This window comes from Ctenopharyngodon idella, chromosome 10, assembly GCF_019924925.1.
Source record: "Ctenopharyngodon idella isolate HZGC_01 chromosome 10, HZGC01, whole genome shotgun sequence".
NCBI lineage: Eukaryota > Metazoa > Chordata > Actinopteri > Cypriniformes > Xenocyprididae > Ctenopharyngodon > Ctenopharyngodon idella.
This window is the reverse complement of record NC_067229.1, coordinates 39,601,969-39,722,325: the sequence shown is the minus strand read 5'-3', so window position 1 is coordinate 39,722,325 and position 120,357 is coordinate 39,601,969. Positions and strand designations below refer to the sequence as shown.

Below are 120,357 nucleotides of genomic sequence, written 5' to 3'. Positions count from 1 at the left end.
TGCTTCACCTTTTATTTCATGTTTATTTTCATTTTCATATCAAATTTACTTTATTTTTTTAAGGAAGAAGGAAAAGGTTACAAGTTGGCTTATTAGTTAAGTTGGGCAATTGCGCCCTCTTGTGCTTCATGGATAATTCTACTTCATATAATAATAATAATAATAATAATAATAATAATAATAATGAAGTTATATAATGATTATTAATAAAAGTTATATATTGATTAATTAATTCGTAATAATTTATATTAAAAAAATCTCTTTGTTCAGCGCATTATACCTTTGTCGTTTTATAAGTACGTGGAACAGGCCCGCTTTATTGCACATTATATATTTTACGCTCGTATCAATGCAATACTCGCCCAGATATTGCATCTGAATGGGAGAATGAACGGTCTTCATTCAACGGTCCGCCCGTTGGGATCACGTTACTCAAACACAGCCCCTCACTTCCTCATATTTGTACGAACGCAGAGCGCAGCATGACTTTCTAAAGGCCTCCTCCCGCCCTTTTTCTTTTGATTGACAAGCTCTTCACCAATCAACTTATAGTATCTATTTACGTCACCAAACATATGTCTTAGTGACAGCTTCCTCAGCCAATAGGCACGAAGCGAGGGTTTGCCGATCAAGGTCGCGGTAATGGCTTCCTAGGCAGGACTTACTTTGTTTATGCCGCTGTGGGTAGCTCAGTAGCTGCGTTTAGTGTGCTTAATGTACATTATAATACAAATCTGCACGGTTGTGAAGAAAGCTCGGAATCTGACACCTTCGTGCCGGGAGTTTCTCGCTCATGGGGTTGAGTTGTATGGCTGAATGAGGCTATCGCCTATGGTACCGTAGAAGGATGAACTCCATCGCCGGTCGGGATCTCTCAGTGTCCGCTGGAGCTGTCAGCAGCAACCCCGGAGCAGCATCCTCCAGGGTCCTGCATGTGGAGCTCACATCACAACAGGTACACCTGCAGCATCCAGCCATATGTTCCATACGTGCGGGCTTATTGAGTGCGAATATCTAGCGGATCTTTTTGTGCATGTGTCACATGTCACCGGATGATCATAACACCGGGCCTCCATGTCCAGTCAAGCATTGGTCAACATTTATGAATGCAGTGGTGTTTGAAATAGAAATATCAGAAGCAACAAATGAGACTGTGTTAATAATAAAGCACCGACTTGTTCATATATCAGAAATATATACCAGAGAGGTTTCACAGTGCAGTGTAGTCTTGTCACTGTGGCTCTCCAAACTCAAACACAAATACTAAACGGACCAGACAGCATTCTAATATTTATTATTCATGCTTAAAAGACCTTGAAACTGGCTCGGAAGGTAGTGGCGGTGCTGTCTTATGGAGTGAGCTGTGCTTAACTCAAATGCTCTGCAGCTTTTTGACAGCCCTGACATAAGTGACTATAAATGATGTCATGCTTTCACATTGGAACACATTGTTTGGGGGCTCTACAAAGGAAAAACCCTTGTTATGAATGTCTGGTTCATTTGGTTTCATGTTACAATTTATTATTGACAAGAAAACAGTTATGTTTATGTTGATATTATGTATTTTTATTTTATTTTTTTTAGTTTATACTGACATACTTTTTTTTATTAAAAAGTCTTTGCAATTAAGGATTTTAAAACATTTCAGGTAAAAATTGCATATAGTGCAGCGTTGATGTAATGCTTGAGATTGCCATTAGAGAGTGGTTGTGATTTTGTGTTGTAACAATTGCAGTGTTGCAATACACACTGTGCACTTACATGCTCTGAATCTGTCCTAACTGAGAGTGTAGACCTCAGTTATGTGGAATGATAGCCATGTCCTAAAGCAATCGTCTGTTTAATCACATTCTCAGGAAGTGTTTCGGGGATCACAGGTTTTCCTGTTAAGCAGTGTCTGTTGATGACTTGGCATTCTGTGTGGGGAAATGTTGCATTACTTAATGGTGCAAACATGGGGCTGGAGTTATGTTGTAGCGTGGCTTTTTAAGTAAAGAGTGGTTTCTTGCAGAAAGAACTGAATCTTTGCTATATAATATTGTATGTCATCAAATTAAATATTAAAAATTTAGTTGCATTTTTTTACATAAAATATTTACTGGTATAAACTGCAGCATGACATGAGAATATACTAATGGCTATGGGAATGTTCTAAATCTAATTATGCCATTAGTATATTCTCATGTCCTGCTGCAGTTTATACCAGTAATATTGATGCTGTCAAATGCATACATAGATAGATGCTCGTAATAGGTGTATGTTTTCAGGGTTTAATTCAGGGCTGTATGGTTAATTCAAATAAAACCGAAATCGTGATATGGCTTGGTGTGATTATCAAATGCAACATGCACCAAACATGCATCAACTTGTAGTGAAAAGCAATTATAAACCACATGTTGACAAAAGAAAAACTTAAAAGCTCCCTGCCTCCCCCCCAACAACAACAAAAAACAAAACAAAAAACTAATTTTAATTTTATAACAATACTAATACATATTAGTATTGTATTTTACAGTTGTACTGCAAACTGAAATAATTGTTATACTATTTTTCTTATATCAATTTTTGTTTTACAGTGAAATATTGCCGTATTTCTTATTTTGTTCAATATTGCAATTTAGTAGTAATAATTTTACAGTATTATTATTATTATTATTATTATTAGTAGTATTACTACTACTACTATTATTATTTTATAATCATTGATATATAATAAAAAATATGAAATAAATTGCAAACAATTTTTATCAGAAAAAACGCAATTCGATTTTTTTTTTTTTTTTTCTGTTTAAAGCTACACCACAGCTATGATTGATGCTTTGCTACCTAGTAGCAAGTAGTCTGAGGGGAAGGGACATTCTCATTGTTGAGAGCATCTGATTGGACAAAAGTCTGTGTAGTGCAGGATGAGTCATCAATACATTTATCCATTTTCAAGAAAGACTGTAAATTTTAAATGCATATACAGTAGTGGCCAAAAGTGATGTCTGGCACAGGAAAATTTGGTAACACTTTAGTATAGGGAACACATATAAACTATTAACTACGACTTTTCCCTTAATAAACTCCTAATTTACTGCTTATTAATAGTTAGTAAGGTAGTTGTTAAGTTTAGGTATTGGGTAATAATTGGGTAATTGGCTGTAGAATAAGGTCATGCAGAATAAGGCATTAATATGTGCTTAATAAGTACTAATAAATAACCAATATTTTAGTAATATGCATGCTAATAAGCAGCTAGATAAAAGACCCTAAAATAAAGTGTTACTGAAAATTGACATTTTCACCCTATGTTATGAACACATGCAAAAACAAGAGAGAACATAAGAAAAATTAATAACTGATTATGTTGTAGTTAATATGATTTTTTTAAGCTTCTGTGAGCTTTTTGTTTTTCTATGCATTTTTTTTTTTTGCATAGTAAAATAAAACCTGTAGCTGTAGGTTGACTCTTTTGGCCGAATAATTTTGTCAGATAACCAAATTAAGTGTTTTGTTCTTCAGTCATATTTTAAAAAATAAACAGTAGTTTCCTCATATTTGATGGTTTAATCTTGTTGGGTCATTAAAAACAAATATTCCCTGCGGACATTGCTTTTGTCCAATACTGAATACAAGTTAACTAAATTTTAGACATAAACTAGTAAAGAAATGGTTTCAAACCTAGTAGACTTGAGTTCCTTGAGCTCTTGTGGCCTGTTGCACAAAGCTAGCTGAACAAACTCTGAGTTTCAGATTAGGTTTAGAGTTGACGAAACAAATCAGACCTTCTTTACATCAGGTTCACCATGCTCACAACGCTCAATATAAACGTTCTCTGTCAACTCAGGATTGATCCAGAGTTTGTGATTAATTCTGAAGATTAAACCAGAGTTTGCTCAGACAAATTTACCTGGGTAGCAACTGAAACCAGCTTCATGCAATGGGCCTCAGTTCTGCTTTTGTTAAAAATGGAATACACTGTTACCAGAAACATTGAAATATGAAACCAAATGTGAAGTCCCTATCACATGATAGGGGGTTGTTAGAGCTTGTCACACCTGTCTGAAGTTTATTTTACTGGAAATGGTTATGACACCAATTGCTTTGGCAGTCACACAGTCACTTGTGACACTCTTACTGCTTGAGGCAAAGTTCTAACGGACTACTGTTATGGACTACAGATGACCTTTGTCACTCCCATGAACATCATTCATTTGTTTTCCAGCAGAAGAGCATTTTTTGTTCAGTGTAATATGATTTAACAATTCAGAATGAAAGTCATGCTTGATGTTTCGGTTTCGTTTTAGCTGTTTGAAGCAGCTGCAAATTGCCTAATAAGGGAAAGTTGACGTACACTAGCTTGTTTGTTCCTGTGCAAGTTAAGTGGCCCATTAACCTACTAAATTTTACCACTCAACCTCTCCATTTCAAAGTCTGGGACAAACTGAGCTTGGAAGTTCCTCAGTGTTTTGTTGTCTGAAACAAGACAGAAATGGGGGAAAAACTGAACAAAGTGTGGTGTTGTTTCTGTAGCTTCAATAATCCAGTGGGGCATCCCATGACTTAGATTTAGTATTTAATGCCTCACGGGCGGCTCTGGAAAATCTTTGTGGCTGGTTGTGATGAAAGCTGGTCAGGTGAAGACTTTAGTTTGCTGAACTCTCAGATTAAGTGTTTCGTTGAAATGGCTGTGGCCCTGTGCCTTAAATCTGGCCCTTGTGAATGAGAACTCTGGACTTTCTCTCCATCTCATGTTGTGTAGATTAGGGTCACAATGTTGATGCATTTTAAGTATATATTTTTTGTTCTTTTTGTAGTAGAGGTGTTTAATTATTGTGCTGACAGCACCCTGTACTTTACACAAGGGTTTTTAATGTCACAGAACTGCAATTATGATGATTCACCTTTCTTAAAATATAAAGAATAATGCTGTGTTTTTTCATGTATTGGTCAACCGATATAGAGGGTATGCATTGACGTCACTTTCCCGCTGGAACACGCTCCCTCAGCTGGAGTGAGTGGCAAAAGAACCTGCTGCATGACTGGGTTTAATAGGGGAAACTGCGAAAACATGAGTAAAACAAACTGTTACACTAAAGGTTGGGCTCGAAAGTGTTCCTGATAACATGTCAAAGAAACCTAATCCATGGATATTGACATGCAGCCAGTGTTTCCTGACATTTATATTTACCTGATTTCGAAGCCGGGGAAATACATAAAGCAAATCTGCCTGTGAACACTTTATCGGAGTGATCACTTATATCAATGTTATGTATATCGTCATATCATCCAGCCCTAAAACTTGTGTAGTTTTTGTCATGTTTATTTAAACACACCAAATTATGCAGAATATAAGATGGTAAATATTTAATTGATGAGTTGTCAATACAATATATAACAATACAGTATATAGGTTCATTGGTTTTACCCCAAAATCCAACATTTTGACAAAAAATGATAACTGCAAATCCATTTTTCTCTGCCTGGAGTCCAGTTGTTTCTGTGACTTGCAGCGATCCATTTGCTTCTTTTTTCTGTAGCTTTCGGCAGTCTGTAAAAATATATCTCAGATTTTGTGTCAAAGCTATTTGTACAATCAGTTGCAAAGCTCTTTCCCATTTTGGATGTGTTTGTGTGTTTTTTTGCGGCATTCACGCTGAACACCAATGCTGCCACTCGGTGGGCGGAACCGCAGTCATTATTGCCAATATTTGGCAATTAAAAAAAAAATATCGGCATTGGGTTATAAGTTTTTCTGTTTGGCCAATGTTTTGGAATTAGAACTTTTATTTTGAAGCGCCAGCGCCTGAGTGTTCAGGCTCCCGTTCTCTGTCTTCATTAGTTTACTGTCTCTGTTTAACAGTTTAACTAATAATTTATTAGACAGAGCTGTTAAACAAAGAAAGTAAATGGTATATGAAAAGTGTTATAAGCTTTTCTGTTATTATTAGTAATAGAAAGGCAAACGCTATATGTTCTCATTCATTAAATAAGCATTTATTTATTTGAAAAATACTATAATAGGATTATGGAATCAAGAAGTTGCCATTTTATTTTACAGATTTATTTTTATAAAGTTCAAATTTTTTCCATGATAATTTTTAAAAATAATTTCTAATTTAGTAAATATGTAAAGTAAATATACATTTAATTTTAGCAATTGTTATGCATTTGTTGTTTTTACTATCTTTAAATCAAATAGTGTGATATCATGTAGCTTTATATCGGCCACCCTGCTCTCTCTAAGTTATCGGCATTGAAAATATGTATAATAAATTAATTGATTAATCTTATGGTTTTTGAACTTTTTTTTTTGTGCCATTAGCAGCAAGTTGTAAGTGCCTCCTAAGAAATGTTCATTCATGGTCGGGTGAATCCAAAACCTGTCAAATTACACAAGACTTCCTTAAGACCTATTAGTGGACTAGTTGTTTAGGCAACATCCCTTCTGTGGTCATATCGTAGGCCTATTTTATGGGCTGCCTTTCTTGGTATCTTCTCCTTTTTAACCTACAAAAACTCTTATGTTAAACCGCTCCATGCCTACCAAATCCTTTTTCCCCCTTGGCTCCTTCAGAGCAGTGGATTTGTGCCCAATGTGCAGCAGTGATGCCATGTTTTGGAGGACTTGGGGTGGAGGACTTGGCTTTATAGTGACTAGTGACGTGAGACTCACAATGATGTTTGTGCCTGTGTGTTGATCTGTTCCTGTTCACTGTCAGTTGCTTGTGATGGAAAATGGAGAACTGCAAAACATTCAGACTTTAGTGTGTGTATGATCCAGTAAAGGGGAGACTTGATATCATCACCAAGTTGGAAAAAATCTTGAGAAATATCTGAGATATCATGATGTATTCTTATTTTCCACTTAAAATGGCATTCTTAAAAAACATCATAAACACATTCCTTCTGAATTAAAGATTACTGCATGTTTTTTTTTTTTTTTTTTTTGCATATAAGTGTTAAAACCTTTACTGTTTGATGATTACATAAAAGTGTGTTCCTGATGAGTATGCATAGGCCTGTTCATGTATAGCTTATGAAAGTAAAGTAAAAAAAAAAAAGACTGAAGGGCATCTTTAAATAAATTAGATTGTCTTTCTCACCAACTGTCTTTCTTTCCGTCCCAACAGAGACGTCTACGTCACTTGCGGAGCATAGCGGCCCGTAACATCGTGAACAAGAATGGCTCTCCTCTACTGGACACTTACTTCACCCTTCACCTCTGCCAGGAAGATCAGATATCACGAGGTGACTGATGCCAGCTAAACTGGCTGGTACTCTCTGATTGTTCACTTAATTTAGTACTTAAAGGAATAGTTCACTTTAGAATGAAAATTTCCTGATAATTTACTCACCCCCATGTCATCCAAGATGTTTATGTCTTTCTTTCTTCAGTCGAAAAGAAATTAAGGTTTTTGAGGAAAACATTCCAGGATTTTTCTCCATATAGTGGACTTCACTGGGGTACAATGGGTTGAAAGTCCAAATTGCAGTTTCAAAGCAGTTTCAAAGGGCTCTACATGATCCCAGACGAGGAATAAGGGTATGTTTAGCGGAACGATCTGCCATTTTCTAAAAAAAAAAAAAAAATAATTATAACATTTTTAACAACAAATGCTCATCTTGCACTAGCTCTGTGATCTGCCACGCATTATATAATCATGTTGGAAAGGTCACGTGTGACGAAGGTGGAAGTACCATGGTAGGGCGGAAAATCCATCTCATTTTCTCCTCCAACTACAAAATCTTCTGATATCATTGTTTTACCTTTTTTTGTAAAGGGCGTTTGGCTTAATCTTTGCATGTTCGCTTTGTAGACACTGGATCGGTACTTTCGCCTACGTCATGCTTGACCTTTCCAACATGATTTACAGAGCAGTGCAAAACAAGCCTTTGTGGTTAAAAACTATATAAATTTTTATTTTTTTTAGAAAATGACCTACCGTTTTGCTAGATAAGACCCTTATTCCTCGTCTGGGATCGTGTAAAGCCCTTTGAAGCTACATTGAAACTGCAATGTGGACCTTCAACCCATTGAACCCACATAAACATCTTGGATGAGATGGGAGTAAATTATCAGAATATTTTAATTCTGAAGTGAACTAAACCTTTAAAGCTGCAGTGCATAATTTCTGTCACCAGTGACACCAAACAAAATTGCAGACAGTTTCTCCAAACATTCACCCAGTCTTCCATTGGACAATCAAGGAGATGGCCCCACCCCCAAACTCACTCTATTGGTTGAGCTGTTGTCAAGCTGATCAGACTGCTCAAATAAACAGTGCAATGTTTTGATAGCACCTAAGTGTTTATGCTTCACACGTTCGGGGACATCAATCTGCTATTTGTGTACTGGGTTATTTCTGTGTATTTTGCAGCTGGATATTAAAAGCCAACAGTTACGCAAAGCAGCTTTAAACTAATGAGACTTTTAAAACTACCTTTCAAACTGACTCTTTTAAAATGAATGGCCTGTATATAGTTGTAATTTTCACAATATACCCTTTCCCTTTCTTTATAGATAGTAATGTAGTAAAAGAGCTGGGCTTGTTGTAGTTTTTGTGGAAACCATGATACATTTTTTTTCAGGATCCTTTGATGGATGTAAAGTTAAAAGGAACAGCATTTATTTGATATAGAAATCTTTTGTAACATTATAAGTTTCTATACTATCACTTTTAATCAAATTAATGTGTCTTTGCTGAATAAAAGTCTTTTTTTTTTTAAATCTTAAAAAAAAAAAAAAAAAACTTAATTGAGGCCCACTCAGAGGCACTCTGGGTGGGCATAGAATTAGTGTAAACTGTAAGTCATTTTGCATTTAAAAGCTTTTGGATGACTTCTAACTTGCTTCTTTTCCTTTTCCAGATTTTTATAAGAGTGAAGTCATCCGAGACTCATTGGTGAGTGCTTTTATTTTCATTTGTGTTCGGTCATGCGATTTAATGCTTATTATTTAAAATTTGTGAAATGGTAGACGGAGCACAGCATATCAAAGCTTAGTAGCGTGGGTAACATGTTGTAGCATAGCATTTCAGCATTTTCTCCTCTGGATTTATGTTCTGCTGTAGGATAATAAAAGTGAATTTCTTTTGGTTTAGTCACTAATGTCCTTAATGTCTGTCAAGCCTAATGGGACTGCTGAAAAATGAACAATGGCAGCAATAGTTTTCAAAGTTAATTTATTACTGTTAAACCATAATAAATATGGGATCTTTGAACAGTTTAAGACACTTTCAGAATCTTTCTGTCATATTTATTTTGTCATTTTATCTTATTTATTAATATTTGTGGATGCCTTTTGGCAGACATTTTGGTTACCACAATACATTTTACAGCAAATTGGTTAAAGAATTAATTGGATCTTAAAGATGAGGTATGCAATTATTTTATGTTACAATATAAAAAACTTTGAAGATTATGGGTTTGTGTTTGCAAACAGAGTCTGTGCAGCAGCAGCAGTGGCTCAACCAATGAGGCTAGTTTGGGGGTGGAACTATCTTTTTGACCAACCAATGGCAAATGGGGGAATATGTGGGGAAACCTGCTTGAATAAAGTCATTTTTGGTGCTGGTAGTGCAGAAATTAAACACTTCACCTATACATTTTATTGCAGACATCAACAGGTACCATATCATTATCATATTTAGCCACACTGTAAACCTGAACAGTACTACTAACTTATAAAGATTTAGTACATTGCAATTAAAGTCTGTTAAATCATTGATGCAACTTAAAACAATTAAATTTTCTGAACGAGAAATTTTCAGCTCAACATTTTTGAGTACTTGAATTATTATTTTTTAAGTTTACTGAGCGACATAAAGTGATGTCATCCATGTCACATCGTTGCTCTAACCAGTGTTATCAGAAGAATCCATTCAACATTAAACTGAGTTGCAGCAGATTTCATGTTCCCAGCATGCTTTGCGTCACACTGTGTAAAGAGAATAAATGTTAAAATTGAGTGTTATTTTGTGTGTTTTCGCACAAAATTAATACGGGGAAGATGTGTTATCGTGTTAATGTTCTGTTATTTTGGTATTTAAAGGTGTTGATGTTGAAGTTTTGTAGGGTTACCATCGTGGTGAAGATTAGCGCCTGTGGTTAGGTCGAAAATGGGCTGTGAAACTTCAAGGCGATATATACTGCATGTTGATTCATGCAAGTATATAGTGATAGTCTCTTTGACGGTTACTTTAGCGCATGCTGGTGTGCTGTTGCTAGCTAACACTTAATCATAAAGATTAGGTGTTAGTTTATTCAATATTTCAATAAAATTGTAATTAGCGAGTTTGTGTAATACAAAATTTTTAATTTCTACTAAAATAACATTTGAGTTGTTTCATTAAATGTTTTGATTGGGTTTTACAAACACTGCATCAAAATAATTGAAAAATGAGAAACATTACATGTGGTAAACAATAGTTTTAAGTACAGTGAACTTAACCATTAAATAAAATTAAAATTTTTCAGTTTGAAATAATTGTTGTTTCTAATTAGTGTTTACTTAAAAAATTTGAGTTGCTTTACTTAATTTTTTTTGAAGTAATCGGTGTCTACAAAAATGGAGTATTCTGAACTTATCGGATTTAATAAGAGTTGTAATCATTTTAAAAGAAGACTGACCTAGAGCAGACCTGGCAGTGCATGAAGAAGGGCAAAGTCCTCAAAACCACTTCATCTTTACACATATGGCAGATCTAACCTATCACCTACACAAAAAGGCATTGATACAGCTCCCAGCAGCACTGCGTCATTTACTGATATAAAACAGGTTTGCTAAATGGGCTTTTTGGGGTCACACCGGCAACCTTTCAGTTTTGAAACAATTCATTATTTTAGTACGCCAAGAAGGCCTCCAAGCCACTAGAACGGATGTGGCTCCCTTCATTGACGACTGGAAAGCGGTTTAATGACTATGTGGTCACTCTGTCCAAGCCTGTAATTTATGTTGAAAAACATTGACGCATAGCAACTGCTAAAGTGAGAAGAGAGTAACAACACAAGCAAATGATCATCATTAATGTAGTTTATACAGACACGATTAAAGGCTTCTTGTCCATTATTCTGACTGTAATGGTCGTTTTGATGATAATAGTGCTGATTTGAAATATTGTAGGCTATGAATACTGTATTTATTAGTGTGTTTTCACATGAGATGATGACACACCCTTAAAGACAAGTTTAAAGCTGGAGGGCTGTTCTGGTGTTATTCTGGGTGTGATTTTCTCTCTGTTTACAGAGTAGGCAGAGCTGTATTGAATGCAGTTTTTTTTATTGATCATTATGTAAGTGTAATATCATGGTTGCTGGTCTGTAATTTTGTTTATTGTTTCTCTCTGCTTGTCCTCAATGTCATTAGAGCAAAAAAAGAACTAGATTGTCATTACAGTAGATCATAATTGCATAATTGCATTCATATACACACAGCCTATTTAGAGATTGACACAAGGTATCTTTGACTGTGATGATTGATTCAAAGCTCTGATTCACGGATTCATTTGCATCATCATCACTCAAAATGTGAAGTGTCCATATGTCATTTTTTTATGCATTGAAAAGTTTTAGAAAAAATATGTAGTTGAAAATATTGCTGCTTATTACTATATATTGTTATATTGATTCAGTTTTTTAATTGTATTTAGTCTACAGCAACAGTGGTTGTTTGGTTGAAGTGATGGTTCCGCTTTAAAGCATTCAGAACTCTATATATAGTATATATAATCACCTATTTTATATACAAGTATAAATATATGTTTAAATACATATAAATAAGTATCTCTCTCTCTCTCTCTCTCTCTCTATATATATATATATATATATATATATATATACTTATTTATTTATGTGTGGTTGCAAACAAAGTACAGAGTCTGTACACACACAGACACACTAGTTCTCATGTTTTATGGAGACTTCCCATAGACGTAATGAATTTTATACTGTACAAACTGTATATTCTATCCCCCTACACTAACCCTACCCCTAAACCTACCCGTCACAGAAAACTTTCTGCATTTTTAGATTTTCAAAACACTTATTATGATTTATAAGCTGTTTTCTTCATGGGAACCAAAAAAATGTCCCTGACCGGGAACGAGCCACCTTCCCTGGGCTGGAGAAGGTGCTCAGACAGCATGGATGTTTGACCGAACCCTGCCATTTGGGACTTAGTCATTTTTAAAGGAGGAAATTCCTCTAGGGTGTCTTTCTCCAATAGAGTGACGGTGCGTCCTGCCTGGGATGCACTTTGACAAAACCAGCCTGGAGGTTTCCATACCTCCATACTTCCACCACAGTGGAATTTGAATTCTGTGCCCACCTAGAGTGCCTCTGAGTGGGCCTCATGATGGTGTGATGAGTACCTGGAGCCTTCCAGACATCCACCATCTATTCTTGTCCCCATAATGTAGGGAATACCAGGTACACACACACACACACAGGGCCAGATTTACTAAACAGGGCAAATTAGCGTGAGAGCACAATTCAAAAAAAGCACAGATGGGAGCGCAAATTACTATTTTTACTATTTAATGTGCTCAGTTGTAACTTATACTGTTTTGTATTTAACCTCTAACCTTCTTGCCCCTCTCTGCCTCCTTTTTTGTTTCTTCATTTCCCTTTCTTCTTGGCCTTCCTGTACGTCCTTCCGGTCTTTCATGTAACCTTGCCTTCATTTCAGCCACTCTGGTGGTCATGTTGATGGCTGTTTTGTATTTATTTCTGCTGACCTAGTCACTGTGATGGTAGTTTTGTCAGCTGCACATCCTCTTGGAGAAAGACCCTCTTTAGCCTCCAGACTGCATGACGGGACAGGTTTGCAAATCTGTTTCTGCTGTTAGTCTTTGAAAGCTTGGCTCCATTGACTATGCTGATAGGCCACACTTATGCATTATTAAAAAAATCTATATGTTTAACAGCCTTATTTGCTGTTCTATTTGATCATATATTGGCAAAACTTTTAAAGATTTATTTATTTTTTGGTGTTTTTGCCTTTATTATGATAGGACAGTATTCGGACAGGAAGTGAAGTGAGAGAGAGAGGGAGGGGGGGCAGGATGGGGAAAGGACTGTGAGCCAGGACTCGAACTCGGGTCGCCAGAAGCAAATTTTTGTTTGTATTAATTTATTAATACCCAGTTTAAAAAGGGAAGAGCAGGACGAAGTTACTGTGTACAAAGTACCCTGTGTTCATCAGTTTTTCCTGGGTCAAAAATGGTCTTTGGTGCTGGTGGATGAAAGCGGCCAGCCAAAAAGTACCCTACCCATGCGAACTGCGAGCCCAGTACTAACAGAAAATCCAAAACAAATGCAACAGTTTGTAATAGTAACTTATCCTATTTTTCATGAATTAAAAAAGTAATCACTGTCAGGACAGATCATAAAACAAAGTACAAACAAAGTACAACTTGACTTGAAAGTACTTTTTATATAAGAACTATTTTATATTTAAAAATCTGTCAATTTAAATGTAAAAACTAAAGTCACTGAGTCACTGATTTGAAAAGTTAGTAATAAAATAAACAACATGGTAACACAGAAAAAGTGGCAGGTCTATTATTTTGCATTTACACTCCAAGACTTAATGCACAGGTCATTTGACATATAGTATCAGATTGTTTTGTTCTGTCCATTGCTATAGTGATCATTGTCAGTCGGATTCAATCGCACATTAAAATATGGTTGTCAATCCAGAAAATTTGCAATGTGTAGTTATCAGCATTTAAAATATATATTAGAAAGAAAGCGAGCAAAGATACACGAAGCTGCACTCTTGCAAAAACTCAGTGAGTCGCTTATTGACATCGTGTTTATACTTTGTTGGTTATAATGAAAGGATTCGCGAGCGTGCAGAACTCACGCTGAGCAAAAACTGTGCCGTGTTGAGCGGGTTCTGACTAATTAAACACGTCTGATTGGCCATTGCATTCACACACTTAACAGATATGTCTGTGATTGGCTACAAAGCTCAACACTGCAAAAACACATTGTAAAAAGAAATGCATTTTAAAGCAGCCAGCTATCAAAAACCCTGGTTATAATTTTGTTTGTGTGTTTTTTAGAACCCGACATGGCGGAGCTTAGATTTTGCAATGCTGCCGGACCTCTTGGACACGTCTGTGTCGTGTTTTGTGGTGAGAATATGGGGTGGCAGGGAAGAACAATACCAACTGCTTATTGAGTGGAAGGTCAACCTAGATGGGCTCAGATACACAGGACAGCAGGTGAGTAGTCAAAATATATACATTCACGCTCGCATCTCTTTCTGTTCTCTACCATGTATGTGTTGCTTTCCTTTTATGACCATCTAGTTTCTTGAAGTGTTTCGATTTAAAGGATTAGTTCACTTTAAAATAAAAATTACCCCAAGATTTACTCACCCTCAACACAATTGGAGTTATATGTAAATAATAAAACTGAAATGTTTTGAATTCTTGAGTAATGTTCAAGTTCGATCTGTATAATATCATACAACACTTCTTTATAGAAGAAGTTTATGTTGAGTAATTGTAGTAGTAATAACAAATATAATATTTATTATTATGATATTACACTGTAAAAAAGATCAGTAGACAAAAAAAGAAAAGGTATTTTCTGCAGAAAAGTTAACTGACATTTCCTTAAACCTTAAAACACAACACAATGCAGTGTGTAGTTCCAAATATGGGTAAAACACCTGTGAAAAATCAATATGGAAAATTCCGTTATATTAAGGCAGTACATTGGGTCCTATTTTTTTTTATTATCATATACACATTTTATATATAATTATATTTTATATATAAATTGAAATATGTATAATTCTGTAAATTCTGCTTCAAATTCACATCCAAAAAAATCGACATTTCTCTTTTCTCTCCATCTCTTTTCCTTCAGATTCGCTCCAGAAATCCAAATGAGATCATCTTTGGACTGAACGATGGCTACTATGCAGCTGATTTTGATCAGAAGGTATTGTTCAAACTCTTGGAATTGGTTCCAAAATAAATTCCAGGCCATCTTCAAACCTTGTCATCTATCAGAGTTAAAATTCACTTATGTCTCTTGGGTTTTTCAACCTGTAGAATCCTTCATACGGTAAGAAGAAACTCTTTGTGAAGCTCATGGACTGTTTTCTTTCCCACAGGAGAATTCTGACAGGAAGAAGAACAGTTTGCTCCAGGTGGACCAGAACTCTGTTAGAAACTCATACAGTGTTTTCTCTTTACTGAGGTGAGAGAGACTCAATTTTAAAGGGAACATATCATGGAAAAATGCCTTTTTGCTTTTATTTTACTTTTACATTCACGATTCAATGCTCCTTCTAAAGTAATCCTACAAAAGTGTAGAATTATGGCCATTTTGAAGACTAATTGCCATATATAATTAGAAATTAGATCTCTTTTTATTAATAATACATCTGCAGTGCTTTGACGGTATTGACACAGCACTGACTATTGCGAAAAGAATAGGAATTTCGTTCCTACAGGAATAGCATTTGCTCTTAACATATGCTCAGCTCCAGTTCTCTCAGTTGCTTTCCAGAATTGTATTATCTTCCCATTTGAGACCCAGAAGCAGTTCCCATCATCAAAAAAAGTTCCTTTCCTTGTCCGCCAGATAGCGCTCTGTGTATTTTTTTTTTTTTCCAAATTGGACCCCTGCTGCAGGGTGGCGTCTCGTTCTTCAGCCAAAGATGACTGATGTTTTTGCAGTCTTGGATAACCGTAATCCTTGGATAAAAGACCTGATGGATGAGGAGAGGAGGAAATCAAGGAAGAAAAATTAGTCCACCTTGTCATGGTATTGGCAGACCTTTCCAAACCCAATAAAGTTGAATGTTGGCTCAGTGTTCTGCTGTAGCTTCACTGCAGCACTAGATGGCAACAGCTCTCTGCTAATACAAATATGTTTTGTAATGTAACACAACCTGAGAGAAAGGAGGCACTTTGGAGTGTGTTAAATTACTATGACACACTTCCCATTTTCAGATTTATCTGTGTGAACACATCTGCACTATTACAACATCAAAAATACATCTATCTAAAGAATGCCTTTGATCCCACAGATGTTGTTACGAAACACACAAGCTCTAAACACCCGTTTTCCTAAACCTTCATTCATACGCACCTCAGTGGACGTGCATATTTTGTTGTGTGGAATGTAGGGCAGTTCCTCTGAGCTGTGCTGTAGTGGGGTTATATAGAGCTTGCTGGAGGCTGCTGCTCTCTACGTGTGATGGTGTTTGTGAGTCTCTTGGTAGTCTTGATTAGGAGTCTGTGCAATATCTTGGCTTCAGCTTCAGGTGGGCCCATGTCTTGGATGAAATCTCATGCATAGGTCGCATATTTGTATACACACACGCCGACTGACAGAAACATGCATGGGATGCATTACTCCAGCTTTCCTTGTAACTTTTATAGACTTCATTTTTTTTCTCTCTCTCTCTCTCTCTCTCTCTCTCTCTCTCTTTTTGAGGATATCTGTGTGGAGAATGAGCAATGGCAGAAAAAATTATGCTTGTCAAGGGATGATTACAAATAATTGAACAATTCCAGTTCCTCTTAACAATTGCAGTTCCTTAACAATTCTTTTAGTACTTTATAGAAAGATAGATAGATTGATTGATTGATTGATTGATTGATTGATTAATAGATAGATTATGAAGAATAAATACAATTCTACTACTAAATGATGAGATAATTTGAATAATAAATTTAAAACCATTCTTGAAAAGGGTGTGTTTTCACAGGCTTTTAATGACTTTACAGTATTTTTAGAGGCAGCATAAGTCCAATCCAATCATTGGCCTTAAATATATATTAAACAACAGGACAAAAATAAATAAATAAATAAAAAGTGACAACATTTTATTCATTTGTTTTGTAAAATACCACTGACAAAATGCACAGTGTGGTTCTTTAATTAACAATGTCAATAACTAAAAAAAAAACACCCCTATTTGTTAAGTAATCTGACTACACTGGTTGCACTGTATGTTTTTGATTCACTTAAAAGAACCGGTTCATACGAGTCATGTAAATTCTGAAATTGTACTACACTGGTTTGTCTGAATGTGTTTGATTCTGTTAATAGACCAGATTCATGAGAGTCATTAGTTTGGTAATCAGACAACACAGGTTGTATGTTTGTATGTTTTGCAGGTTGTATGTTTTTGATTCACTTAAAGGGGACCTATAATACCCCTTTTACAAGATGTAATAAAAGTCTCTGGTGTCCCCAGAATGTGTCTGTGAAGTTTCAACTCAAAATACTCCAGATCATTTATTATAGCTTGTCAAATTTGACCCTATGTGGGTGTGAGCAAAAACACACTGTTTTTGTGTGTGTCCCTTTAAATGCAAATGAGCTGCTGCTCCTGGCCCGCTTTCCAGAGGGCAGAGCTTTAACAGCTCTCGCTTCGGTTGCTCAACAACAACAAAGCTGGAGAATCTCACGCAGCCAAAATGAAGATTGTCAGGAATGGTGTTCAGCCTTACATTGTTCAAACTGGAGTCGGACACTGATGGAGAGACTCGGGAAGAAGTTACAACTTTTAGAATGCAACTGGACATTTCTGAATGGTTAGTGGATAAATTTATGTAGTTGCTGTTGATTCAACTCATCAACTAGCATGTGCCGTCATGTTAATCTTTTGTGCAAATCCAGCGTTGAATTGACCCTCGTTTGTGAAGCAGTCCGGCGTAAAATGACGGCATGGCAGCAACACTCTACTACAACAACTCTTCCTCTTCTCTAAAGCAGCCCAACATGGCCTCACCCCCTTTGTTGCGTGTTCTTGGGGGTGGGGTTTATGTAAATTTTAGGGTTAGTGATGTCACTAACCCGGGAAGAAGCCCGTTGTAGTCCCTACCAGCCGTTTGTTGTAGAGTTCTTAAAAAAATGCATCTCTCTTTGCACTGAACTTTGAGTGTTGTAACTTTGCAGATGTTGTTTATGCCCAAAAAGCAACATTACACACTAACTAAAGTTAAAAAATTGAAATCATAATCGACAACCCAGAGTCATTTCATTTGGGAATCAGACTACATTGGTTGTACTTGTATTTTTGATTTTGCATAAAAGAACAGATTCACAGTGTTATTGATTTGGAAGTTGACTACACTGACTGCACTGTATAGGCCAATTCACACCGCACACACAAGCGGCAACAAACAAGTTGGCCGTTGGATTTAAAATTTTATGAAAAATAACTGTCATGTTCACGATGCCCCAACAGACACCAACAAACGCTGACTGAACATGTTCACTCGGGTGAAAACAAACCCTAACCAACGCCAACAGACGCAGACAGGGATAACGCACTGATCCAACAAAACCCAACAAACATGTTTGTTGGCGTTTGTCTGTGCGGTATGAATTGGTCTTATGTCTTACTAAAAAGAAGCAGCTCATAAGAGTCATGTTTCTGTAATACAGAGAGAAGAAACTGTTGGTGTGTAAAGTCTGTATAGGTCTTGGCAAAAACTCCTTGTCGTGTTCTGAGTTGAATGTGCGGATGGCGGCGGTTGTTATCAGCACTGAGGAAACATTTGATTTGATTGACAGCGCCGTGTTGTCAGCGATTAACTCAACCTGACAATCTTTAAATAGGAGTAATACAGAGAGGAAAAGAGGAAAAACAAGAAATCAGAGTAGTTAATGTTCTAATAAAATGAATCATTAATCAAAAGAGAAATGTTTCCTCTGCATGCGCGATTTATGCTACTCTAGGGCGGGCAGCCCGTCCGTCATGCTATAACAGGCCACTTGTGGGAAAAAAGTGTGATTCTGTGATCTAAATCAGTCTAAGGTGTTGTAAGGAGTGTTTTCTTTTGCTTTTTTTTTTTTTTTTTATGATTGTGTGTTAGTGCGCCAGTAGCTTTTTGTCTTTGGAAAAGGTGTTTGCAGCCTCACTGGTTCTTTGGTTCTTGGTTCCTTCCCGTACTTTCTTATACAGGAAATGTTCTCAGCGAGGTTTAAGCAAGCCAAAGGAAATTCCTGCTTGCGTATGAATTCAACTTTTTATCTCCCATCACCCCTCACAGCTGGTTCACACTGGGAATAATCAACACTTGCTTTCGAAATATTTTTCAGTGCAAAAAAATAGACATGTGTTCTTTGTAACATGACTAAATCTAGTGTTTTACATCCACTTTTTTGGACGTTCTTGGGTCTAAAAGTGATAGTTCACCCAAGAATTAAAGTGTATGCTGTTATTTTCTTCTGAGGAACATTTTGGGTGAACTATTTCTTTTAAGATGTTCACTCAGAATTGTTTTTAAGCATTTTTTCCCTTCTTTTTAGAGATTTACAGTTCATTTTCCCTCACTCTCCCATCAATAAAGTAGCAAGTAAAGAACAGAGGCGGCGTTGTACGGCAAAGTTCAGGGAGTAGAGTGTGACCCCGTGGTTGCCGCGGCGATAAGCCTTTCCTGCTTTTAGCGCCTTTCAACAGGTCGACGGGTCGTACGCTCCCCCGCCGAAGGGCATGGTTCTGGACCGGATTATCGGGTACAGCTTTAACAGCTAGGTTCACGCTAGCCCCCCAAAACCCTAAAGCAACAACCTTGAGGACCGGTAACGCCTGCCATGCCTCACGGAAAAACAAACTTGCCCTTAATCTCCGCATTGCCTGTCTGAAAATGGATGCTGGTGTTTTGGTCTCTCAGGGCTTTGTGGGAGGCTGTGGTAATAATAGTGTAGAGAAAGCATGAGGGGATATTGGAGCCTCGCTTATAGAGAAGCTTTAATAAAGGGATAAAGTGCATCAGCATCTCTCCATCACCTTCTACAAGGCCTGTAACCATTGAAGCTCTTTTCCAGAACCCAGTGAGCTGCCTCAAACAAAAGTTTGGTGTCAGTAAGATTTTTTTTTTTTTTTTTAAAAGAAATTAATATTTTTATTCTGCAAAGACACATTAAATTGATCAAAATTGACAGTAAAGACATTTATATTAATACAATGATTTTGATTTCAAATAAATGCTGTTTTTTTAACTTTCTATTTGTCAAATGTTCAATTGCCAAATTGGTTGTAGGTGTGTGAGTCCCAAGCCATGGAATGGGGAGGGTTGGAGAAAGACCTGGCAACCTGCTCCAGAAAAAACACTGCCAAGAAAATTCACAGACAGTCTCTTGCGTATGGTGAAAGATGGCCATAGAATCACGAAGAGTTGGATATGACTGAAATGGTAATATAGATGTAACACTGACAGCTAGTGGTTGAAATGGGTACTGCAGTCCAAATTCAAAATATTGGAGATAGTTGTTTCCCTGCTCCCCACTCCTCAGACCCCACACTCACACGAGTTGCCAGATTGAGGACACAAAACAGGAATGAGCGCAATTGACAATGGAAAGTAACGAGCGTTACACTGTAAGTTGATCAGCTAACATATACATTTGCAATGTTTTATTGCCGATGCCGGTTTTAGGTTGGGTACAATCTGCGATCTCTGACCTAGTTCATTTGCTGGCTTCCATGGCTGCAATATGCGGTGTTTTCCGCCAACTGGCAACCTGGGGTGTTGAAATACCATTGGGTAAACTGGTAGTGGGCGGAATGACCCAGAACTAAACATAAACAGACGTTCCGACACGGAACGCATATGTCAAAGTAGAATAACTCGTCGCATTGTTTTTTCAGAGAAACAATTATTTGCACTTAGAGTGTTTCCTAAATCTCTGCAAACATATTGTGGTATTTTTATGCTTTAGTTCAGGCTTTCATTCAGGGTTCCACATGTGATTACTTCTTTGGCATGCGCTGTGGAGTCATATGTGTGCTTAATATGTTTCACCGTCTGTTTGGTTGGGTGACAGTAATGTTTTAATACAAATTTATGTTACGCTCATCATGAAGCACAGTCCTGAAGCTGTTATAAGCTAACTCCCTACGGTTTGCAGTACTACAGAAGACTGCTGAATGTGCTGAGAGACGCTGATGTAAAGGTCAGCCGAACTTGAATGCCTCCTTGCCGTGAGCTGGAGGGCACGATCATTTGCAGGGCTGAAAACGGCAAATCTGCAGCTTACATGATCTAAGCTGCAGATCTAACTCCTACAGCTGGATTTGTCAGAAAGAATTTTTCCTTTTGGTCCAGTTACAGAAAACATGTTTAAATGAAAGCTTTTTGGCTCACACTAAGGAGCTGGCCTTGTTTATTTGATTAATCAGCATGATAGTGATTCTTCACAGCAGGAAATTTTTGAAACAAGCACTTTCCACGAAAATATGTATTTTTTTTAAAAATAGTAACTTTGGTAACGGTGGAAAGGTTGAGCTTGACGAATACAGACATTTATTTTGAATACTAGCTACTTTTCACGCTATGTTAATTTTACATTAAATAATAGATAATTTAACAAATTAGGAAGAGTACCTAAATGTTTTTGCCTGAAAGAACACGGATTTATGATTTTATAGTTGTAAAAAAAATAATAATAATGGACACCAGTTTGCGCCCTATTGTTTTTAATCCTGACCTAAATTTACCCAAGTGCTCTAAATTTTTTGGGCATTTTATCAACTTAATATGGATAGTGTAGTATGGGACCACAAACTGGACTTGAACTTGGTCGCCCAAAGCGCTGCCCAGAGGTTTATTGATTCCGAGCAACAAAAGTGTTCTTGTTACCTTTTTTTGTGAAGATACTTGTAAACAGCTTTAAAATATGCAGTGAGTTTTTTTGTAAGCACAACCCAATATGTCCGATTCCTCCGCACAGGCTGTTTTATCTTAAAAGGACATGGGATTTGCACATTTACAGCTGTAAAAAGAGAGTAATAGGCACCATTTTGTATCCTTTTGGTTGTAATCCTGAAGTGCCAACAAGCAAAATGTAAGAATTCACACCCAAAGACTTAAATTTACCCCGGTTGAGCCACCATTTAAAATGTTTCTGAGCAAAAATAAGCACAGATGATGTAATGGCGAGGTGTCAAAAGGATTGGTCGTCTCTCTGCAAAGACCAGGCAGGAATGTAAGAGCCCAAAATATTTCCATGCAGCACAATCTTATCTGTCCCTCCAGTACTGGAGACAATGGCGAGTTCTGAGGTGTGTGGAGACGGAGGCGTGTGTTGACATTCTCCTGGTCTGAGCAGCAGGTAGGGGACCACTGTAGATAGTTGCGTGTTTGTTTTCTTTTCCGTTCAGGCTCACATCCCTTCGAGTTGTTTGCACTCTAGATTTTTCCGTGTCGTGTCACTTGTTCATTGTGCAATAAAAGTGTTTTTGTTTCTTTTTTGTGAAGGATACTTGGATGCAGGTTAACAGATGTGATGTGTTTTTGTAAGCATGACCCGATATGTTTGATTCCTTTGCACAGGCTGCTCACATTATCTTTGATTCATGTACTGCAAGTGTAATTATTAGCCTATGGTGAAAACCATATCGATCAGTGACACTTCAGGTATAAGCATACCAGCGCAATGAGTGCAATGGTTTTTGGGAAAAGCAGGTTGAGTGTAACGTTGAATCATTAGTTTATACTGGATCTAAGTGTTCTTTTAGGTAAATTACGCATGATATGCAAGCAGATCTGTGGCTTTGGCAGTTGTGTGTTGTGTGTGTGTGTGTATGTGACCCATATCTACAGGAGGGAAAGAGGACGTGAAGGAATTGCAAAGACAACAGAAGACTGGCTGTCACCTGATATAAGGACATTTATCAGCATTTATCCAAACAAAAAAAGAGACAGAAAACATTTTTCATCCCTTCATTTTGTAGATACCAACCAGACAGACTGTATTTCATTTCCTTTCTTTGTCTTTTCCACACACACTCATACACACACAAAGTGATCTGTGGAATGTTCCATGGAAGCAGTTGCTTAAAATTGAAAGGTCAGATGATATGAAGGCCATTCTATGAAATGGCTGATTTTAAAAGTTTTTTTTTTTTTTGTACAATTTGATGTATAAATGTTAATAAATTACATTGTGCTTCTCAAGCAAAATTGTTATTAAATATTAAAATAAATTAAAATTTAATAATATTAAAATGAATATATTTATAAAATTTAATAAAACCATAACATTTGTTAAATAAAATATAATAGATATTTAAATAAAAGAACATGCTAGCTTTTAATCAAAGATTTTTTTTATCCAAAATATGCATATTTGCTAATAAAGCCCAAACATGAACGAAAATTAGAAATGTCACCTTGAAAACTAATTAAAATATAAATTATATATAAATGCTGTCAAACTGAAATAAAATAACTAAAACTTAAACTAAAAAAGCTAGTTCAAAATATTAATAAATATAAAAAAACTAAATATAAATACAGTATATAAAGAATATTAAAATAGCACTGATACAGCCAGGATAAGTTAGTAAAGGCAAAGAAAAGGCCAAAAAACATCAAATATTTTTTGTTTACAAAAATGTTTAACATAGTAAAAGCTCTCACCTGATCTTTTATACATAGGATTGTTAAAGGGATAGTTCACCCGAAAATGAAAATTCTGTCATAATTTACTCACACTTATGTTGTTCCAAACCTGAGTTTCTTTCTTCTGCTAAACACAAAATAAGCAGAAGAAAGAAACTCATAGAGGTTTGGAACAACTTGAGGGTGAATAAATGATGACGGAATTTTCATTTTTGGGTGAACTATCCCTTTAAAAATAACTTTAACAAGTCATTTTTGTACACTTAACTATATGTATAGGAGTTGCTCATCATGAGATGAGAAGAAAAATGGGAAAAAATGTCAGAGAAATGAAGAACATTAACTTTAGTGTTTGTTTGTATTTTTCAGTGTGCTGTTCAAGATCTTCATATTTACCGGCGGCAAGCAATGTTACGATTGGGCAGCAAAATGTAATTGGGTTTGACATGCTCCAGTCTTTCTGGGCCTTTTCAGGATATGACATAAGGTGGCCATCAAAACCTCTCAGAGCGCATCTTTGTTCTTTTCATGAAGCATCTGTCTTTGTTTTCATTTCCTGTTTTATTTTCGGCCTGGTTTTACAATGCTGCACTGCTGTCTTGCATACAAACACTAGTCGAGATTTATTTGGTTATCACTGAACGGTAAATACATAAACACACCAAGAGGTAAATGTGGGAGAGAAGGAAAGTCAAAACGAAAGAGGGAGAACAATGTTTACAATAGCGTGTCTCTGTTCTTGTTCCAGCAATTCTGGAATGAATTAATTTGTGTTTCAGGTCAAGGAGTTAATGCTTTTCTGTTTTTTTTTCTCTTAAGTCTTTTTTGTTCTGTTTTTTATGATTTTCTGAGATAAGTTAAACTAGATTTTTACATTTTCTTGTCTGTAAACACAAACTGCCATAATGTTAGGATGTTCTCTGTGGTTTCCAGGGTGTTGCTATGCAGTTCCTAAGTTGTTCTGAGTGGTAGTTATGTTTGGGAACGTTGCTGTGCAGTTGCAAAGGTGTTCTTTGCTTGCTAGGTTTATTGCTAGGGTGTTGTAGATGGTTGCCAGGGTGTTGCTATGTGTTTGGCTGGTTGCTATGGTGATTCTGAGTGCAGTATATATGGTGTTTTTATGTAATTGCTAGGCTAAAAATCGTTAGTTTGATAGCATATAAAAGTAATAGTACACCTTTCCTGAATAGGTGATTAAATGTTTTCTCATCTACTAAGTTGATTCCCTAACTCTAAGTGTGAAAAGTAGTAAAAGTGATGCTTGACTTAGCAAACACAACTAGTAATCTATTACTTGGATCACTGCACCCAGCTTCTCTCAGATGTCAATCTCAGAAATCATTCCCCTAGTTTTTACAAGGTGATTCGCCAGAAAAGAAAGTTGTTGTGATTGAAGTGTTTGTGTTTGTATTCTAGCATGTGTTTGATGTCTGAGCTGCCTTGCTGGTTGCCGGGCAGCCTCCTGTGCCCTTCTTTGATTGGCTGAGGGAGATAGGTGTTGACGGGCAGACGGGTTGAAGGCTGATAAGGGTGCAGACATGCGTGAAAACTGATAGGACGATAACTGCCGCTCACCTGGGGGAAGTGGCCTATCAGATTTCTCCATCTCAATCACGGTGATGATAAAGCTGTCAAATCAGCTTTGACTTGACTTATCGACATGCCATATCACCCTGCATATAACAAGAGAGAGACACGGCTGATAAAAAAAAAATAATATTTTTCCTGTCGCTGTGTGAACTTGTTACAGGGTAGATTTTAAAGGCCCAGTGATTTATGCCCTGGTCAGCTCATGCAGAGTGCTGCTGGTAAAGTGCGAGACGAGGAAAGGAGAGGCCCCAAATATGAGTGAGAGGGGTGTAGTTTTCCAATCTCTAGCTTCAGAAAAAAAGGTATATAGAAGAAATGTGGATTTATAGAAATGGTAGCTGTGCATTATATAGTTTTGGTGGGCAACCACCAGAAATTATCACCAAAGTTGTGTGTAGACAATCATAAATCCTTACTTTCCTGAAACTTTATTCAGTTTTACAGGGGTTTGTTAAAAAGAGATCACTTTTGTATGAGCTAAGATAGGTCAGCTGTACTTCTTAGCAGATGTAGAGTATTTTAGTGTTGTTCAAAGCTCTAGTTTTGGACAAGTGTGGTCACAGGAGGGCCGAAACGTAACCTAGATGAATTGCTCAGGGAGTATTAGTCTGCATTGTTTCACTATGCTGATATTGGCTCTTAACCTTTGTCAGCAAACTGCTTGAATTCTCTAGTCATAGGAGAATCTTGATGGTCTGGATCAGAAGCTGGCCATCTCTCAGTTCTTTCTTGGACCTCTAATTGGATCGCTGCAATTCGATGATTGCTAACGAATGACGTGTGTGGTAATGAAGTCATCAGTGTAAAAGTTTTGGGAAGAAAGGAGTGGTAGAAAAAATGTAAAGCAGTGTCACAAAGGACTCTTAGCCCCCTCTGAAGGATTCAAAAAGGCCCACAGATGGGAAGATACAATGCAAGGTTTCTGTCGGCATGTGGGAAGTAAATCTCCACCCGTTACGCTCAATGTGGTATGCTCAGTTTTCCCAGGATTTCTCAAAATGCCAAAATCTGTTAAAAACAAGGAGGTCGGTCCATAGTATTTGGAGAAAACATTGAAAACTAAGAAACCCATCAATAGTGACTGTCCTGAGCTGTGAGAGTCAAAAACATCTGGTAGAACATCCACTGTAATGTTAGCAATGCACACTACCGTTAAAAAGTGTTGGTTTGGTAAGACTTTAAATGTTTTTGAAAGAAATCTGCGTTTATTTGATCAAAAATATAGTAAAAACAGTAATCTTTTGAAAAGTGATTACAATTTAAAATAGCTGTTATTATATTATAAAATGTTATTTATTCTTGAGATGGTAAAGATACATTTTCAGTAGCCATTACTCCAGTCTTCAGTGTCACATGGTCCTTCAGAAATCATTCTAATATGCTGATTTGGTAGTCAAGAAAACAGTTGTGCTGCTTAAATTGATACATTAAATGTCACTTGAACAATTTAATAAATCCTTGCTGAACAAAAGTGTTCATATCTGACCCCCAACTTTTGAATGGTAGTGTTAGAATAACTAAACTAATTTTGAGTGACTGTCAATTGAGAAAGCCAAATATCAGAATCAGAAAGAGCTTTATTGCCAAGTGTGCTTGCACACACAAGGATTTTTTCTTGGTACTGAAGCTTCCAGTGCACACATACAAATAGAAGAAGAATAGAATAATTGTAATTACATTTATGAATAAAATTTAAAAAATATAAAAAGTATAAACTTTAACTGAATTTACAAAGATATTGCTCTAAGCAGTGGAGTATTGCACTTACTGGCATATGCCTTGGGAGGCATTTTACTGTTCAAGAGGGAAATAGCCTGTGGGAAGAAGCTGTTTCTTTGCCTAGATGTTCTAGTGCCTAGTGATCTTAGGCACCGTCCAGATGGCAGCAGTTCAAATAGGTTGTGGCTGGGGTGAGTGGAGTCTGTGATGATTTTACCTGCCCTCTTCCTCACTCTGGAGGAGTACAGGTCCTGGAGTGTGGGCAGGGAAGCACCAATAATCCTCTCAGCAGTCCGGACTCTCCGTTGTAGTCTCCTGATATCTGATTTGGTGGCTGAACCAAACCAGACAGTTATAGATGAACACAGGACAGACTTAATGATGGCTCAGTAGAACTGCCTGTGGTAGGTTGAACTTCCTCAGCTGGCAAAGGAAGTACAACCTCTGCTGGGCCTTTTTTACAATGAAGTCAATGTGATTGTCCCACTTCAGATCCTGAGAGATGGTGGTGTCCAGGAATCTGAAATACTCTACTGCTTCCACAGTGCTGGTGAGTTGGGAGAGTGCTAAGGTGTTCCTTCTGAAGTCTCCACTGTTTTGAGCATGTTAAGCTCCAGGCATTTATGACTGCACCAGACAGCCAGTTGCTCAACTTCTTGTCTGTATGCAGACTCATCACCATCCTGGATGAGGCCGATGACTGTGGTGTCGTCTGCAAACTTCAGGAGCTTGACAGAGGGGTCTTTAGAGGTGCAGTCATTCATGTACGGGGAGAAGAGCAATGAGGGTCCTGGATGTGAGTTTCCTCAGTCTCACTAGCTGCTGCCTACCTCTCGGAAAGCAGGTGTTCCACTGACAGATTGGGGTGGGGGTGGAGAGCTGTGTCAGTTTGGCTGTGAGAAGATCAGGCATGATGGCGCTGAAGGCTAAACTGAAGTCCACAAATAAGATCCTTGCATAAGTCTCAGGTCTGTCGAGATGTTGAAGGATATAATGCAGTTCCATGTTGACGGCATCATCCACAGACCTGTTTGCTTTGTATGCAAACTGAAGGGGATCCAGCAAGGTTCGGAAGCTGCACTTACCGAGATTAACCAGTGCACTGATGCACTTCCCCCGTTTGTGTTTGACCGTGCATTTGAACAGCACTGCGGCCCTTCTGACTAGAAAGTCCAGCAAAACTGAATAATCTGAATAATCAAAAACTGGAAAAATGTTGTCTGGTGAGTTGTCTAATGTCCGGTAGTTCAAACGGTAGTGAAACTGATAGGAAAAGAATGACTAACAAAACAGAACAAACAAACAAAAAACAGCACAATAATTGGAGAGCTCCACACAGAGGCGGCCATCCACGGCACCATTTTGATATCAGGTAGTTACAACATCTCCCAGCAGGGGCAAAACAGGCTAATCTTGACTCCTTTACTGAAATCTGAGGCTGTTGCATTCATGAGTGCATGTTCTTCTAGATTTTTACCACACAACAACAGTAGTTTGTGTGCTAATTAGCATCTGCCTTGTGTCTAGTTTGTTTTTAACCCCGGCCATGTGCACTTCTGATCGTCCTTGAGGGATTCCAGTGAGAATGTGCTAATCCTACTATTCAAAAAGAGAGAGAAAGAACCATTAATGGAGGTTGAGCAAGTGAGGAGAGTGTGAAACAAAGTAAATTGTATGCCGTCGCTAAAAGGTTTTGTGGTCGAGCAAACCAGCTGCCGTTCATGAAAATCTCCCGAATGGGAATACGCTAACGAGAACAGCAAAAGGCAGCTTGATCTTCAAATTTAGATGTTAAAACCTTTGGCTCAGCCAATTAGAGAACAGCAGCTATGCTATGATGTAAAAGCAGTGTGAAAATGAAAGAAAGAAGTGTAGGCTTTTGTGTACATGCATTTTACTGTGCGATGATCATGTGTATGATTTATTTTTTTTGTTTCTAACAGGCCTCAAGAATTTCTCACATTCTCTTTCCCATGAGGCTTAGTGGTACTGAAAGCTCATATGAGCACAATCAAGCCCTGATTAATGGCTCCTGTAGTTCACAAATTGCTGCTGTGTGTGTCTCAATCAGCTCCCTAGCTCCCTATAGGTTGTGAATCAGTATATCGTGTACACAAATTCAGGCACTGGTAAGGACACTGGCTCACTAAACATTGGGACACTGATGACTTTGTTTCTGGCAACATGACAACGTCCTTATTGAAAGTGACGTGAAGGCCAAGTATGGTAACCCATACACTGTAAACCAGAATAAGTTGGGCTAATTAAAAAAAATTGAGGTAATCAGTTACATCTAATTTTTTGAGTTATGATGTTCCCAGTTTTAAGTAAGCAGAACTATCAAGTTTTGAGTTTGTAGTACTCATGCAAGTTAATTGCTCCTAATTTGAAGTACTGAGTTAGCTAACTCATACATTTTGATAGCAATTAACATAAAATATTTAGTTTACTTTTTTATTTTGAGTTCTTGCAAATCAAATGAGTTATTTATTTCACTGTAAACTCTAAGAAAATACAAAAAATGCCAACTTGCTAATTTGCTAACATGTTAACAATAGCATGGTATAGCACTTGCTGAATGAGTACAGCAACTTAAATATGTAACTTACCTGTTCTCAAACCAAGCCAAATGCGCTACTTGTTACCATGATGGTAACTCTCCAAAAACCCACTCCTTTTCGAGTGCCATGGGCAAAGCATGCTGGGAAATAGAAATCCCAGCCCAGTTTCAGTCAAACTTAAGTTAGTCTAAATTAAAAGAAATGAGTTCATACAACTCAAAACACTGAAACAGTTCAGTTTACTTGAAATATGTCAGTGCTGTGAACTCAAAAGAAAAAGAAAGTTCTAAATACTCATAGCAGTTAATTTTACTAAACTAATTTGTTAAATTTAAGTTTGTCCTACTCAAACCAATTAAGTATTTTAAGCATTAGGGCTTACGGTGATGCACTAAAAATAAAGGTTCTTTATTGGCATTGATGGTTCCATGAAGAACCTTTAACATCCATGGAATCTTTCCATTCCACAAATGTTCTTCATAGTGGAAAAAGGTTGTTTAGATTATTAAAATGTTCTTCACTGAAAGGTTTGTTGGGGAACCAAGAATGGTTCTTCTATGTCATTTAATGCGAAAACCCCCTTTTTGGAACCTTTATTTTTAATAGTGTACTCTGAATTTGTCCTCTGCATTTAACCCAAGTTAGTGCACACAGATTAGGAGTAGTGAGTAGTGAACACATACACACTTCAAACCGTGGAAACACACACCCGGAGCAGTGGGCAGCCATTTTAGCTGTGGCCCCTGGGGAGTGATTGGGTGTTAGGTATTGAGAAACTAACTCACAACCTTCGGGTTACCAGTCTGACTCTAACCATTAGGCCACGACTGCTCCTTGTACAACGTCACTACTGGTATTTATGAACAACAGTAGAAATGATAACTTTCCGACATTAATATTTTAAAGCTATTTAAAGTAGGTCTACATTTTGATAAATACTTTGTTACACATCCCTTTAACATTTCAGCTGTAAATTAATTATAAATGGTATCTAGATTTATAATGTTCACTATCAGTCTGGTGTATGTTTATGTTGTAAATTAATTAAATAACGGTTTGATTTTTCAAAACATCTGTCGCATGTCATCACTAATTTGTTTCATCCTTTAGAACTTCCATTAAGGGAACATAGTGAGCATTGATGTTCCCTGGTTTTCATGGTGCATTGTGGGACGTTTTAGGGCGCGAGCATTTTTAGTGCAATGGAAGGATTTTTTTGGGACCGTATTAAAATCCATGGTTGCACTAATTCTTGAATTCAGTTTGACAGAATGTTTACTTTAGGTGCTAATTAAAAATTTCACCATGCCACTGCAATTAAACAATGGGTATTGAAACCATTTGGTGTGGTTGTAAAACCAGATGAGTCAGAAAATTAGGCACCAAATGAGAACCATGGTGCAAACAAAAACAGGCACAATGAGGAGACCCATCTGTGGTGTTATTAATCTCTTAACAATCCTTTTATTTATGAAAGTTTATCTTAACAAGCCCATTGCCTTTGGGAAATAAACAAACAATACAAAAACAACTCCTGACCTCCCTTCGGTTTAGCGGTCCTGTCATAAGGTTTCAGTTTATGTGTTCTCTAATTACCGCAAATATAAATCTGAAAACGGTCACCGTGTGAGATCATCTCCCCTTTGCATGCGGCAATTCTGTTTCCATTACATCTGAGAGTGGGTGTTTACATGTGTCCGCTGTCATTCTTCATTTGATTGTCCTAATTCCATCTCTTTGAGTCAAGATCCAATCACTGACTGTGTGGTTTTACTATACAAATGCTTAAAACTTTTCAAATTAAAGGAATATTAATTGTCCTACAAATGAAAATTCTGTCATCGTTTACTCATTGTGATGTCGTTCCAAACCTAAATTATTTTATTGCTTATAGCAGCTTGAAATACTTTTATTGTATAAGAGAGAGAGAGAGAGCAGCATGAACATTTTTCAAAAATAACTGACTATATTTAACTACACATTGCCATAGTAAAAACTAGTTGATTTGTTTGACTGCTTCATCAATAATAATCGTTTGTTTGTGGTTTGAAGTATGCTGGTCAAGCTATTTGTTTGTTGTTGAGAGCAGCCGTGAGAAGAACACTCTGTCTTTTTTGACTTTGTAGTATTTTTATTAGGTTCACAGCTCTGGTAAAACATCGTCTTTTTATCCGTGCTGTCGGAAAATCAGTCCGAGTATTTAATTACAAAGTTCTGTGTGCATTAATGTCATGAAATCATTCGGTTCCAGTACTTGGAATCGCTTCTTCTTCACATTCGCAAACCTAACAGTGTTGCATCCTGTGCTTGTTTCCTCCACAGGCTTCGCACGGCCCAGAGAGCCATTAAGCAGACTCAGGTGACAGTTCAGAAGATTGGAAAGGAAATTGAAGAGAAACTGAGGACAACAGCGTCCTGCACAGAAAAGGTGAGACCCAACAAATCAAACCAGTGGGATTTCTTGGGTCGTCTAGGTCTGCTTGTGTGCTTTTATTCATTCAGGATTATTTTTATATTCTGTATACTTTCTATGTTCTCTAACTTCATAAATCCTATCTGGCCTGTTTGGTTTTCTTTTCCTTTGCACCTGGTACATAGTACTGATGGTAAGACTCTGTAAAGCACCTCTGCAAGTATAAAAGGCTAAATTTACAGTTGCTGTATGCTTGACAGAATTTTATAGCAGATTGTCAAACTCAATTTAAAATTCAATACTTCACTCTGTAGTGGGGATATTGTCTTTCCAGGCTCACAGAATTACTCTTTCATGAGAGATGGCAGTATAAAACAGCTTTTGATAAGCTATCTAGCAGTCTAACAGACAAGTATTTCCCTTTAGTGAATGTCCTAAAGAAAGCACAATTGGGAAACATTAAAAACTAGAAGTTGCTGTCGGTTGTATTATAATTCCTAAAGGTGCCCTCAGTATTTTGTCAATTAAAAACAAAGCTTCAAACATAAAGAAATGAATAGCAGTCTGTTAGAGCAAGCTTTGGAAACACTTTACAATATGTTTTCATTTTTGTAACGTCTATATTAGATAACAGGAACTTAAAATTAGCAATACATATATTGAATTTATTAATTTAGTTAATGTTAATCTCAACATTTATTAATACATTTTTTACAACAAAAGTTGTATCTGTTAACATTAGTTAATAAACTGAGTGAACTAACATGAACATGAACATTTTTATTAACTAACATTAACAAAGTTTAATAAATGCTGTGTAAATATATTGCTCATTGTTAGTTTATGTTAGTTACTGCAATAACTAATGTTAACAAATGTTACCCAAGTTTTTTTTATTATACGTGGAGCTGAACCCTCATTTTTAATAAGTCCAAGAATCCATTTTATTGATCCATGTAATATGAGACAGAAAAAAAATGTAGATGAATGAAAAGGAACAACTATGATGTGTATTGGCAACCCTAAATGAGCAAAAAGCTTCATTCATCCACACAGATAGGTGTCAGTATGAAGTCCATGACAACTGGAATGAATGATAAACAAAATTTAAATAAATAAGAACTGGACATGTTATATAATTCTAAATTAAGTAGATAGATAAGTAGATAGAATATTTACTTTCTCATAAATTCTCAATTTTTATTTGTATTTTTTTACAGATAAAAAGCTTGCAACTACTAATGCTTTATTATTTGCTGGTTGTTTCAAGCAGTTGTGGTGTTATTTTTACAGGTGAGAATGAGAGTTCAGTATGCTGGTGCTAATACCCTCACTTTCAGACAGGAAGTCAGGGTACCCAGTCACTCAACACAAATGGCCTCAGCGTTGTGTATCTTGTGTTACACAGATCCTCATAAATATGTCATTAAGTCCTCGGGCGGCTCTTGTATCCTGTGTTTTGATGGATTTAGAGATCCCGAATCCCACTGCTTTATCCCTTCTCTGTGTATCTCAATGCCCTTGTTAGCAGAAAATCCTCTGTTTGTGTTTCCACACTCACTGTATCCTGCAGTAGAATGAAAAGTAAAAGGAAAACATATTTAGCATTTTTTGAGGTGCCAGTCAGCAGCTGCGAAAACGCAGGTTTTAAAGTCGTGCTTATAGTTAATGAAAACTTCAAAAGTCTGTCCCCTCCCATTTGGCTATAAATGCCCAGACACCTTCCACTCAGAATAAACATAATTACACACACACACACATTTTTTTTCTCCTTCTCTCGAACTCTTCAGAACTCTGATCCAAAGTGTAGTGCACTGCCTTGCTCTCTACATAGGCACCGACCAGTGGTCTAGCTTTATTTGTTTAGTTGCCGAATACTGTTCGGAAAGGAAGTGACTCATTTCAGAATTTGGATTTAGGCTTTGGGTACACAATGCAGTGACTTTTTATATATATATATATATTTTTTTTTTAAATTATTGTATTGTTAAGCTTTTTGCTTTATTCATGAGGCATCAGACTGCAGAAAGGAAAGAAGGGATGAGGAAGGAGTGGGATTGGATTCAAAAGTTTGAAAAGATTATTTCTTTTTAGCTTAAAACGTCCCCCTCATTATAAACAAAGCATTTATTTAATCAAGTTGCATATGCCTGCTTCCAGAGCAAGACATCAACGAATTGTCTGATGAATCGACGAATACATCATCGCACCATAGGCCCCGCCCGCTGGCATTCAGTCGCTTAACGGCTGACATTTGCTTACACTGGATGTGAGTATTGCGTCACGTCAAAAGCAAATAGAACCCATAATCACTGACGCTGACTACAATGGATGCAGTATACAGATGCGCATTTAGTTTCTGACATACTCCACACACCAGTCTGTCGACAGGACAAATGGAAGAGTGAAAGAATGTTCGATCTGGCACGTCCAATTTAAACAGATAATTATTGTCTCTGTACAGACTTCTGAAGGAGAAACAAGTTAGAGGATTAGTTCACTTCAGAATTAAAATTTCCTGATCATTTGCTCACCCCCATGTCATCCAAGATGTTTATGTCTTTCTTTCTTCAGTCGAAAAAACATTAAGGTTTTTGAGGAAAACATTCCAGGATTTTTCTCCATATAGTGGACTTCAATGGTTACCAACAGGTTGAAGGTCCAAATTGCAGTTTCAATGCAGCTTCAAAGGGCTCTACATGATCCCAGACGAGGAATAAGAGTCTTATCTAGCAAAACGATCGGTCATTTTCTAAAAAAAAATAAAAATTAGATTTTTTTTTTTTTTTACCAAAAATGCTCGTCTTGCACTGCTCTGCGATGCGCCACGCATTACGTAATCATGTTGCAAAGGTCACATGTGATGTAAGCGGAAGTACCTAGCAAGTGTTGCTAGGTACATGCAAGGAACATGCAAAGACTAAGTCAAACGGCCTTTACAAAAAAGGGTAAAACGATGTGGGATGATTTTGAAGTTGGAGGAGAAAATGAGTACTGCGGTACTTCTGCCTATGTCACGCGTGACCTTTCCAACGTGATTACGTCATGCATGACGCATCACAGAGCTACTGCAAGACGAGCATTTGTGGATAAAAAAAAAAAGTTATTTTTTTTTTAGAAAATGACCAATCGTTTCGCTAGATAAGACCCTTATTCCTCGGCTGAGATTGTTTAGAGCCATTTGAAGCTGCACTGAAACTGCAATTTGGACCTTCAACCCATTGGTCCCTGTTGAAGTCCACTATATGGACAAAAATCCTGGAATATTTTCCTCAAAAACCTTAATTTCTTTTCGACTGAAGAAAGAAAGGCATAAACATCTTGGATGACAAATTATCAGGAAATTTTAGTTCTGAAGTGAACTTGTCCTTTAATGGTTTATTTTAGAGGTGTCTCGGATCACATTGAAGGATTATATGTTTGTTCGGTGCATTTTGTTTTGTCAGCGAGGAACAGTGTACTGGAGAGTTCGCAAAGAAACTTTGGTTGACAGAGGAAGCAGTCAGCTATATTGGATCTGACAACAGCTGCATCACAAACCGTAAATGATTTCATAATGCTTTGTCCGTAACCGACTTTTTTATGTGGATAATATTTTCAAAACGCTTAGTCACGCGCAATAGGGAGTGGGCGTTGTTATAGTTTTCTATTCAATTACATTAGCCAATCATAACAGTGGCCGTTTACTGACAAGCCTTAAAAGAGCTGCCCCTTAAAAATTGTTTAACAAAAGTTGTTTAAACTTTTTTAACATCATAAGTGAACCTCAAGGGACATATTAAAATAATAAAAAATTCATGTCATGACCCCTTTAAATTAAACTAAAATATGTTTTTAAGATAGAAATGTAGCACATCATAGAAAGACTCCTTCACTCACATTTGCCCTCTCACACACTTGTGAGTCATAAAGACTCCATCACTCGAGATGCCCTACCACACACACACTCCTGCTGTCTTTGATGTTTAAGTGCTTAGTGTTTGAATGGCGACGGCCCCTCCACCTGTTGAAATGCTGTTTTCTCAGAGGGTGAGATGTCCACAGGACCTTCTATTGATCTCTGCTGTCTCAGTGTCCTGGAGGTCTGTCATTTTCTTTGGAGTTTGTTTTCAAACTTTGTTTACCATTTGAGCCTTTTTGGTTCCAGGTTTTTTTTTTAAATTTTTTTTTTTATTTTGGTTGGCCAAAGCAAAGAACATTAGTCACATCACTTTTTTTTTTTTTTTTTTTTGTCTCACTCTTGCTTGAAACCAAATCAGCCAGAAATGATCATGACGTGAAAAGAAGTTGCCAAAACATTGAGAAGCGTATAATATACAAACAGAGCAAACACAATACGACATGCAATAATTTCAAGTTAATTTGTGTTACAATATCCAACACAATACTCATCCAAAGGCTCTAAAAGCCTTCTGAAGCCTACATATGTTGGGAATATTATCACACGTCTTTCTTAGGTGGCTCGTCAAGTCTCTGTGAATGACTGTGAAGTTTCTTCCTCTCCAAAAACGAATTGGCAAGTTTCTGGAGTTCTCCACACGTCAAATTTCAGGATACATTTACACTAATAGCTGACACTCTCCCTCGATCACAGGAGCGCTACCTGGACTGCACCAAAGGTCAGCGAGGGTCTGAAATTCCTGCAAAGTGTATCAGTTACTGCGCTTAATGAGCCAAAATCTGTTTTGAGTTTTCCTTCAGGCTTGAGGTTATGTGAACCTGATTACAGATCAGAGTGTTCGCCTCTGAAACAGCCATGTTGTCACTTCTCCCTGGCCTCAGGTCAGTTTTGAGCCTATTAGGGCACTTCAGGCAATCAATCAGCCCATGCACGCTCGCTACACTGTACCGGTTATTTCTACTCTAATTAAATTATTCAGTACTTTCTTATTACTGGCAATTAAAGCAGACTGTGATTCTTAGTGTGTGAGAGGATGTGAGGTTCATGCCTTAAAGGTTTGTGGCTTTTAGTCCATGTGTGTTTTGTATTCAAGCTAATCTATAAGCTAGCGTATAACTAAACTTTGGACTTTTGTATTTGATTTGACAGACTATTGTTCAATCAAACATTTTTTAGAAGAGCTAGCATTTATTTATTTGCTCATTTTACTTTATTTGCTCATTTATTGATTATTTATTTATTATTTATTACTTATTAATTTACTTATTTACTTGTTTATTTACTTAACTAAGTAAATAAATAATAAACAAGTTATTTATTATTTAATACTTAATTCACTCACTTACACACTTATTTACTCATTTACATACATGCTAGTGTACAACTAAACTTTGGACTTTTGTATTTGATTTGACAGACTATTGTTCAATCAAATGTTTTTTTTTTTTAGAAGAGCAAGAATTTTTTTTTTTGCTCATTTTACTTATTTGCTCATTTATTTATTTATTTATTATTTATTCATTTACTTATTTACATGCTAATTTACTTGTTTATTTACTTAAGTAAATAAGCAAGTAATTCATTGTTTATTACTTAATTTACTCATTTACATACTTGTTTACTTATTTACATTATTTACTTATTATTTTTATTTTTCAGCTGACATTCGTTGTTTTTTTTTATATTTGTTATGATATTTGTTTTATTTTTTTTACATTTATTTTTTATATTTTTTATTTATATTTTTTATTAACAGTTGATATTGGATATTTTGACCATTATTTGATATTTAATTGAGCATCTTCAAATCTTCAAAAAAAATTTTTTTTTACATTTAGATGAACTTTGCTGTCATGTAATGTCACTTAAAGTTATCTTTTTAAAAACGTATTAATTTAGTAACATATTGAATGTAATCTTAAATTTCAGAATGTTTTATTTTTTACTTTATGTATAAAATTTGTTGTTCATAGTTTCAGTTATAATGTTGTAATGGCTAAATTTGCTTGCAGCATTTTAAACTATTTATTATTAATATTTTATTATTAATATTATTACTATACATAAAGTAGTATAAAATTTTAATATCAACAGTAATGTGAAAAAAATTATTCACTTATTGAGTATCAGTATCAATCTATGTATCCCTAGTTTTTTTTTCTGGAAAAATCTTGTAGTGTGCGTGTGTGCGTTTTTGAAGTGTTTAGCTATGCGTGAAAAGTCGTGTTTGCCGTGCCGGTGGCGTTGATAGTAAACACGCAAGCTCTTGGTCTTTTCTCGCCGTATAAGGGCTCAAGCTATCTGAAGGTTGAGGTGCTGTCTTCTATATCTCTTTGATTGACACTTCCTCAGCTGCCAAGTGCAAGAATACAAGATCCTAAGATGTTGCTAGGATCTACAGTAGATCCTAGAGATTTCATTGCTATGACTTCCACTCAATTTCCCCAACACCCTGTGGTGTGGATTCATGTGTCTTATGGCTCTGTATATAGAGACATCACATCTATGTCCATTCTGTAAGTTTCGTAATTGCATATATGATGGTTGGTTTATTCTGAATATGTCTCCGATGGACGCTGGAGGCCATGAGGATCAAACATTTAGCGATGCTGCTCCGTCCTGCTCTGCATTAAACTCAGCAGTTCTGGTTATGATAGGGATCACCACCACCAATCACTTTAAAGACATAGTGAACTTTCCCTGCCTGTTATCTGTTCTCCTTTGCTCTCTATCTTCTCCTATCTACTCTCTATCCCACTTTCACCCTCGTCAGATCACTGTTCCTCATTAGTGCGCTTGGCTCGCTAACAGTCCCGAAAGCCGCAGGGCTGTAGATGTAGATTAGATAGATCTGCTGTGGACTCATCTGTGCTGGGTGCTGGAGAAGCTGAGGGAAGATCTGGCACTGATGTCTGCTGTAATCTGCTTAAAAAATCATCTCTTGCTGTTTTATTACATTAATGTGAATGTTTCTGGCTTGCGCTGACTTTCCAAAGTGTTCTACAGGGCAGTGCAAAATAAATATATATTTTTTGCAAGAAGTCTCTTATGTTTCTCTTATTGTAAAATATAATTATTATGTTTTAATGGTTGTGCTGCTTAATATTTTTGTGGACACTTTTTTTTTTTTTTTTTTTTGATGAATAGAAAGTTCAAAAGAACAGCATCTATTTGAAATAGAAATCTTTTATAACATTACAAATATCTTTACTCTCACTATTGATCAATTTAATGCATCCTTGCTGAATAAAAGAATTAATTTCTTTCTTAAAAAAAAGAAAAAAGAAAAGAAAATCATACTGACCCCAAACTTTTGAATGGTAGTGTATACATAAAAATTTCTGTTAATTTATATTAGAATAAGCTAGAGTTGTAACTGTACCAAAATTTCAGTAGTTAGTACCAATATCAGTAAAATTTTGTAGTTCTCAGTACGAATTTGGGTACTATAACAAAAACTGTTGAATTAACTACTTTGAATTTTTTTTGTTCCATTTTGTCTCGTCCATTGGTTATCACTAGCTGTGTTTCCATTACTCTTCAAATTGCGCAAAAAACATTTTCTGCTCGCATTTACAGGTCACCTGGTATATATAAAAGTCGATCATTCTGTAAAGATGGCACGGTATGTTTGGACAAGAAGACGAGACAGAGTTCTTTATTAAACTCATAAAAGACAAAAGAATTATGGGAATACTGGATTCTAAACAACAAAGAAATGCCACAATTTGTCAGGACCTTGAAGCAGATAGGAGGGAGAAACACCCAGAAACACCTCATACGTGGCCACTCCCAAGTATAAGGGGCTTTCCTTGCCATTATTGCTTGGATAACACGCATAAGTCTCCTTCGATTAAAAATAATGGCTAATGCAGTGGCCACGATATACTTAAACCCACTAACATCCGTTGGCATGATTTTTGGAATGACTTACCGCGAGAGGAACAAATTATGTTTTAGTCGCATAACATCGGTTAATGGAAACGGCGTCTTTTCGCAATAGTTTTTTATCGACATTTAGAAAATATCGCAAAAGTTTTGCGCAACTCTGTAATGGAAACCCGGCTACAGTCAATTAATAATAAACGGAAAGTAAGTGAAGAGCCCTCCCTTTATAATCACTAAGGCTGTCAATCTCCAAAGCGCAAGCTCACTGAATTCTGCACTCTTGCGAAAACTCCTGTTATAATTAAAAAACCTGTCTTAATTGTACAGTGAATCACTTATTTACATCGTGTTAACACTGTTGGTTATAGCCTAATGAAAGGAATCACGAGCGTGCAGCTCGCATTGCACAAAACAAAACCTGTTAAGCAGTTTCTGATTAACTTACGGACTAGCACCTCTGATAGGCCACTGCGTTCACACGCTCAAAGGATATGATTGTGATTGGCTACAATGCTTAACTCTTGTAAAAACATGCTGTAAATAGAAACCTTTGATACTCAGCGAGCGCTCAAACAAACATGAACACAAGCGTTTGAAAGTACGTCTATCAGCAGGTACTAAATATACCTGGTACACTGTATTACCGGTATTTCAGAAATGCTAGTATTGTCAACTTTTTTTCTTTTTAGTTCTGACTGGTACCGTTTGACACCCTAGAATAAGCAATTTTGCTACATGTTTCATGCTTTGATGTGGATGTTCTATGAGATTTACCTTCAGATCAGGCCATTAAAATGGATGATCAGTTGTTAAATATCCTTTTCTTAATAATTGAGCTACCCAATAAAGTTTGTTTGGGTATGGAATAGGGGAAAATGGAAAAGATTAAGTTTTTATACTTATTGTTGTCTCTTTCCGCAGAAGAAAGAGAGGGAGTGTATGCAGCTACATATTGGGATTCTGAGGAGTGAGTTGGAAAGACAAAGGAAGGCGCTGACGAGAGAAATGGACTTGATGCAGAAAGAGAGCGCACAGCTTGTAAAGAAAGGTAACCAAATTCACCAAACTACTCAACTGATGAGAGATCTGTCCCACTTTGGTCAAAAAAAACATCACCATGTGTATCTTTCTTCCTCTATACTGTTACACACCAGTGGATCACATCCCCACACATCTGCAATCAGGCAACATTCTCTTCCAAAACTGTGTGTCAGACTGAATGTGTTGTGAAACTCTTCATATTGTTTTTCACTGATGTAACTTCATGCGTGTTCCAGTACCTTGGGGGACCATATAGAGTTCCATCTGCTAAAATGTATTTCCAGATCTAAAACGGCAGCTCCACGTTCTCATGTAAATATATTTCCGTGCCTTGAATTGAGCAAGGCAGTTGTTTTACGTCTAACCAGCCTTCATACAAAAAGTGTCCAACGTCAAGTCATTTTCTTCTCCTCACTTAAAGTGGAAAAGTTGCAGGAAGCAACAAAATTGCGGCCAATAAGAACATATTTGATGTGTAGTGATGCATTTGATTGTTACTCGATATCTGCGCCTTCCGACCCAAAAACATCTGATGTATAAAAACACAAATGGCATTGCTAGCATTTGTTTTGCATTTAAGCGAATAGCAACAGATCTTTTGCCATGTTTTCCACACCTGTCTCAGCAAACGTTTCCAAAACTGATTTTATATTCTCGTAATCATGTTACTTAGGAATTTGGACTCAATGATTTGCCTAAATGGGATTGTTTACCATTAATCATGTAGTTCGTTCTGTTTTTTTTGCCACATTCAGATGACATCATATGCCTTGCATCTTTGTGGGATCAGAGTTGTGAGTCTCCATGTTGGGAATCCAACTTAAAGTTGGCATTCCTTTGCACTTCTTTAAGAAGAAAGTTGGAAATTCCATTTCGGAACTATTCGGATTTCTCTTTCAGGACTCTTTCGAATTTAATTTGTGTCATGCTGCCAAATCAAATGATGTACATGTTGTACATTGCCTGTCGTTGCTGATTTGGACGATTTATTTTTTTTTCATTACCATGATATACCTGCCTGATTTGAGCAGTTTGTTAGTCATTTTGTAATTAAAATTTAGTCAAATCCTCTTGTAGGAAAAGGGCACTTCTGGAGTTTTGGCCCGTCAAGACCACCACCACCCTTGTTTGTTGTGATTTAGTGGTCTCATTATTCTTATATGTTACTCTACACTGCTTCCATCAAAGATCCAGGCTGTGCAGGCGGACATTGAACATTGAGTTTATCCAAAGCTTAAGTTCCTCACCGCCCCATTCGTCACAGCCTCCTGCCATTCATGTTTGATTTCTGAATCCTGCTTTTTTTATTTGCCAAATGTTGTGCATGGGCGGGTGGTGAGTTTGATTGATGTGGTGGCTGGTGTTTGGCTTGAGGGTTGGGCTGCGTACTGTGGGTTCATAAAGAATACATATACGCACGCTTGCACAACCATAGTGATTGAGTGGCCTGGCACTTGCCATCCCATAATGCATTGTATTCATGACCTCCTAGTGTGTAGAAACAAACAACGGTTTTGGGGTTCAGGGAAAGGTCTGCTCTAGATGGATGACGTCTACCCAACAGCCTTTGCCAACAGAGGCCTGTCCTGACTGGAGCCGAAGGGAGCGGCCCATTCACATTCATGCACAGGAGAAGACTTTTTAAGAGCTGAAGAAAAAATTATTTGAATTGGAGTAAGAGGAAAGGATGATGACACACCGCTTGACCTCCTGCTTCATTCATTCATTGATTTATTGGTCCTCTTTCTTTTTCTTTCTTTCTTTCTTTCTTTCTTTCTTTCTTTCTTTCTTTCTTTCTTTCCTTCCATATTACACAAGAGAAATTTGTAAGAAAATTGGTGGATAATTCAATAAAAAAAAAAAAAAAAATTAAAGAAAAAGCCCTGCTCGTTACCCATCATTATTTCATATTATCATATTATGAGCCCTGCTCGTTATTTTATCATTATTTTTTATATGCTATTATTTTCAGTATGTGCTTTTACCATTTTATTTTTAAAATATTTATAGTTAACTTTAATTTATTGTTAGTTTGAGTTTTAGTTTTTAGTTTTAATTTTAGCACTTCAGCTAAAACTTACATATTTTCCATCTAATATTTATATTTAATGTTATTTTTATTTCAATTACTGAAAATTACTTTTAATAATTCAATGCAAAAAAATAGAGAAGAAAAAAAAATCCTGCTCGTTACCCAGTGTTTTTTATTGTTTTGTATATAATATATATAATATAAAATATATTTTTATATAGAAAAATACAGAAAATATATCATTTATATTATATATTTTCAGTATGTGCTTTTACCATTTTATTTTTTAAAATATTTATAGTTAACTTTAATTTATTATTAATTTCAGTTTTAGTAATATCTACTATATTACTATATTTAGTAATATTTACAATATTTAATATTTAATGCACTGTTTTGGTCATCTAAAAGAATAGCTAACAAAGATTGGATGACCTTAAAGTTGCATTAAAAATTAAATATTATATATTTTTTCTATGCTATGCTACTTGACATGTTTTTGAAATTAGTTGATATCTTATGAACTTTTTTGGGATGTGCGAGTTTTTTTCTATTTATTGTTAACAGATAATGTAATAATGTATAATGTTTTAGATTTCTTTATGAACATCTCTTCAGTAAAAGATGTTTAAAGGGTAGTGAAGAAAAGAGAGAAAAGCGCTCTCTTCTGGGAGAGATAAGAGAATAACAAGCTAGAGATTCCAACTTTTTTTTCTTTCCTGTCATGTCCCTCTCAGTTAATGCCTGCCTTTCCCATTCCTACTAACAAATCTCCCACACCCAAATTTCATTTAAACACTAATGGTCCTTTAAGCTATTGTCAGTCACCGCTTATTTGCTGTGATACTAACCGGGCCAGCACTCCGTGAACAGCATGAAAGCCTCCTTCCAAAACTACCGTAGTTTATCCCACTTACAAAGGGAGATTGCCAGAAATTGCACAAAATGACTTAAGTGTAACCACGTCTCATCTCTGTTTAATGTACAAAGCTGCAGTCATGCGCTCTTGCGCTCCCCCGCCGGTTCTGGTCACTGAGCACTTCCTCGTTTCCATTAAAGCACAGAATAAAGCTTTGCAGGGTCAAGCCTCCTGTCACCGTCTCCCTCGCTCTAATTTCTCCTCATGTCCGTGCACATGTTGTAAATTATGCTTATAAAAGCGATTTGACGTTGTTATGATCGGTAGTTGCGCTCTGGACCGTGGGCCTGTAAACGTCAGATGCGGAGACACTCCACAAATGAAGAGGAAAATGTAAAGTGCTGAAGAAAAAAAGTGGTACAGAGTGAAGGGACACACTTTTACTAGTCCTTTTGGTCATTAAAACATGAAACACCTGCTGGCTTCCCCAAGTTTCCTGTGGTTTAGCTTTCACAGCAGTTATAGTCTCCATCATTGGCGGGATAAAAAAAAGCTTTGTCAATGAATAATTTCATCTTTAATTTTCGTTACCAAGATTAACTGTGTCTGTGGAACATAAAAGATTTGAATATTGTGTCAGTGTTTTTTTTACACTGTTCAGTTTGTCTTTTCCTTACAATGAAAGTCAATCACTATATTTCCATCCACCTATTTGTCTGTGAATTTTAAGATACCGCATAAAAATGCTGGATGGAAATGCCAAGATGTGCATAAATTCTAAAAATGTGCATAAAATAAACTAGTGTGCTCAATTGAGGCGTATATTGTTCTTATGCGATAAGAAGATATGCGCATAAACTGCGATGGAAACACATTCATCCAATAAATCCCTTGATACACAACAAAAAAGTCATGTGACTTTTCCTCAACAGATCAGAAAAAATCTCACAGCATCTCGGTTGTTGGTTTGGTCATTCTGAAATGCCTGAGCCAAATGCTGTCATCAGAATGGTTGGGTATAATTTAGTGCTGTAAATTACGATTAATCGTATCTAACATAAAAGCTTGTAAAATATATATAAATATATAACGTACACACACACACGTTATATATTTATACAACCGTTCTTTCTGGTTCTCGAATCTGATTGGCCAAGAGCCGTGCAATATAAGACTGTTATGGCGACCGAGGAAATCACCATATTTTTTTACAAATACTACATTTGTACTACAAACTATAGTTTTTTAGGTGAGAATGTAGTTATTTAGACCTGAAATATGTGATTCATATTTAATCACAGCACCTATTTTACAATTTTTTTAGACGTTTTCGGAGATGCAAGCTCCAGGCCATCAGCGGCCGTTCAGTGCTCGTGTACCCGCCGAGAACAGCTTCATCTTGGCCAGTGCTTCGGGGTTTTGCCGCTGGATTTATAGTGTTTAAACATAAGATATAATTCATTTTGGGTACATAAAACGGGCATTTCCTACCTACAGGCGAATCACAGCCATGCTGATATACAGCCATATAGCACGGCTATATATATATAATATATATATATATATATATATATATGTATGTATAAGTTTGTAAATATATGTGTGCGTGTGTATATATATGTATGTGTGTGTATATATATGTGTCTGTATATATATATATATTAATATAAATACATTACAAACTTTTGTTAGATATGATTAATCGCGGTTAATCGGTTTTACAGCACCAGTATAATTACCTCCCAGAACTGTCTCGCATGATTGCGTTCCTAAAAACCAGACATCCACCTCCGAACCCAAAATAACATGACCGTGTTTATTGCAGTTCATCTGTGTGCAAGTAATTTATGATGTACGGAAATAGCAACTGAAACTTACTTCAAATTCTCTTCTTTTCATGTTCCACAGCAGGAATGAAGGTGAATAAATGATGACAGAATTTATATTACTGGGTGATCTATCCCTTTAACCTCTGCTGTTGTTTCTCCCAAGCAAACGCAGATGACTTCCTGCCAGTAGTCTTTAGGAAAGGTGTGGGTGGCGAAGAGGAGGCCTTAACCTGGTGCTGACAACTCTGATGGCCGAGAGAGGCGATATTACTAAAGCAGAGCGTGTCATAGGGGATCGATTAAAGAGAACAAGTAGAGAACAAAACCATTTAGACCTTTCAGTCTTTTTCTCTGCCTCTAGCTCTCTTTTTCTTTTTCCTGCCGTCTCATCCTAATGAGAGGTTCAAGGCTTTGCATATGGGACCGCTTTGCTCCAGCGACAATGATCTCTCTTCCAATTTCCCTGGTTCACACCTCCCATGTCTTCAGAAAGACAGCACCAGGGCCCAGGATGTCCCGCCAAGCATTGCTTTAGGACAGAGAGATCCCACAGAGCTGTAAAAATGAAGAGAATGTGAGGCATATTATAAAGCAGACACTCTCTGTTTTTACAAGTGCGGGTCAGAACAAAGGAGTTTGCCTTTTTTTAACCAGACAGTCTGCTTTGATTTTCTCTCTTTCCACTCTCATCTTCCCTCATCTTCTCATTTTATGTAAGTGAAGTGGAAAAGAACAGACAAGAATCAGCTCTTTAAAGAAATAGCTCACCCAAAAATGAAAATTGTCATGGTTTAGTCTCCCTTATGACATTCCGAACCCCTGTGACTTTCTCCTGTGGAACAAAAACAAAAAAATTTTTTTTTTTTTCTAAATCTTCATGCAGGTCATCATGTCTTTACAGACACTTTTTTAAATCAGTTTAATGTGTCCTTGCTGAAAAGCATTAATCTTTCAGACCCCAAACTTTTGAATGCTCGTGTATATGTATATTTATATACAGTGTATGTATGTATTTACTGTATATGATTTGGTCTTATAAGGACCTGAGGCACACCACACCACTGCCTATCCTCTTTAATTTGATCCATCTTTAGAGAGAATTCAAAATCTCCTCCTCTCTCCATTTCTCACTCATTGATCTCTCTTACTTTGTCTCTATTTTCCCTCTTCTGTGGATAATATTGTGTCTGAAATAATGGACCACAGCAATATTGCATAGAAGTGGGGCTGACACATGCATTCCACAGCAACTCATACTCACACACACGCTCCTAGCTGATGCTTTGATGACATGGGGGTGGTGTGGCCATGCAGGCTGGGTTGGAAAATGTCTTTTGAACACCATCAGCAAAACCCTTATATCCAGTTAATCTGGGCAGTGTGTATCGCTTTCTAGCAAATCAGATGGAGATTTACTGTTCTGTTTCCCTTGAATGTATACAAACATACTGGATTTCTGCACTGAGCAGCAGTTAGAAACAATATTATTTTATACATTTGTAATTTAGGGGTTTTAATATGCATTATTTTTGTTTGGACCTCTGTTTCAGGGTGTGTGTTGAACTTTGGACACTTTTTGATATGCCAGAAGGTTAATTTTTATTAGAACTAACAGATTCTTCTTTTCATTATATGTAGTTTTATAGTTTTATTTTATTTTTGTTTTAACCTTATACCAGACACAAGCATTCAATCTTAAAATATGAACAATTTATAAAAATATAAATTTGAAATGTAACATTTTAAATGGATTTGAAACAAACAATGAAATAAATATAAACTATTTCAAAATTTGTATGAAAATTACTTCTACCAATTTTTACACACATTTACAATTATGGAATTATTTCCACCACAGCCAACAATTTTGCTCCCAATAATGTTTTAACAAAATTTAATATGCTTGATTAGTGTACCATGATTGAGATGGAATGGAAAAATCAAGGTAAATAATACTTGTAAACAGAATATTTCAGTTTAATTTTTTAATTTTAATATTTTAATAAAAGTTCACAGGGTCAAAGTGCTCATAGTTGAAGAAATGTGCTCAAGTTCAGTCACAACACAAGAAGTTTCACCAAGTATTTCAGATCATGAAAATTTCAGGATTTCGTCATTAAAACCTGTCTTTTTGTAATCTAAGCGTGTCTTATCCTGCTCCCCGGGGATCGTTATCCAAATTTCATGTTGGGAGTGTTTTTGATTATATGGTCTCGTCTTTTTATTATAATACTGAGCAGTTATATTTATGTAAAAAAAACCCTACAAGCATTTTTTGAATCTCAATTAGTTTTATGTTGCCTGTAGAGGAAATGTTTTTATAATGATGAAAGACTCTGTTTTATGACAGCACAATTTAATAGACTGCTATCAAAATGAGACACTCCTACCCACCTGTACAAACACACATGAGACTACCTGTTCATTCACCTCATTCCCGTCTTTTCTCTCTCTTTTATTCTCTCCACCTGTCTGTGTTCTTCTCCTCAGAGGAGGCGTCATCTACCAAGCACCAGGGTCTGGAGTCTGAGCACAAGTCTTTGACGGAGTTGCAGAAGGAATGCACTGCCAAAAGGTGAGTGATTGTCAACCTGCAATTATCCGTCCCTCTTTTTTCTCTTTTTCATCCCTCGTTCTCTACCCTCGAGTCCAGTGGTCTCACATCTGTCAGACATTACCGTGATGGGCCGCAGAACGGGGCGCTCCTTCATTCTGCCTTTTTTTTTTCGAGCGCTTTGGGAGATTATACGGTCAACTCAAGCAGACTGAGGGCATGCTGGATATATTTGTGTTTTCCCACCCACTCAAATTGCATCGTGTGACAATAAGCAGATTAGGTTGTGCCAACCCTAATGGGTTTGACACGACCCAAAGGGTCACACACAGTGGGCTGACCTCTGAAATAATGCATTTGTATGTCTGGTGGTGTTCATCAGCCTCTTGTTTGAAGCACAGTTGTCAGGTCTCGGGTAATGCTGCTGTAAACATTGCTATTATTTTTGTGTTTTTGCTTTTTTTTTTTTTTTTTTAATAGATTGCAACATTGAATGGGGGGAAACGGGATCATGAAATTATATAATCCAGTTAAATCATTCAATAAAGTTTAAATATTATTTATATATTATCACATAAATCACACTAGTGTTGTCAAAAATATAAATATTTCGATATTTATCGATACTGAAATATCTGAAACGGTTCTAATACTCATCGATACACCGATACCAGCTGTGCGTTCTTGCTCTCTTCTCTACGACGGCAAATTGACACACTCGCCTCCTCTCACTGGTCTCACTTGTATTGACATAATTTTACTCATTCCTGCAGGTTTCGTGCTCACATCAAAATTGTGCACCATGCTCTCGTAAAGCCACCTCTCAAATAGCTCGCGAGTATCAATTTGACTTCTTTTTCATGGCTTATTTCGCTTAAACGGTCAAAAACATACAAAATGATGTCAAAATGCCTGTTTTGCAGAGTATTCAGGTAAGTACAGTAAGTTTGGAACGTAAATAGTTGAGAGAAAACGCATTTTGTGTAATAGTATATTTGTGTGCATAAGTGCATAAGCCCTTAAAGTGACAGCAGCCTAATAAACTTGCTGCTTTTTGTCATGTTAATCGAACAAAATACAAAGAAAAAATTGTAAGCATTAATCTGACTTAAATTTTCACAATGAAGACTATTCAGTGTTATTTTTCATTTGATTACTTTAATTTCTGTAGTATTTCTTACCTGAATACTACTGTTAGACCCACCTGAAAAACTTAAAACCATGTTTATTTAATTTTTCTCTCTATTTTGTTGTATTTATCATTTGCAATTTGTTTATTTGTTCTTATTTTATTACTGTTTACATGTCTTTTTTTTGTAAATTTAGTTCAATGGTTGAAATAAAGCCTCCCTGTTCTTGTGTGTAAACTATTGCAACAAAATTACCCAAGTTATCAAAAAATGATGTTATAATAACCTATTATCTGAGTGGCAATATATATGGCAGTTTTCCCTGTGGTAGCGAAAATGGTATCGAATATCGATATTTTTTTTTAAGGTACCGTACCGAAGTTGGAAATTCCTGTATCTTGACAACACTAAATCACACCATGTTTGTTCATTTGGCTAGAGGAGAACCAGCTGAGCCTGGTTTCTCCCAAGGTTTTCTTCTCCATTTCTGTCACCTAATGGAGTTTGGGTTCTTTTCCATTGTTGCCTCTGGCTTGCTTAGTTGGGTTTATAAGACACTGTAGTAAGGTTAGTTGATACGGGAAGGAGGCGGGAACCGGCGAACGTTAAACACAACTTTAATACAAAATAAATAAATACAAAACGAAAGTAAAATGCCACACAAACATAACAAAACGTAAAGTAAAATCCAGGCCTGGTCCTCTCTCGTCCTTCACTGTCATCGCTCCTCCTTTTATGCTTCCGGAGAGATACAAGACCGGTGCAACGCGCCGTTCCCTCGCGCCTCTCGCCCGGCCCTGCTCTGCTCGTCACAGACACTTATTCAGTATAAGTGTATATTCAGTAATATTATTGATTTGACGGCACTGACACTATTGGATGAGAACAAAACTTGATCTGAATTGAGCTGAATGATGATGCCACTGTTTTCTGCAGAGCTGCTTTATAGTTGAATCAATTGAATTGAATCAACATCGAAATGACGTATAGCTATAATGAACCCTTTCCATAATTGAACTTTACACAGTTATTGAACTGAACTGACTTTAACTGAATAACGACTAAATATTAATATTTATTATAAAATATAATTTTAATTCATTCCCCTTAAAGTACCACCACTACAGCCATACACATTCAGACAGATGTCTCTGGGCGTTGATTTGCATCTTGTGCTTTTTTTGGCACATTGAAGACCCACTTCCAGTAAAGACAGATTAAGTTATGTTCACAGTTTAACAGTGGTTGCATAGAAGTGTTTTGACCGGATTTTGGGTGGTGTAGAGCAGGCCTGGTGGACCCACATGTAAGCTATAGTCCAGTAAGAAAGGTATATCCTTCATACCTCATCATTATTTCCTTCCTGCCTCCTTTTCATGACTGTAAATGAATACCACATTATCCTCTATCATTACTCTTCATCTTTCTCCTCAAGTCACAGACCCAGTAGCTGAAAGCTGAACATGAAAAATAAACATTTTTTCAACCCCTTGCACCTCACCTAGACAGGTCTTGGTTTTAGCTGTGCCCGTCCCCCAACCTCCGCCCGGTCCTGAGGTAATGGTGTGTCCCTTACTTGACAGATGTGTTCTGATTAGGGTTGGTTGTTCCATTGGAGGATGGGGTTAGAGTGGAGGAAGTTCATTGTAATTTGGCAGTTATGATAATTGAGTAGCTCTTACCATTAGTAGAGAGATGATTCAGAGCATCATTAGCGAAGTGAACTTCCTGAAGCCAATATAAACATTGCAATTAATTCTTCTTCTCTTTCCTCTTCTTGTTGTTTTTCTCTTTCTTCTCCATGTGATTGTGACTCCCTGTTATTTCCTGTCTTGCTTCTTTCTTTTGATGGTTATCCAATGGCCCCAAAAAGTATTTAGTAACTTTTGGACACTAAAATCATATTTAAAATGTGTGAATTTTACATAAATATCATAACATAAATATCCAATCAAGTGACATCAGCACACAAATGTCATTAGGATTTTTTTCAATTACTTTTAAACAAATGGTCCTAAATTTGTTTGTTTTTAGTGGATGATTGAACACACAGGTTTCCTAGTAAATTATATGCACATTTGTATTCTTTTTATATAATAATGTATAATAATGTATTAAATAATATCAATATAGATAATAAATAAATAAAAATTTTACTATTATTATTAATGTATTACATACTATTAATATATAATAAAATAAAATAAAGATTAATCATTTATTTTTATTATTATTGTTATATTTTTATTTTAATGATAATAATTCAAATAATATATGTATGTTTACACAATTTAAATACGGACTTAAAGATCTTGAATTTCTGCTGTGTTTGTTTTTCAACAGAGAGCTGTTTCTGAAGTCTAACGCCCAGCTCACTTTCCGCTGTCGTCAGCTTATATCAGAGCTTTCCTACATTTATCCCATTGATGTGGTGAGTGTTGAACTCCACACATACAAACAATGTCACACTCAAACAAGCTCAACAAAAACATAATGCAGCTTCCTGTCTTCCTCATGTTGTGCTGATGGCTGGAGCTTGTGGCATGCTGGGAATATTAGAGGTTGGGGTCTTTGCGAACCTCGCCGTTACTGGCATTTAACAAGTTTTGGTTTCTCACCATTTCAGGATGACCTAGAACTACTGTTCAGTGTGCACGCTGCCTGGTACCCACAGAGTCAAATCAGTTTACAAAATAAAGCCACTGAAAATGAGCAGAAAACCACATTCAGACCAAACTATCCTCTGCCAAGCTTTTTCAGTTGGTGTATGAAGGATTTGATTTATCGGCTGCTCATGCTGTTCCAGAATGCTTTGCTCACGACTGCTTTTCTGCTGTTTTCTTTTTCTTTTTGCAGAACAATCAGAACGATTATGTGATTTGTGGTGTCAAACTGCCCAATTCTGAAGACTTTCAAGGTAAGTTTTGATTTGGTAATTAATTATACCTGAGGAATATTTGAATTGGGCATCCTGAATTGTGACAGACTAATTAACTAATTAACCAATTAATTGGGCAATATTTTTTCAAGAAGTTTTCTCTCTCCCTTGAATCAGTCCAAAAATCTACAAACAGCTCGACAAAGCTTGCATTTTCCGTTCTCAAATATATTGAGTGAAATTTGAGCAATGTTATTACATCCTTAACATTAATTAGTAAATTGTTGTGCTGTGGACATGAATGAAGTGTCAAATCATGCCAGGGTTTTTAGGCCTTTTTTGTGGTTTTATATTTCCAAGCATCCAGACTAGGCATTTGCGCTTGGTGGACGATAAAATGAGCTCAAAATTGTGGTTTGGTTCACTTAGTTCTTTTGGTCTGGACTGAAAAAGAAAATGATACATTTAGTCCTGGTTCGCTTACCAAACCTTAAGATACAAAAAAAAAAAAAAGGCATTTTGACATAATTTTTTTCGATGGAACTTACCAAACATCCAAACCAATGCTGTGTGCTGGGCTAAATGCGCTCATTGTATTTGCATACATATGATGTTATTTTTACCAGCTGAGAATTTGTGAAGAGCTTATAAAATGTGTGAGTCAAAACATTGCCAGGAATTCCTCCGTTGCACACAAACGAAGATCTGCTGCAAGGAGACGGCGTTTCTGTCGCCTGTACTGAACTGTAATAGCCAATGTAGCTCATATAATGAGAAAAAAAAAAGTATGCTTGAGCATTCTGTCGCATCTTGTGACATCACATTCTGTTTTTGGTTTGTTTAAATGTCTTTGGTACATGTTGCGTTCATATTTAAGTCAAACCGCACCAGATTTTGTTTGGAAGCCGACCAAGACCCACCTTTTCAGGGGCTTCAGTCCACTGGTTTGGTGCGCACCATGGTTCGGATGGCAGCGTTCACACTTAGGGCGTTTTCACACCTATGGATCATTTGTTTTGTTCCGAAACAGGACTAAATTTGTTACAATGTTCCATTTTCTTCTTGGTTCGGTTCGCTTTCACAAGGCAACATTTCAAAGCGTACCAAAATGTGTTTATGCAAGTCACATGCAATTACATGTTGAGACATACGCAAACACTATACGAATGTAGCTGTCATTCCCGCTGTTATATTATATACTATTCGTGTTAATACTGCGTCAAATTCAAATGCGCTCTCTCTGAATCTCCCAGCGCTGTCTAGTAGGCGAACTGTGTCGAGACCATATATGAATGGTATAAAGCAGGTAGAGCCAGAATCAAGGCTTTGTCGGGACAGCATTCTTGCACCGAGAAGCGCAATTACACAACATTTTAACATTAAGAGGCGCTCTTTAGTTTTCAACTACGGTAACTAATGTGAAAGCACCCTTACTCAAGTTAACTGCACTAACAGAGCAATCAAACCAAACCTGCCAAGTGTGAAAACACCCTTACATTGGAGGAGGGAACTGAGCCGAGGTGATTAATCAGTTGATATTTGGCCATTTTGAAATTGCAATCGTGCCTGTTTGGTCAATTAACATACAAAGTGTTAACTCTCCAAAATGTACTAATAGCTCATATTAGTAAAATATTGAATATTTTCACATTTCAGTGGCTTTTGAGTGAATTTCGAGAGAATTTTCATGAATTTCTGGGTTTTTAAATGTCTCTTTTGATGTCGTGAAATTGTATTTCTGTATATCATGCATACATGTCTGCATTAAAAAACAGAGCAATCAAACCAAATATTTATATGCGGAAATATTTATATACGGATTTCTTTGCATTGCTAACTGCGGTCCACTGTCACTCTCTGAATTAAATCAGTTCAGAATCAGATACAGCGAATCTAGACTCATCTGGCGAGGAGTTCTTGACTCCCCAGTCAGTTCTGCTTCACTGGCTGTAATTCTCTTGATTTCTGGGTTTCTTCAGTCTGGCTGTGGATCACAGGCTCCAGGCCATCAATCAATCATCCTCTTCTGTTCTGATCAATGGAGCCCTGTGTCCATGAAACCCTTCAACTTGTGGTTAAGAGTGAGATCACTCCAGTCAGTTATTCACACAGCAAGAACCGTGGTCGGACCTTCTGACTTCTTGCATTATATGAGAGAAAAGGATTTTATTAGGGCATTCATCTCCCAGTTCCCTATAGTTAGGCTTTTGGGGTTTTTAATAAGGAGAATGAATTGTGTGTGATGGGTACAAGTGATGTTCTTTGTTGTGCTGGCTGTGGGGAGAGTTATTCATCTCATTTCCCATGTGTCCTTTAGGCAGCACTGTATGTGTCGCAGAGAATCAGGTTTGGCTTTTTTCAGGCAAGGGAGGCATGACTTCAAAAGAACAGAGAGGTTAATGTAAGCCAGGTTGAACCGCGCATGCAACAACACGCATTATTCACATACATGCATATGCAGTCCTTCACATATGTGGCTATTGCTTGGCACAGTTTTCTCAGTCATGGATTTTGAAAGCACAAAATGACAACTCATATGCATATACAACTTATTTCTTATATGAAATTAGCCTTTCCATAAATGATATGGTCTGTGCCCACAGCGCATTGTTTTCATCTGCAAATACGTGTCTGTTCTAGCCTGGAAACTTTCTGTAAGCTGAAATGTAGTGAGTACAATGGAGCATGTGTAGTTGCAGGGGTGTTCTGGGAAGTGTAGTTTGTATGCATGTTTATGATAAAGCAGAAGTGTGTGTTTTTTTGTTTTGTTTTTTAAGAAAAAAAGTTTTTTTTTTTTTTTTTTTTTTTTTTTCACAGCACATAATTACTAGTTGACCCTTTGTCCTTCCAGTTGCTTAGCAACTAAATATTTTTGCTTGGCATTTGGGCTTTTTATTTGAATTTGCCAGAAATGCCCCAAAAGGTTGCTGTTCAGACAGTAATGGGGCCATCAGAGTGATTTAGATTGCATATAATTATTTAGGAAATGCACACGTTGGAGTGTTATTATACACATTTAAAGACAGAACACTAACATTAAGCCGATCCTTGTTTTCAGAGTAGCTTTTAGCCTCTGGTGATGCTTTTGACCCCATCAGGAAAGGGCATCGCTGAGGTGAACTGAAGTTTTGCATGGTATTAGGTTATTATTTGGCTCCCTATAACTCAAGGGCCCTAAGGAGACAAAATGAATGGCCTTCATCAGCTTCCATCAACTTAACAAATGGTCCCTGATTTATAACTTCAGATTGGAGTGAATTAGCTTCAGTTGTTGTGACTCATCCTTTAAACCACAATGTACAACTTTTGACCTCAACTAAAATGGAGGATGTAGCACTGTATAAAAAAATTAAGAACAATTTTTGGATTAGTAATATGTTTTGCATTGTGTCATTTATTTTATGTTCTCTTAAAAATGTCTAAAATTTATTATATAGATTATTAGACACCAATGTTATTTTTATATATATACATATAATATTCAGTATTTTAATTGTTTGTCGTAGTGAATTAATGTTTTTGTATATTATTATTATATATAAAAACTTAATGAATTTTTGAGAATATGGGTGGGAAATGTAAAAAATCACAATGCTAAAAAATTGTAATGGTCCTAAAATAGGCTTCATTTTTTAAAATAAAGTATTTAATTCCTTTTTGATTCTGGTTAAATATGACTGGGAGCTTTCCTTAGGAGATTCACCTGTTTACGGTCTTATTTGAGTTTTATTTGTTGCGCTTCATTTTTCTTTTATTTGAACAAATTTTCTAACATATTTAATTTTTTTTTTTCTTTTCCACTGCAGCAAAGGATGATGGGAGTATTGCGGTGGCTCTGGGTTACACGGCACACCTGGTGCTGATGATATCATTCTTCCTGCATATTCCGCTCAGGTATCCAGTCATCCACAAGGGTTCCCGTTCCTCCATCAAAGACACCATCACTGACAAACTCACAGAGAAGGAGAGAGAGTAAGAATTTTTTTTTTTTTTTGTGTTGTATTGCTCACTGATTATTTGGACTACATTTTTCATAGGTCTGTAAATCTCTTTTTTTTTCCTGCTTTTTTATTAATAATTTTAAAGGGTTAGTTCACCCAAAAATGAAAATTCTGTCATTTATTACTCATCCTCATGCCGTTCCACACCCGTAAGACCTTCGTTAATCTTCGGAACACAAATTTAGATATTTTTGTTGAGATCCGATGGCTCAGCGAGGCCTCCGTAGCCAGCAATGACATTTCCTCTCTCAAGATCCATTAATGTACTAAAAACATATTTAAATCAGTTCATGTGAGTACAGTGGTTCAATATTAATATTATAAAGCGACGAGAATATTTTTGGTGCGCCAAAAAAACAAAATAACGACTTATAGTGATAGCCGATTTCAAAACACTGCTTGTCGAATCAGCGGTTCGGAGCGCCAGAGTCACGTGATTTCAGCAGTTTGGCGGTTTGACATGCGATCCAAATCACGATTTGACACAAAAGATTCATAACGCTCCGAAGCTTCCTGAAGCAGTGTTTTGAAATTGGCCATCACTATAATAAGTCGTTATTTTGTTTTTTTGGCGCACCAAAAATATTCTCGTCACTTTATAGTATTAATATTGAACCACAGTACTCACATGAACTGATTTAAATATGTTTTTAGTACATTAATGGATCTTGAGAGAGGAAATGTCATTGCTGGCTATGGAGGCCTCGCTGAGCCATCGGATTTCAACAAAAATATCTTAATTTGTGTTCCGAAGATTAACATAGGTCTTACGGGTGTGGAACGGCATGAGGGTGAGTAATTAATGACATTATTTTCATTTTTGGGTGAACTAACCCTTTAAGCAGCAAAGCATCAAAAACAGACCATTTGATTTATCTCATGCATTACACTCTAAAGACTTTCTTCCCTTGACACAGAGGAATATTTATGCATCTTTTTTGCACCTGTGGTTTATGCATGTGTGTAATTTGTACACCTGTCTGGTTCAATATGTGTGTTCAGGGGTGGTTTAAGGCCTTTCTTGAATTAAACGCTACTTAAACGCCACAGGATTCTGGCTTTCATGTGCCCACCCTGTCCCCATGAGCCCCTCGCCTCCCTTTCATCCATTCCTCTTTAAGTCTCTTTTCTTTCATCTTTTTATCTCATCCTCCCTCTCTGTAGATTTACAGTCTGTTGCAGTATGGGAGATAAATAACATTCTCGAAAGAGGGTCTCTTGCTTGCTTAAGTTTGTTTATAATATGTTTGTGTATCTTATTAATTGACATATTCTGTCAAAGTGTTTTTTTTAGTAATTCTTTTTGGTACTGTTTTGTTTCTTCTTTTTTATTAAAAAAATGAATTTTTGTCAAGTTTATTGATGGTACAAAGAGGGCAGGAAACGATAAGGAATTTTTTAGGCCTGCAGCTAACGGTCATTTTGATAATTGATTAATATATTGATTATTTTTTACGGTTAGTCAATTAATCTATCGATAATTTTCTTAGAAATAATAATAACTGTAACTAGTGCCAAGAATTCAAAGGCATCTATCTGTGAGATGCGTCGACTCGTTCCACGCCAATCATTTTATTTTCATAATCAATGTAATCGATTACTTCGACACATTGTTTCAGCCCTAGAATTGTTGCAAACCAGACTCAAACTTCTATTTTCTGTATGAGCACCACAACTCAACATGTAGGAACTTACCACTAGGCCATGGCTCTGACTTTTTTTCTTCTTGTAATGACTACATCATGATGACATTTTCATTAACCCATGAGTCATAGTTGCATTGTTGTTATTTGAAGATAGCAATATGATTGCATTAATGCTTGTAAAGTTCATTCTATTCCTCCAAGTCTGTTTGTAAACAGTTTTTGATATCCATCTTATGTCCACGTTTATAACTCCAGCGGCTAAAGTAACATTTCATCATCTAATGAGATTTCTTACGCAACTTTTGAAACCACCATCATGAATGCAGTCTTGTCCCCCTAATCTTCATAGTTTCATGTTAAATTGCATCCTAAGGGTGTGATGTGATTTTAAGATGCTTGTAATTTGACTTTTTGTGTGCATGCTATGCTGTAGTTGCCATGGAGATGGATGCATACTCTTCGGGCTTGGCCTGTGGGGTCAGAAGACCCTGGCATTTTAATGCCAGAATGTGTGGGCACTGCAATTACAGTGCCGGCTACCTTGTTGAAATTATTGTTTTTCTGTGTTTTGGTGCCGTAACTAAGCAGGAGCGATCCAAGATGCGAGGCTGCTGGTGTGTGCTGATTACATGTCTGTGGTGCACATGCCCAGAGAGGTATCACATTCCTGCATTCCGCACATGGCGAAAAGCCCCTTAATGAAACTCGCAATAAAATTGGATTGTTATAATCAGATGGGCCCCCTTTTGAATGACGGGTCGAGATGCCTTTCTCCGCTTTTGATGTAGGATTAATGGCTGATTTCAACAGCTTATAAATGAGGAGGAAGAAGATGGAGAGATGAGAGAGAGGGGGGCAGAAAGAATAATCCTGGATTGTGCCAGCTCTTCCCTCTTCTTCTCATGCTGAAACTGCACACAAGTACTTGGAAATGACTCATGAAACACAATAATTGCATGACTTGATTGATTTTTCAACTTTAATTTTGATTTGCTATGATGGCATTTGGCAGACATTTTTATACAATGTAACTTATATTGCATTCATAGTATACTTTTTTTTATCAGTTTATGCTCTCCCTGGAAAGCGAACCCATGGCGTTAGCATTATTAGTGCCATGCTGTGTTGTTTGTGCTATCTTGTGGTCTGATTGGGACACTTTGGAAAAACAGGTGATGCAAACACTAACATAAACAGTGAGATGCAGTGTACCACCAAATTAATATACACTACCTTTCAAAAGTTTGGGATCAGTAATATTTAAAGAAATAATACTTTTATTCAGCAAGAATGCATTAAATTGATCAAAGGTGAAAGTAAAGACATTTATAATGTTACAAAAGATTTCTATAGGGCTTTTCAGACTTTAATAGTTAACCCTGGGTCATTCTAAACCCCGGGTAAACAGAATCCTGGGTTATCTTGCTTCACGTTTCACACTGCTCATAATTTACCCGGGGTTAACAATTAATCCTGGGTATTCATAAACTGTTGTTTCACATTGTACATTCCTAAACCCTGAGTTAACGTTCTTATGTGCGTATTTGCTGTATCAGTGTAATTGGATAAACGTAGCACACGAGTGACGTGACCTGTTTACATTGTCGGCTGTACTATGTAAGTTTATACTGAATAGACATATCGGACTATAAAGGTAAGAATGAAACGGTCTCTTATTCACTCAAATTGTTGCGTTTTCTGTCAGCATTTTACATTTTTCCTCTCAAACGCTGAATTTACTGTTTATATGCAATGCGCAGCATTTCCATGACTGTCCAAAGCAGGCAAATATGAGCACACGATTTGTTGTCTGTTGCTAAGCATCTAACTGTAACATTCTAACACTGCATCGTTTCACACTTTATAAGTTTGGCATCGCAATGCGGAGTTAACACTGGGTAAAAAGCGTGGCTATCCCTGCTCCTAAATTATAAGTGTGAAACTCGGGGTGTAAACCCAGGGTTAAAAGCGGTGTTCTGTATGACGATAACCTGGCGTTAAGCGCTGTAGGAAAGCCCTTATTTTGAATAAATTATGTTCTCTTAAACTTTCTAGTCCTGTAAAAAATGCATCACAGTTTCCACAAAAACATTAAAGCAGTGCAACCATTTTTTTTACATTGATAATATTAAGAAATGTTTTTTTGAGCAGCATATTAGAATGATTTCTGTAGGGTTATGTGACACTGAAGACTGGAGTAATGATGCTGAAAATTCTGCTTTGCCATCACAGGAATAAATTACATTTTAAATTATATTAATAGAAAACAATTACTTTAAATTGTAATAATATTTCACAATATTACTGTTTATTGCATTTTCGATTTTTGAAATGCAGCCTTGACCATAAGATACTTATCCTACCGTCCCCAAACTTTTGAAGTTTATTGTAAATTGAAGGGGACAGTATCTTTGTAAACTTTTTTTTTTTAATTCTGCAATTTGAACACATCTAAGAGTGTTAGCTTGAACTACACATAATTTTATAATAAATGCAGCTAAAAGTTTGCTACAGTTTTGAAAGCAGCTGAACTACTGTTAGGCTACAAATACAATATCCCCCCTAACAAACAAACATTCTGTCATCATTCACGTAACCTCACATTGTTGAAAACCTGTATGACTTTTGTGGTTTGTGGAAAAAAACAAAGTCATTCAGGTTTGGAACGACATGAGAGTGAATAAATGATTACTGAATCATTGAACAACCTCAATTCTGCTGCATAGACCAAATATTTAAAAAAGAGCCAAAAATAGCGTCTGATTTATCTGTCAAGTAGAAATGACCACATCCCTAGCTGCGGCTGGCTCAGATTAGGCCTTGCACATTTCCCATTTTCAGTTATGTCTAGGGCACACGTCCCCCACAAAGCGTTCCGATTTGTTGCGTTCAACATTGATGTATAGATCTCTAGATTTTCTGCAGTTTTCAGCCACATGAATGTAACACAATAGTCCGTCTTTCTGCGGAGCACCAGTGCAGTACAAGCTTTTACAAGGTTCACAGACAGTACATGCGGCCGCCCACCTCCCCTCTCTGCCAGTCACAGCGACTCCCTGGAGACAGCGCTGTTATGAAAGTCAAACAACAATCAGGACACACTCTTCCTGACCCTTAGAATGTGTGTTTGTGAATGTATGCTTGTTTGTGTGAGGGGCGGCTAGCACACGGCCATTAGCAGCAGCTGAGCAGGGGGTGAAGCCACTCAGCTGTTTAAATGGCCCCATGTATGTGTGTTTGCAGATGAATCAGGTGCCGCTGAGAAGATGAGGGTCTAACCCTTCAGAAGTCAGGACTCCAAAGCTCATTTAAGTATGAGTTACAAGGAGAAGGAGAACAGAGGGACCTATGTGGCCCTCGTAATTAACTCCGCACGAGCCGGGCCTGCACCAGATCCTATTATCCCCACTCCTACCGTAACCCCGTGACCTCCACACACCATAACTTACAGCAATATGAGCCGTAATCAGCCCCAAAGTGTCATTGTTTAACATTGTGTCAGCCTTACGCTTGATAAATGCGGTTTAAATCATCTTCTCTATCTCTCTCATGGCCTGTTGGGTCTGGCATTCATATGTCTATCTCTCTGTCATAGTCTTGGGTTTGTATAGTGGGTATTCTCTGAGCGGCAGTCTAGGCAGCCCATTAATCTCCTCCAGTTTGGGAAGAAGCACCGGAGGTCTTCAGAACTGCATTTACTGAATGACATTTCTTTGTAGACTGTGGTTTACAGCCAAACAGAGTGAATTAAGCTGTCATTTTTTAGCTCTAAGACATACAGTAAGTAGTCATTTAACAGATGCTTTTATCCAAAGCGACTTCAAGTACACTTGTTACAGGCACTCACTAAAGTCAGATCTGGGCAAAATTCTGAATCAAAGAATTGGTTCCCTTTCAATTCATGAATTTGTGTTTGAATGGCATTGATCACATCTCACAGGATTTCAGGAGTTGATCTGAAGCGTAAAAGGCATTCGCAATTCAATTTCGAATTACGCGCAATCATAGATTTCCCATTGTCAAGGTCAAACCTTCAACCTTTTGGTTATCAGATCACATTTCTTACTATTGTGCATAATGGTGCCATTACCATTCCCACAATCTATGCATTATCTTACTTCAGGTTCATCCAGCCTCCTTCTAGGTGTCAGTGAGGTGGCCCATAAGCTGGAACAACCTCTGACCTCACCTCCCTCACATTGTTTAGGGCTTCATCCGATCACCCAGCATGTGTATACACAGATCGAAATGATGTGACCACCCCAGGCCAAGATTTACCCATCTGATGATAAAGTTGTCAGGGCAGTGATTGTGAATAAAGATGAGTGAAGTGTGAGTATTGTGGCGCTAATTGCTAGCCATTTGTCACTGAAGCACAATCGGAGAGCCAAAAATCTTCTTTAAGTAGATGAACTTGACCTTTGATGAATCATGGAGTTGGTTAGCTGGACTCAAATTAAGAATTATAGTGTAATTTTCCATAACCAGTCACTGTTGACCTGTTTCTGTAGGACTAGGCTTAACCGACCCATAATAAATGAGATGTTGGAGAGATGTTATTGAGAATGTGACTTGTGTTTCAATGCGTTCACTTACTGAAATGATAATGTTATCTTCAGAGCTTTACAGTTGATATCAACATTCTTCAATTTCCAGCCTACTGTGTACATAAATTGAGATCTGGAATTGTCAGGCCAAATTCCCAGTGTCATAACTGTGAAGCATTTGGAGACCTTGTTTTTCTATACTGTTAGTTTTTGAAGTGGTAATGGCTCTGTTTCACCCTAGTGAGCTGAATAGCTAGACATTTTAGGGTGTCTCATGTGCTTCAACAGCAAAGGTTGTTCCATATCGTAAGCAGCGAAATAATGCTTTTAATTATAGACTAATTGTATGGCAGCATCTCATTTATCCTTTACAGATAATGGAATCAAAGTAGAATATTTGAAAAAAGTAGTGGTCATGACCCAAGAAATCAGAGTTAAAAGTATTTGTTTCTAGACCAGTTGGTTAAAAATTGAAAAGTGGTGGGCAGAGTGGATAGAAATGTTGATTATATAATATATTTAAAAATCAACATGATAAAAATAAATCTAATTCAAGTTTATTTTACCCAATATTAGTGTGTGCTATGGGATTTTTGTAGTTATTGAAGAATCGTTTTTTCTTCCCTATTGTGACGTATATATGAGTGAAACCTGATTTTGTCCATCAGGAATTGATTGGATTGTTGGGTCATTGTGGTTTCCTATTGACGTAGACCCATTTAAGGATCCATTTTGGCTATGATGTTACCTATTTAGGCAGTAGACGGAGAGGCAGCTCACTAGGTTTGGGAACAGAGCCAGTAATTTCTTGTCATTTTTTTTCACCAGTATATGGTTATACAGCACTAGATGTCTCTTTAGCTGTAATTGTGTAACTTTTAGTGTCAGGCCACATTCCAAAGTCACATTCTGAGTCATTTCCGTGTTTATTTGATTTTACAGGTTCTTAAATTGTACAGGGCTCATCCATTAAATCTGAACATTCACTCTAATATTGTCCCACCAGTCTCGTAAATGAAATCTGACAAATCCCAATTTGGCCATAAAACCATAATTTTCGACATACAACCTTCTTTGCTTCTTATTAAAACTCTTCTGCCCACTGCTTTTACTTGTTATTTAGCCAAAATTCCTATCTAAAGTAAGTTAAAATGCACTAATTGGACAGACAGAAATGGGATTTCAATAAATTTCCGGATCAAAGGTCAGTTCTACATGGTATTGAAGGTGTAAACTTAAGGTTAGCAGCTACCACTATCCCATACCATTGCTTTTTTCCCCTTTTCTTTCTCTGCATATTGGAGCGATTGTCTCCCAGTGAGACGGTCTTATAGTGCAGCTCTGCAGTTCCTTCCTTCCTTCTCCACCTGGGATGCTTCATCTGTGACAAAATTATGTGGTTTGGAGTTTTTTTGCTCCAGAAAAACAAGACTTGTGCCAATTTGATCTACTATCCCTTGGCCCTCCTCTTTCTTTAATGTAGCACTAAATATACACACAATTCTTTTTCCGTAACGTTCTTTGCAATCTTGGAAGCTTCTTTCGGCCCCCCTGGATGCATTCTTGAAATGCAATGGACTCTAACAACACGTTGCACCCACATTTCTTCACTTCTAGCCCATTGCAGCACGGCTGATTGCCGCAGAGCTCGAAGAGGCCGGGAGATACGATCCAGATGTACTCTGGGTGATGGAGTCCAGAGATTGGCCCATTAAACCCAAGCCCTCCTCTCATATTGGCTTTTATTGGGAACTGTATAATGGCGCTGTCCACATTTTCAGAAGGACTTTATGACAAGCGTAAAAATGGAAGTAGGGATTGACACATCGCTCCATGAGTTGAGGAGTTGCCAGTTTGGGCTCCCAGACCAGAGAAGGCGGCCATGAGGAACCGTGAGCTCAAAGGAAAGGAAAATTATTAAAGGATCTTTTGATGATGACTGCTAAGATGGCCTGTACTTCCTTTTTAGGGTTGACTGGTTATTTTATTTCCATCTTTCAAAGGATCACAGCTTAGTTCCTTCTTGTCTGAATGCATTTCTTGAGACACATCAAAAAATTAAACTATTCCAATCAAACCATTAAATTTTGTGATTTAGCAGGGTGATTCATAACATAATGACTTCTTCAAGGGCTGATATCATCTGAAGACAGTGGAAAGACTCGTCAGTCTTTATTTGGCCCTCAGGGACAAAGTCTGGGTCTGCCAGAATCAGTTTGATGAGTCTGAAAGTTGATAAAAGCGATCATCATAAAGACAGAAGACTGGAGCCAGGCTGTACCCAGCAGCTGAATACATCATCCTTCTGGCTGTCTTCTCCTAATTTCCATCCCTCTATCTTCTTGAGGTGTGGATCGTGCCATGTTTCCATTGTTCTTTAAATCATTCAGCTCTTGTTAATATCTTCTCATCCAAATTGTCTCCATTTTAAACCATGTTTTGAGTAGCCAGATTAAACTTGTATACGTTGGACTACCTGTTTATGATGCTTGTAAATCCCTCTAATTTTAAATGGCCTTTTTGATTGTTCAGTTTATCTTTTCAAAATTGTTGTTGCAAACATTCTTGTTTGCTGAAAAGATGATTTTGTTCTTAGGTAGATTTCCAGTCTGGCAGAGGTATACGATCTTCATTATGTTACGTTCTTAGGGATGCACAAAAATATTGATAAGAAACTGTTTATTGGCTAAAATAAAGAAATTCATTTATTTGATTATATTATAGGTTATATTCAGGGAGTACCGCCAGGGGCGTAAATCACTGGGGGTCGGAGGGGTCAGGACCCACCCCATCTGAGTGCTGTCCCCCCCATTAAAAACCACACTAAGTGTTGTAAATAAATGATATATACTTAAAATAATTGTGTAAGTAGTAAAACAATACAAACACAAACAGGCGTTTTAAGTTTAGAAACATTTTGAGTCACCTACACACACAAGTCAGGCGGCTGGAGAGAACAGTTCTTCAGACAGTAGTTGAGGAACTCTACTAAGTATGCTGTCAAGGCTATTGTATTCAAAAACATCGGATGAAGTGATTATTTTCTCTTTAATACAGACGATGCTGAGTAATTAGTCAAAAAAAATAATAAAAAAATGATGATAACTGATGTATTTTTCCTGTGAGTCTGCTATGTTAGCGATTTTATAATGTTACCTAGCTTGTTTGGTAGGTTGTTAATGATAGCTTGTTGGATACTAAGTCACCCACACTAACTACAACTAACATTTTGATAAGCATATGTGTGAACTGTAATAAGGCTAATAGATTTACTGTTGTGTGTTGGGTTTTGCTTAATGTTTATTTGTCGTATTTTTGTGACTTGGTTGTAAACAACTTCAAAAATATTGCAATAAATAAATGGTTTTGAAGAAGAATATTTTGGTCAATTTAGTCAGTTTTTTCATTGAACCAAAGAGAAACATTGAGCATAATAGCACAGTCTCAATGCTACACTAATAATAGTAGTAAGGTTTTCTTCTGTGTAACGTTACATATATCCTTATAAGTAAAATTTTGGCTGTATTATTTATGTCCCCTTCAGAAATTGCTCTTGAGAAATTTTATGTTTATTGTCCCCCCCCAACTGTCAGATGAAATTTACGCCCGAGCACCGCAAACAAACAGCAGCCACCTTTTACGGTTCCTACCGAATCAAAACAAGCTTATGCTGCGTTCACGCCATCACTACCGTAATTAAGCGATGGCAACCCATGAAGTTCTAACCGGAGCAGTTCAGTCAGACTCGGAATTATGCGTGTCCATATCAACAGTATCAACACCGAAATGAATCTGCAGCAGTCAGATACAAGCTCTCTAAGTAGTTTACAATCATTATTATTGTAATGTTATGTGCTTTGAGACATGAGGTAGTTTAACGCCATCTCTTGTGGCGCTTTGCAGAGAGCAGCTGTGTGTGCGTGTGTGTGTGCGTTCATGTGTTTTGAAGGAGGTGTGGCTTTGGTCTGTGATTTGCAGGGAGGGTGGGATCGTATGCTTTCAATGCTAGCAGGCTAACATTAGCATTTCCCAGATTACCTACTGCACTTTTAATTATAATTAATTAATCTACAATATATATAACATTTTTACAGTGTGTAATTTTTACATTGGCCATGTATCAGTTATCGGCTATAACATGAAAATAATTATTGTTTTGTTGATCAGAATATTAATGTTTATATATTAGGGCTGCAACTAATGATTATTTTGATAATTAATTAATCTGTCGATTATTTTTTTGATTAATCATATTAAAAAATCTAACAGTTATTATACATAAATTCATATTAATCTATTATTTTAAACATGTTATTCCAATGTTATTCCACATCCTTTTGATGTCCTCCAAGCAATGTGTAATATAAAGCCTGTTAAAAAACAAATATAGTGAATATATATCTATGTAGGCTATGCATATTATTACATTCTAAACCTAAAAACAACTGAATGCTTACTATTTTAAAGCAGAAATTAAAATGACTAAAATAAAAATTACAATAAACAAAAAAGCACAAAATGTTAACTTGTACGACGTTAACTTGACACATTCACTCGTCTGAACATTGTAGTTATATTAATGGGCTATTCCTACACTATATTTTAGCAAAATGTGTATTTTAGTCAATTGTTGCGCTCCTATTCTACTGCATTCCGTCTGTTTGACGTACATTCGCGCACCAGAGCTCGCTCATTGAAGTCAATGAAGTCTTGCTTGTTGTCAGAATATGCAAAATAGAAATGCTTGTGGGACTTGTGGGACTAACTTTTTTGGACTTTTTTGGTTGTTAATAAGGACTTTCTTTGGTCTTCAGGTACATTTGACTAAGAGAGTTTCCATGCTCGTGCTGCAGTTTTCCAGACTAGCTACGATCTCCATTACGAAGCTTCACTCTTTGCATCCGCCTGGCGTGCGACTGGCTTCGATGAGAGTTGAGGGAATACTGCAGCAGCCTGCTGTTTGGTGGGTGGTCGGAGCGAATCGTGCATAGGTCTAGGAACTGTTGAAAATCTTCCCAGCTACTCTGAATGACCTTCGCTAATGTATACTCGCCGCAAGCCATGGCACATGTGTTCCGCCTGCCTGTTTACATATCATAATTGATACTCCAAATGTACATAACCACGTCATCCTAACTGTGTTTCGTGCCGGTGCATACTCTCTCTCCATTTGTGCACAGCCCATATTTATGTTTTAACACGCTTGCATGCACGTTTTCTCACAGTCCTTTGTTCTTTCCGATGCGCACACTTGTTGCTTCTATCTCCTGCTTTTCTGATCACACATATATGCAACATACCTTTCAGCGTTCCCTCTCCACATTCACCTGGGAAAGAGAGAACATTCCCAATAACTAAAGTGTTTTAATGCAGTTTCAGATGTGGGGAGTCATAAATCATCCCTGCTGCTTTTAAACAAACACCTGCCTCCAAACTGTCACAGCTAATGGCAGCACTTGCCGTATAAATCAACCATAGCTGTAACTCCCAATATCATAGAAACGATTACGTTGAGCATCTGCCACACAATGCTATTTTAATGGGGCAGGCACAGCCGATAGCCCACGTTCTTTTAAAGTATGTGTGTGTCTTGAAAAGGTCCTAACGGGATTTGTGGGTCACTTGCTCTGTCCTCTTAGTTTCTTTATGAGCTGGTGTAAGAGAACAAGGTGCATTTTCCCTCCAGCTGTTTAATTAAGACCAGAAACGGGGCCAGAGAACTGGAATGGAACACTTTTTACTGTATGCTATAGTTATTTATTATGCTATGCATCTGAACTTCCTCATAGTTAGCATAATAACATTTCAGACAGATTTTAAGATGATCAAAGCAGGAATAAACAAGCTGTAGTGTAAATTACAGTGGCCTGAAAGTATTTGGACACACAAGATAGCACAAGCATCATTTTAAAGCAAAACATGTTACAAAAATAAGATACATTGTTAAAAAATATCTGTGGAAATTTGATTTGATGATATTTTTTGAAAGCCACTGGCTGCTTTTTGGGGGGTCAAAGGTCATTTAGTGGATGAGATGGTACCCTACGCCCAAGCATAACCTCTCATCAATATTGCCAGAGTTTCCACTCCTTTTATTTCAAGGTTAAGTATTCTTTTACAGTATTTTTTGCAACAAAAGATCTTCAGATGTACTGTAGAAGATTGTTGATATCATTTTTGTCATTTTGATGACATCTCACTTGTTCTCCGTAACAGGGAGAGAGAGAAAGAAAAGATGGAAGCAGTCAGAAGGAAAACGAATGAGAATCACTGTCATGTTCAGTTATCTAAGCTCTTTTTTTTATAAAGTATCATTCCAGATGAAACTTCAGAAAGAAATTTAGGCAAATCTGGAAACATGGAGGCTTGTTTTTGCATATGTTTTACCCCATCACAAAACTGGAAAAGTACAGCTCTGCTACTGATGACCCTGTTTTTTTTTTTTTTTGTTTTTTGAGGTGGGACAATAATTAAATTAGAGTTGCTATATTAATATTAGAATAATAGAAGTTTTTCATCAGATTTATAAGGTTCTGGATGGGACAAATTGGCTCTACAGCGCCCCAAAAACTGGTAGTCAGAGGCCAAGGGGCAAGATAATGCTTTCTCCAGCCACTTCCAAGTATTAAATATTATATTTAATATTAAATATTATTATATCACTTAAAATTAAGTAATTTTAAGCAGTTTCTTAACATTACATTAAATGATTTTAACATGTTTTTTTAAATATTTAAAACAACATTAAGAGATTTTGGGGGGGGGGGGGGGGGGGGATTTCTTACAATTACTTAAATATTTTAAAAAATATATTTTTTAAAACATTACTTTTGATTTTTTGTGTTTTATTTAAATTTAAAAAAACAATCTTTATATGTAATTTTTTTAAATGCTTTAAAATAGCTTTTCTTTTAAGATTTCAAAATACGTTTTTAAAACTAGTTACTTTTCACATCTTGAATACTTTTTTTGGCTTTTATTTTAAGCAATTTCTTACAGTTACTTAAATATTTAACATTTTTAACTTTTTTTAAAAAAACATTACTTTAGTTTTTTTTGTTTTATTTAGATTTAAAAAGAATCTATATCTATATGTAATTACTTAAATGTTTTAAAATAACTTTTCTTTTAAGATTTTAAAATGTTTTCAAAACTAGTTATACTTTTCACATCTTGAATAATTTTTTTAGTTTTTATTTTAAGCAGTTTCATACGATTACTTAAATATTTAACATTTATTTTTATTTTTTAGAACAATACTTTTGATTTTTTTTGTGTTTTATTTCATTAAAAAAACAATCTACATGTAATTATTTAAATGTTTTAAATATTTTAAAATACGTTTTCAAAACTAGTTAGACTTGTAAATAAAGACAATGTGCTATGATTATTTTATGGGCAGGTTATAAAGTAACATAGTAAGTTAAATCATCTTTAAGTTTAAGCCAATGGTTTTGCCTGGTTCTGAGAGATATATTCTTAACCAAGCACCAGCACTATTTTGGTGGATGTCCAATATGGGTCACTTCCAAAACTGATATCCAGCTAAACTCATACATTTGTGGTGTGCCTTGTTTTGTGTGACATTTTGTGGGGTGTGAGGTGAATGTAAGTGTTATCCTGCCATGTGAGAGTGAGGGTGAACATTTCTCCAGCTCTCACTGTAAACCTTCACATTTCCAATAGTGAAAAAAACCCTTCTCATTTCCTCTTCATTTCTCTCTCTTTCTGTCCTGTTACCCTAACGCACTTTTTCACATATGTACGTACATGTGCTTACACGCGCACACACACACACATACTTACTTCCTGCCTCCTGTTGCTCTGTTATAATATATTTGACTGGACATTCCCTTGAGGAATTCCTGGTGCTCTGTGAACCAGAGTCACAGCAGTATGATCTCACACACACACCGGAGAGCGCTCATTAATCACTGTTAGGTGACGGTGTGTGCACGCCTGCTTATGTTTGTGTGTGTGCGAGTGATTTTTGGCTGGGTTACTGTCGTTGTTTTTTTTTATGGAATGTGGTAAGATGTGGCTTGTGAGGGTATGATTGGGAACCAAAAGATGCTCGATTCCGGTTTTTGCACAATGCAGACAGAATACTGTACTAAAATACTCTGACAGAGTTTCTTGCACTTCTTATTTAGTCGTGGCACAACACTGCTACTGAATCTACAGCAAAAAATGACCAGTGTAGTCCAATTCCCGAACAAATGACTCTTATGAGCCAGTTCTTTTTAGTGAATTGCAGCGCTGCGAGTGAAGTCCAATTCTCAAATGAATGTAGTCCAGTGTAGTCTAACAAGTGACTCTTATGATCCAGTTGTATTTAGTGAATTAGAACCAAACAGTGCAACCAGTGTAATCCGATTCCTTAAAGAATCACTCTGAGCCGATTCTTTTCAGTGAATCAGAAACATACATCGCAACCAGTGTTGTCCCATTATAGAATGAATTAATCTAATTGAGTCAAACACATATAGTGCAACCAGTGTAGTCTGACTCACAAATGAATGACACTTATGAGCCAGTTTTTTTTTAGTGAATCAAAACAATTTTGCAAAACAAAGCAATGTTGTTTATAATGAATGGAACTATAATTTATGTTTGTTTTATACTTATATATATTTTTTATTCCTGTTCTGTTATGAATATGTTGAAGGCATAGTTCTGTCATTTATTACTCACCTTCATGTCGTTCCAAACCCGTAAGGCTTTCGTTCATCTTTGGAACACAAATTAAGATATTTTTGATGAAATCTGAAAACTTTCTGTCCCTCCATAGACAGCTATGCAACAAACTTTGATGCTTCAAAAAATTCATAAAGAGATCGTAAAAGTAATCCATATGAATTGAGCGGTTTAATCCAAATTTTCTGAACAGACACGATCACTTTAAATGATGAACAGATTTAATTTAGGCTTTTATTCACGTATAAACATTCATCAACTCACACATCAGTTTTAGTAAACAGAAGCTCAAGCATGTTTGCTTGACGTGCGAGAACCAGTGAGCTTCCCCAAGAGGTTTGTTATCACGTGTCAAGCAGCTTCGGTTGAGCTTCTGTTTATGATCAATGTTTATATGTGAATTAAAGTCTAAATTCAATCTGTTCATCATATAAAGCGATCAAGTCTCAAATCATATGGATTACTTTTTTTACGATCTCTTTATGAACTTTTTGAAGAGTCAAAGTGGTAGTTGCGTGGCTGTCTGTGAAGGGTCAGAAAGCTCTCAGATCTCATCAAAAATATCTTAATTTGTGTTCCAAAGATGAACAAAAGTGTTAGGGGTTTGAAACGACATGAGGGTGAGTAATTAATGACAGAATTTTCATTTTTGGGTGAACTATCCCTTTAAATTATTCAGAATACAATGTATTCTGTATACCACACATTTAAAGGTTTTATTGTGGATCTTTAGGGGAACTAAAATATGTTTTTAATGTTTGTTAATGTTGGTATTTCTAAACGTTAGAATCTTTGCTAAAGATAGTTTAACAACTGACTCCATTGTATTTATTGCTGTTTTGTTGCTTCCTAGATAGTGCATTCAAAATCCGCCACTTATGAAGTTCTATGGATGTTTTGTCTTGGAAGGCAGCGAGGCAGTTCACTAGGTTTCAGTGAGGAATTAGATGCATCACTGTACCTTGTTCTGCTCCTTTACACTCAAAGTGACATGAATGGTATGTTGAAGGGTGTGCGTGTGTGTATGTTCAGTCCGTTGAGGGTTTTAAGTATGCACCTGCTTCAAGATTATGCCCCCCTGGGTCTTACGGGTCAGACAGGAAGTATGTGAGTGTGTGTGTGTGTGTGTGTATGAGAGATAGAATTGTTAAGACAGGAAGTAGAGGGAATTGCTGGGTCTGTCTCCACTCTTCCGCGATTAAAAGCACGAGTTCCAGGTGCGACTGATAAAAAGGCCTCACGGATTACAGAGGAACTTCCGGAAGATCACTCACACCTCTTGGTTCTAGGTGTCTGCCACCCGTAGGCTAAAGTCTGTGACCCCTGGCCAGTTACAGTCCATGACCTCTCCTACTGAGCAGTTTTATGAAAATAAAAGATGAATGACTGTACGTCGCACGTTCACAATCGTGAGACTCTTATAAATGCATTCCTCAGGTATGGAGTCTTGAAAACACACACGCTGTGTTTTAATAAGCCTGACAGCGCTGTCACGGGAGCTTTGTGGTTAAAGTGGTCATGTTTTTGTTGATCACAGGTGGTTAAGCTGGAGGCTTTTCTGTCCTCTTCTCTCTCTCTCTTTCTTTCTCTCCTTCCCTGTAAGCTCTTAATAACAGGGCAGTAATGTCATACTCTGACATTAGGGGGGCTGCAGTTATGTCAGGTGTTAGTGGAAGCTTTGAGGAGGGTGCAGAATATTCACAAGTTGTCTTTCTGTCTGTTTTGTTGAGACTTTCCCATCCTATGTTTTTTCAGAGGGACTTTCCAACTGGGTTTTTCAGGCCATGTTTTTCAATAAAACTAATAGGATGTTCGGTTCAGGATGTCTGAGTGTTTTTGAAATGTGTCCATTGCAGCTAAACCGTTTACTGCTAGCACAATTTGATAGTCTTGATATTCCTCAGATATTCTGTTTTGATTGTTCTTCTCCTTAATTGTATAATATAATTGTATTTTCATAAATGTAATGAAAAAATGTAAGATTAAAGCTTGAAAGCCTCCCACTGACATTCAGAAGAACGATCAGCATTGAAAACCAAACCTCTTGTAGCACTTCAGTTGTTTCAATATTTCGGTTTGCACAGCTACTCCTGCTTTATTTAATTTAATTTTATTTCATTTCATTTCATTTCATTTCATTTCATTTTATTATTTTATTTTATCTATTAAAGTGTTCTTTAAAACTATAACAAATCAGTGAAAATTTTATTTTATTTTATTTTTTGTTTCATTTTATTTTATTTTTATTTTTTAATTAATTGATTTTTGTTTTGTTAATTTTTTATTTATTTTTTATTACATTAAACCAAACCAAACTTTAATACTACTTTTTTGGTGCCTTGCAAGCCCTTACATTTCTTTTCCAAGGTGCAAATACAATTCTTGTTCATATTTTATTGACTAATGATCAATATTTATATTGATATATTGCTTCAATATGATAAACTGATCAGTCAAAGATGAGTGTTGTCCACATCACAGGCATCCATTAAACTCTGGAACATGTACCCTATTGTATTTTTATAATAAAAGCTTTTTCTAAAGTCTTACATTTTCAGTAAATGCTTCAATATGCACCCTTCAGAATTGCATTAATAGTCCAGCGTGTTCATCTGTTGTGCATCTTGACTGGTTAGTTCATTATTCGTTGCTCTGATGTAGACATTGATATTGTGTGCCGTTCAGCCATTTCTGAATCATGATTACGCTTGTGGTTTAAATGAGAACTGACCGAAAGAAACAAGCCAGAATGATGATTTTAAAGGATAATAGATTGTGTTTCAGACATGCATTTGAGAAGCGGATCAGAACCAGACCTCCAGAGCTCCGGGCGGTCTCTTAACATCTGCACAAATGTCTTGCGTCAGAAACAGCCTGTTGCCTTGCGAAGTTTGTGAAGAGTTTGAAGCATCATCATTGCTCAGTTAACTTCACAGGACATAATACCCTGAAACACTAAAAGAATCTTGACTCCGAATGTTGGTTTGTAAATACAGTTATTAGTTTCAGGCTTTAAAGTTTTGGTTAGCTGTTTATCCAGATGACCTGCTGTTTTTCTTTGTTTTGTGTGAGGTTGTCCTCTGCAAAGTTATGAACTGATTACGACCTCATAAAAAATGTTCTTCGCTTTGTGTTTAGTATGGGAACCATGTGTAATGGTTCAGAGGTGAGTGCTGAAACTCTTTCTCATGATGCCTCTTTGCTGCTCTTGTTTGCAGGTTCCCCCTTTATCCCAGAGGAGAGCGTTTCCAGTTTGAATACGGTGTCTATTTGCTCAACAAAAACATCGCCCAGGTAAGAATCTCAACATGTTCCACTGTGTAAATCAAGATGGCTGAATGACTGATTACACAGACTTACAATGACTGTATACAAAACAGAAGGGATGAATGTTGCCCAGTGAGTCAGTATGTTTTTAAGTAAATGACTGTTGTTTTGTTTTTGGCAGTACTTCCTGATATTTTTGTTAACACACGCAAATAACTAGACCAGGGGTTTTCAAACTGGTATCAAGGAACTCCCAGGAGGCCTCAAGTGTATTTTTTAGGGATGTCAAAAGTTTATTTTGAAGTATAATTAGGGGTCCTATGATACACCCGGCGCAATGCGATGCCAGGCATGACACAAGTGTTTTTTGCTAGTTTCAGCCTGACGCAGTTGCCATTTTCAATAATCATTTTCAAAAAATCAATTCAATAATAATTTTCTAAAATCAATGACGCAGTATTGTTTTTTTTTTTTGTTATTTAAAGGGTGCATTAGTAATATGTGGCTATATGAGGGTGCACAACTCGCGTACACTCTGCTTGTTACACGCACTGGGATGCACAGCAGCACACAAACATGCCAAATATTAAAAATAAAAGGATTCCTCTCTGGAGAAACATTCAGTCTTTTCCCCTTGCAAATTCCACCATGTAAATAGCAATCCACCATGGTGCAAGCGCACCTGGCTTTTAAAGGGAATGGGAAATGAGACTCTGATTGGTTTATTACGCCCAAAACACGTCCATAACTCATTAAGAGACTAGGTACAACCCTTTTGGACCATGCGCCTGGCACGCCGACCGTTTTTTCTGTTGTTAAATTACCAAAAGTAGATTCAACATTGCCCTAGACCATGCGCTTAGATCGTTAAAATGGGACCCTAAATATTCATTTCATTTTTGAAAATATTTTTAATAAATTTTCATATAATGTATTTTCTATTCAATATACACTACCGTTTAAAAGTTTAATGTCAGTTTAATGTTTTTGAAAAAAGTCTCTTATGCATTTATTTGATCAAAATACAGTAAAAACAGTAATACTGTGAAATATTATTACAATTTAAAATTATTTTAAAACCTAATTTATTCCTGTGATACTAAAGCTGATTTTCTCCAGTCTTCAGTATCAAATAATCTTTCAGAAATCATTGTAATATGCGGATTTGGTGTTCAAGAAACATTTTTTTACTGTTAGCAATGTTGAAAATAGTTTTTAAAGTCTTTGCTTTAACGTTTGATCAATTTAATGCGTCCTTGCTACTTTTATTCATACTTTTATTTATTAAACATTTATATTATGGTGGTTGGAAATCACAATCAAATAAAACAGGGCTTGACATTAACTTTTTTGCTCACCAGCCACTGTGTCTAGTGGTTTTCCAAAGTTACTAGCCACTCAGCATTTTCACTGGACACAATTTTGACATCAATACCATGGGGGAAAAACTGCCATATAGATATTTTTAATATTATCTCATAATTTGGCAGCAGGTATGTTAAGCTGCTGTCACTTTATGACCTGACGCACGGATCCATTATGCTGTTAGACATGTGTTTTCTTTCTCAACTGTTCACGTTCACTTAAAACATAACTGACTGTGTTTACGTGAATACTCGCCAAGACTGGCATTTTGACATTATTTTGTGTATTTGACTGTTTAAATGCAATAAGAAGTGAAAAAGAACTCAGTTTAGTACTGAGAGGCAGCTTTATGTGCACGCACTTTGGGCATGAGCACAAAATCTGCGGGAATGAGTAAAATTATGTGCAATACATGCAATCCCACTCCGAGATTTAAGCCCTGTAACCAACAATATTCATCCGGAGCAAATGAAACGAGCGAGTGAGGGGAGGCGGGTTTGTGTGTCAACTCGCTGTCGGAGAGATGAGAGAGCGAGAAAGCACAGCTGGTATTGTGTATCCTGTGGAAAATGAGTATTGGAAGCATTTCAGATGTTTAAGTATTGATGTATCGAAAAATCTATATTTTTGACAACACTACATTGCACTTAGTTTATTATTTCAGATGCCTTTTTAAAAGACTACAATTGTATACATGTAAAAATGTATGTATTATATATTCGGGTGTTAATGTCAAGCCAAAAACAGCTTCATGTAGTTTTGTAAAAAAGGAGTGTTTATCTCATTATTATTTGTTTGGCTGTCCTTGGCATCAAAAAGTATGAAAACCCATGATCTAAATTTTTACTTTGAGATTACTCTCAAAGTTTTCACAGCTGAAATTCTAGAACTGATGTATCTTGTCATCGTCATCCAGAATTACTTTGATGAGCCATGGCTCAAATCCAATTTCAGTTTTAAGCTTTGGTCAGAATTATACAACATGAATTTAATCAGTTTCCCTGGTTAAGTGCAAGATTAACACACCTCCATGACTCTGGGAGTGGAATCCAAGCCTCCTGCGCTCCAGCTGTTGCCCCAACTTAAGGTGAAGATGAATAACACAGAATAGACTTCAGAAAGAACCAAGGAGGTCGACCGAATCAGTCCTTCTCTAACCCACGCGAGCGGCACGCACATTGCTAGAACAAAAATGTAGCTGTGCGTGGTATGGAGTGATATGTAAGCTTAGCCAACTCTGAGGGGAAAACTTATATATCTGTCATGTTTGATAAATGCCTCCATTTGTAGTCTGACTGCGAGATGCCCTCCGCAGCTTGTTCTTCATACTGCCTGTCGCCCACCATTTCCATTCCACGTCCCGTTAATCAGAACGAATGTAATGCTTTGCACCTTTGCCAGAAATCTTCATTAACCTTGTCAGTGTTTCTCTGTAGGGCAAGCTAATGGAGCTTATCTCGGTATGTTGACCGTGAGATCAAGCGGTTTTTAAACTCATCGTTTTTGAAGCCTCTCACCCGGAGTCAAGCCGATCCATATGAGCTCAGTGAACTCAACATTTTGAAGCATTTGAGTTGGTTGAACTCAGCTTTTAATGTTAGTTAACATGGCTACGTAGCAAAACAGATGAGCTATAACCCATTGAATTTTTTTAGGGCCTCTGTGTCCGATCGCACATGTGTTCCAGTTTGGGAGAGAAACTGTCCGGAGAATGCATGACGCGCTGCCCTTGAGTCACGCTACTTGTAATTTCCTTTTCTTTTAGCTTTAACTCTGCCGTCTCGATCCCAAAGACTAGACTTGCTTTATGTATTCCCCTCTGCATCTTTCCCGATACGCCATCGCTAATCCGAATAGGACTAGGCTGCTTCGGCGACCCCTAAATATTAGAAAATTGACCTTGGCATTTCCTACCTAATATGATTTGCGAATAACTAGCAAGCGAAGCGCTGTTTGTTATTTTGTTGATATTTTTCTCGTGGTCTCTGCCTCTAACTTTTTCCCAACTTTCCCTCTCGTCTTTAATGCGTTCCGTTCGTTAGCCATAGCCGCGGTGGCTCAGTGTGTCCGGCTGCTGAGACTAAGCAGAGATCGGGTTTCACAGCGGCGCTCTTGTTCTGGAATGGAGGAGATTAAACGTCTATCTTTTATTAAATTGTGTGTGTTTGAAAACGATCCAAGCAGGCAGGAGGGAGAGAGAAAGGAGGGGTGTTTTAGTTGCTTTGAAGCAGTGCGCTGACTGGATGTTGTTTTTATTTAGTCCTCGTGTCATGGGAGGAAGAGAGAAGAATGTCAGGTGGCCAGCGGGGTTTTGCCCGGGCACTTTTGTCTGTGATAGATGAGTTAGGAACATGGTGATAAAAACTTAAAAGGTATTTTTTATTTGTTTTTCTCTGTCGTTTGCACTGTTGCTGCTAGGGGTGAATCAGAATAGACGGCTGTCTGCTTTTATTTTTGTTTTTGCTTTAATATTTAGTGATGGTGCTTTAAAAGGGATGAATTTAGAGAATTTCTTAGCATGCTGACAACGTGCTGTTTTAGCGTGCTGTGAAACTGTCAGCAGAGAAGTTCCGTCTTTTCAGAAAAGTCTCTAAAGTCTCTAAATCCATTCTCTTTAAAGCAGTGCCGCTGTAGCCATCAAAGCTGAACAAATTCACCACCATCAACAATACAGTTTAAGGCAAGATCAGTTTTTTTGAGTGTACTTAACCGATACAGTTTTGTGCAATATTTGTATGTTTGTCGAATATCATTTGTACTATTGAAGGGCTGTGCATTCTTGCATGTCGTGAGTATTATATATTTTTTGTTGACAGATGTTTAAGGTCATTTTGTCATGTCGCACAATTAGCATCGCATTTTAAAGATGCTGTTTCAGTGAAATAAATGTGTCTTGAGAGCAGTTTTTGAACGTAAGAAAGTACCCTATATGAATGCACCTTAAAGGGACATTCACAAAGAATGCCTTTAAAACGATGCAGAGTGGTGGAATGGAAGAAAAGAATGCAGGTTTTTTTAAAAATAATATTCAAAAAAATCTATTTTTTTTAAATGGAACATTTCATTAAACCTTTAGACAAAATCTTAAAAAAAAAAAAAAACTGAAATACAATCCATATGTGTTTTATGTTTTGTATCATATTTGATAAATCAGGCTTATATAGTATGATATAGGAAAATATGCAGGTCCTACTCAAGGTGGAAAAACACCTCTAGTTTATGCAGTTTGGTGAAGTTACTGATATTTGGTCTGGTCAAAAAGTAAGATGAAAGATCTCAATGAGATCTTTATAACAGTTTATACTGCAGGGCTGTTGAATGCTTGAATCTGATTGGTTGACGAATGTTCTAAGGTGTGCAATTATTTTCAGGGAAACGCAAGTAGTTCCAAGCAGGTCTTGACCGCATTACAGTTCCATATCACTGTGCCAAATGATTTCAGTTATTTCAAAGGTCCTTACAGCCTACGACAGCAAAAGAACCAAAACCCACAATGACACTGACCAAGCAAACAAATATAGTAAACAATAGGATAAAAGCGACAAATTATTTCCATGTTGTTGTTTTTTTTCCACAGTATTATGTTTTGTTATGTACGGAAAGCATATACTCTTCCTCCTGCTCTCTCTCCCACTCAAACGCACACACAGTACGGACACACACTCGCACAGAAACGTGTTGTCAGCACTACTCTGAAGATTTAATCAGTAAAATAGTTTAACAACTTAAAAGCTACATGAAATTTATCACTAGCGAGGTAATAACGACACTGTTCTTGGAGCAGATAAACTTACAGTTTCGCTATTAGTAGAGATGCTGCTGCCCGAAAACTGTTGAGAGATGCACAGAGTGACTCAGGTATTTCACAAATGCTTAATCTCTCTCTCTTTCTTTCTAACCACATTAATTACTGCATTAGTCTGGTATCAATGCCTCTGTTATTAGCTCTAAAATGATGTTTTAGAATTAGCAATGGAGGCTTGGGGATTAGATGGCTAATTAGATGGGATTAGAGGCTAAGACATTAGTCCCACACATGAGTGTTTTAAGGACAACAACCTGACAAATGTCTTAAAATACATCTGAACAATGTTTTGAGGTGTAATAATAAGTGGAATAATTGATTCCGGGCTGAATTATTGAAACATAATGCACAATTATTCCTTACATAGCAGACTACTTACATGAAATGCATATAAATATCAGTTGTCACTTTGTATCTCCTAATATTATATTATCGTAATATAGTCTTAATATGACTATTTAAATGCTTAGTTTTATGATCAAAGTGCTGTATGTTTTATTATGGAGGCAAAACATGTAATGCAAAGCAATACAATGATGACTGAGAGATGTACAAATAAATTTTCCTCAAAAGCCTGATGTATCATATTTGATACTCCTATTTTAACATGACTTTTCTAAAAACTGTATGTATGGATAATCAAGTTGACCTAAGTTGCTTCAGTCCAGTAAGCATTCTTCTTATTAAATCAGTATTACTAATAATAAAAATAAGTTGTTGTGACATTTACTTTATAAAAATCATTAAAGATATCACAGCAAAAAGACACATGTACACAACATAAAGGGGGACATTTTTAGAATTTTATTAAAAAGGCCTTTTACTTGCTAAAAAAAAAGAATAAACTATCAGTCAGATGACAGAAGGCATGTAGTCTATTGTGTACTAAAGGTTTGTCAGCAAAGTTTTGATCATAATGATAATTTAGAGGCCTTAGAAATGTGGGTTTCAAATACGATACAGCTATTTTAGGGTTAAAAAATGAACTTCTTTTATCTTGACCGCTGCATTATTAGAATGCTGTGACATGCTGCAAAAGACGTAAGACGTGAGCACAACGGTCAAACACTTCTGCAAAAACACGTTCTGTATGAATGACCTCTAAGAAATGCATCTTATTGGTGTTTCATGACCCTAAACCAATGTAATTATAAAGGACTTCTTTAGACTAGTTGCTCCGACAACCCACAGACAAGCCATCTGTGAAATTATCCTTAAATCACTACCTTACGTGACTTATTTGGTCGTTGTTAGCGATGAAATGGCAGAAGGTAGTTTCTGTGTGTGTGTGTTTGTGTGTGAGAGATCGATTTAAGCAGTTTTTTTCTGTTTGTTGCATTATAGAGCATGTTTGCCAATAAGGTCTTCAAACTGAGGCAAAGCTCTAATGTTTTTTAGGTAGTCAGGCTTGGCTCGTATACTTCTTTCGACTTGGACTTCAACACAAGGAAGACAAGTTAAACTTACCAGAAGGAAAAACACAAGGCATTTTTACATCTTTTCTGTTTATGTTAAATAACAAGATTATTTAATTCATTACACCGCTTCTGAGACTTCCTTCAACTGTCACAACAACATCTGGAATGTTGTGAATTTGGCTTTTAGTAGTCATTGTTTTAAATTTTGTTCTTGTTGGCAGCACAACAAACACTCTTGTGCTGCTGTTGTTTAATATCTTTCATATGGACCATTCAGAATGTTGGTTTGGAGATTTGGACACCATATCATTGGGGTCAAACAGTGTTTGAAAAAGTTTCCAAGCTTTCAAAACAGAAACAAAACTCATCTATTTAGCATGTATGTGTGTGAATTTGTGTGGAGTTGTCTAAATTGTTCATCTTCCCCTAGGGGGCAGAAGCACTGAAGTGACCGATCCTCAGTTGAAGGAGTCAGTTGAAGCTCCTGAAGCACAGCAGCACTACGAGGAAGGATTACCTCCTCCCGAGACGCTGCATAAACAGAACGCTGAAAGAAATATTACAATTAGCACTCAGTTGCCAAGCTAGCGAGATATCTTATTTGGCAAGGAGCTCAGCAGGAAGGGCTGTGCTTGGAATTAAACCCAGAGTGAGTTGAAGATTATTGGGGAATTTGGAGTGTAGGTCTAGCATTGTGCCCAGTTCTCTGCAAAGCCAGGAAACCTGGCCGTATCAGCGCTGCTGGATGACCGGATCTAAATATCTTTCTAATGCTAATACGCATATTTTGGTGCACTCATGATTGTACATTTGATAAGGAGGCTTTGGTTGCACTTGTTCATTTAATGCTTTTGGACTTGTTGAGGTACTGAGAGTTTCCACTTGAGATCTAAGCGGTGGCATTCTTCTTATAGAATTTTTTTATTTGGTCTTTTTTAATATTTATTTTCAGTTTGTCTCTTTCAGTTAGAGTTTAGTTCTGTTTACATTAGTTATCACTGTATCATTGTTAGTTGCAGAATCATTTTAGTTTTCTAGTTTTAGTTTAGTTTAATTTTATATTTTTAGTTTTTAAAGTTTTATGGCAGCGAAAGTGGGAAACTGTCATTTAAAATGTTACATTTTCAGTGCAGTTTAGTGTTGTAGCTATCTAGTTGCATAGTTGCAAGTTTTATGGTATACTATCCAAAACTATGATTAATTTATAACCATTGGTTTCATTTAGCTTTTATTTTAGATTTCATTCATGATAACACTAAGGCTGCCCCTGACTAAAGATTTTTTCTACTAGTAGTTGTTCATTCAAGTCATTAGTCGACTAATGTATTAATTATATTAATTTAATTAGTTAAATATATACTGAGGAGAATACTAAACCATAATAAGCCTTTAATATATAGGCATAATATATAGCCTATTCCGACTATATAGCCTATTCATGACTATGAATGTGTTGGAAAAAACAACAAGGAGACATTTTATTTATTATTAAACTAGCGTTTTCTGAGTCAATGTCGGTCAGCTGCAAAGATGAAGTTGACGACGCTGATTCACCATCTCCGCAGTATAGTGAACGTGCCTATTTCAAGTTTCTATAGATATTTTTCTCATGTCTTTGAGGCAAGTAGCCTATACGCTGAGTTTCGGTCACTGATCTATATAAATTATCATTTATACAGATCACTGGTTTCAGTTCATTTTTGTAACGCTCTCCAGTTCACAGACACCGAGAGGGCAGAAAGCTCATCCTGTTTGTTTTTTTTTTATTTTACAAAAGCACAACGTTTTGTTTTTGTTATGAATTTACACAAATAAAAGTTTTGAATGATGTATTACTCTTATCTGTATGACCATTTTTTGATTTTAAGTTGTTTCCGATGCAAGTGATCGCACCGGCACCTCCATGTCATGCAGTTAGCGCGCTATACTTTAGCTTCCACACTCCACACAAACACTTGGATCTGCGCCCTAACGATAGCACACATTTATCTAGATTAACATTAGAGTGAGCGGCCATGTAAAGTGGCTACTACTTACATGTTTCAAATGATAATCCATATTTGAGGTCAATGAATGATAGGCGAACATTTGGATTTTCTTTCCTGACATAATGTAATTACCACAGGGACCCACAGTTAACGATTTGTCCAAACACACATAACTGGCAAAGTGTGTTTTTAAAAAAAAAAAAAAAACGGAGGGAGTAGGAGGAGCAAAGTAGGAGATTCTACGCTTCAGTCCAGGATGCATTGAGGTGCGGTCAAATTTGCTGTTGTCTTGCGGATTTTTGCTGACGAAATACCACCATTTCTATAGGAATCCGTGCAGTCTGTATTTTCGGATGAGGGTGAAAGATTTCCCACACAGATTTTGCAGGTTCAATGTGGATTCTCCATGTTGAACAACAGAAAGCTACTTTGTTTTAAAAATGTGACTTCTGTGTAAGCTGTGCTTCATGCATTACTAAACTAATGACAATAGACAATGGACCTTTTTCGCTGCTATGTCTTTTCAAACCTCCCATTTACAACTTTATACCTCTGACCACTTGCAATTGTTTCATTCCCTAAAGTCTTGCAGGTGCACATGAACTCTAGCTGCAAAGAGGTGAGAGATTCTTGGTTGCCATTAGTGTCATGGCTGTTATCTAACATGACTTTTCTGGGATGGAAACCATATGAACCTTAGCTGAGAGAGGAGATATGCACGCAAACACTCACATGCCTGTAGTCTCATTTTCATTCACTGTGTCGCACGTGTAGTGAAAGGCTGCTGGTTCCTGTATGAGAAGTTAACTACTACTATTACATACCTGACTTCCCGTGAGAGCGTTTTTCCTTAATGCGAAAGTTAGCAAGGCCACAACGGTGCTTTGTGAACAAAATCACCTCTGTGTGATTAATGACTCAAGCTAAGTGGCTTTATTTGTGTATATTAAGCAGGAATTTCCATATGTCACATTCAGCATTTACCTCCATCAGACTGTGTACTTAACCTCAGAGTGTGAGCCGGGAATGGCTCTCCGTTAGATGTGGTGGTATTTTCTAGTACTTGTTCGTCTATGAGTGATTTGCTCACTTGTTTTTTTTCCAGCCCCACTGACTTGGGTTTTAAGTCCTTTTTCATATGTTGTCTTCATTCATGTTTCTTCTTCCTTTTCTTTTTTTTCATGCTTTTTCAGGAGTTTTCCTCCTGTTTGAATGCATTCTAACATGACTGTGCTTTTATCTTACTTGATTTACTGTTTTCTGTGAAAGAAAGATCAACACAGTGTTGAATGTGATTACCTTCATGGGTCGCTAACCTCAAGATGAGTACAAACACTGAGAGAAGCAGAGAGTTAGGGAATCAGATTATGTTTTTGAATCCTTTTTTGTTGCATTTCTGAAATAGAGACTTTGATCTAATGATTTTCACAAGCCTGTTGCTGATCTACCCTTCCCTTTGTGAATACATACCTGGGTGTTTGTTCAACTTTGGGCACTTTCATGTCCCATAGGTTGATTTTTATGAAAAATAACAGATTTAAACTATTTCTGTTATATAAAGATTACATTACAACAGCATTAGAAACATTTACCATGCATGTTGCTTGTTTTAGCCTTACCCTAGAACTAGACTTTCAGCCACTTTCAACTACAAAAATCTGTCATAAAAATATAAATTGTTTAAAGGGCACCTATTATGCAAAATCCACTTTTACATGTTGTTTGGACATAAATGTGTGTTAGCAGTGTGTGAACACAACCACCCTACAATGATAAAAATCTACCCACTCCTTTCTTTTTAATCCCCATTAAACCAAAGCAGTCTTATTAGACATGCCGTTTCCCAACATCTGAGCCACTGAGGATGCTGTGGATTTTTGAAGGTAATGCGCCCCAAAATATACCTAAATTCTTTTATGTCTGCGCAAATCATTTTACTCCAGACTGCTTTGTGAACGAGGGTCAATGCAAAGAGACAATACAAAACACAGGTTTTGCTAAAAAGTTGTACTCAAGGATGGATCGGTACCAACTGTTCGTGATCCAACTTATAGTCTCAGGAGCGATACTGGTAACGGCAGCAATGAAAGGGAGAATACGCACTGTGATTTAGATTGTCCTGTTTGTTTGTTGCATGAGATCTTAAAGCTCCGCCCCGTCATTTCCACCACACCAATTTTGCTTTTAATAAAGTTTGTGAAGTTAGTGTACTTGTTAACCAAGGACACAATGGTGTCAGTAAAGAATTGAAATGTATGTTTTATTTATAGATTCTATTTGTACTCTTGTCCTAGATCCAGACATTAAAACTTACATACTAAAATAATCTGAAAATATTCAACTATAAAAAAAAAAATTGTTAACATTTCAGTATGTATTGTCAAAGTTGTTTTTTTTAAGAACTATCCCATTAGCCAATGACTGACATAATTTCCACCACACCATGACTCAACCATGTCAGTATGAAAAATCAAGGTAAATATATTTTTTTTATATAGCAGAATGTTTTTATTGTACATATTTCTAAGTGAAAATTGTGAAATTATAAAAAAAAAAAAAAGTGTATAAATATAACTTATTTGATACACAAGATACTAGCTATGAAATTAGATTAGATTTTCTTCAAAAAAAGTGTAAAATGTCTTTTCCATCACAGAATGCTATACATTATAAATAATGTGAGATGTGGTGGAAATTACACTGGGGTGGAAATGTTTAATAGGAAGAAATTTATGTTTAGACAATGTTGTTGTTAGTAGACAAATGAAGTGAACTAGTATGAGTATGAAAAGTGTTTATTTTATGAATTTTTAGTTTCTAATAATCCACAGGGCCAAAAGTGGTCGTAGTTGAAGAAACACCCACCTCTAGATTCCTAACTCAAGTTTACCATTAAAGGCAGCTCATTGAGTCAGAAAGGCTGACTGGTCATATTTATTATTTACTCTCCCTCCTTTTAATTAACATCAGACAGGTAAATAAAAGTGGGAGTTGATGAGTGTGAGAGAGAACTCCCAAGAGAACAGCATATTTAGCTCAAACTATTCCCAGGCTATCCCAGAATCCTTCCTCTCTGTCCGGCAGACCTGCCTGTGGTGAATGAGTCAGCCCAGCGTGGTGAACTGGACCCTCCAGAAAAAGCCGCTGTATTGCGTATGCGCCTTCCCTCGCACAATGAGAGCCCTTCTCCTGTCGGCCCTCCATAAAAAGCCTCATCTTCACAAACCAGGCTCAGTGAGTCTATCCAAACCAGCGTTACGCCGTGTTTGTTTGCGTAGCCGTGAACCCTGGTCCCCCTAGTTTCACCGCCAAACCAACATCACTGGGGACAAGAGAAGACCTGGAACTGATCAACTCTTTAAGCAGCTCTTCATCTCTCCCAAGCCAGATGGCATCCGCTTTCCATTTCAAGGAAGTTTGCTTTGGTAAACTGCATAATGAATCTTGTTTTCTGTCTTTTAGCCCTATGAAAGTTTACTCACTGTACTGGTAATTTTCATTTTCCTATAGAGGAAATCAAAATGCGATTTTTAGCAAACATATGTTGGTTATTACTGTACTGAGAGCCACTCTGCATGCGTAGCAGGCGGCTACGTAATCATAGAAAATGTGGTTTATATTTTAATACATTTAGGTGCCATTTTAAAAGGGTTATGAGTTGTGTCCCAACTATAAAAAAAAATACCACTTTTTAACCCACTTTATTTGTCACATCTCAACCGCAGAATTGTTTCTGGCAGAGCGTAAACGGGCTGTGCTAGCATGGGGACCACCCTATGTTCTCAAAAGAGTATGGGAATGAAGCCTGTGGACCCGCCGTCTCCTTATTCAGAATTGATTTATGGATGAGGGAGGGAAAAAACGGATTAACGGACTACTGGACTCAACTAGTCTAGATGAAGAGATTACATCCCATTTCACCCCACTGCTGCACCTGACTTGTGGAATTTCTAAGAAAAAGACTGATTATTTGGTTTGTCTCAACAGCTTTATGTAATAGCGCTCTGTGTAATTGCATCGCAGTGCGGGTGCACATTTTCACTGTTATCTTAGGAGCAATTTGTTTTCCATAAGTCATCAGGCTTAATAAGCTGAGTTTCCTTGAGGCCTGGGAAGTGTGTTACACCTCATCCATTAGGACTGTACATGCCCACCCAGTCAGTAATAAAGCCTTCACCAGTTATTCTAAGATAACAGATGGCTGCTGTATTTCAAACCTAACTGAAATTACTGATATTAATGCAGCCAGTGATAAATGAATATATCACTGGAAAAGACCTAGCTAAACAGTGAAAACTGGAGTAATGATGCTGAAAATTCAGCTTGGCCTTCACAGGAATTCGTTTTTAAAATATATTAAAATATATAAAATATTTTGAATTGTAATAATATTTCTCAATATTACTATTACATTTTATATAGATTAAATAGATTTTACATTTCTCATTTATTTGTATTCTCTGTATTTATTATCTTCCTTTCTTCCATTTGTCCAATCTTCCTTGCATCTTTTCTTCTTTTCTTCTTTTTTTTTTTTAAATCTTTTTCTTAATTATTTCCTCCTTCCCTCCTCTCTCCCTCTATCTTTCTTCTAAAGTCAATGACTAGATGAAACATTAAGATTAGCTCTGATACTGTGCCCAGTATTTCTCCAGTGTTTTTATATGGCTGTGTCACGTCACCGGAGGAAGCCCTGTGCTCTTGTCCAAAATTTGTTGGCGAGTGTTTGCTCCTCTTAACTCTGATATTCTGTTCAGGGACGCGTGATTCAGATGTCCTCAGAGATTCTCAACTTTCTCCTTTCTCATAGCTTTATATATGATCCCAGTTTCTCCTGGCTGATCTCTTGGCAGAACAGCTTATTTTACTAGACTTCACTCTTAAATATAACCTTCTCATACAACATGTCTATGGAGGTTTCCCCTATTGGGAAGGGTTTCAAAAGTTTGTGTTTTTCTTTTTTTGTTTTATAAGATTTGAGTTTAATCCACATCAGAAGCATCATGCCCCTTTATATTTTTGAGCCAAGTGGTTTTTAAATGCAACTTCAGTAATTTTTGGAAGTACTTTTATTTTATTTATCAAAAGCTACACTAGATTGCTTAGACACAGATAAAGTAGTTAAAGGACTGCCACTGATGCCATCTCAAAAACTGGCCCATGATGCCTTTGGTCATCATATTTGATGTATGCATGTCACACCAAAGTTCTACGTCAGTGTTTTAGTTATTTAAAGTCATTGAGCACCAATGCCAGATCCATTACAAGGTGGGCCCTTGACTCTTAATTTAAACCTGGCAATTCTGGTTCTAAACTGTTACAGCACATGCTGTTGTGGTTGTTCGTCTGTCTGGTAACATTATGTGTTTTAGCACACACTCCTCCCTTGCTTTTACTATTCCCACTAGCTTTAGCTTTGTGTGGTCTTGCTTCCCCTCATAGCTTGTTGCTGTAGCACCTACAGCAGCCTGCAGAGCGAGCTGGAAACCTCTCGGGGATGCCTTCCAGTACTCATAAAAGCTATATCACACCACAAGAAATTACTGAGCATGTCACCACAAGGAGTTGCCCCCTTCATGCCTATTAATGTAGCGCCCAACAGCCAACTGTAGCTCGAATTTGTGCTCTCTTGACTGGTCTTCCATTTCTAATTATGCTATCATTTACTCACCCTCATGTCTTTCCAAACCTATGACTTTTTTCTGTAAAATTGTCACATTTTGAAGAAATGTAGTCATTACTTGTTTTCATGTAATTGCAATGAATGTGGATTGAAGCTTTCATGCTTCAAAAATAACACAAAAGCACCATGAAAGTATAATAAGATTAGTCAATACCACTAAGTATTCTGAAGTCATATAATAGCTTTGTGTGTGGAGCAGACCGAAAAGTATTTTTCTTGATTTGAATAATGACTTACATTCTGGTCTGCTTCTCAATCAAAGCTATTGTGTGGCTTCAGAATAGACTTGGAATATAACACAGTTTTATGGACGACAAGCTATTATATAATTTTTTAAGCTTGACACCCTCAGTTTCTGTTCATTCTAAATACATGGAAAAGTTTGACCAGTACAGTTCTCTAAATTTTTTTTCCTTTTGTGCTCCAAGAAAAAACTAATGCAATTTTGAAAGAACACGTGGGTGGGTAAACAATGACAGAACTTTCCTTTAAAGGAAATATAAATTGGTCCTAAGACAGACACCTGAGGCACACCACTCTTTCTGTCTGTCCTTCTTTTCATCCAGCTGTAGAGAAAATTCAAAATCTCTTCCTCTTTCCATTTCTCACTCATTCATCTCTCAGTGGATTCTACATTGGCTAGTGATCCCGACTGTCTGGGTGGGTCTCCCTGTGAGCTTTTGGATGCACGTAAAGCTCAGGAACAGCGGCTTACTCTTAGCCCGGGACTTCAGCCAACCCACCGTGATTTACGAGTGTATCTGGGGCTGTTGTTTTGTCTGTCATTGTCCTCCTGGTAACCCATTCAGTGTTCCTAAGCAAGGAGAGGGGGACAGATGGAAAGAGGGAGTATAAAAAGAGAGCAACAGGGAGAGCACTGGACCGTTAGCACTCGTCACCTTCACTTGCTCCTGGTTTTATAAGCATACCTCTGGCTAGCCTCCTATGGCTTTATGAAACACTTAAATGGCTGTAATTGAATTTCCACGGTTTTAGGTCGGCAGCCAGGGGTTTGCCTCGCACCGCAAAGAGGAGAGAGAGCCACTAAATATATATGTGCCAGAAAAGGTAGTCCCCAGTCTCCAGTGGCCCACTAATGATGCGGGTGTGTCTCGAGGGTACTGTATGTGTTTGTTTGTTTGTTTACTGCTCTATGGAAAGAGAAACCTCACAAACAGAAGAAGGGTTCCCCTTGAGTCCTTAGTCTGACCGTGAGCCAGATATTTGTTGTAAGCCATACTAGAAGAGCCAATTCTATATCATCAGGTAATTTGGCATTCCATGCACTTTTTTTGGAGCTGAACTTGAATTTATGACTTTTTTTTTTTTGGTGAAAAACTAGACGTCTAAGTCTGCAAATATATGATCTTGAGGAGAATACATATCATACTTTGAGCTTCATACACTAGACTCCAGGTTTTTCAAGAACATGTTCTTTTGAAGCTATCAGGTCTACGCCTGCCAAGCTCTTAGCTCTGCTGACAAGAGCTCTTTACTAAATAAAAATGAAAAAATGTTCTCACAGATGCAAGAAAGAGTTGGCGGACAATCATTGTCAATGACTTAATAGCCGGGCTACTGTTTCCAGCTGTTTTTAAATTTAGTAGTTTGCTGTGGTGTGAAGTCTCTATTGGCTCTCTTCTATTTTCCATTGAAGTGTACTTTTTTCTTATAATCGATAACCTCTGCGGCTCCTTGTAAGTTACTCTTCAAATACAGTTTTTGTAATGACTGACAAATTACATTCAGGGATAAAGAAAACAGGGCAAAAGTGTAGAAGTCGTCATGTAGTCTGCGAAGGGTTTATTAAGTTCCTGTTATTCTCCAACTGTGTTTTGAGTTGTCATCTTATCAAGACAGTGTGGTGACGTAAAGCTGGCTGCCATTTTTCAGAGCTGTCATTTGTCTCGCTGCAGGAACAAAGAGACCGCGTGAAAGTTGAGGCTCTGTTCCACAGCTGAACTGAAGAATTTTACAATGAAAATCTGTTTCTTGTCTGTTTCAAGATTACTGTTTACCAATTCACATAACAAAATCCAGTTTATTCACACACAGTGGTCCAACCTACCCAAAAACATACTACTGAGTTTACAAATAGCTTGTGCCTTGGTACTGAGAATTGTGCCAATGTATTGCAAGCGTGTGGTTCCATTGTGCATAAATAAGCTTACCCAGAAATGGAAATGCTGTCATTTATTTTGTTCTGTTATTTATTCACCCTTATGTCATTCAAAATATGTATGGCTTTCATTCTTCTGCAGAACAGGAAAGAAGATATTTTGAAGAATATCTCTGTTTTTGCAGTCACTGGATTTGTATAGACAAAAACAGTTGAAACATTCTTCAGAATATCTTTTGTGTTCCATAGAAGAAAGTAAGTCACACCAAGTTTGGAATAGAATGATGGTGACTAAATGATGAAACAATTTTCAATATTGGGTGACTATCTTAACTGTGCCAGTAACAAAACTGTAGGGGGCGATATAGTTACCTTCAAATGGCCGTGGCATTTAAACCAATAGTGTTATTTAGGTAGCTAACTATGAACATGTTGACAGTTTACCTAACTTTAGAATTACTTGCTTAGCAGGATTCTCTTGAAACTATTGCTCCACTATGGCGGTTTTCAACCCGAAAGGGAAAACTGATGGTAGAAGATGCTAGAAGATGTGTTCTTTGCATTATGAATTGCATTCCATAATGATACATTTCATAATGCAACAATGCATAATGTTGAGCTTGCTAAGAGTCAGCATACACGTGGAGCATGATTCGACCCAAATCTCAGGCTGGAATTCTTCTTGAAGTAAAGTGAGTTTTTAAAGTGGTCTAGATTGTCATCACGGTGGTCACAGAGCACATCCTTACAAAGGGAATGTCAATTGGTTTAGAGATTGGAAACCGCTACGTTCAGCTCTCCTCTGTCCCAGCTGCAGATTCCGGGCAAGTTTTATGTGTTCAGGGTAGGAAGACTTGTTGTTCTTCTTAATTCACACCAAACCTTTGTGGGTTATTTTAACGTGTCACGCTTAACTTGCTCTACACATCTGCTGGGTAATTCTCCCTTGATGAAGTTAAACCATCTCCCAGAAAAAAAAAATACAGGAGAAAAAGCTTGATTCCATCTGGTGGAGATTTAAAAAGGATGAGGATGAGGGGAAAAAAAGAGTGAAAGTCTGATGCTCTGGTAGTTTTCAGGCCTGTGCTGGCCATTTCTGAAGCATCTGGGTTTTATTACTACAGATCTGCAGCTTTTCAATCTCATTTGGGCACAATGGATGAGCTGCTATACTTTGAAGAAGATCTTTGGAAGAAATAGACAAGAGATCAGTTATGATCTAGCTTTCGTCTTCCATCATAATTTATCCTTCATTTGGCTTTTTTTTTCTTTTGCTCTTCTATCTCTCTTTTCCATTCCCTCTTCGACTCTCTCTCATCGTTCCGTCCACATTCACGCTGATTGTCACGTGACTCTCTCGGGGCCCATAAAGTATCACTCCATTAAGGAGGATCATCTCTACCTTGCGTCCATCCTGTCAGCCTGTATTACTTCGCCTGGAAGTGGAATGGATATTTATCAAGGATTTTGAAAACCATCAGTCATGAACTTCACCCCAAGAGCTTACAAAAAGCTGTGGATCTTAGCAAAGTGAATGAAGTGTTTGGTGATGGGGTGAGGCCTACTGGTTCCCTCTTCTCCCAGGGCCCCTGTAATGGTTTCACAGCTGATGAAAAAGAGTTAACTGGCCAGTGAAAGTGGCTGTTAAATAAACACCACTGGAGTTTAACAGTCTGGAATTGCTTAATTTGACTCTCTCCCATGCAGACACACACACAAGCCTCATGACTCCTGACACCTCTATATCGCCACTAATTGGTGTTAGATGTCACTCAGTAGTTGAAACATCTTTTTCAGTCAAATATGAGATATGAGGCACACAAATGGCCCACAAAGACACTAATTGGCTTTAGCACCAATTATTATGTGCCTTGTTCTAGTGCATAATGGTGAATAGAGCATGCTCAGATGCTCAACCTTTCAGGCCTAAAGATCCAGGGTTGGACATTTTGGGATGTATAATAAAACATTGCACAGGATGTGAAAAGAAATTCCTTCACAGTAAGTTCAATATCTTCTTTAACTAAGCAGTATTCTGTTGCATTTACCGCATTTAAGCTTCCTGAAGGAATTGGTCTCTTTGGCTTTTTTCCCATCTGTCTTTTTCACCTCTAACAACATCCATTCATTCTGTCTCCCAAGGAAGGCTTAACATCCCAGTTATCAAGGCATTTCCTCTTGTTTCTGATGTGTTGTGTAAGTAAGACTCTCCATCATCCTGCCAGTAGGACAGTTCTCACCTGCAGCCGTTAATCCAGATATCGGGTCCTCCCGTTTACATTCTCTAGATTTAAATCTACTATGTTTTTTTTTAAATTTCAAGTATTTTGTACATTGCTAGAATTATTTTTTGTCCATATGGTCAACAAAATTGCAAAACTTGACTTCTTAAATAAGATCAAATCATTTTTTTAACTCACTCTTAAAGCAATACAAATTTAAGCAACACTGCATGTGATATGATATTTTCTTTGGTTGAGTCTTGAATATAAGTTTTACTTCACTGGCAGATTTTTTAGCTTGTTTTTAACTTCTTTATATGTGAAACAAGTGAAAAAATCTGCCAGTGTAGTAAGACAAAATACATATTTTCTGAACATAACATTTCTTGGATTGTTGCTTTTTAAACAGAAAAGGACCTGTGGATCACTGACCATATTTTTGATATCTGATATTTTAATAAAACCAGACCTTATTCTTCCAATTCAATACAAAACAATTATTGCCCAAATTAATATAATATATATTGGCCAAAATGCCTATATAACTTCGTCCCAGGTTAAAATTCACTTAGACATGGTCCAGTAGAGCAGAGGTAGAGGAACGTGGTGAGAGAGCTGCAATGTGTTAAATGACTCAAGGAATATGTACTCATTATGCACAGGCTCATTCACATTCTCCTCATTAGTCTGTTCCTGTTCAGAGCTGTTGGCCAAGTCCTGTTTCCACCAATGGCCATTAACCAAATCACCATTAACAGGACACGCTGTGGGTTTTGGCCTTGGCAAGTAGGTGTCAGAAGCTGAAAAATGCAGGACGTTATTCATAATTTGGGACTTTATAGTAGTCGGCTCTAGGTTTTTCTGCTAACCATATTCGCATGGCCTCCTTTTGAATTGCTCTCTGAAGTTGCGGCCAGAAACGAGAATAATGCCTGACTCTTTTTCAGACGTTGAATTGATCGAAAGTTTTAGCTCTTAATCTCAGTCCTCCCTCCCTTTTTCCCCTCTACCTGTACCTTTCTTGTTTTTCAGGAAGGGGAGAATAGAAACTTTGTTTGTAGTCTCTGCCATCTCTAGGTCTGCCCATGAAAATGCCCACATTTGCTGTGTTGTGGGAACAGGATGTAGTCAAAGCGGTAGCATTAGGAAAACTGATATCGGCTTGGCATTTATCTCAGTCTCTTAGGGATTAGTCAGTGTATTGGAAAGATCATGGAGTCTTAGGCAGGTATAATTTACTTTCTAGTTGATGTTAACCTGTGCAAGCTTTTAACTAATCTTTTAAGAGTGATTATGAGCTGGACTGAGAGAAAGATTCCTAAAGAATCCCCCCAAAAATCAACAATTTAGGTACATAATTGAGGCTTGAGATTCTGAACTCAGGTCCACTAAGATACACAAACCAAATCTGGTTATTTCATTATTTGCATAGTCTAAAGTTTTTCAAAAATGTATTATTTATTTTTGATAAGTACTAGTGGTGTTTGGCAGTGATCTCCATCTGAAATATTGCACAAACGGGAATTGTGGATGCTTATCAAAAGCTCCCACTTTTGTTCATGGATAGCTGCCTCTTGTTTTTGCTCTTTTAGTTTCACAAAAGAAAAATAAGTTGTTTTATCTCTAAAGATTATGCTGCACCTCAGCTGGACAAATGCTGGGAGTGTTTTCTTTTTTGAAATCACAAATTCTTGACACAAAAGGTTTTGGAAGAGATAAATCTTCATGCTCACTGCAGCTTGCTCGAGTCTCCCAGCGTCCATAGTTTTGTTTTGGAATGTATATATGGATGGATATTCAATAGTTGCTGCTTTTTTCCTTGTAAAAACATTTGGTTTGATATTTGTTCCCATTCCTTTTTTTGCTTTTCTTTTTTTGAGGTCCGATACAGGAGCTCTTGGTGGAGTGTTGTTCTTTCTGGAGGCATAATGTGGACTTTGTGCTGCGGCTGTTCTGAAGCAGACCACAATCTCCTGCCTCAGATACTTCAGGGTATCAGTATTGGCTTATCTCACTGTTGGCTTAGTGCTGGAATATGGCCCACTTCTTATAGTACTGTATATAGTATGCAGACGCACATTTATATTTACCTAGTTACAGCAGGGTGCAAAAGTCTCAAAATGCTTCTACATTTGGTGCCGTGACCCAGATGGGAGTGAGGTTTGGGGGGGGTGAGTGTAACGGAGGCAAGCTAGTAAGTGTTGTGCTTGTCACTCACCTGGCCTCGAGGCGTGCTAGAGACTGCGGTCTTTAGTGTCCTTGTTAGGCCCCCCCCCCCGTCGGAGACGGTAGTTTGAATTCCTCTCTGAGCTGATCGAGTAAGTCCAGTTACACTACCCAATACCTAATCTTAAAGGGATAGTTCACCCAAAAATGAAAATTTGACATTTATCTGCTTACCCCCAGGGCATCCAAGATGTAGGTGACTTTGTTTCTTCAGTAGAACACAAATGATGATTTTTAACTCCAACCGTTGCGGTCTGTCAGTCGTATAATGCTTCTCAATGGTAACTCCATCTATGAGAGTCAAAAAAACACGCACAGACAAATCCAAATTAAACCCTGCGGCTCGTGCCGACACATTGATGTCCTAAGACACGAAACGATCGGTTTGTGCGAGAAACCGAACAGTATTTATATAATTTTTCACCTCTAAAACACCACTATGTCCAACTGCCTTGCGCATCCGGTTGGTGAGGTCTGAACGCGCTCTGACAACGGAAGTGATGTCTCGCACTCATTTTTCTAGATTTCCTTTTTTATAGTATAATAACATTATTTACTTTTTTATAAATAATTTTGTTTTTGTTAGATTTTTTTAAGACAATTTAGGGTTAGTAAACCTATTTGGACATAGTGTACAACCAACACAGTCAGAACAATCTCTACAGACACAAACCTCAACAGAATGGCTTTATTAATATACTTTTATGTATTTGCATGCAGATACACAACATAGTTTTTTTTAGTTGTGCAATTAACTTTACCTTTCCCTTGACCCAGATTAATTTACAGTACTGTAAATTAATACTGTACAGTACTGTACTTTTTATACATTGTCCTTCATATAACAACCAAAGACCACCCAGCATTTGAAAACAGTTTTAAAAAATAATCACAAAGGGCCTTATAGAGCTTCATAGAGTATCTGTGTTTGTTTCGTCTGTGAGGAGGCACAGACTGACATACCTGTGTTGAGAGATGGCTCTTTGAGCCACACGCCAAAAACGCTGCTCAAGAACGCACAGCCTAGTGTTAAACTCCCAAAAAGCAAAAAAACAGATCTATCATCATCTCAAAACAGGAGGTTGTCAGCACCCTTTAGCCTGAACTGCAATTACAATGATAAAACTTGCTGTCTAACTATCATTGGTGTAAAATGGGTTGAAATTTCCGGTTTGAAGGGTTTACTGCAGAAATTCCCTCATCTCGGATTTGGAATGGCTTCTTTCAGGAGTCTGTTGGCTTTGATGGATCCTTTGTCTATTGTTTTTAGGTTATATTAGCTGTTTGTCCTGGCAACCTCTCATAACATCACTGTAAATTATGTCATAGTGCTATGGGGTTTCATTTCGACATCAGATTAATTGATTCTAACCTTTTTTTTTAATCTTGTATATCCTTACAGTCCCTTTAAGAACCTTTTCATTGACACCAGAAATGTTTATTTTACTTCTTATTACACCAAAGAACCAGAAGGTGTCGTCACCAAGAGAGATGAAGAAGAATGTGCACCATTCAGGACTTGAGCACTAACCTTTGACCTTTGCTGAGGGGCTTTTATGAAATCCTCCACCATAAAGTCCCACTATTAAAGCAGACTAAGAGGGAAGGGCACAATTGAATGGGAGAATGGAGGGTTTATTGCAATAAGCTGTGATTGTGTTTGGCTCTGTATAGGTTGGGCATCTTACAGCTGCTCTGTGTCGTGTTTTTTTTTTACCATGCCCTTTATGGAGCCGTTCCTCTGCCCTAAAATAACAGGCCCAATAAAGAAACCCTCAACAAGTTCTATTCCAAATTATAAAGCATGATTATAACCGTGCCAGACTTTTTGGCTGAAATGAAAATAATGTTTTAATGGCTTTATTTGGCAGTTACACCTACGTAAACGAGGGTTTTTCATTCTGTGTGGGTTTCCGGAATGAATCCACCTATCCATATTGGGTTATAAAAGTAGAACCCGCTAAATGGCACTGTCCTGCGAATTCCCTTTTGTCTGTCAGTACAGTAATATAGCAAGAAATGACTTGTTGACAATTCAAGAAATGTGTCCTGTACACATTTTGTGAATGCTTTAAGTTGGTGGCTCCTCCCTCCCCACTTGATCGGATGAATGGCTGTCTTTGTTTGTCACTATGGTGTTAACAGGTTACTCTGACCCCTTAGAGTGCAGTGTTGGTTTAGAGTTACCCCTCCTTAGGTTAACATGGGCTGACGTTACTCTATTCATTCAAGTTTACGACTCCAGTGATGGCTCTGGGACCCCTCAGCGGGCGACTCCTCTGACAGGTGCCAGTGCACGCTGTGAGGTCAGGTCATCAAAAGTGTTTACACTCTATTAAGCTTCATATACTGTAGATTCACAGAAGAGACTATAGAACCTACCAGACAAGTTTCAGGATGAAAGGAAAACCATCCGTCCATCCATCCATCCATCCATCCAAAGACAAATATAGCTTTTTTTAATGGAATTTTTTTGTGTTGCATTCATAGAATAAGAAAACACAATTTGGCATTATACTACAATTACTGTAAGTTAAAAGTTTAAAGGAACAAAATTCATAATGCTGGCTGTGTAAATGTTCCTTTTAACATCTAGTCGTCATTTACTCTACATGTGCGATTAATATGCACCATATGTTCCTATAATATTACAAACCATAGACTATAGCTTCGCCATTATATTTTGTGACTCACCACTCAGATATTCTCTTATAATGTTAAAAGGCCAATTATTAAAAGCCATAATCTTTTTGACGGCATCTAATGAATAGGCACTCCCTCCCTGTCTTTTGATATCAACACTTGTTCACCATGAAATAACCAATAATATTATTTAATGATAATGTCTGCCAAAACTTTCAATATTACCGTCTTTTATGCCATTGTTTGTGAAAAAGTCATGGGCAAAAGCCCAAAATAAAATTTACGCATTAGAAGTCGACAGATTTTTAGAAGAATGCAAAATAAAACGTGAGGGTTTGCTGTTTGTTTTAACCTGTTGTCATTGACAATAGATGTTTAAATATTTTGTCTAAATCTGTGACCATTCACAGTATCTTTTCAATATTATGTCTAAATGTGTTGTCATTTATTTTATTTTATCTATTTTTTTTTTTATATATATATATATATTCACAATATATCTTTCAATATTTTTATTAAATCTGTTGTCATTGAAAATATATTTTAAATATTTTGTCTTAATCTGGTATCGTTGCTCTATAATCTGGTAACTCTGCCTCATTTTTAGAGACTTAACTATGACATCACATAAAGAATGGCACATTAGTTGGTACATTAGTTTCCAGGCATCTACACCCTTAAACACACGTGAGGAGATCACCTGGCAAAGCCTTTATCGGACAACCCTTTTTTTGTATTATCAAACGAAAGAATGAAAAGTATGTATACGTCTGAAATGTCAGTCTAATAATAGTCCTGTTATACAGCAGCATTGGTGTGTGTGTCTGTCTCGTGAGGGCCTGGAAACACAGCGGGCCCTTGTTACCGGTGGGCTCCAAATTAAATTTCCCATTTGTCTCAGTAAGCCTTTCCCATAATTACGTAAATATGTTGTCTCTATAACGTGTCCATATGATACTCAATAAAGTTGTAAGGTTGAGTAACGCAAGAGCTAGAAATGTTTCGAATTAAGCTTGTTGGCATCTGGCTAAATCCGACCGGTACGTATAACCACACCTGTGTTTTATTATTACGAGTTTGGACAGAAAGAAGGGAAGAACGGAGGAAGGGAAGTAAGTAGTGGTAGAGTGGAAAAGAAGTGGTAGAAAGTGTTACCGAGGGCTTGAGATATAAAGGTCAAGGACTGTGAAACCTGAGGTAACATTAAGGGCTTGTGTCTCCTTCCTCTAAATGTAACAAATGAAACATGTATTTTTTTTCTGAGCTCTCAAAAGTAGTATTGTGAATTGGCATGAGCTTATTTGTCAATCAAGAAAACACATTTCAGTGTAATCACTCTAAATCCAATATTAAGTCCTTGTTAAAAATTTCTGTCCTCATATTTTCCGAGAGTTTTAACAACTGTCAACAGTGTTTTGAAGGTCGAGGAAACTAGGATTAAAGATCACAACAGTTGTTAAACCATGAGATAAAGATTTGGACATTGTGTTGACTAGAAGAGGATTGTACCAACCGTACTTTTTACTATGTGTGTGTGTGTGTATATATATTTGATATATATATTTGGCAGTTGATTTTTGCCACATCTGCCAGTGGATGGTGACTTAAGAAATCCTTATACACAGAGCAGGCACAATCACGAATACGAAAGCAAAAGTGAAAGCGAAAAGCGAGTGCACATTCAAAAGCAATCTCCAAATGTTGTGTAAAAAGATTCAGCAAGTTTGTAAGTTTGTGTACAACTCGTTTGCTATCTCTGAATTGTCTTATATTTTACTAATTTTTTTTTTTCTTTTTTTTGCAATGGTAATATTATCCACATGCTAACCTGATATGCAAATTTTGATTGGCTTAAAACCTGGTGAGATATCTGGATGGAGAATAGCTCAGAGGCATCTTTATGGCCACACTCCATTGAGAGTTTTCATGGCTAATTTTGTTAGCGTTGCAGCCAGAACGCCTAGCATGTGTTTTCAAGCAGTCACTGTGGTTTACATAAGCCTGCTTCATTGTGTATTGGAGACTTCAGCTGCTCAGTGAGGCCAAAGCTCTGCATTATACAAGTTAACCAAGCCTGAAAGTCCATTCAGAATTGTTGCTTGGACATTTAGTGATGGCTTGAGTGTTTTGTTGCATATATTTATACTCCCACGTTGGCCTCGGACACAATGGGGAACATTTCGAGAGCACTTTCTGTTTCTTTTGATGTTTGATTCAAAACAAGTATCTTGCAGCACCGAAGCCAAGACCTCAAACTTCTCGAGGCCGTTTTTACCTTCAAATCCTTAGTAATGTACTTGGCATGGGCATTAGCCCTGATAGCTAATATATGCATGCCTTTCTCCTGAATAACCCAAACAATATGGTGCCTTTCTGTTATACTGTTTTATGCAAGCATGTACCCAGTCCCCGCTGCCAAACAGTTAGGCCTTGGAATCACAATGACTTTGGCAAAGCAAGTAAGAATCAAAAGTAACCTAGATAATGATAGATGTTATATTACAGAGAGGCTTATCAGTACAACATATAGACCAGTACCACATTTGAGTCCACTTTCAGCAAACAGAGTTATACAAGCATTTGGCCAACTTGAAGGACTGTCTCTTGAAGGACTGTCTCTTTCTAAACTTTCTAAAAATTCGGGGTCAGAGTGGGTATAAGCAAGTACGAGTGGTCAGAGCCAAGGTTTGTCAAAAATTTCTTCCCTCATCAATTAGTTTACAAGGAACGGCCCTGTAAGAAGCCAAATCTGAGGAGAGATCTCTTTAAAAATGCTTCTCTTCAAGGTTAGAGCAAAGCCACCATTTTGTGGACCTCTCATCTTGTTCTCACCTTATTTCTCAAACGACAAGTCAATATATGAGCTTGAACTTTGTATACCTTCCATATAACATGAGAATAGGAAGTTAGACCATGACCAAAAACCTGATTAAGAACATCCAAAATATTGATAATTCATCACAGTCTTTGAGACACTTTGAGAGATGTGTCTTTGTATGTGTCTACGCCCATAGTTTGTTCCTGGCTTTTTTATATCTCTGACCTGGGTGGGTAACATAAGGAAAGCACCTGTGCCGACCCCTCCTAAGCACACTAATAGGGGACCATCCGGGGCCCCTGATTACCATCCCTTGGGGGGGCAAGAACTCGGCCAACCAGCAAAACCATTCCCCATGTCTATTTTTTACGAAACAGGGCAAGAAGGGAATATTCTCATCTATACCTAAAGGATTCAGTTTTTATTGTAATTTACTGCAAAAGCTCACTGCGTGGGTCCGAGATCTCTGGAGTTTGGATCCAGAGTTGCTATACGGCCATCTACGTTTGTAAAATTACTCCGCTGATGAAAAGTTATGGCCTTGCAGATTTCCGACCCTCCCAAGCATCTGCCTCACTGTGTTGTCAAGAGATTCTCTGCGCCCCTTTGCATTGAATTGATGTGACTTTTTTGATGACAAAACCCTCATCAACACGACCTCTGATATAATAAAAAGGCTTCATTTGGGACACAGTCTTCATATCCTGTGACGCTTCTAATTTCCCTCAAAAAATGAGAACCTCTTTAAGCCTTTAGTATGTAAGAAAATTGGCTGTGGCAGAAGTGGGGAAAAAACAGGGTGAAAGGGAAGAAAAGGGGAAAAACTGTTAATTTGAATACAGATGATGGAACACAAGTACAGCTGAGATTCCAGGTGTTGAGTTCATTTCTTTTAAATGTTTTTGTTATTTTGGGAATATATATACACAGTGGAGTTCAAAAGTCCACTTGTAAAATGTGCTGTCCCTTTTTTTTAATTATATTATATTATGTAATTATATTATATTGTTGTTATGTTGTATTATAATTCATTTTATTTTATTTTTTATATATTTTTATATATTTATGTAATTTTAACAATGTATAGTAAAATAGGGAATGCTGGTAGAAGCATCTCAAGTTTTCTAGTTAACGTCTTATGTTAACATCAAATTTTGACAGCCAAATGGAAAAAATTACTTTCTGCCATATGAATTTGCTATAGTGCCACATTTGCATGCTATTAAGTTTGACCAATATGTTAAAAATTTTCAAGTCATGACCCAACTCATTCCAGAGCTTCTCTTGTTACCAGGACATCAAGACATGTTCGTTTGCTGTAGTATCCCATGCACCTTTTCAAACCTGCACTTGGAAAACCACCTGTCTTTTATCCACAATCAATCTGGACATTTCATTTATGTGGCTATTCCCATCCATAGAAGAAATTCAAGAACCTTGGTTGAGTCGAGCTTGGAGAATGTGCGGTAGGAGTCTGGAGCACCTGGGTCAAGATGGAGACACAGCAGAAGAATGTTCCTATATCGTTTTCATTCATACACAGCATGCATCCACAACTTTATCGCTATTCTCAGATGACCTGATTCCAAAACCAGCATCAAAAACAAACAGAACACCTCAGGTCAAACAGCAACTGGAAAAGGCAAGAAGAAAGGCCTGTACACTGTTTGCTTTGAATTGTCATATCCGACAATTTTTTAAAACTTTTTTCAGTAGCTTTCACATACTTTCAAATGCCCCTGCACTATTATGTTTATCGAAATCCTCACCAAGGTTTTAAATCACAGCAGATGCCTCCGTCGTTACACTAACAACTCATTATTCACCCACAATTCACTTTGCTCTGTGTCTGTCAACACCCGCTTTGATTTAAAACTGTCTGCAGTGTGAAAAAGAAACTAAATATACTGTTGTGTTAGTCTCTCTCTTCTCTTTTGTACATTTTTAAATCTCTATTTGCGAGAGCCCCATGCTACCCGCTGCTCTGTTTGTTGCTTCAACTTGTCAGCAGGTCATGCTGTCTCTTTTAATTAAGACCGACGTGCCGATCCACACAGGGCAAAGTTCCACAAGATTCTCCTACTGTCTTTGCCGATAGCACGCTTTTCGTGTTCTGGATATTTATTTGTTTGTCCTTGAACTTAGGGAGGGGGAAAGGGCAGTTGTTTGCTTAAAAATACTTTATGTCCAGGTTTATACTATAATCTATCCCAGCTCTCTTTGCCAAAAGCAATTCACAAACGCTGCAACTCAAGCTAGGGTGTAATGCGAAGCACACAGGGGAAAGAGGAGCGCGCATACCTCCGTCACGCAGCACGCCAGCGCGGGGCTCGTGGGCCAGATGTGCTCGGCTCTTAAACATGTGTAGCAAAAATTGTAAGGATGAACAAAGGCAGTAATGAAATCAAATGTGCATGCCAAATGCCTTTGACTTGCAAGATTGCAGGAGCAGATTTCTTCCCGTAATGCATTGCTTTATAGGGGCAGGCTGCCCTAGGGAGTGGGTGGGTGATTATTAATGACTACTAGTTGAATTATTGACATGCTACTTGAGTTTTTTTTTTTTATGGTGTAAAACATATCTTTCCTTTTGTCTGTTTATGTGCTTGTATATGTGTGAATAAAAAGGGATTTTGTTGTTTATGTGATATGAGAAGGGTTGGCGTGCAGATGGAGGAGGCCATCACAATGGTACTCTAGGACACACACACACACTGACGCAAACCTACAGTCGAAACAATTGCGATTGTGCCCCTTTCAATCCAATGATGTCACCATTCCGCTCTTCCTTGAGCTTCCTATCAGGTTTCAGATCAGCACCCTTGGCTGCATTTCAGTTCTCAGTTTTGGAAGAATTACAATCCTTGAATGAATACACACACAATGCTCCGTTCCAAAACTAGTGAGATGCCTATAGAGATGGTATTTTAAGGCACCACGGGCCCGCTTCCAACGCAAAGACAGTCAAAATTTAAGCAAGTTAATTATGAACCTTTTTTTGGTTAAATGCTAAGGTAGCGCCACACATGTCCTTAACCTAAAAAAGATATCCCATGAAGCATTGTGATGAGCTCAGTGAAATAAATCCAAGATGGCAGATCAAAAAGATCAAAAATACAGTAAAAACAGAATTATTGTTAAATAATATGCTATTTTAAATAGTTGTTTTGTATTTTAATATAATTTAAAATGTAATTTATTCCTGTGATGACAAAACTGAATTTTCAGCATCATTACTCCAGTCTTCAGTGTCACATGATCCTTCAGAAATCATTCTAATATGCTGATTTCTTATTATTATCAATGTTGAAAACAGTTGTGCTGCTTAATATTTTTGTGGAAACTGTGATGCATTTATTTATTTATTAGGATTTTTTGATAAGTAGGAAGTTCAAAAGAACAGCATTTATTTGAAATACATTATATTACATTATGAACACTTTTTGATCAATTTAATGCACCCTCCTTTCAAAAAAAAAATCTGACCCCAATCTTTTGAGTGGCAATGTATCTGATTCAATTAATTAAACATAAAAAATTGTGATTAAAAGTGTATTTACAGTAGCTTTGTTCCAAAGCCTAGTGCGCTGCATGCTGCCTACTAAGGGAGCATTATAACCATCATGGAATCTCATACTTGACTGATTTGTAACCCTCTCAAAGCAACTCCACATGCCACGCAAATAGCACTTTGTGTTGAAGACTGATTCAGTAGAGCTTTATGTTTGCATTTCACTAAGCTTACAGAGTGATACTAATGAATATAAAAACACATTTACACTTACAAATATCTAATTTTTATTTTTCTAATTTTTACTGATGCTCTTCTACATTGAATGAAATATGTTTCCATTCAAGACTTCTTTGTGCTCATTGCACTCGAGGATTGTTTTTTACCGCGAAACTTGCTGCATTAAAATTTTTCCAGAGTTATCTTCTGCCTGCAAAGCTAGCATTTTTCAGGTTTTGCAACAGACCTATAGACTCCTCATCAGGGAAGCTCATCAGGCAAACCAATAATGATCGTCTTCATCACCACAGAGTGAAAGCCACGTTTCCCAGCATTAGTGACGGTTCGTAAAAACATTCACGCCGAGTCAACGCTTTACAAGGGGGTCGGATTGGATTGTGTGTTTGGCTGTTCAACCATGTCCGTCCTACTTCATTTTCAGTTTCACTTTTCTGGAAACTCTCACTGACTTTTGGGTTTAATCTAATCAGTATCTTTGTCAGAGAAACACTGAACAAATATGGTTTTAGGCAGTCGGCCAGGCATAAGTGGTACACCCCTTTCTGATTCTAATACGGAATGCTGTTGCTGTTGGCACATACTTCCAAAGTCCTTTTTTCCTTTTGGTCCACATGCGGATCCCAGCACATGGTCATCTGGTCAAAGCCAGAGGTGTACTTTTATCCATGAATGAATAAGGCTGTTAGTTCTGCGTGGAATTGACCATTTCATCACCAGTGGAGACTTGGAGCAGTGCCCTCTATAAAGAAACAAAAGGTAGATCCCAGGGGTCCTTTGTTGAAAAGAAACTACACACATTCACAGTGATGTCAAGTTGCTCTAGGGAGGCAAACAGAAATAGCACAATGAATACAAAGACTTGGGTATCGAAATGATGTTATACTGCATATTTGCACAATACACATGAGTGACAAATTTGCATCACATTAAGTTTGATAGTTTGTTGATGTTAAAACCATGTAATCCGAATGGATAGAAGTTTTTTATGCAATTCAAATACATAAATCTTTTTGAGTTTATATTGGTGCCATATCGGCAAATTTTAGGTTGAGTTTTACCATTTTGGTTGATAATGTATAAATATCTGTGGATAATTGTACATGCTCATTTCCCCCATTTCTGTCCAGTATTATGAAATAAACAGTCCTTTTTTGGCCTGTAGCAGAGCACTAGCGAACCAATGGAAATGGCTTTTGCTCCATGTTGTCATTGGTCTTCAACTACTCCATTTTCCAGAGTATTTCTGTCTCTCATTTTCTCTCTCACCCCTGGTATCCGTATTGGATTCTTGGCCTGTAGGAGTGTCATCGTGGCAGCAGTATCAGTTCTAATTGAAATCACATGCGGATCATCTGTCACAATGGTGTTATGATGATTGATCAGGTTTTATGAAGACATAAGGAGGGTGTTGCCATGCGGCCAGATAAACCAGATGTTTGTCAAGGAGTGTCCTTAATGCATTAGTTGCCCTTGAGACCTCATGCACTTCCTTTTCAATTAAAATAAATTGTCTGTTATAGTTGTGTTTCACCTCCAAGCCAAAAGGGGCGCTATGTTTTTTTTTTTTTTTTTTTTTAAATATTGTTTTTTGCTGTGCTACATGTTTAATTCTCGCTTACGATTCACATGTCTGATTGTTTGGATCTTGGCTCTTGGGAAAGCCACAGTCCAGGAAGGAAGTATGTTTTTTAAGGAGAGCAATAGAAAATCTTGCTTTTTGGTGTAGAGTTTTTTCTTTCATTCGTTCCAGATGTGTGCCATTTCTCTCTCTCACACTTCCTTTTTTCCTTATCTTTGTCTTTTCCCCTCCCACATCCCATCCCCATCTGTACACACACACGTGTTGTATTATTGTAGTGTGTGTTGGTGTTAGCATGTCAGAGAGCATTGATGGCCAGCGTATTAGACTGAGCGATTGTACTAAAGGGGAAAATAAAACGTTAGAGCTTGTTGGGTCTTCAATCTCGTAGATCAGTCTCATATTTTCTTTGACACAACATCTCTTTCTCTTACTCTTTCTTTCTGTCAAGGTATCTCTTCAATAGCTCTCCCCTGTCTTGTTTTCCTCTATAAAAGAGTCTAAAACAGTAGAATTAGGTGAATATAAATACATATAATAGTGCTGTGTTGTGTTATGGCAGAGTTTTTTTTTATTTTATTTTTTTATTTTTACTAAAGCCAGTGGCTTACAAGGCTATAACTGTTTGAGATTGTCATGTGAGTATAACTCCACTTTTTTATGTCTAACTATCTAGTCTGCCTTACTATCATGTAGCCAGAACTTGAATTAAACGACTGCCGTTTAGGGCGGGGATCTGTCATAAATATAAATTATTTATTATATTATTAATTATATTTATTTATTATTAATTATTTATTATATTTATATATTAATAATATTATTTATTGTATTATTTATTATATTTTTTAATAATTATTAATTATATTTATATATTATATTTTATATATTTTAAATTATTTTATAATAAATATTTATTAATTATACATATAGGAAATAAATTTTATAGTAAATATGTATTAATTATATAAAATTATATTATAATAAATATTTATTTTAAATTATTTCATTTGGTTGCTTTACTGCTCAGTAATAATGTGTCAATTTTGGTTCTGAGTGGTTCTAGGCAGTCTGTGAATGTACCTAAACAGCTCTAGGACTGCTTTCACTCTCTTTTTTATGATCCCATCCCATCTTTATTAAATATTAATTTGAAACTTAAGAGAACCAGGAGCTGGTTAACGTCTCCTGTCAGTGGTTCTGCAGCATGCAGACTAAATATCTTAAACATCTGCAGATGTAAATCCTTTGTGTGTGTGTGTGTGTGTGTGTGTGTGTGTACAGTATGTTCACCTGTGGGGTAATGAATTAACCTGCTGCACTAGCTGATGGCATGATGCCCAGGTAATGCCATATAGTGATCGTATGCTCATCGTTCAGAAAGGTGATGATGGTTGTAACAAACAAATTTCCTCTGTGTTTCTCATTATACAGTTGAGGTACCAGCATGGGCTCTCCACCCCAGATCTGCGTCAGACTTTACCCAACCTCAAAAACTTCCTAGAGCATGGACTACTTGTAAGATGGTGAGTTATAACATTGTTAATGGCGTTTGCTAAACTATGGACATGAAGCATACCTCAATTTGTGATCAGACTTATTATTTTTATGTGGTGGGTGATAAAACTGGCAAAAAATATAGACTGATTTTGATTGAGGGACCCAAGCCATATCTAGTGACTAGAATGTTATTTTCACTTGGCAGTAACTTGGCAACTACTATGGGTTTTTATTTTTTTATTTATTTTTTTTATCTTTGAAGAGCACTGACTTTTTTTCTTATATTTGTTTTTATAATTCTTATTTTTCTATAGAAAATGTAAAAATATTCATAACATGAATATGTATTTTCATATTTTCTTTTTGTGTACTAATATTTCTCAGAAAATGTAAAAATATTTTATTTATATTTTTTTCATATTGTCTTATTTTTTCACAGAAATTTTTAAAAAATCATAATTTTTTTTCAAATTTTTACTCATATTTTTCCTGAAAATGTAAAAAAAATCTTTATATTTATTTTTCATGTTTCTTTACATATTTATAGTCATATTTTCCCAAGAAAATGTCGAATATTATATTCATATTTATTTTCAGAAAATGTAAAAATCTTGTTTTTATTCGTGTTTAGCAAGAAGCTATATTTATGATTCTGTTCTCAAACTGGTAAATCATTTTAGCATTAGTTTGGGGTCTAAAAGGTTTATAAACAGTACGCTGTAAGCTTTCTAAATCTGGTGTCTGTTGATATGCACTGTGATAAACCACTGTAGTAACCTTGCCAGCTTTAGAAAGCAACAAAATTAGCATTTTCACAACAATGATGATAAAAATTCCCAAGTGTATCTCTTTTAAAACCAATGGCAGTCAAAAACACACTCTTAAAAAAAGCCTGCTTTTGATCTCTCCAGCTCTTTCTTGGTTCAGTGATAGGCAAACCATCTATCTGAACGTTAATTTAATAATCTGTGTTTTGAAAGGAAGGAGGCCAGCGTAAGTAAAACGCTTCACAACCCCCCCCCCCCCCCCCCCAAGTAATGTTTAATGGATTGTGGAAATGCTTAAGATGGAACAGATGAAAGTATGACCTTTTGACCTTTTGAACCGTACAGAGTGGCAGGAAGTAAAGGAGGAAGTGGAAGTCCGGTGAACCGGTGGTTGCGCTGCATGGCTAAACGGACCTGGAGGGCTGTCGTGTTGACTCGACGGTACGCTTAGAACCGTGAAAGAGCAGTTTCCGTCTCCCCCGGGGAGGGGGACCGTATATACACAAACATAAAACTGCAGAATATTCCTTTTGACATCTTCCTCATACAGCCCCGCAGCCGTAAACCATAACTTACAGCACATCGAGACCCTCTTAGAGTCATGTTACGTTATACAATGTGGCTTTCTGCAAGCGTTGACGCCTGAGTGAGTCAAACAGGAGGTCTAGACTCAGTTCTCCAGCGCTGGATGCAACTCTCTGGATCCAGAGCTGAAATATGAAATATAGAGTAAATGGATTCTTTTATTTTCTGTTTGTTGCAGGCTACTTTTATTACCCTTGCATTCACTTCCTTTCCTACACTCCCTCCTCTCTTAGTTTAGATAATGTTTCCAGGGCAGGGGCCAGAGATGTGAATTATCGGCGCATAAAAATCTGCATCAGGGCAGCTGCAGGAGTTCCTTTGAGGGAAAAAGAAGGGGACAGAGAAAGCATGGGAAAAAATGGGAATGGTGGAAGTACTGCACAGGTGTACCATGGGAACTTATGCGGATTCAGAGGAGCACATTTTGGGAAAATATGGAGATTTATTTTGCCCTTCTTCCTTAATCTCAATAGACGTTTATATAGTAAAAGGAGATGGTGGACTTTTCGAGACAGGCTTAATGAAATTGTTTGATCTGTTCAAATTTGTTATAAAAGATGACAGGGTCTGAACACACACAGACCCGCTGAGTGTGTTCAGGAGTTTTGCATATCGCATGTCTAACAACTGAATTTCTGAACAGGGGTTATTAATATTTGATTGTTTGACAGAACCGTTGGCTCAGATTGCTGGACTCAGCATGCGTTTCAGCTCGATTTACAGACTGGATGATAAAGTATATATTTTTTTCAGGGAAAACTACCTTGTTCTAAGTTTTTGGAATACACAATTTGAGATGCCAAGTCAGGTAACCTAATATGATGTTACCTAGGACCTCAACACTGTGTTCCAATTGTTGGAATTTCCAACTTCCTATTTGGGAAAAAATGCAGCTGAACTCCACTTAAAGTTGGACTAAATTTTTCCAACTTGGAAACTCTAGGAAACAAATTTGGCTGAGTTGCGTGTATTTGATGACATAATTGTGGCGGCAACAAAGGAGATATATGGTAAATGGTGACTTAAAATGATAAAAAATAAAATAAAATATATCAATTACTCAAGTTCCTACATTATAGAGCTTATTTTGCGAGAGAATTTAAAACACGGTAAATGATTAACTTTTAATAGATGTACAGTGAAGCATCTAGCGATGATAATGATGATTTGCCCTCTTTCACTTCACCCATGAGCATTAATGGTAAGAGATCTAAAAAAAGAAAGATCCCACATGTGACTTGATTTTGTCACATTAAAGACAGGATGAAACAGAAGTTGCGATAGTCTTTTTCTTTCCTATTACGATGTATATCTGAGTGAAACAGCTTCTTGAACAAGAAAAAAAAAATCTTTTTATCCATCTGTAATTGATTGGATCGCCAGATCATTGTGGTTTGCTATTGGTCGATCTCATGTGAGTGGCAGGTTGTCCCGCCCTCACACCAGTAAACACGTCATCAGAGAAGGGAAGAGATGTTGCTGCAAATGGGAGGGAAAGTTATTTTGAATAAAGATTATGTGCACACATAATTTATAATTAACACTGCAGTATTATATAAAAAAAAAAAAAAATTGTCAATTTGATTTCATAGTGACTTGTCACATTAAATAATGTTTGCTCAAATTAAAGTCTGTTAGAAATGGCTGACCAACAAAGCCCATTCGGAATCTGTGGACTTTGCGTTTTCTGCACTGACTTGGAGGAAAAATGTAGAACTTTGTAAATGACAGGCGCTCCATTTATTGAGCATTCTGTGGGTGCAAATAGTATGCAGATTGTGCCATATCTTTTAGTTTTGTCTAAAATGTTAACATTGCAGAGTCCTGTCGAACAAGCTCAGTCTGATTATCTCACATCTCTAACTGATCCTTTCACCATCCACTTGCTTTTTCCCATTCAAACACTGATTGTCAGGGAGATTCAGTCTTCGCTGCCTTCATCTGGAGCCATAATCAGTCTCATGCGTTCTAGCGGTTTCCAGTTGGAGCGTGAACAGTCTGAGATGCCAAGTGGGGAAGAAGAGCAAAACGATGAGAGAAAAAGTCCAACAGTGGATGGAGTATAAGAAGAAACCGAGAGCGAAGATGGTGAAAGGCAGACGGGGGGTGCAAGACATGGTGCCGCTGTGTTAATGACGTGTCCTGCCGAGTTCAAACCGAATATGCGAAACATTCTCTTATTTATGGCACAGGACTCTGGCAGCGCTTTAGAGGTCCTGCAGCCCCACTGTGGAGCTCTTAAGAGCGGGTAAAGACAGGGAGGCGCAGGGGGGAATGTGGAAGTGAAGGGGCTTGATGTGACTCAACACCCCAGGATGGAAACTCTAGGGTGGGGTTTGAAGTTCTGAAGAACCCCTTGCAACACTAACAAACCATAAATCTTTACCTTTTTATCTTTTTCAACCCTTCTTATTTTTGTTTTTTTATTGGTTTGGTTTAAATCTAAACCCACCCACCCAATTTAGCCAAAATCACAAGCTCCACCCATCTACACTAAGTTGTGTAACTTGGCGCCATAGTTGGAAAGATTCAGGTGGATTCTTTTCCATCCGTATGGGAACATGATTCATCAAGCGACTGTTTTATTATACATTTTCACAACAAGCGTTTGCTAATCCAGTATATAAATGGCTGTCAAATAGTTTGAAGGAAGGCCTGATTCATAACAAACAATGTTTTTGGATGTCCACCCATAGTAATCCCTTAATCCTGGGTACACTTAGAAATATAGGTCCTTTCGATGTTAAAATACTTTCTCTTATGCCAGCTTAATGTGCAAAGACAACTATAAGCTAGCCAATCTTGGTTGAAACACAGGTGTCTCAAATAAAATTATAAATTTATATACAATGTATATATGGGTCAATGACATGACGGGTCTTTTTTTTTTTTTTGTCCATAGGCCTTAATAATAATAAAAAACAAAGATATGACATCCAAAGTATGTAAGGTAGTACAACTAGATCTCTTTTATTGAATCCAAAAGGTTTTAATATAAAGGTATTTTAAAGATTTTGAAGTGTCAAAAGGTCATTCGGTTTAACCGTCCAAAGGCAAAAATTTAGTACAAAAATTTGTACTAAATATAAAATGTTTGATTGTCCTTTTGCTAGCAAGCTAACTAGCTAGATATCAGCCCGTTAGAATTGTTTGAAAATATCGTCATTCGCTATAATCAAAAGTGTCATTCAGTAAAACCGAAATTTTGGTTAAACCGAATGACTTTTTTAGTGAAAAATTTTGTCCATCTTGTACAATAATGACAAAAGCAGTGTTAATAGATTATAATCTCATTGGTAACTCTTAATAATACTTCAAAATGAATTATATCTCCATTATATTTTTTTTTTACACTTTTAAAAACCTTATTTGTCAGTGACCCATATACACACTCACACACACGTAATAATATAATGTGTGCGTGTACATATATATATATATATATATATATATAATACTATATAATTATAAAATATAATGGTTAATTCAATTTTTAAATATTTTTTTAGTTTTATATAATTTGTTATAAATCTATGTTTTTGTTCATATTTTCTCCCAGTGTTTTCTCCTCCCTTTTTTCCTTTTCATTTTACTTCAGTTGCTGCTCACAAACAAAGTTATAGGCACTGAATCAGAGCGAAGAACTCTTGGAACTGTCCAGATAGATTTGCACAGTGGGATGAAGCTGTCTCTGTGGATAACATACTGATAGGTGTTTGTACTCACATCTGGTGGAGCGTTCCTCCATAATTCCATCAGAATTCCTCTATTCCTTTATTTTTCACAATCTCACAGCCATCTCGCCAATAAAGCATTCCAAGCAGACCCCGGTCTCCATGACAACTTTGGCCATCATCCTTAGTTGCCGGAAACAATCTCCATAAAATCTCCAATCTCCATAACATGCAGGATGTGTGATCATTCCTGTCATCATTTTGAAGAGTCATTACTGTTGCATATCTAGACCCGGGAATACAGGAAACAATTTGTCGCCCCCATAAACAATACATTTTTATGTCAATAGGTAAATTAGCGCAAAGGCATTTGTGTGATGCTGCTTGACTCTGAATGAAGGCCAGCCCTTCTATAATCTGAAAAAGATGCTTCTCTCAGTTTCTTGGATCCGAAAAACAAACAGAAAATGTCATTTTACATTTTCCTAGTCATACCCTCAAATGAATGAAGGAATGCTGCTCCACTTGCTTGCAAAATTCTATTTTCTAATTGAAATTACTATTTTTGATTACAATATAAAAGGAAATAAATGACAATTAAATCTACAATTATGTTATTGTAATTAAATAATTGTCAATTATAATAATGGTCAAATATATTATTATAATTATATAATTGCCTATTTGAAAAATAACTCTCTCTCTCTCTATATATATATATATATATATATAATGATATTTTTATGATTATTATTATCTGTATGTCTGCATGTATTTTGTTAGTATGCTATTATGCGGACATATGTGCTGGGCCATTAATGTAATTCAGTATATCCATGTCTGTAGGAGAGGTGTAAGGTCTTAAGCAAACATTATTCGAACTATCTTTATTTACAGTCATCCTGCATTTATTTTCGCTTCTCACCCAACCGTGGAGAATTCGTGGTTTCCCAAATTCCTCCTGGGTAGTTAGAGTCTGTTTCTCGTTCCAGAGTCTGTTTCACTAGAAATACACACCTCTGCCGTCGTTATTCTTCCGCAGCCCCTCCGGTTCGCTCCCGGACCACCACCCATCCTCACACAGGAAGCTCTGAGATAGGTTCCCTCTCCCTGCCAATGCTCTGCTCTTGGAGGGAGGGGTGAGGACTGCCTAATTGGTCCATATTAAGAGCCAAGTTTAAGTCCAACAGAAAAAAATGTGCTGCATGAAAAATATTATGATGGTTCTGGGAGATCAGTCTGGCATGCTTGAGTGCAAATAGCCCCCTCTTCTTCTGCCCTGACTCAACCGCACAGGCGATCTTTAGCCCCACACCATCCACCAGCACACACCGGCCCCATGCTCTTGATTAAGGGTTGTGGTTTGACACATGTTTAGAGGAACTCATTTATAAGGGGAAGCACAGTGTAACAAATAGCCTCCTGCTCCAAACAAAAAATGCTTTATTTTTCCCTGCTAGGGGGGTATGACGTCTAAACACTTGGCTAGATGGAGCCCATATGTTTTACATATCTACATAACGCATGCATAAGTTGGTGTTTTGTGGCTGTTATAGACAGTATTTAAGGGCTAATGAGATATTTTAAAATATATAGCTTTTTATTATAATATGTAGTCATATATATAAATTATATTAGTCTGAGAGATGGAGTTCAACGACTCGTTTCCACAATCAGAGGTCGTCATTATTTGCCCATAGCAGACACGTTTTTGAACGCCACCCTAATGCTTTGCAGATACATCTGACTGCTGTTTTGAAATGCTATGGTTTTGCTCGCAGTACCATTTCATTTGGAACGTCTCTCTCAATTTCACATCTGAAAACTGGATCTAATTACGTGCCGAACGGTCTGAGCGCAAGAAGAATCATTTGGGAAATCGAATATACGGTACAAGCCACGCTATGGCCAACCATTAGATGTTTGTTTTCAGTGAACTGATGAGGAATTTGTGAGCATGTTTCTTTGCTTATTCTTGGTAATAAAATTCATTGCTGCGGTTGGACAACATTAAAGCTGCTATGTAGCAATGCAGCCTGTCCAGACACACAGGAATCAAACCGCATATCTCTCCACCACTCATACTGTGCGGCTTTGAGTAAATATCCTCACTGCCGTATTAAAGACACACAAACATATGGACAAAAAAAGATTACATTATATACTCTTTATATCGCCCTCAATTTAGAAAAAAATTCAACGTGAAAGAACACTATACATCCTTAAACATTTCAAACAATAAAATGCCAAATTGTTGTCACATGACCTCATTACAGTATATTACATTTCAACGAGTGGCATCCAGTTGTCATTTCAGAAATAAAGCAGTTTCTTTACATTTTTTAAAATCAATTTTTGTGTAAAAAAAAAAAAAAAAAAAAAAAAAAATCTATTTTTTTTTTATCTCACAAGCACATGGAAAGTCAATTTAAATGCATTGCATTGTGGGATAGAGTATACAGCTCATGCCTTCATTTTATGTGAGTTTTAAAGGAATAGTTTACCCAAAAATAAAAAAAACTTCTGTCATTTATTCACCCTCAAGTTGTTCCAAACCTGTATGAATTTCTTTCTTCTTTTGAACATAAAAGAAGATATTTTAAAGAATGTTGGTAACCAAACAGTTAATGGTAGCCACAGGTACATTACCATTCATAAGTTTATCGTTGGTAAGTTTTTTTTTTTTTGTTTGTTTTTTTTTATATAAATGTTTTTGTTAGAAACTTAGACTCACAAAGGCTGCATTTATTTGATCAAAAATATAGTAAAAACAGTAATAATGTGAAATATTATTGCAATTTAAAATATCTGTTTTCTATTTCAATATATTTATAATGTAATTTATTCCAGTGATAGCAAAGATGATTTTTCAGCATCATTATTCCAGTCTTCAGTGTCACATGATCCTTCAGAAATCATTCTAATATGCTGATTTGGTGCCCAAGAAACATTTATTATTATTATCAAAGTTGAAAACAGTTGTGCTGCTTAATATTATTGTAAGAAATATGATACTTTTTTCATGATTCTTTGATTAATAGAAATTCTGTATTTAAAAAGAAATATTTTGTAACATTATAAATGCTTGAAATTTTACAAACCCCAAACTTTTAAATGTATCTATAGGGTTCTTTTACCTTGATTTTGACATACTGTTCTGTTGTTGTTGTTGTTCTTGTTAACGTAAGATAATCTGTTTTTTCATGTGCATGGTGCTACTTTTATAACTTTGCAGCTTGTTTCAGCTCTCTGTGAAAGCTCCTTGTGAAGGATGACTAATCCTATACAATTGTTTTACTTTCTAGACGTCATATTTCAGATGATGTATGTAGTCCAACAGCTGTGTGTGTTTTAGGGGGGTGCGAGTGTATTTGTTTGAGTGCGTGTGTGAGGTTGAGGATCAGAGACTCTGGCTGAGCTCTCCCAGGCTCTGGATGTGTGTAAATGAATTATGAGATGATCCATCAGCAACAAAGAGCTCCACTGACATCAGCATCTTCACACTCTTGAGTTTCTTTCCTATCTCTCGATTTCTTGCTCTCTCGATTCTGAAGCGAATTAAAGGTGATTGAATATCATAACCATGTGCCTCTGTTTCTGTTCTTCTCTCTCAGTGATAGGCACCATGTCTCCATGTCCATCCCTGTCCCTCTGAAGTCTCATCTCAGCGTTTCCACCGCATCCGAAGTGGGATTTCCGACCCTCTCCGGTTCCCCTGAGCGCGACGTCCAGAAGCGGTCTGGCTCAGATCCAGATAAACAGAAATTCCGAACCCCTCCGCCTAGTTACAACACGGCCATGGCTCATCCTGATCCCATGACCACTCCGGAGATTCCATCAGCGCCGTCCACAGAGATTGCGAGCGTGGAAGTAGGTAAGACTGTAGAAACACATGAGGATGGAGAGACTGTGTCCGAGGCACATATGGAGAAACCTCTGGAAGTACCTACAGACTCCGCACCTCAGCACCCAGGGGCCATGAACGGCTCGGCCGTGCCCAGCGGGGGTATGGGATTGGGTGTTGCGAGTGGAGGCGAGCTGTGCTGCTCCGTAGAGCAGGCGGAGGAGATTATGGGCACTGAAGCCACAGGGCTGGGATTGGGACTAGGATTAGGGTTGGGATTGGGAGGCGGCGCCAGACTGGATGATTACCCATGCATCCCGGTGGAGCACGCCATTGCGGTCGAGTGCGACGAACAGGTTTTGGGAGAATTCGACGCCGCTGGGATTGAGGAAGTCTCGCGGCGCATCTATGCACTAGAGAACATGTCTAGCTTCCGACGGCCTCGGAAGAACTCGGAAAAATAACTGGTATACAGGACGTGGCCCTGGAAAAAACGGGTCAGAGGGTGACAGGTGTCCAAGTTGATTGGTGTCTTAAGGCTGAGCCTGTGTAATATTTCACCCTGACTGCAACAAGTATAGACATTACATAAAGAAATATATTATTAATAATATTGTTATAATAATTATTAATATTATTAGGAAATATCTGGAATATTGACCAATTTGCACTTCTCAAAGCATTTCTATAATCCTTTAAAGTGAAATAAAGAGAATGTTTGTGGTTGAAATGCGTGCTGGGCATCTTTCTCGGTGTATGGATTCGCAGTCTTAATGGGATAGTTCACCCAGAAATGAAAATTCTGTCATCTTTTATTCACCCTCATGTCGTTCCAAATCTGTGACTTTTATTCCTTTGTGGAATACAAAAGAAGATATTTAGAAGAACTGTTTTGGTCCATACAATAAAAGTCAACTGGATTCATCCAAAGGTCTTTTGGACCCAGTGTTGCGATCTTGTCACCTTTTGGTGAAAGGTGTGATTCGTTTGACTCAGCACAGAACAGAATTGACTTAGCACAGAATTTAGCCATGAACATGAGTATTGTAATTTTACTGTTGTTTTGTAAAATAAAATAATAATTATTATTTGTAGTAAATCATGGAAATGAACCATTAATTCATGGCTACGTAATATATTTCTTTATTAGTTTGTTTAATTTGTAGAGTTTAATTTATTAAAATAAAAATATTTAAATAGCAATAATAAAATGTATTATTATTATATATTCATTTTGAATGGCTCCCAAAAAACAACAGTGTGAATGTGGCCTGAGTCAACTGAAGTAGAGATTAAAAAAATAAAAATACTTATAGTCTATGTTGAGTTTTTCTTTTATATCCTCATGCTCAAGCTAATATTGATCCACAAGCTAATATAAAAAAAATATATATATTACTTTTCTTCTTTTGTGTTCCAAAGAAAAAGTCATGCAGGTCTGGAACAACATAATGGTGATTAAAGGTACAATATGTAAGATTTTTGGATTAAAATATTGACTTGTGTACTTACATTATCCCAATGTTTCCAAGAATGTTTAAATCCAGAGAAATAAGCAATTTTAACCAGAACACTGACCGTGTCCATGCGTCGCCTATCAATGACAATGACCCTTGATTTCTGAAGAAACCATGGAAACACTAAAGACGCTTTAATATATTATGTGTTTTATTAGACAGGTGATCAACTGTTTGGATACATTCATCGACAGAAAGCTAATCATTGTTATATAGCTCAACACAGTAAGTCTTATTGTTTAAATCTCATTTTCTTGATTTACAGTGAGTACCATGTTTTACCATGCCTAATATCCATCTAGCTATCGATCTAGAAGTGTCTCATAGTAGCCGCTGAGCGAACGCAGAGTAGCACTACAACAACTTTCAACACACAAATGTATCTAATATGATAAAACAACACCGCGTTACCCCACATATGCATGACTGGAAGAAGCGGAATCGGCGACTGTGGCATAATAAAAGTCCCTCTGCTCTCAAGACGTGTGTCGCGCTCGTCTCTCATTAGCAATCGCTCCAGCGGCCTCTTTTCTGCTCTCACAGCACTCGGCCCTGCTCTGCTTCATACTACAGTAACGTTAATAATCTCATCCATGAACATGATTTCCTGTCCCGATTCTTTTCCACCAACTGTAGGCATGAAGACAACACCTCACATGATTCCGAGTCATCAAGCTACAGCTTTGTTTTGAATAAGCGACCTCTAAAAGCAGAAATTTACATACTGTGCTTTTAAATTATGACAGAATTTTCATTTTTGGGTGAACTATCCTTTTAAATACCACACAGTGTTACAGCGGGAGCTCTGGTGCACCAGGACCAACCTGAGAGCAAAGCCTGATACATACCAGGCCGTGCATCAGGAGGAATGGCTGTTGGTCTGGGTGGGCGGAAAGGGCGAGGAATGTCTGTGTGCCAATGACACCCTTTCTCATGCTGCACACCCGAGTCCTGCTTCCAGAAAAAGAAAAACATGCACGCACATATTGCGCAAATCAGTTTTTTTCTCAGTCTGACCATTGTAAGACCTTGTATTCTCTCTGATTTATTCACCCAGAATTATAAAATCCTGACAGCTGTGCTTCACAGTTTGATGCCGTGTCAACACTGGATGTGAGTGGCACATCACCACATAACAAAACTCAATAGCTCCTATTATAACCAACAAATCTGTCTACACTTGAAATGATCATTGTTGTTGGCCCGTTTCTTTTTTTGCACCCAATTCTCAAGGGGTTTTTTTTCTCTAAAAAATCTTTTTGTTACAGGCTTTTTGCCTGTTTTTTTGTTTTGTTTTTTGTGTGCCACTCCAGCTTTATTTTTCCAATCCATCTATAATAAAATTGAATCTAAATAAACTGTTTTTTAACCATATAAATGAGCAGTTGTAACATTATGTATAAAATTGGTTTTTTCTTCTAAAATAATGTATACAAAGTGAAATGGCATACCTATGTGGAAACGTGACATCAGTCACTTCAAGTATAGACATGGTGTAAAAAATCTAGATTACCATAAGCTTAAACAACAGTTTAGGCCAAACCTTCAGGGTTGCGAGGTCTTTATTCCAAAATGAACTTTTTCCTTGAAGGTGCTTTAATGTCAATGATCTTTCCCACTGTATACAGTTATTCAGCTATCAGACAAACCAAAATACAAATGATGTGCACTGCATACTGTTGAAGAGGAGCAGGATGGCCGTTCCTCTGCATTTACTGCAATTCTTCTTCTTTTTTTTTTTTGTCTTGATTATGGCGTTAATCCTCATTGTTTCGTGTTGCACACTACTCTTCAATGTAATTTCCTCTAAAAACAATATTCATCCATCCGCACAAGTTTCAAAAGCCATTTGTGTGTGTGTTTTTCCCCAAGCAGTATTCTATACTTATATTTATATTTTGGTGTCCTTTATTCTAATCTGCTTTTCAGGTATACACAAGAGTCTGATCCTCTTCCATAAGAATCACATCATGAATGTAATAAACACTCAACAAAGGACTAGTAATGGATTAGTAATGGTTGACTTTTACATCAGGAAGGACTAGTAATGGTTGACTTTTACATCATTTCATCCTGGCCTGAAACCCTTGTTTGATTTCCTGTCTCTTGTAGATTTTCCTTGAATGACTGTTGATACATGATGTATTTAAGACAAATACAAAGAAATTTGTTTCCATAAATTGCTGTGACACTGTACATATACTTTTGTATGAAAGGTGTTTTATTATTAAAGATCAGTTTAATGATATGACTTTGAGCATTTCAAGTTTTTCATTCTTTTTTAATTCTTCTTTTAAATCTTGTCTTGTGAGATATATAGTTCATTCATAAAAACCGAGCGCAGATCGGTTCTTCTAACACTATGGCATTAGCCAATCAGACGTACCTCCTAATCCACTTAACCATATATTTTGTACCCTAGCCTGCGATTATAAAAAAAAAATGCTGTTTACCCTTCCTCCTCCCCAGCACCACCTGTAGAGATCTGCTGCAGGAGATTCTTATATGTTTTCTTGCAGCAGCATGCCCTTTATGTATGTTATTTTAACTAAGCTGAACAAATCATTGCATTTGCTCAGCAGCAGCAGCGTAGCAGATCTTGTCCGGCAAAATGTACATTCTATGCCGTATGCCAATAAATGCTGGTTAAAAAAAAATTCACTCTGAGAGTTGTCATGACTAAAAATATATATGCATGTGTCTGTGTGCGTATACATATATATGTATACACACACACACAGATTTAATTTTTTATTTATATTTAATTTAATATGTTTATATCTAATGTATTTTTAACACCTAATTACTTATTATAGAATGTATAGGGTCTGTCAATTAATTTCTATCCTATTTAGAATCCTTTTTCATTCTATTTAATTTTGTTTAATCCCTATAAATTCTATTATGTGTGATTCTGTGGCAGATATA

At 36.9% G+C, this 120,357-nt stretch overlaps 1 protein-coding gene across 3 annotated transcripts; it reads left to right on the top strand.

Moving 5' to 3' along the window:
• The first annotated feature begins 597 nt into the window (after nt 1–597).
• uvrag (UV radiation resistance associated gene) lies at nt 598–119,680 on the top strand. Of its 3 annotated transcripts, XM_051907868.1 has the most exons (15): nt 600–955; nt 7,116–7,233; nt 8,854–8,888; nt 14,052–14,213; nt 14,866–14,940; nt 15,116–15,201; nt 31,565–31,670; nt 40,366–40,492; nt 47,696–47,780; nt 51,233–51,320; nt 51,746–51,806; nt 55,574–55,739; nt 73,877–73,952; nt 106,977–107,068; nt 115,683–119,680. In XM_051907868.1, the coding sequence occupies exons 1-15, from the start codon at nt 848–850 to the stop codon at nt 116,374–116,376; spliced, it is 2,079 nt and encodes a 692-aa protein (XP_051763828.1). In that variant the 5' UTR covers nt 600–847; the 3' UTR covers nt 116,377–119,680. The 3 variants fall into 3 exon arrangements, with proteins under 3 accessions (XP_051763829.1, XP_051763828.1, XP_051763830.1); XM_051907869.1 differs by lacking the exons at nt 106,977–107,068; nt 115,683–119,680 and adding an exon at nt 101,507–102,914 and having other exon boundaries at nt 598–955; XM_051907870.1 differs by lacking the exons at nt 106,977–107,068; nt 115,683–119,680 and adding an exon at nt 80,944–82,218.
• Nucleotides 119,681–120,357: the final 677 nt, after the last annotated feature.

Bases quoted from the DNA above. Each gene is read 5' to 3' on its own strand.
- uvrag (XM_051907868.1), top strand. From the start codon at position 848: ATGAACTCCATCGCCGGTCGGGATCTCTCAGTGTCCGCTGGAGCTGTC. The intron at 47,781-51,232 runs GTGAGTGATTGT...GTTTTTCAACAG, and splicing joins AAGGAATGCACTGCCAAAAG to AGAGCTGTTTCTGAAGTCTA. The intron at 51,321-51,745 runs GTGAGTGTTGAA...TTCTTTTTGCAG, and splicing joins ACATTTATCCCATTGATGTG to AACAATCAGAACGATTATGT.